The sequence below is a fragment of the Carassius carassius genome, chromosome 10 (assembly GCF_963082965.1).
Source record: "Carassius carassius chromosome 10, fCarCar2.1, whole genome shotgun sequence".
Classification (NCBI taxonomy): Eukaryota; Metazoa; Chordata; class Actinopteri; order Cypriniformes; family Cyprinidae; genus Carassius; species Carassius carassius.
The window spans coordinates 32,766,279-32,896,942 of record NC_081764.1 but is presented as its reverse complement, the minus strand read 5'-3'; the positions used below and the strand labels follow the sequence as shown (position 1 = coordinate 32,896,942).

Sequence of the window (130,664 nt, the reverse complement as noted above, 5' to 3'; positions counted from 1 at the left end):
TGTTGCAATTTTATATATATATATATATATATATATATACATATATACATATATACATATATACATATATATACATATATACATATATATACATATATACATATATACATACATATATAATTTTATTTAAATGTTTTTCAGTGTATTATTTTTGCTTTCTTTACTTTGGGATTATGGGATGAGTATGTACAAGTCCACAGGAGCAGCAGGAAAGGAAATTGCTTGTTGTTGAGATGTGTGATGGTGTGCTTCAAAGGCTCTGGAGGTGAACAGGAATCTGAACTGCAGCACTGAGATCTTAATGGAGTCTGTGGCGCAGCTGGAAGACATCAAGTCTCAAAAGAAAGGTCTTCTGTACGGAGTGCCCATCAGCATCAAGGACAACGTCTCATATGAGGTGAATATTATGGTTAGACGGATTCAGAGAAGTGTCTTCTTGTTTGAGGTGTGTGTAACATCAGTTTGTGTGAGCAGGGTCATGACACTTCCTGTGGTGTGGTGAGTAAGTTGGATCAGCCTGCGCTCTCGGACAGTGTCGTGGTCAAGGTGCTGAAGAAGCAAGGCGCGATCCCGTTCATCAAGACCAACATACCACAAGGTCTTCTCAAGTGAGTAAACACTATATCACTCTGTGGAAAAAATTAAATGGGAAATCCTGGTAATATCAAATGATTTGAAGGCCAAGAAGAGACATGAATCTTAAGTCAGCAGGAGTGTATGAAGAGACCATGCAGTTAGTTGCTCATTTGCTGGAGATTAGCCATAAAAGGTGTTTTTTTGCAACATCATGATATTTAAGCTCATTTATCCTCCCTCTGACAACTGTCAATGTAAAATCTCATTTTCACAGAAAAAATTCTATATCTATATTGTAAAGAACAGTTGTATGTATAAAACAATGTGTGTAGTTGATTTTTTTTTTTTTTATAAAATATTTTGCTTAGACAGGATGAAAACTAAATCCATAAAAAAAAATCATTTAATCCTGAAATAAAATAAACGTTGAATTTTTTAAATAAAATAAGTTAAAATTAAACGTTTTATATTTCAGCTGGTTGCCAAGGCAACATTTTTAATTTTTGTTTAGTTTAAATTATTCAATCAAAAAAAAAAAAACATATAGACATATGTTTTTGTTTTTTTTAATGAAAAATTACTACAACTTTAATTAAAATTAACCTAAAACCAGAAATAGTTTGAAAATGAAATGAAGATATTGAATGAACACTAAAATAGAATCTCAATGATACTAAAACAACAATGTGCAATTTTGAGAATTTGGGAGCAAAAATAGACGTGTTTAAGATAGGTTTAATTTTATTTCATATTATTTAATTCTTTCTTTTTTTTCCTTTAATGAAGAATGTAATTTCTTACTTTTTCCAGGAGCCTTTATTTATTAAATTCAACTGTTCACCTCGCAAATCTATTTCTATGTTACTAATTTGACACATGTATCTGTGGAACATACAGCCCAAGGGCAAACATTCCTTTAACTAATTTGTGCTTCTAAAAGTACTTCAGTTCTCTCCCGCAGACCTCCGTATTCATAACAAAACAGATTTTTTATTTAAATTAAACGTATGGTATTATGACACTATGGTCTGCCATGACATGGGAATGTAAAACATCTAAGGTTTAACTTGTGCTGAAATCATGATTTTCCCAAGACCCTGTACAGTTCAAAAAACAAAGAGTGGTTAAACACCATTCATAAACACCTGGGGCTTCACAATCATTGTACATTTTATAAGTAAAAGTTGATTTTAATGATCTCGATCACAAATACCAAGTTTTAGGGGTCAACCAGGTTAAAAGCTTTTTCCACCACTCAGGAACAGAGAGAGTGAAGGTTCTGGAAAGCTACTTTGTACCTTTGTATCCACTGTTGATACCAACTCAAACCCTCTGTATTTGTATCTACTGTAGTTATGACTGCAGTAACCCCATTTATGGACAAACCTTGAACCCCTGCAACCTTCAGAAGTCCCCTGGAGGTTCGTCCGGAGGAGAGGCAGCTCTGATTGGAGGAGGAGGCTCCTTGCTAGGCATAGGCACTGACATTGGTGGGAGCATTCGTATCCCAGCATCCTTCTGTGGGGTTTGTGGATTTAAACCCACTGCAACGAGGATAAGGTTCATATGCATCTTAAATCTCATTTGTGTGATGATACTGTATGCAGTGAGGAAAAGTTTCATATTCCAAAGCAAGGGGTTTACAGTAGGTTTTTGAAGTGTACTGCTTTAATATATAATAACTAATATATGTTGAGATATTGCTATGGGTTAGGGTTAACCCTTCTATTGTTCATTTATCATCTCAAGGATGATCAGAAGAAACGGACAGCACCTGAGTTAAATATATAAGTGTCACAGCAAAGGGTCTGAATACTTAGGACCATGTGATATTTCAGTTTTTCTTTTTTAATAAATCTGCATTTATGGGTTGCAGTGTGTACATTTAATGAAGAAAAAAAATGAACTTAAATGATTTTAGCAAATGGCTGCAATATAGCAGAGTGAAAAATTTAAGGGAGTCTGAATGTGTATATATATATATATATATATATACACACACACACACATGTAAACAATCACTTGTGTTATACAATTTAGTTTTTACTTGATGAGAGACACAGAAGGCGGCAGTTTTGTACAGTGACAATAATGTAATGTCCTTTATTAATTGCATATGTGTGGCTGAATCTCAAAAACATGTCTAGGACAAACTTCCATTGACTTGTAAATAATGTGACATTGTAAAAATGCTCTATTTTTATTCAAGCAATATATACATTCTTGTTACATGTTTTTTTTATTTGGGGTGAAAAAGCTCCTGTTCCAGTCTTGATACTGTTGGTATTGTGAAAGTCATCTTTCACCTTAATCAACCTGTTTTTCTTGTTTTCTCCTTTTTTAAAATTATTTTTAATTTTTTTGATCTAACTTTAGTGCTCGTGGAATCAGTTCTTGCATCAAAGGCCAGAAATCAGGTGAGATCATGTTTATCATCGTGCTGTTGTAGTTCTGGACTTTGCACCAACAGAACATCATGTTCTGTACTTTGTGTAATTGTAACATTGTGTTGGTGTGTGTGTGCAGTGTTGTCCTCTTTTGGCCCTTTGGCTAGGGACGTCGAAAGCTTGTCACTGTGTATGCGGGCGCTGCTCTGCCAGGACATGTTCTCCTTAGACCCCACCGTCCCTCCCATACCATTCAACCAAGAGGTTGCAAATTAAATATCACAACCCAGATACCTTTATTTGTGATGTGTTATGCAAATGCAGAATCTGTGATACTTTGCTCTTGTTAAACAGATGTATGAGAGCTCCGAGCCCCTGAGGATTGGTTATTATGAGAGTGACGGGTATCTGCAGCCGTCTCCGAGCATGGCCAGGGCCTTCAGGGAGACTAAGGACCTGCTGGAAAGAGCGGGGCACACGGTACACAGACACACTGTAACCCTCTACATTGCGAGTTAATCACTCACATACTGTATGCGACTAAATCTTCACCCTGGCGACTAAATGATGTCTAATATTAGCCAATGGCTAATAAATTATCTGATTTTACTCACCAGTGTGTTAGTTGGAGGCGAAGTATAAGTTTAGCACAGATATACTGTATTTTCACTCGCAAACACTCTGACTGAGCTCTTGAGTTTCACTCTCCATCAAGCGATCTGTGCTGTTTTTCAGTTCATCTCAATGGATGCGCAGCGCAGTATTTAATGTACCGTAAACTCTAGTGTGAAGGCGCACAAATCGCCGTCGCTTTCTCTCACACACCCGCAGAGAGAGAGAGAGAGAGAGAGAGAATTGACATGCTACAATTAAACAGTATTATTTGTTGTATTTTCTTGTCAAAATAACGTCAATCCTATGGAACGCTTCAGCTTTTAAGAACAGCAGGGTTTTCCGGTAGTGGGTGGAGTTCATGTGCAAACGGCAATCTCATTGGCTGGCGCTCACCTTATCGTCCCTGTTTTCAGCAAATCAGTTCGAGCGAATGCACAAAACCCGATTAATATTCATGAATCCAGCAGCTCAGTAAGCCCATTGGTGTGTTTCATAATTCTTATTAGTAGAACTGCTATCATTATTATCAGTTTTTTTTGTAGTATTTTTCCCAATTTTTATATACTTTTTTTTTTTTTTTCTTATTTTATATTCTTCTTATTTTTTTCACCACCAGTCCAGTTAAAATATTCAATTAAAATGACTAATATGCATTAAAACATGGTTATTATCAGGTTTACTTCTAATTACTAAAGTTATATTCTTAAATAATACTTGATTATTATAAAGCTTGAATGACTGATGTTAATAGTGTACTTTCAGATATTAAAAAAAATGTGCCATTTTACAAATATTTATCATATAATATAATCAATCTGGCGAGTAAACAAAAAAATTAACTAGCCAATGGCGATTTAATTGCCAAGGTGTCTGTAGAGTGTTGCACTGCATTAACAGCTGTTATGTAAACCAGTGGCAGATTGTAGTTAAGAAAGAAACACCATGTAGCAGTGGTCATGAATCGATTGTGAAAGTCCACTGTAGTCGACCCCATACATCTGAGGCTCAAAAGCTGTGTCAAAAGACTGCTCTGATGATGTTCAGGTGTGTCGTTCACCTTTCAGCTGGTTCCATTCCAACCCCTGCGGCTCTACCATGTCTTCCATGAGTTGACTATCAGAGGGATCATGGCAGACAAAGGTCGGACCCTCATCAGTCATCTGTACGTCTGTTATCAGTGCATTTAGATTGTCATTAAAGTCACTGTTGCCACGTCTTATTCATAGTAACCATGTATCTGTTGTATATTGTGTGCGTTTTGTGTGATTTCAGGAAGCCAGGCCCCATTGACCCGTGTATCCGCAATCAGGACGTGATTTTGAGCACTCCAAAGTTCATAATGAAGCTCATTTCTTTTGTTCTCAAGCCTTTTGTGAGTGATGAAATTGCAATTGTTTCCTGCTTCTCATTAAGCAATCAGTTGTTTTGTTCCTAATATATTTTTCTCTGGTCTTGATGTTTGTACTCTTCAGTGTCCACGGATGTCTGCAAGCATAGATGCCACTCATGGAGTTGGGTCAGTTATACAGATACACATTTTATTCATTTTCATAATTAACATAATTATGGTGATAAATATGATTTGGTAGAGTGTTATGTAAGTTGGTTACAATAACAATATATTATTATTATTTATTTATTTTTACAATTTAAATTTTTTTACAAATTTGAAATACACTACCGCTCAAAGATTGGGATCAGTAAGATTTTTGTTTTTTGTTTTTTTTTTCAAAGAAATTAGTACTTTTGTTCAGAAAGAATGCATTAAATTGATAAAGCAACAATAAAAATTTACAATTTAAAAAAAAAAGTAAAAAATGTTTTTTTTAATCTTCGTACTCATTAAAGAGTTCCATAATACATTTTATCATATGAAATACGCAGCAGTACAACTGTTTTCAGCATTGATAATCAGAAACGTTTCTTGAGCAGCAAATCAGCATATTAACGTAACCTTTGACTCGATTAATGAGTTCACAAGTAAACCATATAAGAACAGACCAGCAGTCAAAGCGGTGTTTGCTGCAAATGCTTTTACACAGTAACTTTATTAAAAATAACAAACTTATTGAACAAGTTAAAAAATGGAAACTGGTGATACACCAGTTTATCCAACTTCAGCTTCACACAGAGTATGTTCTCTCACATAATTTAGTGTACATTATGCTGCATAGTTGCTATATCCTTTCTGACACACATTTCAGCATTCAGTTTCTCGTTCTATCCTTCTAATCTGCTTCCTTTAAAACATCCGCATCATGAGACACAGAAGACTGGAGTAATGATGCTGAAAATTCAGCTTTGATCACAGGAATAAAATACATTTAAGAGTATATTCAGATAAAAATAAATAAATAAATAAAAAGCTCAGTTGTAATCAAATTTCACAGTATTACAGTTTTTGCTATATATTGATCAAATAATCGCGGCATTGGTGAGCAGAAGAGACTTCTTTCAAAACAAAAAAATTTAACTTATCAATCACAAACCTTGACTGGAAGTGTATTTTCACACAAAACTGAAAAAATTAACTATTTACTTTTAAAATTAGTTATTTACCATTCACCCTCAAATGTGATTTTTTTCCCGTCTAGTTAAACATTTTAAACATACAGCAAAAAAACAAAAACAAAAATATATATATATATATTCACAGTCTTCAAAAGTCTTCTGATAGCTTTGTGTTTGTGCAGAATAATATATAATACATAAATTAACTTTTTCTTTTTTCTTTTTCAGGTCTGTGGCAGAATTGTGGAGAATACATGCAAATATCGAGGTAGTTTTTTATTATATAGATTTTTTAATGTGGTTTTTCAACAGCTTTCATCCACACCACAGTAGAAATGATTATCAACTTTATCAAGGGAAAAAGAGCTGGAGGCATAACATTTACAGACCTGGCTTTATGTTGAGTTTTTTAACCGAGGGAGGCTTATTGCTGTAGAACATTAAATGAAGCAAGTTTAATCATTGCTAGAAAAAAAATTCAAAACCATCCTGATGAAAACCAGAATACTTACACCTTCATGGCTTCTTCACATCTGCATATCCTTACTGAACCAATAGCTGTTGCACAATTCTCATCTAAAAACGTCTTGTTTATGATATTATATGTCCTTGTTCAGGTGTATTAAAGTGACATTGAGTAACATCTCCCTGCAGTTGATCACATTCCTTTTCCTTGCACACACTGGATATGAAAGATTCTTATTCTGATGTGATTGTCTGTTTTCTAATCTGTAGGAGTACATTCATGAGGTGATAGCGGAGTGGAGGAGACTGAATCTGGATGTTTTGTTGTGTCCCATGCTTGGACCAGCCTACAATTTCACTTACTGCGGGAGACTCAACAGTACTGTCTTACTTCATATTTACATTAACATTACATTATCTTTGTGTCTGTAAGCTCAGGTTTGACAATTTTTATCCCAAAGTGCAATTTTATATACATATGTGTGTGTGCCATTTTTTCCTTCTTCTTACAACCCCTGGCAAAAAGTATGGAATCAACCCTCTCAGAAGATGTTCATTCAAATGTTTAATTGTGTAGAGCAAAAACCAAGCACATATATGCCACAAAACAATTTTCACTCAACAAAACAATATTCTGGCTGTAAAGAACTCTTAAAAAAACAACAATGAAAGATAACTATAGTCAATTACAACTGTTTTTACAGATCAAACAGAGGAAAAAAATATGGAATCACACAAATCTGAGGAAAATTATATGGAATCACCATGCACTTTGCATTTGTAAAACAAACACCTGTATCTGATTACAACTGCTAATTAGTCTGCAGTTAAAAACGAGTGCTTGCACACATTAGTGATGTGTTGAACCAAGATGATTGACACAACTCATGGCTCCAACACGAGAGATGTCAGTTGAAACAAAGGAGAGGATTATCAAACTTCTCAAAGAAGGTAAATCTTCACGGAATATTGCAAAAGATGTTGGTTGTTCCCAGTCAGCTGTGTCTAAAATCTGGACCAAGTACAAATCAAATGGAAAGGTTGTACAACTGTTTTTACAGATCAAACAGAGGAAAAAAATATGGAATCACACAAATCTGAGGAAAATTATATGGAATCACCAAATAAAAACACTACTAGTACTTTGTTGCACCACCTCTGGCTTTTATAACAGCTTGAATTCTCTGAGGCATGGATTTAATTAATGACAAACAGTATACTTCATCAATCTGTCTCCAGCTTTGTCTTATTGCAGTTGCCAGATCAGCTTTGCAGGTTGGAGTCTTGTCGTGGACCATTTTCTTTAATTTCCACCACAGATTTTCAATTGGATCGAGGTCCGGACTATTTGCAGGCCATGCCATTGACATTATATGTCTTTCCTGTAGAAATGTTTTCACAGATTTTGCCCTATGGCACGATGCATTATCATCCTGAAAAATGATGCTACCATCACCAAACATCCTTTCAATTGATGGAATAAGAAAAGTGTCCAAAATCTCAACATAAACTTGTGCATTTATAGAAGATGTAATGACTGTAATCTCTCCCATAACTTTACCTGACATACAACCCCATATCATTAATGATTGTGGAAATTTGCATGTTTTCTTCAGGCAGTTTTCTTTATAAATTTCATTGGAACGGCACCAAACAAAAGTTCCAGCATCATCACCCTGCCCAATGCAGATTCGTAATTCATCACTGAATATAACTCTCATCCAGTCATCCACAGTCCAAGATTGTCTTTCTTTAGCCCACTGAAACCTTGTTTTTTTCTGTTTAGATGTTAATGATGGTTTTCGTTTGGCTTTTCTGTATGTAAATCCCATTTCTTTTAGGCGATTTCTTACAGTCCGGTCACAGACATGAACTCCACTTTCTGCCCATTTGTTCCTCTTTTGATTTGTTGTGCATTTTCTGTTTTCAATGCATATTGCTTTAAGTTTTCTGTCTTGGCGCTTTGATGTCTTTCTTGGTCTACCAGTACGCTTCCCTTTTACAACCTTTCCATTTGATTTGTACTTGGTCCAGATTTTAGACACAGCTGACTGGGAACAACCAACATCTTTTGCAATATTCCGTGAAGATTTACCTTCTTTGAGAAGTTTGATAATCCTCTCCTTTGTTTCAACTGACATCGCTCGTGTTGGAGCCATGAGTTATGTCAATCATCTTGGTTCAACACATCACTAATGTGTGCAAGCACTCGTTTTTAACTGCAGACTAATTAGCAGTTGTAATCAGATACAGGTGTTTGTTTTACAAATGCAAAGTGCATGGTGATTCCATATAATTTTCCTCAGATTTGTGTGATTCCATATTTTTTTCCTCTGTTTGATCTGTAAAAACAGTTGTAATTGACTATAGTTATCTTTCATTGTTGTTTTTTTTAAGTGTTTTTTACAGCCAGAATATTGTTTTGTTGAGTGAAAATTGTTTTGTGGCATATATGTGCTTGGTTTTTGCTCTACACAATTAAACATTTGAATGAACATCTTCTGAGAGGGGTGATTCCATACTTTTTGCCAGGGGTTGTAATCACTGTACCACATCTGATGTCTCGTTATGTTTTTAGCTTTTGATTCCTTCAGCATTACAAGTTATCACTACTTTTACCTCTTTTTTTTACCTGTCATATGTCTCCCTTTGATTACATCTCCTTGATGGTTTTAAAGGTATAGTTCACACTCATACCATCCGAGATGTAGATGAGTGTATTTCTTCTTAGAAACATATTTGAAGAAGCATTGCATCACTTGCTCACCAGTGGATCCTCTGCAGTGAATGGGTACCGTCAGAATGGGAGTCCAAACAGTTGATAAAAACATTACAATAATCCACAAGTGATCTACACCACTCCAGTCCATCAGTTAATGACTTGTGAAGTGAAAAGCTGTATGTTTGTAAAAAAAAAAAAATCAAGAAATTTTTAACTTCAAACCATTGCTTCCAACTAAATTAAAATAAGTCTTCTCTCTATAATATAGCTTTCTCCATTGAAAAAGTTGTCTCATCCAAATCAGATCAAGCACCGTTTCCAAGCCAATAAAGTCACTCATTCTGACGGCACCCATTCACTGCAGACGATCCACTGGTGAGCAAGGGATGGAATGCTACATTTCTCCAAATCTATTCAGAAGGAGAAACAAACCTATACATCTTGAATAAAAGCTTACTTGTTCAGATGAGGAAGCAAACTTCTCTATATATCCTGAATGCCCTGAGGTTGAGTACATTTGCAGCAAGTTTTCATTATTGAGTGAACCGTTCCTTTAAATGTAACATTTATTAATACATTTGAACTGTATTTAACTTGTAAAGCTGAGGGAATAAAAGCTTGCGTGCTTTACCTATGTGCAAGTTTTATACTTCCTGTTAGTGATTTACTTAAAAAACGGTCAAAGACTGGGTGAATGTGGATTGTGATTTTGTGGTTTAATGTTACTTTTTAACTAGACCGTAATAATTTCAGCATCACATAAGATTAGTAAGAGTTAATTTTCTCGGCTCTGAAGGTGCTCTCAGTTACACCAGCCTGTATAACCTGCTGAACTTCCCTGCCGGGACGGTGCCTGTGTCTGCTGTGACGGAGGAGGACGAAGCACAGCTCAGTCAGTACAAGGGTGCCCATGGGGACATGTGGGACAAACTCTTCGTTAAGGTGCGTCTTTCCAGTTCAAGAAGTAAATTGCCATTAAATGCATGTGTTTTGGTCAGTCTTTGTAATCTTTGTGTGGGTTGAATGCCTGACCACCACATGGAGGCAGTATAGTCACGATTACAAAGAAGGAACCACACTGCAAGCGGCAGGCTGACATTTGTTTTATTGAACTATAAACTTTATAATTTTACTAAATATCCATATATGACACTGTATTTTTGGGTCATACTAACCTAAGAAGGCTGCACTATTTGCTTCCATTTTTATTATTGTTATTAATAATAATTTTATTACAAATAATTAGCAGGTGTCAAAAATTGTTTTTCCATGCCCATTTCTTTTTTTATATTAGACCAATCCTAAATAAAGGATGACAATCTTACATACTCGGAGTAGTTTTTTGTTTATATTCTGATATATCTTTTTTTAAATGTGTTGCTACAAAACACATTATAACATGAAAAAAATAATAATAATTCCAAGCATGTTTTGTCTCATCTCCATAACATTGTTACAATTTTATTGTAATTGGGTTTAATTGTCAGTGTAGAAATGACTACTTTCTTTTACAGTCAATAATGTTTCATTTTGTTTCATAAAAATGTTTTTCTGGAAAAATGTATCACTGTGTTGTGAGTTTTGGGCTTGACGGTTTGGGTTAAATACATATGAAGACTATATAGAACACTTATGAGCAAAACATTATCACTCCTTTAAAAACATATTATACTATTTAATGGTGATTACTGTGAACATGTAGATTGGTTGACATTTCGACAATAAACAAAAATAAAATTGATTTACAATTAATTTTGTTTAATAAAGCATATCTAAGTTAATGGTTAATTATATTAATAATTTGGCATGGAATGCAAATGTGGCACAAAAACAGTTTTGTGTGTGTGTGTGTGAACATCTTTAGCTAAACTTGTAAGGGGGCAAAAGTCCTCACTTACATAGTGAAATATCATGACATCTAACTAGTGAGGACATTGTGTGTGTCATCACTAGTTAAAAAGTCTTATTCAGTCAAATCATGTTTCATTATCACTGTAGCGTTTTGCACAAGTTTCTGTAATGTTAGATGAAAGGCCATAGAAAATCTCATAACCTGATAAAAAGAAAAACAGTGGAAGTCTATGAGATGTCCTCACTAATATAGTGTAATGTGTGTGTGTGTGTGTGTGTGTGTGTGTTTTCAGGCGGTGAAGGGTGGCGTTGGTCTCCCTGTGACAGTGCAGTGTGTGTCTCTGCCGTGGCAGGATGAAATGTGTCTGCGCTTTATGAGAGAGGTAGAACATCTCACAGCCAACAACAAACTCACCAGGAAATATTAATGACTGAAACTCTGCTGTGTATGTTTGTGGGCTGCTTACGGTTCTACACTGAATCTGCGACCGCAGAAACATCTACAGATTCTACAAGTTCTATCTTACAATTAAATCATACTAATTAAAAACTTAACTGGGTATGTTTTTTGTTAAGAACAAGTTCTGCTGTGTGTTAAGGTTTTGGAAGAATGGTACTCTAACATGTACTGTATTTTTTTAAATTGTTAAAATACTTTTTCTAATTTCAGATATTATAAATTCAATATCCTGAAATGATTATATGTGAGACATTCATATCTCCTTGTCTTTAGATTTTGTAATAACATTTTTGTGAAGATTTTTCACCGCTGAAATTTCACACCTTTAAATAATAACAACTCTCAATCATTTCTTCACAATGTTATGAATATTTATGTATCACAATGAAAAATGTATTTGCACTCACTACAGAAGAAGTAAAGCTTCATCAAAATTGAATGAAGATTTGAACGTTTCTCTTCATTTCTGTATCATGTTGTATAATTGAATGCTTCACAAATTCATTAAACTGAAATGAATCAGAGCTGTAGTACATCACATGTTCACTTGAAAACCATCGTCATTGAGATGAGCAACACTCATTTCTGTGCCCTGAATGATGACTTTGGTTAGAAAGGCTTTGACTGGACTTAATGACACATGGCTCTATCAGCTCCGACGTTATGTGAATATTTGTCTGTTCTGGGTTTTGCACACATTTGACATTCTTCATTTACAGTCATCAAGGACGGGAACTCAGTAGGGACATTTAGATTTCCAATCATTTTATTGTTCTCTTTCCTGTTTCACTGTTGAAATGGATCCTAATTCTTATTCTGGCCTGGAAGGTAATGTATTCAACAACAACAACAAAAAACATTGCTTTAATAATGTAACCTTGACAAACATTCAAAAGTTTCTTTTTTTACTAAATTAAAACTTTTATTCAGCAAGGAAGCATTAAATACTGTAGGTCAAAAGTGACATTTAAGACATTTAAATTCTAACAAATTATTTTCTATAATCTGTGATTCAACAGTCCTGTGATTCAGGGATCGGCGGCTTTTGGGTTCTTATTGCACAAACGGGAAGCATCTCCTCTGGACAGGATTCTCTTTTCTCCCGCGCCGTTCTGCTTCTTTTCTTGTTTTTGTTTTTTGCATCACAGCACCCCCCCCCACGCTTCTGCTACGTTTGAGTTTTCCTTTCTTTGCTTCGGCTGTGAGCTCGCCCCTAGGCCCTTATAGCCAAATTGGTTTACATTGGGGAGATAAATGCTCTGCAAATGCGCTTAAACACATACAGTAAAAATGCAGACAGTGCGTATTGGGATTACAGACCGAGTCAGAGAGCCGCTGCTCGTTTCATCCACTCTCTGGAAGAGGAGAGGAGGATTTAGCATATCCTTGCCTGTCAGTAATTCCTGGAATTGTATAACGCAGCGACAACAATAAAAGTCCGGCGGTATTGTGAAAGTATTGTTTTGCAGGGCTGGCAGAGCAAGTCTTCAGGCGGGTCAGATGATGGAAGGGTAAGACTGAGGTGTTTTGCACAGTTTTCAAGTGAGAATCCTGTCGGGGAGAATTATAAGAGATCCTCTTTAAACTTCTGAAGTGAGGGCTGAATTTCTGCTAATCGGCTCCTTCTGTTGTTTTAGCACGAGAGAGGTGGAGGAGTTTGATGTTTCATGTCACTCTTACAGAATGTTTTGCAGAAGTGGAAGTGGTCAGTAATTCCTCTCTCTTTTTTTTGTCTGAATTTAAATGTGCACTCTGTCATATGAAGAGCCTAATAAATGTTGTTTTAATTACATTGAGCGGGTCGCCATTTTGGGGGAAAGCATGTTGAGATCACATGACCAGCTGAACACGGATTCTCATTTACGGATACTCATTTTATCTTTGTTACCCCTGTGTTATCGGACAATCTTGCATGGAATAAATTATTCTCAGTGTATAGGGTACTGAAAAAAACTAGTGTTTCTTGTGCTAATTTTTTGTGCTACATTATAACTTCTGAAGGATTCACGGTCACTTTCGTTTCAAGGACATGTGCTCCTACCTTGAATATTTTGAGCACATAAAGAATTTTAGGGGTGCAATGAAAATCTATTTAAAATGTTAATAAATGGATACGTGGAGCCATTGACTGTTTTTTTAACAATTTCACACTGTATTAATTAATTCTGGAATCAGTTAAATGTAAACATTTAATACAGTTTGTTGTAACCAAAATACCAATAATATATAGAGAAAATGCTCTGTATTTATAATAATAGTAATTATATTAGTAATTATAATAAGCCTGAAATACAATGGGGCTCTTATTTTGAAATGTATTTAGCTACTACTTCCAGCTGATTATTCAAACAGTTAATTTGCAGTCTTAAAAACATCTAAAACATTACAATATAAACACCATAAAGTAAACATTGTCACAATATATTACTAGCATAGGACAAGCAAGACCTACTTTATATTCATGCTACTCCTTAAAGCATTTTACAGTTTGCACACATTTATCTTTAGTCACAAATGTGATTGAAATGCTGGTGCTGTTGGGCCTTGCTTCCGCTCCTCTCCAAAATAGTAAAACTGCCTTGTTACATTAGATGAATACATTTAATACAAGACCGCCCACATTGATATGTAAATACCGCCTGTTCAGAGTTCAGAATCTTGGGTTGTCCTTTCACAGTGAGGCAATGAGGATATTGCTTGATAGTATTATTTAACACCAGAAGAACCAATGATAGAAGTAAAATAAAAAACAGGAAATAGTCAGAACATTGAAGCAATTGTATGAAAAAAGAAACTTTTTTTTTCTTTGCTCTGCACCCAATTAGATGGAGTTTTAACTTATAAACTTTATAAATACTTTTTATGTAAATGCTTGTTCATGCAAAGCCTCCAATCCTCCCGAGTGTTAAAATCAGACGCACTCTGATATTTCCTGACTTTTCTACTTTATGCACACCCAGCAAGGTTAGAACAAAACTCATACCGTGCCATTGAAACAGCGCTTTTTCACACTCCTTTATGGCTCCTCTAAAGGTCTTAGCTGTGCAGCAAAGGAGAGCTGTCACTGGGGAACCTGAGCCCATTGATGAACTGACAGCCACTGCCAGAATATGATCCTAATCCTGTTCCCAGCATTCTTTAACCCATCGCCATCGCAGTACGCCACATATTCAAGCAGCTGTCAACTCAGAAAATCCCTATAACAGAGCACAACCCTGATACACATCAAAGAGCTCAAGACGACCTCAACAGCTTAACACACACACACACACACACACACACACACACATACACACTTATGTATATGTGTAGAGACACACATTTTTACACTGACACACACAATATTGGAAGTAACTGTCAAAGAAGACATTTATCATCTCATACTTGGCATCAAGTTCATTTTATTCTGGTGTAATTAGGTTAATGATCAGTAAAGCGGTGGTTCTCAACATGTTTTGCTTTGCTTTGGACACAGGATGTTAGAGATTTACACAATAACAAAAAATTGCATGGTTTGTTTAATTTATTTATATACAATCACTAGACTGCAACAGACCGAATTAAGAAAATTAAATGTTTTAGTTTATTTAGTCTTGACATTTAATTATTTTGTTTAGTTTTTTAAATGTGTACAATTACTAAAATGGCATAGACTTGTTAAAAATTTTAGTTTTAAATTTTTAACAAATGGTTTCATGCTCTTGACGGTTACCAGTTCAACTCAAACTTTGTTTATCCTTGTAATAAAAACTAAAAGCTGTATTTCATGTAGTCTGGAATTTTTGCAGAAGAAAAGGTTTGAAAGGAATTTTCTTCTTCCTTTTAAATGTTGATACATATACTTATTTTATCATAAATATTTATGGTTATATAATTAATTACATTTTATTGTTGCATTTAGCATTGGGTTACACAACCCCCACCCCGTCTATGACAAACAACTTGAGAACCAAGGCATTAGAGATGTTAACCATCATTATGCATTTGATAAAGATCTAGTCTTTTCTTTCTGAAATGTGAATGATAAATGCACTGCGTTGCCAGCATATAGCAGGTGTCTGAACATGACATGTCTTCTCACTCCATTCCTTTGTTCTTCGTGAACTTAATCCCCAGTTGATATCCTGACCCGTGTTAATCTTCTTACTGCGTGAATTCTGCTGCAGAGCTGCCAAACCTCTGTGACAGGTGGGTGGAGATGGTCTCGCTGAGGCTGATGTGGCTGATGGACTCATTTTCTGCCACTACGTCCTAAGCTTTTCACTAGATCCGTTATCAAAATCAACATGAATGTGAAAGAGGGAAATAGCCAGACAGAGGAAAGGAACATACGGAGGAAACATTTTTTTTTTTTTTTTTAACCAGGTTAAACGTTTTCCATCTGTTTGTAATGATGCAATGTATTAGGTTTTAAAAAAAATTGTTTTCGAAATTAAACATGAGAAATGAGCATGATTAAAAATCGAATCCAAATGTCTTGTTTTGATTTATTCCGGATTATTGCTAAACCTAAAATTAATAGTTTTTCTGTGGACTATACATTTTTACAGAATGGTTTACTCTTAATATTTATTTTAATAATCCTCTAATTAGGATTTTTGCTTTTTAATTAATATTTGTATTAAAACAATTATTTGTATATTATTTCTAATATTTAATAACTCAATTTTCTCAAAATAACACATGTAATTGTATTTTATTCTTTTTATTTGTTTTCTCTTTTACCTGTGGAAATATAAGAAATGCATAAATTTTTCATTCACTTTTAAATAGCACATTGAAATAAATGACTCAGTGGCAAAATGTGTGGCTTTAAATATTGTCAGATATTTAGGCTGAACAGAAAAGGGGATATTTGTAAAAAAAAATTATGTAAATATAGACTTGATAAGTATGAGAATACAATTATTACTGTTACAGGTTCAGATCATACAGTATATGTGGTTTATTCCCTTTCATTTCACTCATAAATTATTCACATTTATTTAAACAATTCAGAGATATCCGATAGACTTCTTTCTGAAGTTTGCAGGGACATCCATTAATTTGCTGTCCCTTAACAACATCCACAGTTGGACAGTGAAGACATTTAACCTTCTTTTAATGTACAAACGGGAGGCTTCACTAACCTTCTACCAAGGCTGTGGACCTGAATAAGCTTATTTACAGAAACATAGTGCAAAGCCAGGGGGGTTTGGAAAAGTTTAAAACCTCTGCCATGCAGCCGGACTGAAACGCTTGAAAGTCGTCCAAACTTCTCCACTCATCCATGCTATTTAATAATGAAACAGCTCCAGCTGTTGATTTGAGCACACTAATGTGATGTAGATCATGGACACAAGACGTTGACGTCAGTAATGCATTGATTTGCATGAATAAGTGTCAGTTTGGAAGCACGCCCAAGTCTAGTGATGCAGCGTGTTGCTTGGCCCTCAGACGCAGGTTCTCGATGCTTGTGGTTTTGCTGTTGAGGGCCGGTAGACCACCGGAGCCCTGCAGCAGAGGGCTGCTCCACATCTGCTGGGCTTGGGACAGGCTCTGGTAGTAGGGCTGACACGGCAGGGATCCCAGCGGAGACGCCATGTTCACGTTCATGCCCAGGTAGGGTAAGGAGGAGGGCACAGTCACTTCGAAGCCAGGATAGTGCATGAGGGTGTTGGTGGCAGCCATGTGCTGGCGAAACTGTTCCTGCAGACGGAACAGACAGAGAGGAGATGAAGCATAGGAGTTGGTCTGAGTGACTCCGCTGCTCACGCCACTGGAGGAGGGAAGAGCTGGAGAACCCAGCGGATCATCTGAGGAGAGAGAGGAGACAGTGTAACACTGTTAATGCCAAAAAACCTTTCGGTGAGCAGTTGTTAAAAGAAAAACATTTTTTATTAGTGTGATGAAAATTGCAATAATATAAAGAACCTTTTTCCACTAAAGAGCCTTTTGTGCAGTGGAAAGGTTCCATGGATCTTAAAGGCCCACAGATGCACTTATAACCCAATTTGACTTTTGAGTTTTTGCAAGTACTGGTTAACCTTTTTTTCTTGATATTTTGTGACTTTTTCTGATTTAGAGTCATGAACATTCAACACTCTGATGTGTTGTAAAATGTGATTAAAATTTCTTACGTTTGTGACATACACTCACCTAAAGGATTATTGGGAACACCATACTAATACTGTGTTTGACCCCCTTTCGTCTTCAGAACTGCCTTAATTCTATGTGGCATTGATTCAGCAAGGTGCTGAAAGCATTCTTTAGAAATGTTGGCCCATATTGATGGGACAGCATCTTGCAGTTGATGGAGATTTGTGGGATGCACATCCAGGGCACGAAGCTCCCGTTCCACCACATCCCAAAGATGCTCTATTGGGTTGAGATCTGGTGACTGTGGGGGCAATTTTAGTATAGTGAACTCATTGTCATGTTCAAGAAACCAATTTGAAATGATTCGAGCTTTGAGACATGGTGCATTATCCTGCTGGAAGTAGCCATCAGAGGATAGGTACATGGTGGTCATAAAGGGATGGACATGATCAGAAACAATGCTCAGGTAGGCCGTGGCATTTAAACGATGCCCAATTGGCACTAAGGGGACTAAAGTGTGCCAAGAAAACATCCCCCACACCATTACACCACCACCACCAGCCTGCACAGTGGTAACAAGGCATGATGGATCCATGTTCTCATTCTGTTTACGACAAATTCTGACTCTACCATCTGAATGTCTCAACAGAAATTGAGACTCATCAGACCAGGCAACATTTTTCCAGTCTTCAACTGTTTAATTTTGGTGAGCTCCTGCAAATTGTAGCCTCTTTTTTCCTATTTGTAGTGGAGATGATCCGCCTCAAGGTTGTGCATGTTGTGGCTTCACAAATGCTTTGCTGCATACCTCGGTTGTAACGGGTGGTTATTTCAGTCAAAGTTGCTCTTCTATCAGCTTGAATCAGTCGGGCCATTCTCCTCTGACCTCTAGCATCAACAAGACATTTTTCCTTTTCACACCTTTCTTTGTAAACCCTAGAAATGGTTGTGCGTGAAAATCCCAGTAATTTAGCAGATTGTGAAATACTCAGACCGGCCCGTCCGGCACCGACAACCATGCCACGCTCAAAATTGCTTAAATCACCTTTCTTTCCCATTCTGACATTCAGTTTGGAGTTCAGGAGATTGTCTTGACCAGGAGCACTGAAGCAACTGCCATGTGATTGGTTGATTATATAATTGCATTAATGAGAAATTGAACAGGTGTTCCTAATAATCCTTTAGGTGAGTGTGTGTATATATATATATATATATATATATATATATATATGTGTGTGTGTGTGTGTGTGTATATATACACACACACACACACACACACATTTTTAAAGTGTTTCATGTCATGTCAGTTTCTCAACTACCTCTACAGGTGTTATCATTTACCTTTATACATTTATTAGATGCTTTTATTCAAAGAAACGTATTATATTTCTTGCATGCAGTTTCACTCAATCTTGATGTTGCTAGTGCTTACTGTTTGAGTTTGTGGAAATGATGACAGTAATTAGATTTTTGGTTGAAGTATCTCTTTAATTCCATTAATTCCTTAATCTATTTAAAAAATGTGTTTCTGTTTGAGCATTGTGAAGGAAAGATCATAAATAGTTATTCTTACCTGATTTAGGGCTGATTGGATTACAAGAAGGTGAACTGTGGTCTGTCGTCAGGGTTGGCCCCTCATCTTTTGTATCATCTTTGATGGACAGTGATTCATCCTCTCTGTCAGTCATGTCCTCAGCCTCTGACTCCACCCCTGACTCTTCCGGTGAGGTGACACTCACCTCTTCACTCAACTCACATGGCGGGGGACATGTAGGGCCACGCCCATCTGAAGGGGAGGGCGGGGCTTGTGCCTCAGCGGGCGGAGCTTCTTCTTTCCTCTCTTCCTGGGTTCCTTCCGTCCCAGCTTCCTTCAGCCGCTGAAGCTGCTCTTTCTGCAGGCTGCGCTGCTTCTTGCGGAACTTCGCACGACGGTTTTTAAACCACACCTGTTAGTGTGAAGACATTGGTATTTGTGAAACTTTAAAGACTGTCAATCGCAGAATTAAGGTGAAAATTAAGGGTAAGATTCCTATCTAATTGATATCACCATGCATCCCTGGTTAATTATTACACTCATACAATTGTTTTGTATTACAGTTTTCTGAAATGATATGTTTGAATATGTAAATGAGGTATTGTCTACCTAAGTAATTAGAAAATCTGAATGTTGGATAAAGCCAAGTTGAATTTTCTTGTTTGATTTTGTTGAAGGGTTAACTTTTTATCAATCCATGTATCAGAAAACATTATCAATCAGTAAAAAACAGAAAGAACATTTTCACCATGTTTTTTAGGGAAAAAACACATGTGAATGATATGAACCAATGCCTCTGTAGATACCTTTAGCATATCAATAAGATTTAAGAAGTTTTATGTATGTAAGTGCTGCTGAATTGAAGATTTCTGATTCAGTACAGAAGAAAAAATAATAATTTTGAGAAAATATATGTACTGTAATTGAAATCTACTGAAGCAAACGGATCAAACTGAATAAAATCATCACTTAAAAGTGTAGCTGGCTGTTTTCTTTCTACTAATCTGAAAGAAGATTGGTTTTGTAAGCAAATTATCCCAAAATCTGCCCAGTGTGTGGAAATAAATAAATCAATAATAAAAACCATGGTTTTGGCTGTTGTGCCTAAAGGTATTAAGTTTACAATATGTAACATTGTAATTCTGCAAGCATCCAGCAGTAAAGTTGTGCACTGGTAAGATTTGGTTGCTTTGGGATTTTTGTTTTGTTTTTCACTTATTGGCTCTTGCACTCAATATTGTAGTAGACTAACCCCATGGCTGCTGTCCTCAAGTGTTGTGAACTCACTTGTACTCGAGCTTCGGGTAGGTTGGTGCACATGGCCAGACGTTCTCGCATGACCACATCAGGGTAGTGAGTTTTCTGGAAAGTTTTCTCCAGCGCCTCGAGCTGCTGCGCGGTGAAGGCTGTGCGGCTGCGGCGCTGCTTCCTGTGCTGAGAGCCGTAGCGCGCCTCCAAGATGATGTCTGAACATGTGCAGTCATTGGGCATGAAGACTTATACTCAGTTTTATAATATCTATCTATCTATCTATCTATCTATCTATCTATCTATCTATCTATCTATCTATCTATCATTATTTCAGGTAAGCGGATGCCACTCTTACCTGCCAGTCTCTCCGCGAGCGTGAGCGCGTGCACTGAGGGCCGGTAGTCGGGCGCGTGCTGCGCGTGCTGTGCGGCCTGTTGATGTAGGTTGTACATGGCACTCAGAGAGTTCATGGCGTGCAGAGAGTAGCCGTTCACCCCGTAGTGCTGCATCGCGTGCCTCTGATAAACGACAGACAATGCACATAATCAGTCTAATGTCATGACTAAAACAATCATTAGTTTATGAGTGCATGGTGCTTCAGAGGTTGCAGCGCGTCTAAAAGTATTATATATATATATATATATATATATATATATATATATATATATATATATATATATATATATATATATATATAATATTTATATTCATGAAGAGAACCGAATAATGCAATTCAGAAATGTATTGTATCTACTAACCTATTTTGCATATACTTTAAAATGTTTAAATACGCCACGTGCTGCATCTGCATCTTTTTCATAAATATAGCCTACTGTAAATATTTTTATCCTCCGCATCCAGTATAATTTTACTTTCAATTAAATTATTTATACCCCTAAATAATAGAATTATTATTTCTCATATGCTGTTTTCACAGAGTGTGCACTGAAATAGAATAGAAGTTTCTTACAACAAAAATGTTGTGTATCAGTCGGTCTCTTACACAAACAATATGTGGTTATAAATGAACTTTATAAATGAATCTTGTAAAACGCTCATTAACGCATATTTAATAGCTTCGAATAATACGTTTTTGTCATTTTATTTCATTTATTTTGAGTCATATTTAATTAGTTTTCTGTGCTACGTGATGCTAAGGTACTTGTATTCTTTTAAGCAAATAATGTTCTGACGTTTTGACATAACCTGCAAATATTATAATGTAGCCTATATACATTGCGTCTATTCACCTTTATACAATTGGGAGGGGGAAAACTTAAGAGAAAGGTAAAATCTTGGGATATGAAATAATAGAAGAAGAAGATCACAATTGATACTATCGATAACGAATGTTTTCGTTTATTTTGCAAACAGCCGTGAAAATCTCGGATCGACAGGTCGTCTATCAAATTAAATGTAGGCATAGCATACATGAATAATTCGAGGTGTGTTTAAGAGATTTAACAATTCGTATTAGGCCTAATTATTGCGCATTCTCTTTAACAAGAAGGGCATATGCTTTGACTATATCCATGTGTTTTGAATGTATAAGGTCTTTAATCGATGATAATTGGCTACAGAGGGAATAATCTCTTTATTAGTCATTATTATTTTTTGAAGAATAAGTGTAAGCAGCCTGCGGGTTTAGGATTTAGTCCTCACTAAAGAGCCCATTGTGTCACTGACACCAAATTCCTCAATGTAATCATATTCCAGCCACATGGGAATACTTTAATTCGGCTGAACAAAAAGTGCTTTGCCAAACATTTACTTTGCGCTCCCAGTGTTAAGCTCAGTTGGTGCTCTTTCTGTCCTTCATCGCCTCTGGGCTGGGTTCACTGGAGATGTGTGCATTTATAAATGCTGCTCCCAGTTGGACCGCGTCTAATGTTGGTGCAAATAATATTATTACCAGACTGACATGATGGAGCGCGAGGCAGTTTGTGTTGACGACACATGGTGCACTTTTTTATTATTACTAGTTTATTTTATTTTTTTTGCCATAACAAGACGACACATATTTTCCATTTATATATTTTTTATTTATTTTTTAATAAATTTGGGCGATCGGTAAAGACACTAAAATACAGATACATAAACATATATTTGTGTCTTCAATTTTTGTTCTTAAATTTTTCATTGTGCACTGCTCAACAAATCATGGCTTAATGTACAAGCAGTATAAATAAATATTTGAATATATTTAAAACTCATGAAATATACTTCATATAGCCTAGGCCTAATATAGGCTATAAATCTAATTTTAATCATTTCTAACTAACCTGAATATGCATTAACGAATGCTCCGTCGAGCATTAAGCTAAAAAATAAAAATAAAATAAAAATGGTTAGGAATAATATCTAAATAAAATTTCATTTTAAAAGGTCAGAATTTGATTGAATATGACTAAATCATCCCGACTTACACCCGCCAAAGTAATTTATCAGTCCGATAGATATAAATATTTATAAAGAGATTCTCAAAAATGCACACAATACAACGTTTGTTAAAATCATTTTGAGGTTTGCACTTTATTAGTCTAGACTTTAAAAAAGACCTTAAGACATAAGAATAGGCCTACCTTAATAATAGACTGAACAAAACAAAATTTAGATTTAAACCTCAGTCAAAAGCAATTAGATTAAAGCGTGATACTTTTTCAGTGTTCTGTTTTAACTGATAAAAGCAGATTTTCACAGGTTCATATGTATTTTGAAAGTGGTTACTCACCTCTCGAAGTTTTCTCTGTCTCTCTCCTCGGAACCTAACAACAGCTTTGTAGCTGACAATTTACGCAACTGAAATTATTTTTCCCAGTCTGTAATTTTATATCCTGTTGTAAGCCCAAAATTTCCGAGACTGTTTGTAGCTGCTGTGTTCTGAAGAATGTTTGATGTTGGTCCTCAAAAAATATCACAGCCTTCCCGGGTCAGAGCGCCAGGAGGCCCCGCCCACCGACCAATGAGGAACGCGATGAGATCACAGAAGATCCTCAGTGGTCAGTTTCACTGTCAATCAAGTTGATTTCCGTCACCTTCAGTTCCAGCAGTTCATGGGTTCATGCTGACCTGTGCAATGGGATGCTTTTCTGCCTGTCTTTATAAATATACGACTAAATCTGTAAATAATAATAATTGGACAGAAATAATTAGACAGTAACATTTTCTGTTATCATAAATAAAAATCTAAACGGTTTAAAAAGCTAAAGATTTTTAAATTTCCGATGGTTAATTGCATTTTATGCTTTTAGGACTTTCTCATGAATGAATATGATTTATTATTTTTGCACCATTAAGAAACTGCAAAAACAGTCAGTTTAGGAATTAAACTATATAGAATAGGCAGAATCTCTCCCGGACTGGAGGATTTACTTGAAGTGACGGATGGTAAGAAGATTAAAATAATAATGCCCTTCTCTTCTTCAGACAAAAAATAAATAAATAAATAAAAAGCCTGGAAATAAGAAGTGGTCTTTAAATGTAAAGCTTGCATATTTTGTTGATATATTCAGGGTGATATTTTCAGTCATGGCAAATACATTAAAGCCTTAATTGATGGGACACGGGGGAGAGAAAAATTCGTCCATATTGTTTATTTTATTTTTTCATGTATTATGTATACTAAAAAAATCGTATTGCATTCATTTATTAAATAAAAATCAGCTAATGAATGCATAAATAAATAAATTAAAACTGTATCGTTTCCTCGACTCAAAATCATCAACTTGTATCCCTTAATCCTACGTAGCGTCATGTACACTGTAAAAAACAATTTGTTGAGTCAATTTAAAAAAAAAAAACGACAACAACAACAACAACAAAAAACAGTTTACACCGCTGCTTTTATTTTTTTCGTTGTCATAGTTTTTTTAAGATGCGTTTTTGAGTTTAGCTTAGCTGAGGGCCAATAATAATGCATTAAGTTTGATATGACAATTTATTATAGCCAGCTGGTGAGTTGTCTTTCTTCTATTTAGGGAATATTGCCAAAATCGAATTTTATTAGTGACTGAAGCGATAAAGTGAATAAATTTCCTCTCCAAATGGATTTCAGTGTGAACATTGACAAACATCACTAATTAAAGGTGCTTTTAAAGACATTTTCAGGAAACATAGGCTAGGCCTACATTGCATATTCCAGCATTTACAAAGGTTTGAAGCAGGGAGAGTTTAATGCTGAAGCTGAGGCCCTATGTTGTGTTTTTCTTCTTTTGTAATGGCATATTTTTGATAGTTTCTGAAAAAGTTACATTCAGTTTTATAAAGTTACGTTCATTTCTATTGAACCCAATGTAATTCCACCATTTCTAACCACTTTTGCTTTTCTGGCCCACACCCCTGTTAACATATTCAGTCTTCGTGGACGTTGTTCTGTGGCATCAATCTCTGTATTTCACTCCGAACAGGCTTCATCACAGAAAGCCTCTTTAGTTGATTTTGCGTCTTTCCTCTTGGAGATGATGCTCTCGCATGGCAGATCAGAACAAAACTTTATCCTCTCTTAAAGCTCAACCGACCAGCCAAGATGTGCGAGCTTACTCAATGAGCTGTAAAACCAACTTTAAATCAATGAGCCAAATGCAATACCCTGGGTTTTAGTCAGCCTTCTTGAATTTCATATTTATGATATGGATGCATCCAAGACTTTATGGTCTGAATTCGATCAAGTCTATCTCTGAGAGACGTACTAGACAAGGAACACTTGCAAAATTATCTCTTATTGTGTTTTGAATGTAAACACCCTACTTTATCATTCATAGTGGGCTGAACCTCTCTATTTCTGAACAAGGGTATTGTAGTATGTGCTGATATAGGGAATATTAATCATTTTGATGAATGGTTTCAAGCTGCCTGCTGCCTGGGGACTCTTGTGACAAGAATAGCAAAACAACCTGCCAGAAGCAATCTGTTAAAAGTGTTATTATTAAGACATTTTGTTCAAATGTTTTCTTTGAGCTTCTGCTGAACCTGATTAAAACTGGCCAAAATAACACTTCCTCAATAATACTGAACAGCACTGAGATTTTTTTCTGCTTTAACATAAATGCACATGGTAAGCACTTAGGGTTGAAATATTTTTTGGGGGAGGGTTAACACAGCATGATGCTACTGCTGAAACAGGGATTGTCTAGCTATGTTTTTCCTCTTCTGAAAAAGGCCTGGCGAGGACTTTTTAGTGACAGAATCTAGTTTTTATTAATTTTAAACTACACTGTTTATCTGTAAAATCCATGAAATTACTAAACAAACACAGTTTGTTTTCTTTGTTGGAGTATTTCCTAAAAGCAGGACATTTGAGTGGGACAAGTGATAATTGCTTTTTAATAAATAATTCGCTTTATTTTATGACACAGCCTTATGGTGATTATTATTTTCTAGTCGGTGGCATGTGACAAATGTGTCACTTGTGTTTTCTTGTTTTCTTTTGTAAAAGTGAATTTTGTCAACTTAGGTGTGCATTTATTAATGACCTCAAAGAAATTAAAAGCCTAAAAGTGTCATACCAATCAAAAGTTTTCACATTGGTTTTCTAGATAAAACACATTCTTTGGATTCTTTCCTGAAATTAGGATTTTGAAGAGTTGTAACTTTGGGACCCCAAAATCTGATCTGCCATCCCTATGAGCATTTGGACACCAGAGCTCTCATCAGTTGGTTTTCCCAACTTCCCATCCTAAAACCATTGACATACTGAAACTGGCAGCTGAGTTCCTTCCCTCCAGCCTGCGGCCGGACACAACAACACCTTTTGTGTTGATCTAATCCTGGGGCTCCACCGTCTTCGCAACTCTGGAGGATAAAAGCACCATCAAACCAGTACTTTTGGGGGAAAATCTTCCCTAATCCTAGCTTTACCTAAACAAAGGAGGGGAAAAAAACAAGAGGGTGGTGAGAAATTGTGCAGAAACAGGGCAAGACCTGGACCAAATAGCCATACAAACCATTTTCCTGGAGAAACTAAACATTTCTGCCAGGCTTTCAGGGCCACTATAGTGACACAAAGTACCAAGTCACAGAGAACGCTTGACACATTAGATATTTGACTAGTTAAATGATAAAGCTTTGAAACTTTCATAGGATTCGGTGTTAAGAAACATGTTAGATTTTTTGGCCAATCCAAATCTACAGGATTCAAGTTCATTATGTCACTTGGTAGAAGCTAATCAAATTAGGTAGATGCATGTAAATGTAAAAGAACATACCATCTGACATTTAGGTCACAGGTTGGTGCATCGCTGCTTAATGTCCAATTTAAAATCTGGCTCCTGAAGCAAAAGCCCAGTGTTAAATAATCTGCTCAGTGATCTGCTCCATTTGAGCGCTAATAGTCGGTCTGGTTTGGGCCATGGGTTCGGCACCTGTTGCATTCCAGTGACTGATTTCTGCAGCTGGTATAAATCTTAAATACGATTTCCTCCTAAATCTCACCCTCAGTGGCCACTTTATGAATCTAACGATGAAGGCTTCCATTTTCTCCCTCGCACTAAATGTCCCATAAGAGAGCCATTGTGCTCCTGATTCTTTCCTTCGGAAGGATATTGATGTAAAGAATGAGCAGATGGAGTCAGATTCAAGCCACGCAATGACTCTCTGGGGTCTAAACACAGCCGCATACACACCAATGCCTCGAGCAAACTGCTTACTGACCTCTTTGTTTTCTGTATCCTTGTACGCATTTTAAGACAGACTTGTCAGATGAGTACAAACCCTTTTCAGTGCACTAGATAGTCAGGAGTGTTTGAAACACTTGATGGGATTGTTAAACAATTTTACATTTCAGTAGCACTTCCTTAAAAAATAGATGAGAATAGGTAATTTTTATGCCTTTTTATTACCAAAATGTTCTTTAGTTTTGAAGCATCATGTGTGTGTGTGTGTGTGTGTGTGTCTGTAGCGGCTTCGGTGGAGTCAAGGCTGTCAAGCCCCTGTCCGAGTGTGTCTAACTCCTTCACAGATGCAAACACTGAATGAACCCTCCAGCCTGTCTCTCACTTAGCTTACAGAGCTGTTATTGAGCTCAACTAACCATGTAACGAGTGAGAGCAACCTGTTAGACAGGAGACCACTGGAGAACACACACACACGACTCAGACGCTTGCCTAAACACAGATAATCCCTGTTGCTCACTGTAGCAGCGGGGTGCTAGTGAACAGAGCAGTGATGGATGTGTTTGTCTACTTATCTTCCCCTAATGATCCATTGATTTGCAGCCCCTGGGCAGCTACACAGTCCAGCTTTTGACCGATACGGTGGTAGTGAAACCCAGCTGAGGTCAGTCCAAATTATTTCCACATGTAATACTTCCATGCACTGTTATTTCTTGTCTATCCAAAAGATTCAAAATCATTTTTAATGGAAGCTGTTGTTTGATACAAGCACAGCACGAAAGTTCAACACTCTGCATAATGGCATTCGTTATTTAAAAGGAAGTCTACTTTTCTAGGAGCACTTAGAAAACTATGTTATATCTGTGCCTTTTCGCAAGAATGACAGTCCTGATATACATGATCTAAATCTTTTTGAAAATCATTTTGCTAAATATTTTTAGTAGTTATTATGCAAGGCATTTTTTAAATTGTACTTTAACAAAATGCTAATTTTTAACACATTTAAAACACACCACAGGACCACTTAAAGACCTTATTAAATTAATTAATGAGCAAAGTTTTTTTTTCCTATGTTGAAATATTTCCTGCAGGACATTTTTATTATTGCTATTGCTCATTATTTTATTATTATAAATAAAAACATACATTTATGCATAAATTAATAATAATGACAATAACCCATAGTCTTAAGTTATCAATATCTTTGGTCTGTTTACCGAGATAAAAAAGATTTTAATGTTTTTATATCTGCTAGACTTAAAAAAAAAATTAAGTGCACTACTCCTAATATATTTATATTTATTTTATATTTACTCATAGTATAAATAGAAGTGACTATAAAAATAAAAATGTGGACTTAAAACTGCAAAAGTAAAATGTAAGTAAACTAAATTCGATGTTTGCATGTAAATCAACAATCAGATTATAGATGTTAAAATTCGTCGGTGTTTTTTTGCAGTATCTGTTCACATTTCAGACCGAAATCACAAATTGTTTTACTTGACAATTCTTTACCTTAAATGTCATGAATTATTTTGAATAATTTGCTTTTACATGTCCGTACAGTAGTCAAGTGTTCAAAATAATACTGATGCAACACTGGATTAAAAAGAGAGAGACAGTATAGCAAGACCAGTTAATTTATGTTTAAACATATATAAATGTTTCCCATTTGAAAAAAGCCACAGCTTTTTAAATTAGGTCGGGAATAATCTGTATCCACTGTGCTGTGTGATCCTGGAGGGATTTGCAGAAACATTTGCCCGTGACACAGATCTACATAATCATTTTAACTTTCTCCCCATTCCTTCCCATGATTCTCCTGCTGTCACTTTAGATACTGTTAAAACTGATTTGGGTTTCTTAATCTGGCTGTATTTTCTACACTTTTAAAATCTCTAATATTATAAGGAGATTATTTCATTTATAATTGATTGAGTGCATTTCCAGGAGTGCCACTTCAAAGTTGCTGAATTGAAGATGCATTTAATAGCCAAAGCATGCAGAAAAAAGAGAGAGGGCTGCAATAGGGACGCCAGCCAAGAGCTTGACTCCCATGCTGTGGGAAATGAAGCTCGCAGGAGGCAAGCAAGAGGAAAAGATATCATGAGGGCACTGACATAGGGCAGGCAGTGATAATACACTTCAGCTTGATTTGGTATAATTATGGTTTAATCCATTTTCTACATCACCCATGTGATCAGGTGTTACCAGAACTGCTCAAACCGAACCAAATTAAACGGACAAATGCTGTGGATATAGAAAAGAATCACCCCTTTTAAAATGAAGCCTAAAATGAAGATGGACATAGTTTTTGTTTTATCCATCTGTATTTACTCAGTGCAGCTTATTATATCCAAGTGAAAGATATAACACCAACATGTCATAAAAAATATCAAATAAAAGAGAATCGCTGAGCCTCCTCCTAAAAAAGACTTGCAAACTCAATAAGGTGTAGCTGATCACCTTCTCAATGACACACAAAGCCATTTGACATGCACCTTGGCAGATGAGACTAAAATGTTGTTATTTGGCCTCAACACCAAACGATATGTCTGGCAGAAATCCAACACAACTCAGCATCCAAATAACAGCATTTCTGCAGTAAAGCATGGAGATGGTGATGTCCTGTTATGAGGGTGTTTCTCTGCAGCAGCTAATGGAGATACTGTCAAATTCTTCAGGAAAATCTGACAAAGGGAAGAAGGCTTACCTTCCAATATGACAATGACCCAAAACACACAGCATAACAGAACACACACTGGTTGAAGGAGATAAAAGTGATTATTTTCTATACCCACTCTAGTTACAATCATTCATGTACTTAAACTTAATTTATTTGTGATCCATTAAACATCCAAAAACATCTGCTAACTGATTAAAAGTATACATAAATGCACAATAGATGATTAGTTTGCTCCAATGTTTTATGATGCTTCATAAATGCGTATAATGCAATTGATTCTGTTGATAAACATTTTCTCTGTATTTTCTCAATAGTTCATCAGATACTGTGCAGCAGAAATAACCGAGGATGCCTCGCTCTCGGTCTTCATTACCACAGTGAGAAGAGGACGCTGGAGCACATTTCCAAGATATGGGATTGTCACCTTGCTGATCATTTATGAGGGAAATGAATTTTGACAGTGAGAAGGATGCCCTCCACAACCCCCGTCTCAACGGGGCCAGGGCCAAATGGGGTCATAATCCTCTTAGTGCCCATCCTTATTAAACACCTCTCTAAATGACATGAAAGGCTCCGGCCGGGGGGGGGAAATACTATTATTCCCCCAAAATAGAATCCTGGAATTCTTTTTTTTTTTTTTTTTTTTTTTATAAATAAAGAAATATTATTTATTAGAAATAATACTAATAATTCTAAGCATTAAAATATGAACAAAAAAAACATTACAATAAGGTTACATTAACTAACATTAATGCATTAACATAAATTAACTCACAATGAGCAATTAATTTGTTACAGTATTTGTAAAATCTTTGTTAATGTTGATCAAATAAAGTTAATAAAAAGATACAGTTGTACATTTTCAGTTCATGTTAGCTTAGGTCCATCAAATAAGATACAACTTTAGATGTTCATTATTTATTGTATTGGTAAATGTTTAAATTAACATTATTATATGCTTTAGAACGGTTTACTGTTGTTAGTGTTAACAAATGTAGTTTAGTAATATTAACAAATGAAACTTTATTAATAAATATTTTATAATCGCTTATGTCTTATAGACCCGATCAGTGTCAGGTAGTCCTTTACATATGTATACAAAAATTGAAAGTTTTTAATTATTTTGTATAAGCCTTCTGTAAAGTGAAATGACTGCTTTTCCTTTTGTCAGATAATTTCACAGTCATTATTAGAAACCAGAACAGAATAGCTCTGCTAGTGGAGATCTCTTTGAAAGTGTTTTAAACAAAACTTTGAAGGCTTTCTGAAGGTTTGACGCACCCAGAAAACTACAAAGACTCAGATTTCACAGAAATATGATGCAGCATGACTGTTTTCAACATTGATAATAATCAGAAATGTTTCTTGAGCATCAAATCAGCATATCCGAATGACTTCTGAAGATCATGTGACACTGAAGACTGGAGGAATGTTGCTGAAAATCTAGCTTTGATAACAGGAATAAATTATATTTTAACATATATATTCAAATATAAAACAGTTATTTTTAATTGTAATAGTTTTTCACAATATTACTGCTTTTAGTGTGCTTTCTGAAACTTCTAGCTCTTCTGCATGATAAAATACATTCACTGTATGTGAGAGCTGTTCCTCTCGGTTAATTGTTTTGGTTTAAAATTCCTTATATACTTCCTGTCTGTCTTAAACTAGTGTGAGGACTGTATTATCAGGGTCCTGTCAGAATGTCACACTGTTATTAAAAATACCTGCAGTTAGAATTCACTTTGACCTGCTCTGGCATCATCTAAACACACTCTTTTTCGCACAGACACGACAGAAGCATGGTCACTTGAATCTTCAGTCGAGAAACGTCTGATCTGAGCCATATGCTCAGAGGGACACAGAGTGTTTTAACTGAAGAACTGAGATGTCTGAAATTACTTAAATGGCTGTAAAGGGTAAAGTACACAAGAGTCTGTGATTTCTGAAGAGGGTTGATCTGTGTGTGTGTGTGTGTGTGTGTGGTTGTTTTGTGAATGCTGACAGGAATCTTAAAGAGAAGGTCAGAAGGCCAGTCCAGGAGATTGTGAGATGAAAAGTTATGTAACTTGTCTCTCCGCACACGAATCTCTGGATCTGTAATCTCTCACACCTTCTTCCCACAAAACCGCCTGAGATTTTCACACCGTTCTGTCAGAGTTAATATTTAACGTGACCTCTTGTACAGAAATCGAGAAAGCCATGGACTGTCTATTTCTCGGCACACTGTACGCGTGTCTCAAACACACTAGTGTTGTCAACTCATGTTTTTAGGCTGTTTTGCTATCTTTCTAATTTAAAGGCAGGGTAGGTAAAAAATGTATAAACAACTTTCTTCCAAATTTGTTTAAACTTTCTATATATATCAATGCATAATTAAAACGTAAGTACTCTGATAAAAAGAGTATAAAAATCGAGTGACTCTAGACCGTTTAATCTGTATTAAACACAGCTCATTATTTCCATTCGGGACGAAACATAGGATTGGCTTAGGCGACTGTCACTCTCTCGCAACCATGGCAACCACCCTTTTGCCACACATGACCTGCCCACTTGCGCGCACGTTTGATTTGAGGAATTCAAGAGGCACGGATCCTAGGAATACCAAAACAATGGCAGAGAAACAGCAAGCAAAATTCACAGTACCAGCCTATGCAGTTAGTGAAGGCAAACCAGGCAAAAAAAGGAAGACAGTAACAGTACAAGAAAAGGCAATGTACAAAAAGTCTTTGGATAAACAAAGAAATAAAATGCGAGTTAATATCGGCGTGGCTTTCCAGCGATGGCGAGGAACTGAAGGAACTCAAGGGGCTGAAAAGTGACTCCTTGATGGCTTTATTTCTGCTGGACAGGTAAATCTTTCTTTTTGTATTTTGATCATACATATTTTTTTCATGAAGCATGTGTCATTAGCACACGTAGCTGTGTAATATAGCTAACATAACATTACTTAGCGAGCCATAGTAGAGACGATAAATAAATCTAATAGGAGCCCAGAAGGGAGGGGGTGGAGTGAATGGAAATAATGAGCTGTCTTTAAAACAGTCGTGAGAGGTCTACAGACACTCGATTTTTATACTTTCTTTTTCAGAGTACTTACATTTTAATTATGTATTGATATATAAATAAAGTTTAAACAAATTTGGAAAAAAAAGTTTTTTATACATTTTTTACCTACCCTGCCTTTAACTTATGCCCCTCAAGCTCTTTTATGTAGGGATAACAGTCCTTGACACTTAAAACTACTTCAACCAAATTAGAAACTCATGTTAAGTGTTATTGATGCATCTTAGTTCACATACTTCAGCATATATATAGTGCACTGGAAAAGTACATACTTTTGAGTATGTAGTAGGCAGTATGCGAGACATACAGTACAATGTGACAGCATAAACTTTTACAATAACAATTATAAGTCATCTTGACAGTTGCAACACTTTTTACCAGTGATGTAGCATACTGACATACAATATTCAATATTCAAACAAACAAATAAATAAATAAATAGGTAGTAGATGAATAGATGTCCAGCCTGTAGGAGGCGCTGCAGTGGCCAGGCGGAGGGATTTACCCTGAGTATAGAGCGCTTAACTCCCTTGAGTGTGATTGCAGGGGCGACGCTGTCTCGTGGGGACAGAGATACTCAGCACGGGACTCCGCCTCCTTCTTTTCAGAGTCTGCGAGGAGCTTTGTGATAGCATTTAAAAAGAAGATTAGGTTTTCTCCCAAGAGCAAAGCTCCTTAAGAAGTATCGCTTTGTTTCAGTCTCTGGTCACTAACAGTGAGAGGAGGAGGGGAATCAGACTGTATTCATAACACACACCCATGCAAAGGTGGCGAGGGTCATCCTGTACACTCACATCTGAAAGATAGCCGTGATGTGATTATCGAGTCACCCCTTCACATGGCTTTCATATGGGGTGGAGAGATATTTTTACACGGGCCACGTTTGTGGCATGAATATATAATGTGATTTTTCTGTTCCATATAGCTTTTGCTTATTTAAACCTAATTACTATGTGATTGAAGACGCCATGAGCGGCCAAGTCGCACTGAGGAGAGAGAACTGCGTGAAGCCAAACTGTCTGTCTATGACTTTGTGACATAACAGCAAGCTCAGAAATTAATCAGATGTCTTAAAAATAAAGTTTCTTTATTGGCATCAATGGCTCATTGAAGAACCTTTAATATCCGTGGATCCTTTTCATTCCACAAAAAGTTCTTTACAGTGGAAAAAGGTTCTTTAGATTATTAAAATACTCTTCACACAGGAAAAAAACCATGTAGTCAACTAGGATTTGATTTATTTCACATTACACTATTCCAGTGAATGGTTTAGTACTCTTATTGTAGTTATCAAATATTGGATGTGAGATATCAAAGGTGAGCGTTGTTCAATGTGTAGCTAACAAGCGTTTATCATAACAAATTATAAATAAAATTAAGTCTGAAAACACTGAAAGTGCAGAAAATGCTACAATATAGAGCTGTTTAATCCAGCAACTAATGAGTAGCTGTCTGAATTTAGACATATTGTGGAGCAAGTATGACCGATGTTACACTGAAGAAAAGAAAAAAAAGAGAAAAAGGCTGGATTTACTTTAAAACTATTTTGAATTAGAATTTTTTTTTTAATTTCTCAAATAATTACAAAGAAATGGGAAGTAACATTTAATTAAATAATTTGAATTAAACAATTTCGAAGGTGAAAAAATATTTTAGTAGTATTTTCTTGTTAAACATGCTGCAAAAATCTTCAAACCTCAAAAAAGATTTTTTCTTTTTTTTACAGTATGATATGCTTTGTTTGAAATTTATAGCAACTACAGATGTTACTTTTGTTGGCAAATATATATATATATATATATATATATATATATAGATATATATATATATATATATAATATATTATTATTTATTTATTTAATTTTTTCTCTATAGAATATCCAGATAACCTACTTGATTTGCTAAAATGTACAGTATACAGCCAGGGCTGTATCCCACAATGCAGTGTGCTTGACTCGACCGTCATTTAGTGTGAAGTGAAGTGACATTCAGCCAAGTATGGTGACCCATACTCAGAATTTGTGCTCTGCATTTAACCCATCCGAAATGCACACACACAGAGCAGTGAACACACACACACACTGTGAGCACACACCCAGAGCAGTGGGCAGCCATTTATGCTGCGGCGCCCGGGGAGCAGTTGGGGGTTCGATGCCTTGCTCAAGGGCACCTAAGTCGTGGTATTGAAGGTGGAGAGAGAACTGTACATGCACTCCCCCCACCCACAATTCCTGCCAGCCCGGGACTCGAACTCACAACCTTCCGATTGGGAGTCCGACTCTCTAACCATTAGGCCACGACTTCCCACAAAAAAGCTTTAATTAACATAATTTTTAATTTACACTGGAGAGAGAGCAGTGAAGCAAAATAAATTCCTTGCACATTCCATTAGCTGATTGAAAACAGTGATGACAGTGCTGAATGAAAATATGGAGCTAAAAAAAATCTAATGATTTATTGAGCTTTGTAGCGGGGGCTGAATAAGCTTTATCTGGTCCATTCAAATTCACAACAGTTCCCAGGAGGCTGGATAACTGCTCACGCTTCAGGACTGTCAAGGCCTGCCAATGGCCATAATGGCTCCTAATTCCACATTAATGCAGTCTAAATGAAGTGCCAGAGGAAGATTGATCTGTGGAAGTCGCATCAGCTGACCGAACAGCTTCAGTGAGGGAATGAGGACACTCCTGCTTAATGTGTGTGTTACACAGCTGACTGCAGCAGACACAAGGATGTCATGAATATTAAAGTGATGGGGGTTGTGGGAAAACTACGTTGGGCCTGTTAGCTTGTTAACAAGAACATGGGTTGCTTTAATTTGACAATGGTTCTCACTCAGTGGACAACAGCCCAAAACTGTTACCCTGGACAACAGGGAAAACAATGCAAATAATAAAATAAAAATTGATCAACGATTTGAAAAAATAAAATGCAACCTTTAAATAATGTCTTATTTTGGAATAGCATGCTACTATCTTTATATACATTTTCTCCTAATTAAAAAAATAGCATTAGATGAGATCTAATTTATATATATATATATATATATATATATATATATATATATATATATATGTACAGTATATATACACACACATACACACACTGAATTGTTTTATATATATACTTAAAATATTATTGACTCTTATTTGTGCCTACCAAAGCTTTAATTAACATAATTTTTAATTATGTATTTCCTCACAACATTTTAACTACTAAAGCTAAGTATGAATAATAATAATAATAATAATAATAATTAATGTCTATTTAATTTCTCCTCTCAGAAAGTTAATTTTCCTTATAATCTGACTTACATTAATCTCTGACCTCTGTTATATAATAACAGTGCACAGCACTCTCTCTCTCTCTCTTATTTTAGGTTATCCTCATTGGACTGAAGCTGTGTTGGGATGTGGATGCTGGGAAAAGCATGTGTGATCTGCTCGAGTGCCCCTGACTAATGCTGAGGCTTCACTGCTGCAGTTTGATTAAGTGTAAAGCAGGGTTTTAGGGACATTCAGACAGGTTAATGAAACTCAGCAGGACAGCTGCTTCTCCTGGTTTACACCCTGCAGGTGACAGAATAAGGTTTAGTATCTGTAGTTAAAGCCTTCACCTCAGCCTACCTGCTGGCCACCAAACCCCTGCATCAGACTGCAACTCTCTCGGTACAGTTTATATTAATATCAGTGCTAAATTACTAAAGGTTTTATATTCTCTCAGGAAAATGTGAGTGTATTATCAAAAAGTTTCTACCATTGATGCTAGGGTGTTCATGCAGATAAATATGCTGTATTTACATACATACATACATATATATTTACAATTTATTTAGTTAGTTTTTCAGTTAGTTAAGTATATATATATATATATACAGTATACAGTGGCAATACTAAGGTAATTTAGGTCAGTCTAAATGCAACTTCCTTTCATTTTCACCCTATAAAGTGCCTCCCCAGTGGCTGACAGATGCAGAAGTAGGATATAACGATGGGAGAGGAGCGCTGTTTTGGTCGCTCCTTGCCTCCTTGGGTTCAGGCTGGGAGGGGTCCATCTAATCTCCAGCGATCCACTTGGGTCTCGGATTTATAAATTCCCAGCAATCTTGGATTCTCGAATCCGTCTTGATTCTGTGGGTCTGCGAGGGTGCGGGGTGGCGTAGGGGTCGTGCTGGGGGGTTGCGAGTTGTTTGTTATGTCCTTTAGAAAAAGAGCTTATGGGTTCAGTAGAAGAAACGTGGGGCGGTAGTGTGAAGATTTAGGACTTACTGTGAGGCTTGGCCTCCTCTAAGCTCTGTGTGCTTGAGCCGTTTGTGGGGTCCTGCTGGTACTAAACCCAGATTAATATTCCTTTATATCCAGCAGCCCAGAAACACACTTACACACTCACAGAGGAATCAGTCCCCCCTGCACACAAACATCTCCTTTTGGCCATAATCGGCTCCAGTCTCTAATCCATAGCTGCTCATCTTTCCTGTTATCTGTCCCCAGTAAGCACCTTTCTCGTGGGTTATTTCCATAAGGAGAGCAGAAGGAACAACGCTGCCATGTTTGCTGTGTTTCACTCACTGTTCTTGACCCCATGCACCATTTTTATTGATGAAGATTTCAGTCACATTTAACCTCATGATTGGTATCCAACTACACAAGTTGCACAACCTAGATTTCAAGATTTAAAAGTTAAAAGTTATATATGTAATAGTATCTAATGGTAGAAACATCATTTAACATTTCACCTGAAATGTTCGTAAAATATATTTGAATGTAATGTACAAATAAAAAATGTCGCCAACTTCATGAAGTGGATCATTGGAAGCTTTTTAAAAGTTCACATGTGTGATGAGCAATTGTTGGCTGCCTCAATGCATTTATCACAAATAATATTAAGAATACAAAGATTAATACAAAAATATATTAAATAATTAATTGGTTAATATATTATTAAGTCTTAATCTCAGCAAGGCTGTATTTGATCAAAAATATGGTAAAAACAGTAATATTATGAAATATTAGTACAATTCAAAATATCTATTATCTGTTGTAATATTTTGTAAAATGTAATGTATTTATGTGATCAAAGCTGAATTTTCTGCATCATTCCTCCAGTCTTCAGTGTCACATGATCTTCAGAAATCCTTCTAATATGTTGATTTGATGCGCAATACATTTTTTGATTATTATCAGTGTTGAAAACAGTTGTGCTGCACAAGATTTCTATGAAAACCGTGATACTTTTTTCCCCTGGAAATATCAAAAGAACAGTACTTCAAACAAAAATCTTTTTTTAACATTTTAAATATCTCCAGTCATTTTTGATAAATGTAATGCATCCTCACTGAATAAAACGATTAATTTCTTTCAAATAATTGACAATTGTACAAGAATGATAAAATATGGAGAGTATAGCATGTCACATTTCATGTCAGTTTTGCAGTTCCTGTATCACTTTGTTTTTTAGTCTCTTAACATGAATCGTGATACAGCTAATGATACAGCAGCTGGCCACAGCTCTCACATAAAACCCCAGCGGCGTCTCCTGAAGCAGTTTACAGTTGATCACCCGTCTGCTCACCCTAAAAGCCTCTTTCCTTTCCCGCTTTGTCTTCCCTTTTTCTTCCTCACCTACTTTTCTCTTCTCCAAAGTGAAGTCACAGTGATAAAAAAGAAAACAAAGTGAGAAGAAAGAAGATGAGTTTTAGCACTCTACAGAACCGCTCTAAACCAATTACCTAAGTATCCTTTATCTGATGTGTGCTTCTGTGTCTTGATCAGGTTGGAATCTCTTGAAATCCCTCTCTGAGATAACAAACAAACATATGAGCGGAGCATGAGGAGGAAAAGCGTTTTGGCATGGGGTGAAAAGCTTGTGAGAATATCATAGAGGAGATTGGGGCTAGATGTCACAGTTTTTACTCCACTAAACCTTCTCTTGTTTAAAAGTTCATTTTTGTGTACAGTCTCAGAAAAAAAATGTATAAAGCTGTTACTGGGGGAGCATCCTTTCAAAAGGTGCACATTTGTACCTTATTTACCCCTAAAGGGTGATTGTTGGAACTTGGCCTGGTGTGCTCATACAATAACCTTAAAGGTACATACAGTATTAATACCTAAAGTGCACATATAGTACATATTTGTACCTTTAGAAAAGAAAGTGTAGCTAAAAGTGTTGTTTACAATATTGCTCAGGAAAAAATACATTGCCAATAAACACACATCTCTAGACTTTTCTGTTCTCCAATTCTTATTTAATTTAAAATTGAAGAAGACACTTCTTATAACACTACCTTGTGATGCAATTGTTCAAAACCACGTTTTTACCACTTACTTTAGAATAATGTATAAATTATAATTTAGATTAATGCATTTAGCGCATTTATCCAAGATCAGTTCATCATGGAGCCAATGGGCTAGTTGCATATCTCCGCCATCTTGGATTTCCGGTCTTGCGAGTGTGTGCGTAGATATTTCCGGTTGTGCTAAACGTCAGTGCAGAGAACCGGAGAAGTCAAAATATTACCTTCTATATGTTTACAGGATTTATAATATCACTTCAAATGCAAATAAGATATACACTGCTATTATTATTATACTATAAATGTTAACTGAGCCAGTGGATTTGAAACTTGTGTATGTTTGGGTCTGATGAATGAATTAAATAAACTATGTTCCCTACTGTTCACGAGATGAAGTTTGAACACATGGTTTGTATACACAGCTACATAATGTATTTATATCTTACCAAATATGTGAATGTACAAATTACTTATTTCTCGAAAATGTTTGCATTATTTTTATTTTTTTAATGAAATATTTACCTCGTGAGACGTGGGCTGCGATTTATCTTCAGAAGTATGCATTTCTCAATTGTACACGTACATCAGTCTGTTTCATCGTTATTTTCACAACATATTTTATTATTTTACACAGTAAAAAATATGTGACTAATTTTAATATCTGTTTAATCTGATAATTAATGCAAACAATATACATGGCTGCTCATAGACAGATAATGATTTATGCTGCAGATCTTTCACAAAACAAATAAATAAACATAGATAAAAACACACATGAATGCAAACAGCGATCTTTTATTTAAGGCAAACCTACCATAATTATATTACGTTTAATTGTACAGTTCGTTATAAATTGTTAACAAAAAAGTTAATAAAACATGCTTTATCAGAAATCTCTGTGCGTCTTGTTTGACAGTCAGAAACATTGATCTTACATAACAGTCAGAACAAAACCAGCTCTTCGAAAATGAAAAGTAGTGCATATTTGAGTGGTTTGTGTTTGAAAGAAGAAATCCCTGTGGACCTGACCTGATGCTGATCCGCATAATCAACAGAAGAATAAAGCAATCTCCGCGTTGTATCTTGATGAATTTCCACACAGATGTACGCAAAATGTAGGGAGGATGTTTCCCCATGTTTTTGATATACCACTATCGGCTGTTAAATTTGAATATCATTAATTATATACATCTAGCCAAGTTTTGTATGTATGTTTCCCTTAAGGCGGGCGTAGAGTACACACGATTTTTGCTGTCGTACGAGTTCGCATGCGATTTTTTTCAATCGTGTGGAAATCGCGTATGCTCGTATGGTTGTGGCTCGTATCATTTGCGATGAATTACGAGCCGAGCAGAGTGGCTTACGAGCACTTCCCGACCTCCCGATCATTTTTAAACATGTCTAAAAAGTTTGTGAGCTATCGGTTTGAATTTGTGACGTGTGCGCGGTTGAACGAGCCGATTTGTTGATTTATCTGAAGTTGACCAATCACGAACTAGGAAAACCACAGAAGAAGAAAGACGAAGACGCCAGTGCAACGGCGAATGTGGACTATTGACCAGGAGGATAAACTCGCTGAAGTCTGACATGAACAGCGAGTGCTGTATGATGTTTCTAGCAACGTGTACCATGCTTTTTAGTTCAATCTCTCTCGTACGCGCTCTCTCTCACACATGCATTACCTATGTAGTTTACAGGGACTCTCCATAGACGTAACGGTATTCTATACTGTATATCCTCATACACTACCTCTATCCATTACGGAAAATGCATGTTTAAAATTTCTATTAAGCACCGTATAGTATTTTTTTAAAGCCATTTGGTTTACCAGGGCACAGGAATTGTCTAAGGATGGCTGAAGCGAAACAGTCGTTCCGAAGCTTTGCGAGATCCCTAAGCGCAGATGTGTCGAAACACTGATCCGAAGCGTGATTCGAAACACCCATGTCACGTGACTATGACCAAACGAAGCCTCGAAGTGTTTCACTAATTGTTTCATCAGGTGTGGTCCGCCGAATCAGCGTTTGATTGGAACGGTCGGGAACAGACCACACAATCGCACATCTGTATAAAAGTGAAATAAACGCATTTTGACCTCGTGGGTTTTTGTGAGAGGAGTTTGACTTTGAGATAGCGGATTTTTGGTGATATAGTGACATAGTGCGATTTGATTAGTTATAGGCAATTTAGACTTACATTTAAATTTACACAACACATTGACTGAGAGGCTAGAGACAGACAGAGTATACATATAGTGACACATTAATAGATACATAGATATAAATATATATAGACAGCTAGATTAATAGATAGATACATATATAGATAGATTACAGATACATATATAAATACATATATTATAGATAGATACATATATAGATAGATTATAGATACATATATAAATACATATATTATAGATAGATACATATATAGATACATAGGTTATAGATACATATCTAGATACATAGATCGATTCATATATAGATAGATAGATTTGGATAGATAGATAAAATGGAAGCTCCCCAGAAGAGATGCCGTACATCTGTGGTGTGGGAGCATTTCCATTTAGAAACCCCAAATAAAGTGAGATGTGTGTATTGTGATCGGCAGCTAGCCTACTGCAACAATACATCATCCATGATGCGCCATTTGAGGAGCACTCATCCTGCCATTTTGCAGGGTGCAGAGGATGGCATTCCCCCTGTACCTAGGCCTGCTACTGACACTGCTGGGCCATCTAAGCAAGGTATGCATTGTTTGGGATATAATTATAATTGAAATATAATTACAACCTTTTGGGACACTGTTTATAAAGTTTATAAGTTATATAAAGCACTGATTATAAACACTGGAAGGTTTCCAAATAATGAACCAGTAGGCTATACTTTTAATAGATGTGCACTAATTGAAGCTGTATTTTTCCAATGTATTTGTCTGAAAGTATGTTTTGTCTTCTCTTTTAAAAGTCAGACAGAGGGAATTGGATGAGGCTCTTATAAACATGGTGGTGAAGGATCTGCAGCCCTTCACCATCGTGGACGATGAGGGATTCAGGGCATTTGTGAACAAGCTTGATCCAAGCTATGTCCTCCCATCCCGGAAGGTGCTTAAAATAATGGTCAGCGAAAAGTACAACAAAGCCAAGGAGAAGACAATGGAGGACCTACAAAAGGCCGAATTTGTTAGCCTTACAGCTGACATGTGGTCCTCCATTAATATGGATGGATATCTTTGTGTGACTTGCCATTACATAACACCAGAGGCAAAAATGGCAACTGTTGTACTGGGTGTAAGGAGGTTTTACCAAACCCACACAGCCCAGCATCTCATGGAGGCTAAAGCCTTGCTAATGGCTAAGTGGGGAATAACCTCCAAAGTTCAGTGCATGGTGACTGACAATGCATCTAACATGATCCTAAGTGCCCAGCTACTCCACCTTCGCCATGTCCCATGTTTTGCTCATACTTTAAATTTGATTGTGAAAAAGGCACTAGATCAAACCCCAGTCATCAATGAAATACGCCAGAAGGCCAGAAAGATAGTGGGGTTGTTCAGATCCAGCTGCAAAGCAAAGGACAAGCTTGTGGAGATGCAGAGCTTGATGGGAAGACCAACTCTGAAACTGATACAGGAGGTTGACACGAGATGGAACAGCACATTTGACATGCTACAGCGCTTGTATGACCAACGTGAACCAGTGGCTGCTGCACTTTCCAACTTAAACAATGATACTGCTCCCCTGACAAGTATTGATTATGACATTATTGAACAATCATTGTCAATACTGCAACCATTCAAACTCGCAACAACAGAGATGTCAGAGGAAAAGAGAGTGTCTGCTTCAAAGCTTATACCACTGTACAGGATGTTGCAGCACAAGCTTGCACAGAAAAAAGGAAATGCAACGCAGGAATCAACTGTTCAATTAGGTAGGCCACAATGACCATACTACCCATGTGATTGGCCATAACTGTCATATTATTGTCATTATTATAAATATGTGTTTCTCCTGTTTTGGCTCATAGGCTCACATCTGCAAGAAGGTCTGCACTCCAGATGTGGAGGTTATGAGAGTTTTAGAGCCTTGGCACTGGCTACACTGCTGGACCCAAGGTTCAAAAATGTGGCATTTGGAAATGCTGCTAAAGCCCAGGAAGCTGAAAAGCATATCACACTGGAGTGTGCTTCACTGATGCGTTCAAACACAAATCCTGGTGAGCAGTTTCAGTCTGTGTTATGTTATGTAATCTGAATCATGTAATATAATATATCCTTCATATATGCCGTCAGTTTAGGATTTGTTACTAATTGCTGTTTTCATTTTTATTCAGACCCAGAAATGTCAACATCACACCCATCATCATCATCACCATCAACATCAACACCAGTAGAAACACAGGACAGTTTATGGGAACTTTTTGATACTCGCATCCATCAAACCAAGATGATACACAATGCTACAGCTGATGCCACAGTGGAAGTGAAAAAATACATCAACGATGCGTATTTGCCCAGAACTCATGATCCACTAACTTACTGGAAAGAGAGAGCAGTAATCTTTCCTCATTTGTATGTCCTTGCAAAAAAATACAACAAGTGTCCCTTGTGAGAGGATTTTTTCAAAGGCTGGAGAAATTATCTGTAAAAAAAGAAGTAGGCTAAGTCCTTCCACAGCAGATAAATTAATATTTTTGAATAAAAATCTCTAAAAAAGTGAGACATTGTGGCTTAATTTCTTTTATTAATATTCATTTTTCATGACCAAAATAACATTATGCACAGTGAGGAGCCTATAGGTTACAAGCTTCACATATTAGAACATTATAATAATAAAAAAACAACACATTTTTTTAATGGCTCGTCAAGGTTGTTTCAGATCAACACCTGCAAGTGACCACTAGGTGTCACCGTTGAGACGGGTGTCGGATTGATTCGAAGCCTCGAAACAATATGGCACATTTGGTTCAACTGTTTCATTGGTTCACGAGGCCTCGATTTTGCCATCACTAGAATTGTCCTCTCAAACCATGTTTAGGATTGTAATACCTATTTCAGATATTTATAAACCTACAAGAACACACACACACACACACACAGGGTGACCAAACGTCCCGGTTTCCTATTGCTGAAAAATAACATGTACGTGTTGTATATGCAGTTATGGGAGAGGGAGAGCAGTTATATTAGGCGCGTTCGACTTGAAGCAGCGCTGCACAGAATGACATCACCTGTATGGCATCAAAGTACCGCGAGAGAGATTCGAATGCATTGCATATGTGTGCTCTCTTAGCGCTCTCGCGGTACTTTAATGTCATACCTTCTGTGCGTGCAGCGGTGCTTCAAGTCGAACGCGTCTATCAACTTCGTGCGATTGCTTCTGGAATTCGCAGGTTGTAAAATCGTGTCGTATATCATCTTGTCCGTACGATTTTCAGATAAACTCACTCGTGCCGTGTGCGTGGACATACGATCTTCCGACCATCCGAATTCGCACCGTGTATGCCCGCCTTTACAGTCAATGCGAGCGTCGCAAGACCGGAAATAAGTATGCACACACCCGCGTCGCTGAAGCTCACCGGCGCCATCTTGTGCAACTAGCCCATTAGTATTCACTGTAGTGTAGTCACTAGTTAGCTTAGTTTATTGTGCAAAAGTGTGAAAAGATTGGATATTCTCAATCATTGCAATCTGGAGAACCCAGTGTTTGAAAGTGTCATAATGAATAATGAATAATCTCACAATGGTGGTCATTCTCATCAGATTCACTGCAAAGATTTTTCAAATAGTTTTGTTTTTCTGTAGCCTGAGGCAAAAATGACCCATGAGGTGATGGGTCAAGAGCAGCTTAATCCGAACATTCTTCATCCTGGAATATAATATGGCTGCAAACCAAGGGGCATGTAAGAAAAGAATGTGTTCTAAGTGCTCAAACAAATGGAGAGACCTGGCAAGTGACATCAAATCAACTCTGTCACAGGTGATTGAGTCTAGTCATCAAGTCAGGGCGAACACCGCTGCCTGTCAGGAGAGAGAAAACACAAGAGCAGGACAGAGATTGTAATGGACTCCTATTAATACAGAAACACTTGTTTAGAAAACATTGCTTACAAAATAAAATAAATGATCTATATTTATTTTTTTTATTTTTTATCCAAATGTTGATAGCACACGTCCAGTCAACCTTCCAAGCAGACTTGTATGTAAACGGGCTGTGAGCACTGGAACGCTCATCTGATGGAGGCAGGAGGCCGTAGGACATTATCAGGGAGATAATATTGTCAGTGGCTGATGTAAATAGCAGGGTGACATAGTCAACAGACATGGCTGAGGTGCTGCAGTGTGTCGGGGCCGTGACACTGACAAATGGAATATTTTTTGAGGGCTTAATCGTAGGAAATGGGGTTCTGTCTGATGGTGACATGCCCACTCTGCTCCAATGGCCGCAAAAAAGAAAACTGATTGTCTGGGCCACTCACTCAATCTCACCTTCTTCAACCTTGCACCCTTCTCCCTTCCCAAACACACACAGATACACAAATAGTTTTTCCCTCGCCGTCAACAGAAAGAGGCCTGAAATGGAAAGACACATTCATCTGTTTCATTATAAAGGGAAATCAAGATATTGCACGCTTTTTTCATATTCATGAAATTGTATTTCTCAGGAATGGCTTTTTCCAAACTTAATAGGGTGAAAACCAACCTTTTTCTATCTTTAAATAAATGTAATATTTTATAATAATTAATTCAATTATAAGATAAAATAAAATGTGACATGATTAGTGGAGTGTTTTTTGTAAGAAAGGGATATAAACCTCAATTTCTGTCAGTTTAATCAAAGCAAAACAAAAGAAATCACATTTTTGATTGTGGTGACAAAAATGACTATGGAAATATCACATTTCAATGTGTTTAAGTCAAACACACTTTACTGTCATGATGGCGCCTCAACATGAATATTTTACGTTCTTATGACGATTATAGAGGAAACAAATGTCATGGACCCAAACTGCTTGTGTTTCCTTTATAAACAGCCAAATATAAGGTATTGTCGCGGGCTGAAGAATCACACGGTAGCCTGTGATGAATTGTTAAAGCCCCGGAGGGTGTGTTTATTAATGACAGTGATCGTGAATGTGCCAGTAGTGTCCGGTGCTCGTCCTCTGTGCTGCGTGATCCTGTCTGCTGGCCGGCTGAGTGCAAGGGGAATCGGTGTCCGGTGCTCAGGTGGCGGGCTGGTCGGTCATTCGCTTTCTGTAGAGATAAGAGACACAACATTAACTGGCGTTGCTTTGGAGAGCTTTCTCACCCGTGTCCTCTCGGGTACAGCTTTTGTAGTCCTCGTCTGAGCCCTTTCAGCTGGGACCGATCAGCCCGCGGTGATTGAGTGCAGGTGGACCTCCTCCGTTGCCAGGGCGACGCTGATAGGTGCCCGGGACACGGCTCACACCCCCCCCCCCCCCCAAGCGTCGTCCTGGTCCCTCGGGCGAGTGGGGAAGTGGGGGCTGGGGGGGGGAACTCATACCTGACAGACCTGCGAAAGCTGTCCACAGGCGGGAGAGTCCATCTGCATTGGCGTTGGCGGTTCCAGCTCGATGTCGCACGTCAAAGTGGAAGTCCTGGAGCGCTAGGAACCACCGTGTCACCCGGGCATTGGTATCCTTAGCCCGGGCCATCCATTGCAAAGGAGCGTGATCAGTGATGAGGGTGAACTTCCGTCCCAGGAGATAGTATTTCAGCTCCAGGACTGCCCACTTGACGGCCAACGCCTCTTTCTCCACCGCCGCGTACCGTTGTTCCGTTGTGGACAGCTTTCGGCTGATGTAGACCACCGGGTGTTCCTCACCGTCTCGTATTTTGGATAACACGGCTCTCAACCCGGTGTCGGATGCGTCCGTCTGCAACAAGAAGGGACAGTTAAAGTTAGGGGCGCGTAATACCGGTTCGGACGTGAGCGCCGCTTTTATCCCCTTGAACGCCTCCTCTTCCGGGGGTCCCCATCTCACTCTCTCCGGCTGTCCCTTCTTGGTGAGGTCTTTCAGTGCGGTTGCTAGGGAGGAGAAGTTAGGTATAAAGCACCTATAGTACCCCGCCAATCCCAAAAAGGCCCGTACCTGCTTCTTGGAGGTGGGCCCCGGGGCCAAGAGGATGGCGGCTACTTTTCCTTCCTGTGGGCGGACCAGACCCCGGCCCACCCGGAAACCGAGGTATTTTGCTTCAGGTAGGGCCAGGTGACATTTCTTGGGATTGGCGGTGAGCCCATCCCGCCGCAGTTCGAGAAGCACCCTCCATGCTTCTGTCGCACGATGGTTCCTGGAGGTGTGCGTACGTCATGCTGAAGTACGTGGGTCCGCCCGGGACGTGGGGAGAACACATAGGAGAATTGACCGACCAGATGTTGGAGCTCCGTCCTCTGGGCGGCCGACAGTTGGGGGCTGATGTCAACAACCACGGGAGAGACGGCGGCGAGTGCGGCGACCTGAGTCCTCGTTCCCTCCCAGCACTTCAGGAGATTAATGTGGTACAGTTGACTTTCCTTACTTCGTCCAGGCTGGCGTACTCTGTAGGTCACGGGCCACACTTTCTCCGTAACGATATATGGGCCTTGCCATTTCGCGAGAAATTTGCAAGCTGCCATGGGGACGAGAACCAACACGTAGTCACCTGGCTGGAACTCCCGTGGTTGGGCCGCCCGGTCGTATCGTCAACGTTGGGCTTCCTGGGCTGCTGTCAGGTGTTCCCGGACGAGGGGCATGACGCGGTCGATCCTTTCCCTCATTTCCCTCACGTGCTCAATCGTGGTCCGATGGGCGGTCGGCTGCTGCTCCCAGGCCTCCTTGGCGACATCGAGCAGGCCACGGGGCTGCCGCCCGAACAACAGTTCGAAAGGTGTGAATCCGGTGGAGGCCTGGGGGACTTCCCGGATGCCGAAGAGGACGTACGGCAGCATTTGGTCCCAGTCCCGTCAGTCGTCCGCAGCCACGCGACGGAGCATCTGCTTCAACGTCTGATTGAATCGCTCGACCAGCCCATCGGTCTGAGGATGGTAGACGGTGGTCCGGAACTGTTTCACCTTAAGGAGGCTGCAGAGGTCAGCCATCGTCCGGGACATGAAGGGGGTGCCCTGGTCGGTCAATATCTCTCGGGGGATGCCGACCCGGCTACACAGTAGGAAGAGCTCCTGGGCGATGGCCTTGGAGGTAGCCTTGCGCAGTGGAATGGCCTCGGGGTAACGGGTCGCATAGTCCACGATGACCAGTATGTGTTCGTGCCCCCGGGCGGACTTTGGCACCGGCCCTACTAAATCCATTCCTATTCGCTCAAAGGGCACCTCGATGATGGGCAGCGGAATGAGCGGAGCTGGGGGAGGAGTATGAGGCGACGTCCGTTGGCAGTCCGGACACGCTTGACAGAACCGTTTGATCTCCGCCTCCATGCCAGGCCAGTGGAATCTGTCTCGGATCCGTTGGGTAGTATTCTGCGCCCCCAGGTGGCCAGCCATCGGATGGGAATGGGCGAGCTCGATTACCATCTGGGTCTTGGTGCGTGGGACCACCAGCAGTTTCACCTCCTCCCCTCTCCGTTGTGTGACACAGTACAGCAGGCCATTCTCGACCACAAAGTGTGGGGTCGGGTGCGGTGGTGGAAGGACCTCCTTTCCCTCAAGCACCCGTACTTGCTTCCAGTAATGTTTTAGGCGATCATCCCCGAGCTGCTCCTCCACAAATTTTCCCCCACCCCTAACCTGCTGGAAGACATCATAAAAGAGGTTAGAACTGGGGGGGGGGGACTCACCATCTCGAGCGCTGTCTGAGGCCAGGAGGACAGGGTTCCGTCGGGGAGCTCGGCGGAGGTCCTTCTTTTCCGGGCGGTTCCCGGCAGGGCTGGCAGGCTGGGTAGCTTGGGTGCGGAGTTGCTCCAAGCCTGGCCAGTCTCTCCCCAGCAGCACAGGTACCGTTAGGTCCTTGACCACGCCCACTTCCAGGGGCCCGTTGCCGGTCTTGGTGGAGAGGGTCACTACTCGGGTAGGTACACTCTGGGTGTCACCGTGGACGCAGGTGATGGACATGTGAGCCTTGGTTCCCGCCCGTGGGGGAAGTATGGAGGACTGGACCAGGCTTACGGCGCTCCCAGAGTCGAGCAAAGCGGTAAATGGTCGGCCATTGATGAAAACCTCGGACTGGGGGGCCACTCACGGTGGTTCCAGATGCACTGCACAACCTGCCAGCCAGGGGCGATTGGGTGAGGGCGGTGGCTCCGTTGGCATGGGCTCATCCTGTATGCTGGGAACCGCCAACCTGCTGACTGCGCGCTGGGTGCCCTCTGGCGTGCATCACTCCTGGTACACCCTCCGGGGAAACGGCGGTGCTCGCTCCCCAGCCTCTCGTCGCAACGTCGCCTCCGCTAGCTCGACTGCCTCAACGAGTTCTCCTACGGTCCCTGGGTTCCTCATTCCGGCTGCCTGTCGAAGGGGGCGTGGTAGGGCATGCAGATACTGGTCCACGACGACGCGTTCGGCCACTTGGGCAGCGCTGGGGTCCCCGGTGAGCAACAAGTGATGGGCGAGGCGGTTGAGTTCGGCGGCTTGGGCACGGGCTGGCAACCGGCCGTTATACTCCCATGTCCGGAATAGTTGGGCCGCAGCGATGGGAGACAGCCCCACACGGGCCAGGATTTCCTTCCGTAGTTCATCGTACGATTCTCTTTGGCTCGCTGACATGGAGAAATAGGCCTGCTGGGGTTCCCCTGTCAGCAGCGGGGCCAGTATCCGTGCCCAACTATCGCGAGGCCAATCCTCCCGAGTGGCTACGGACTCGAACATGCCGAGGTAGTGTGCCGCGTCGTCGTGGACAGTCATCTTCGGCAGGAGCTGGGTGGCTTGAGCGCGAGGATCCGGCAGCGGTACTCGCTGGGCAGCCGCGAAGCGGAGAGCGGCGACTTCACGCTCCGTCTCTCCCTGCCGAGTAGCCATACGTTCCACAATTTGCTGCTGTCGAATACTGATCTCCGTCAGGTGTTTAAGGACTTCTTCCATAGCTGGGGAGGAGTCACCGCCTGACGACACACAGAGAAGGGGGAAGAAAAACAAACAAACCGGTGAGGTTCTGGAGTGGTGATGCCGGTGATTCTTCAGCAGTTTGCCCGCATTCTCCACCAGTGTCGCGGGCTGAAGAATCACACGGCAGCCTGTGATGAATTGTTAAAGCCCCGGAGGGTGTGTTTATTAATGACAGTGATCGTGAATGTGCCAGTAGTGTCCGGTGCTCGTCCTCTGTGCTGCGAGATCCTGTCTGCCGGCCGGCTGAGTGCAAGGGGAATCGGTGTCCGGTGCTCAGGTGGCGGGCTGGTCGGTCATTCGCTTTCTGTAGAGATAAGAGACACAACATTAGCTGGCGTTGCTTTGGAGAGCTTTCTCACCCGTGTCCTCTCGGGTACAGCTTTTGTAGTCCTCATCTGAGCCCTTTCAGCTGGGACCGATCAGCCTGCGGTGATTGAGTGCAGGTGGACCTCCTCCGTTGCCAGGGCGACGCTGATAGGTGCCCGGGACACGGCTCACAGTATCTTTATTAATTAAATTATGCATATTATTCTATGACAATTCACAAACTCTTAGCTCAGTATTTCAGCAACAATGTTTCAATGTTTACGTAATTGTTTGATTAAGGTATGCAGTTTCAGAGCTGTGGCTTCAATTTATTTTAATGTCAAACATATTTTTTTATATTAGGAGCACATCTCAGAGCTTTGTTTGCAGAGAAACTGTCACCATACCACATTTGCACTTTAAATAATGTTTAGTAAAAAAAATATTAGAAGACTAAATATTTTATTGATCAAATGAAATAATGATTAATCAGTAGTCAATATTTTTACCCAGTGCTACTATATTTTTGCATGAAACCAGTAAAATATTTTGCCTAGAATAATGAGAATATTCTTTCACACTGAGTGAAATGCTGTACTCTTGATGCATTTCACCAACTTAGTTAATAAATCTAAGTAATGGCTAACAAGCAGGTTTGTGCTTTATTCTTCAGAGTACTGTGACCACGAGCTGAAAAATGAATGCTATTCACTGCCATGATGTCTGTGATTAGAAAAGTTTGGAGTTTATGGTCTTATAGTTTCCTGTAATGATTTTGATGATAGCTTGTGGCCTTGAGGGCAAAATATCAGTGTCTGGGGCCGAAATAAACCTCTCAGATTGAGAAACAGGAGCTATGCTTTATTAGGCGGCTAAGAGCAGGACGTGCAGGTGGAGAGACGTCCCCTCAGCAGCGCTTCATTACTGTTGTTACCCGCTGAGAAAGAGCAAGACTGTCCCGCGTCAGGCATAATTCATTTCCAAGTACGTCTGACCAGTTCTCTAGATCAATGTTAATTACCAGCGTGACATGAGTACAATTATTACTGTACAGCATCAGAGGCTGCAGGGGGATGCTGGGAGCTTGATACAGCTGGAGTAATGGCTCTCAGAGGGCCCACATGAGTCTTGTTCATTAAGAAAGCCATTTTACACTCTTACGTGACAGCTTACAGCAGGATATAAGCCTTAACGCTTGTTGCCCATGGAAAGCGTGGCCTGTTTCACCTCTGCCTCTGTTCTCTATACATCTGATCTATACATCGGGGTCACATCTGAAGGAATAACATTTTATGCTTGATTTTTGGATAAAATATTACTTCGATGACACAGTACATTACTGTCCCCAGTCCCTGTACAGTATATATATATATATATATATATATATATATATATATATATATATATATATATATATATATATGTGTGTGTGTGTGTGTGTGTGTGTGTGTGTGTATCTAAGATTTCAATAAAAGCTCAAAAAAAATTCTAAGAAAATAAATTAATACTTTTATTCACAAGGATGCATTAAATTGATCAAAATTGGCAGTTAATGTTATTTATGATGTTACAAAACATTTCTGTTTCAAATCAGTGCTGTTCTTTTGAAATTTCTATTCATGAAAGGATCCTAAAACAATGCAGTTTCACAAAAATATTAAGCGGCATAACTGCTTTCAACATTGATAATAATAAGAGCAGCAAATAAGTATATCAGTATATCAGGGCGCATGCAGAGAGATGCATCCTAAAGTGCTTTAACACCAAAAAGTGTGTCTCTTCTTGGTCTTGTAATGACAAATACATACAAAATTATATCAAAATACCCTTCTTGGAGAGTATCCTCGAAAAAACTGTCAGTTATGTCTAAAGTGAAGTAAATAGTGGAGAAATGTTGAAGGTGTCTGAATATTTTTCGGTTTGACTGTATAAGACTATGCAGTGCTATTTTACATTTTATTATTCGGTTTCTGTACCTGGACACCTACAAACTTGAAAAAAAATGTAAACATTGTGGAAATAGCACAAATAAATAAATAGAACGAACATACAAATTAAACAGTTTCAAATAGGGTCCACTTGTACAACCTGCACCGGGCCCCGCAAACCCCAGCAAGAGCATTGCACACACACACACACACACACACACAGATAGAGACACACACTCCCAGTATCGCCACGCTATGTTTGGCAGCTCTCATCTTCCCTTTGAATCCCTAAGACCTTTCCTGCCAGTGTGTGTGTTGTACCAGTTGTACCTGTAATCATAATCTATGACAGGGAACTTCAGAGAATCAATTAGTCCTACTCTCATCCTGCGAGCGAAGACGATTCCCCCTGACTTGAGCCGCAAACACCTACTATCACGAGTCATTTTGCCTCCCTAACACCGCACTTCTCTTCCCTGAGCCCGGATAGGTTTGACTCTAAGCCTCTAAAAAGTTGACAACCCAAAAGCACTTACCCCCTCTCGCTCTCTCCTCAGCCCTTCTCTCCTTTCAGCCTGTTGCAAAAGAAAGCTGGATTTGTTTTCCTGCGCCACCGATAGCGGAGCCCATTATGGCATTTCATCCCCAATTGAATAAACAATCTTTTAGAGTCGTCTACAGCAAAGACTCGGGTAAATAGGCGATCCTGCAGTGGAAGCCAGTGGCTCTACACTTTCCTTTGTCCCGGGGAAAATGAGCCCCTGAAGAGAATTCATTGTGGCCCTATTGTTTTTAAACGCGGCCACATCGCACAAAAGGAAACGTAAACCTGGCTCGCTCCTCTCAGCTTAAGTGGCTCCTCGGCTGGAACAAACACCTCATTCAGGGGTCAAATTTAATCCTCTCCGCCTCAAGCTTTTGTATTCAGATTAGAGACTAAGGAGGATTTGCAGCGGCTCGAAGCCTCTTGTTAAAAGCCTGTGTTTCCCACTTAACTTGCAATTTACCTGTCACTTAAGCCCTGAGTGGAGATGGAGCTCACCTCTTCAGGAGAGGTTCAAGCCTTTCTCCTTCCCTCTCAATAAGTGCTTTCTCAAGTGCTTACTTATACAGAGAGAGGCAGAGAAAGAATAGAAGAATCAAAACCATCCGGCTGTTTGGATAAGTAAGAAAGCATGTACCCCTGAATGAAGCCAAGAAATAAAACAGACTTGTGAGGCAAGCGAATAACATTTTAACATTACAACAAAGGCCTGAATGTGGTAAATCCGTGTGACAAAGCAGTAACAAAGCACTTTTGATAATGCACTTTTGTAATGATTAGCACCAGTTTAAATGTCATAATGCATGTATTCATGCTAAATTTGTATGTTATAAAAAAAAATCTGTGTACGGAATATTGATGGAGTAACACATTTAGTTTTAAAAAAGTTTGTTTAGTTTAAAACTCCGCTGCAGGGATCATGTTTCACACATGAGGGAGATCAAAGCTTTTTTTTTTCAAAGCATTTTGATAAAGCAATATATTTTTCTTTTTAATTATATTTAAAATAAATACACTGAAGTAGGATTCTTTAATGTGTTTGAAATGAGTGTCTTCTGCTCACTGGTGCAGCATTTGTTTTTTAATTAAATATACTGTAAAAATACTAATAACAGGAAATACTATTGCAATTTAAAATAGCTGTTTTCTACTGTAATTTATTTTAAAATGTAATTTATTTCTGTGATGCAAAGCTAAATTTTCAGCATCATTGCTAAAGTCTTCAGTGTCACGTGATCCTTCACAAATCATTCTAATATGCTTTTACAAGAAATCTTTTGTAACATTATTGTAATTTTTGATCAATTTAATACAGCATTACTGAATAAATGAATAAATGTTTTGATCAATAATGTGCATCATGGATCTGTAATGTGTATTTCGTCAAATTAAACTACAACGTCACTGGAATACCATCATAGGATTGTAATATTTCCCTGTTTGCCAATCATTCTTAAGAGTTTATTATAAAAAAAAACACATTTTCAGATTTGCCGCCATTATTATGACACATATTGAGTCAAACCCTTTCATTGTGATCGTAGACAGCTGGTCGGCCACCTACTTTTTCATGAGGAGCATTCATAGCCAATTTGCATTTCCTGCCGTCACCTTAAACCTCTCTCACTTTGTGTCCCTTCACAGGCTAATCTCGAGGGAAGGGTACTTCACTTCTGTTTACAAACCACAGTGTTCTTTTTCATTAGCTCAAACTAGTCAAGCAGCTCGACTGGAAACCAAAAAGGAATGAAACATGGTACGATTATGAATGCTGCGAGACCGTAATGGTCTTTTCTGTACTGCTGCCATCATCCTCAACATTAGACAGGCCACAGTTAATCAGAACTCACTTTGATTTTTAATGAGAAGAACAAGAAAGAAGTGGAATGCGTTAAATGCCGTCTGAAAGCCTTTCCATCTGAACAAAATCAGTGTTTATAAATATGGATTATTATAGAGGAGTTCAAACTGTGCTTTCTGCCCTGGATGGTAAAACTGAGAGGGTTGTGGACTGTGTGTGTGTGTGTGTGTGTGTGTGTGTGTGTGTGTGTGTGTGTGTGGATACTCTCCTCTTGTCTGGAGCCCCTTGGCTCCTCAATGTTCTTCTCCATGAAATTATTTTGTAAATTCAGAAGGCCCTGAGGCCACATCGGCCCGGGTCTCTTTCAGAACTGGATAATTGACTCTTTTACCTTGATAATTCATATCTTGCATATGCCACGAGAGTATGAGAGCCTGTGGCCACTCTTTCATCACCCCTGAGACCCTCGAGGAAATCGAGACAACAGACAGTGAGAAATCACCCTTTCTGGCTTTATGTATGAATTATGTCCACAAAACATCTTGATCAGCGCATGTTGTCATCTTGTGTCTATAACATTACTAATTTGCTAGTTAAAACAAGGAGGAGATGGACGGAGGGGGAGATGAATCCACCAATCAGCTGGTAGAATATGATGCCTTTGGTTTTTGTTGTTCTTTTAATGAATTCATCAAAAACTGGCAGTTCCTCCCCCAGTCTTTAATATTGCCCTATTCAGGAATGAGATTAACATCATTGTGAGAAGAAAAAGTCGTCATTTGTTATTTTAATAGGCATGTCAGATCATCTAGTTCTCTTCATGGATTCATTTGTGTGCTTATTGAAAAACCATGTGATAGAAAGTGGATTTTCTGCTTTTTTTTTTTTTTTGATGATGATGAATTGGAGTCTGAAAGACAAATAGAACATAACATTTGTCTACAATGTGACTTTTTGCATGTAATTTCAGTTTGCATATTCAGATCCATTTTTTGCAATCTGATAAAATTGTTAATTCGGTAAAATTAGTTTTATTTTTGTTCAAATTTTAATATTCGTGACAAACTCCACATACAGAATTTTTTACACATTACTATGAAATTTACATTTAGTCATTTAGCAGATGCTCTTATCCAAAGAAATTAAATGGATGCCAGGTTTTTCACTCATTTGACTGAAACAATCCGGTAAAATGTTTGTTTCTAACTTCACATATGGTGCACCTTCTTATCCCATTGTGTATTTATTTATTAATTTTTTTTACATCGTGTCTGCGCCCAGGTGTTGGTCTTTGAAAAGATGTGTCTAAATTCAAATAGGTCAGAGGATGCTGGGAATCAGACATTTGGGAGTTAGGAAGCAAATGTATGCGTTTATGGTCTTGTCACTCTGCAGTACCATCAGTGCTTTCACAAAAAAAAACTGACTAATACATCCTTGAGGTATTTATTACTATTGTGAAACTTTGTTTGAACATCTATTTTGGTTTGGTTTAAACAGGCCTGGTTCTGATATACTGTATAGGCTCCATACAGAAAATTAAAAGTAAAAACTCATGATTCTGCTACTCTCTGCTGGCATATGATCATACAGGACAATTGCACTATTGCATAGGCCTATATTTTTAAACTTTCATGTGATATTATGATATATCTTTATGTTTCCCTCAGCTCCTGTCTTCATTTTTTATATAATCTGTGTCAATCCAGTCTGACAGAAAAAGTTACTTCCATTTGTTTGTCATCAGTTTGAAATTATGCAGACTTGATTTTGGAAATCACTTAGGCCTGGCCTTTGTCTGTTCAGCTCTTCATATAATCATGATGGCATGTTCCTCTTGTTTTATAATGGATCAGGACATAAATGATAAAGATCTTCAGGCAGAATATACACATGGCAATGACTCATATATGGTACTGTATATTCATAGCTCCTGGGTAATGCTATATAACTTTACAGATCTTAAAGAATTTCTGCATCATTAAAACAAATCCCTGTGTAGTGCTATATGCTGATATATGAGATGAACCTGACTGACTTTTATTCAGGTGTTTCTGACTTCACTGTGTGTAAGAGGCCATAAAGATGTCCAGAGATCTGCGTGAGGATGGCAATGGATGTCAGGCTGCTCTCGACAAGGTTCAGCTTTCTTGGAATTAACTGTTTGAAAACACAGATGAAGTACAGGTGAACAATGTCATGAGGTTTTCCATACTAGGTGAAATGTATGGCATGTCAATTTAGCTTTTAATCATGTAGTGTTACTAGTTATAGTAATTCAACTTCAACTAGCAGGAGTTACAATGTCATGGTCACCAGCTGGAGTGCCCTTGATAACCACCAGAGGGCACTCCATCCTATACCTTCATCATTCAGTCTAGGACATCTTTTACCATCATCGTCTGCCTGGTTTAATCATCGATTTCCCACAGCGGTTTCTCATTACCCCAGTAACTCTTTGTAAGTCTGTAACACCTATCCAGTTAACTTTTACTTAGTGCTACATAAAATAAGGGACCAACCAGACCAATCTCACTCATAAGTCAAATGTATTAAACATAGTCACACAAAACATTCATTATTCAACCTGACACAAATCAACATCAAACAGTTAGAACCAGAAGATAAGAAATACAGTCCATCACAAAAAGCAAAGTCCTTAGTTTCTCATCAATTAGGACCATAAGCTTTTCTCAGTCTTTGTTGACTATGAATAGAGAATACAGTATTTAAGTAGCAAGATGACCCACAGAGGAGCTCAATCATCAGAGAGCTTTGTCCATGCTTGAAGTAAATCATTGACTTCCAACAGGCAACAATCAAGTAATACATGGAAATCAACTCTTAGTTACAATCTTCTCAGTTGTTTTGGCCCCCAAGTACTCCATATACATTTAGAACACAAACCCTAGATGAGCTTAGAACTCTAAAGTTCCTCAACCAGGGTAAAAAAGGCCACAACCACCATGAGGCAAGCCTCTCCTTCCAGAAAGAGAACAAACTTCCTGCCATTTCTCCTTCTTTGTTTCCTATAGGCCAACTAATTCACCTCAAATAGAGCTCCCCCTAACGCTCAGGTGAGTAATAATGGTAAATACAGTACACTGGAGAAAAAGTCTCAGGTTACGAATGTAACCATGGTTCCCTAAGTAGGGAACGAGACACTGCGTCCTCTAGGGGACGCTATGGGGAACACCTCATCGTGACCCGTGTCTGAAGCATACATTGAAAAAACACTAACTTGTTGGCCAGCTACAGCCTCTGATGTCACTACCGGCGTGACTATAAACAGGAACCGGGAGAACACGTCATTCACTTCTCTCTGCTGAAGCTTGCGTCCGAAGCATGGCAGGGAGCTAGAGGACGCAGTGATCTCGTTCCCTACTCAGGGAACCATGGTTACATTTGTACAATCCTTTCAAAGGAACTTCAAACGGTGTCCTGTAGGGGCCGCTATGGGGAACAGTATACCCACACCGCCATGCTGAGGGGAGTGCAGGCCAGAATCATGGCGAGCACTAAGTACCAACTCTACCATTTCCACAGGAGTTGCCCCTGGGACGTTTAGAAGGCTGTCTGTGACAGTACCCCTTACGGCCAAAGGCCTAAGATACATACCCAACTTAATTGTCAGGGCCTCGGCCCAGGGTAGAGCTGAAGGTTTGGAATCAGGAAAGATTCAAAAACTGTTCTAAGGAGGGGCTCTCGTGGCACTCTGATAGAGCAGCTCATAGATGGAATGTTACATCTCAAAACAGTATGATTGAGAGTCATAAACTCGATCTATGGAAACAATACTGGAGCGCTCTGGGGAAAAAACAGAGAACTCAGTCTCATATGAGAGGAGAACTCCGAGCTCAGAGTAGCGCGCTCATAGGCGACCCTTTTTGGAAAAAGGGGAACGCGGCTAAACTACCATGCGAATCGCCCAAATAGCCCCTCATGTTGAGGGAAGCGATGCTTGAAGTGTATAAATAAATACACACTGGCTGAATGAAGCCCAAGGAACCAAGGTCTAATCATCTCAAGAAAGGGAATGAGGCGGAGCGCATAACCCTTACCGTACAGGATTTCAGAAAGTGCGCAGAGTCTTGTGTGCACACTTACCATTTATGTGGATTTTAGAAAGTGTGCAAAGTGAGAGGCAAGCTCAATTTTACAAACCACGGGCGAGGGGAGCATCACCTGAGGCAGCATATACAAGAAGACTTCTGTAACTGCCACCTCCACTTCCTGCTAGATGCGACAGCACCACTAAGCGGCCAGGAGACCCCTCAGGGTGACCTTGCCGGGCATCCATGAAATTCCCTGCAGTGCTGTACCAGGCCTGATGTTCAAGGAGGCTCCCGCAGAAGCCTGTGATCTATGCCACCTAATAACGGAACATGAAGCCGGATGGCTGGTGCTGGCGAGTGTTTAGTAAACACTGTAATTGAGCACTGCAAAGGAAACTCACGAATTTATTAATAGACACAAAACCACCAGCAATTTAATACACATAAGTGTATACAGAGAGGGTTACATACTCACCCACCCTCCTGTGCAGGAGCCCCGCTCAAGGGGCACCTCCTTTTAGTCCGGACCATCAGTTGGCTGGTTGCTATGAACATAAAACCAACCAAAAACATTATAGGTCCAGTATAGGAGACTGTTATGCGAGAGGTTTCCACCTAACCTCGATCAGGTGGAGAGCTGGTGGTTACAGGGGAATTAGGAAGGGGAGGATAAAAGCAGAAGTAAAAAATCCCTGAAGGGAATGAGTAGATTTCTTGGTATCACTCTGATTAGGTTCAGATACCTTACGTCCAACACATCCCTTAGGTTCTGCTTACCTCCACGTGACCCACGATTCCTCTTACCCCTGCCCGCAGGTGGGGGAGTAGCGTGAGTCGCAACACTTGCCTTCTGTGCCCGTCTTTTATCCTCAGATAGAGACAGGCCAGAACCCCTATGTTGTCCGGACTTGGACCTGGACCTTATTGGAACGAAGGATCTGAAAGCAGCAGAGCTCGCCTTCGTCTCCCTGAACTTCTCGATCACCGTCTCAACGGAAATACAGATAAGTTCAGAAGGCGAAACCTGAGTATCGAGAAGAAAGCGTTTTCTTTCTTCCCGATGTCTCCCAGGTTCATCCACAGACGTCTCCGCCCTAGTCCCGCCCATGGTGGAGGCGGCCTGCTTGATAGCATGGAGAGAGGTCCGTGGTGCGGCGCGGCTACCTGATCAGGAGAAAGGCCCTTGCCTCCATCCAGATCTCTTAGCAGATCAGCCTGATAAGCTTGAAGCACCACCATTGTGTGTAATAAAGCCACAGCCTGACCTGCTGCTGCGTATGCCTTGCCATCTAAGACAGATGAATTTCTGAAGGGGCTTAGATGACAAGGAGGGAACTTAAGAGAGGATGTCTCCCCCGCAGAAAGAAATTATTTTTTTTTAGCTCTTTCTACAGGGGGCATCCCCTCATAGCTGCTTTCGCGCATCACCTCGATGTCGGCAGATTTACTCTAATGCCGAAACCGAGGGATGCGAGAAGAAAATGGCCTCTTTTCATTTCTTTTTTATATCTGTATAGAGATCGTGCAGAAATGGAAGGCTCACCTGAGCTGGAGGGCTATGGTCAGAAAGAAAAACACTCATCGAGGTTTTTTTTTTTTTAATGGCCTTACATCGTCATCTTGTTAGTGCATTTTCATGGCAAGTCCAACTTTGCCAAGGCGTGATCCATAATCTCTAACAGCTCTACATACGCAGGGCAGGAGAAATGAGAAGGCTCAGACTCAGCTTCTTCACCACCCTCAAATATCTCCTGCTTTTCCTGGGTAAAAACCCAGCAGAGCACTAACCTCAGTATCTGATCGTGTTAAAGATATAACATCATTCTCCCGAGGCTCTCTCTCGTCCGCCGCCATTTCGAGCGCGAAAGGGAAAATCTCTCTTTAAAACATTCAAACAGATCCACATGTATTCTCACGATCTCATTCTCCTCCGTGCCTCAGCAGCGACAGGTCCTGAACCGCGGGAAGCAGATGACTGCCTTTTTTTTTTGGAAGAGAGACGAACGAGAGCGGAGTTTTTTTCCTTGAAAAAACACTCACAATGCACGCAGATTGCCTCCTCAAAGACATCGCATGCGTGCTCTTCACCCAAAGAAATGACGCAAAGATCGCATGTGTCATCGGGTGTCAAATAACGCCGACACGGATGCACACATTGTCTAAACTCTTGTGAAGACGAAGAAGAGAATGACGTGTTCTCTACCGGTGCCTGTTTAAAGTCACGCCGGTAGTGACGTCAGAGGCTGTAGCCGGCCAACAAGTTGGTGTTTTTTCAATGTAAGCTTCAGACACGGGTCACGAGAGGTGTTCCCCATAGCGGCCCCTAGAGGACGCAGTTCGGAGTTCCCTTGAAAGGGAACTACTGGTATATATATTAGAAACAGGAGAACTGTTACAAGTCTATAAGTCTTTATAAGTACAGTGTTTTCAGTCATTCTTTAATTCTTGCTGGTGGTCATTCTCCTTTCTGAGCACCTACCTTTTTTCCTGAGTTCATGGTTTGTTTCACCTCTTGCCTGATTTCTTAGTTTATCCTGTTTGCGTGTGTTACCTGCCTTGATTGACTGTCCTGTGTTGTGGCCTCTGCCTGTTTTTGGATTTATGATTTTGGGATTAATAAAGGACTGCACTTGGATCCTCAGGCTGTCTGAGCAGTGCGTGACAAGTGATAATATTTGCAATTTATTCAGTTTCTCTGGTCAATTTATTTATTAATTTTTTTAGGGAGTTGAAATTCAACTATGAAAGAACTGACTTTGAATTAATAAAAATGCAAATAAGTGCTAGGCCAATTTATAATTTTTAGTGCATTGCAGATCTTGAAGTTGCACTGTTTTCTTGTGGAAGAAATCATCAAAGTGAACCCCACTGTGCCTGAAAAGTCAGAAACCTTTAGGTGTAATAATATAAAAAGGCAAAAAGCTGCAGAAAAGGTCCACACACACTATGAAAAAGAAAATGCGAGGTAAAAAAATGTTTTACTAGGAACAGCAAAAGTTTTGGTCACAACACAACCTTCTTCAGTGCCATGTTGTGACTGCAACATTAGCCACGCTTTTTTCTTTTTCACAGCTGTGGGGGCATTAAAAGCTCAGACATTTAAAGCGGTTATATGGTGCTTCTGTATTGAAGGAGGACAATAAAATATGGTGCGCTGTTCATGTTTTTCTGATATAAGGGCATGGAAAATATAGCAAAGTGCGCTACACTGCGTATTGATAGTTTACACATTTATTTAAGTTTTAAGTATTTATTTAACTGTCACCCCGTCCCGTAAACGGGACGCCTACATTTACTTCACTGTATTACAATTAAATCTAATCTAATCTTGACAAACTATATATCATTGGAAAGGTCTAAGACTCCCAAATATATATTTTACCAATGTTTTTTGTTAAAAATTATGTAGGAAAAAGTAATAGATTAACTTATGACAAGAGTGCACCCTCGAAAATCTACATTATAACAGGAATTCTGACCTTTGTTGAAAAAAAGACTTTTTCATTGACATTCTTCATCTTCATTTTTCTCTATCACATTTGAGAAATTATCAGAAATTATATATATCCACTAAAAACTTACAATCTCAAAATTCATCGTTTAAAAACCAAACAAAATGTTTTCATTGATGAATTATAAAAATTTAAGAGTGGATCGTGCACTATAAAGTCTATGTTCAAAAATGTGAGAGACAGTTAAGGGGATACTTTGCGTCCATTATCATGATTTCATGGGAATCATGGAAAGGGAATGAAACACACACATACAAGATATGAGTTATTCCTGTTTAGTGAAACGAGGATTGTTATGCTTCTCATAACCTTCAGCAGTACCTTATTCCACAATATTTACTGAAACTGTCTGCCCTACTTCTACATGGCCGCTAAAAGCTGATACTTTCACATTGTATGGTTGAGGGCAAGTGAAAAGGCACACACAGTTGTGTTGTAAATGGTCATTCACAAGATTCTTGACAATTAGAAAGAATGGTTATCAGATTGAAGAATTATAGAGAAAGACAGCAAACCGTATGAAGCCATTATATAGCTGCTGACCCAAAAATGAAAATTTGCTGAAAATGTACACACCATCAGGCCACAAGGTGTAGATGTCAGAATAAGAGTCCAAACAGCTGATAAAAACATCACAATAACCCACACCACTCCAGTCCATCAGTTAACATCTTGTGAAGCAAAAAGCTGCCTTTGTAAGAAACAAATCTATCAGAAAGACATTTTATCTTTAAACCTTCACTTTTGGACAAAATTCAAGTCCATATTCCATAATAATGCATGCTCCAGTGAAAAAGTCCCCTGTTGTTTCTCAAGTAAAAATCCACCCACATATTTGTTTAGAACTGTTCTGGACTGTTTTGGCCTGTAAACAGTGCTTGATCTGTGCATATTCCTCTCCTGATTCAGACTAAATGACTTTTTCACTGGAAAAATAAATATTATTGATAAAGGACTTGTATTTTACTCTCATTCTGGACTCTCATTCTGACGGCACCCATTCACAGCAGAGGATCTGTTTGTGGGCAAGTGATATAATGCAAAATTTCTCCAAATATGCAGCTAATTTTGAGCAAATTAAACATTTTGGATGAACTTTTCCTTTAAATTGCGTTCAATGCATTTTTGAAAACAATTTTATAACTTTCCCCATAACAAAAATAAAATAATGCTTAACAGATTAACAGGTGCATTCAAATGTTAAATCTTGAATTCATGAACAGCCATGCATCTTATAAAGTATAAAAATGGGTGGGTTCACAGGAGGAGCTCTGGATATTATTGTTCCTCTGGATGGCAGCAGATGATTCACATGAATGAAACTGATGTACACATTTCTTGTCTTTTTCAGCAAACCCAAGCAGTCTTCACACATATCCAGTGATTCTCAGTCATTCTGTATGGCATCTTTTTATTGCAGGTGAAGAAGAGGTTGTGAACTCCGTGATGAGCTGCTCATCTTCATTATTCAGCTGCTGATTTTTGGTTGTTTCATACTGGTACTGTACTGAAATTAGAGCTGCTTCACACAGTAAGTGCACATTTTACTTGCATTTGCATATTATATTAGAACAGCTCAGATAAATGACTGAAAATACAATAATGAGACTAATGTGAAAACTTTTTTTGCTATTACACTTTTGAAATATGAAATGATGTTAATGTTTTGAGTATGTAGGACGGAAATTAAATAAGAAGACACTGATTGCACACTTAGAATGATTTAATGCATGTAATGCATTTGAGAATATGTTATTAATACAGTGTTGGCATCTGTTTGTCTCTCTTCTACTGTAGTGATGATACGGCTGTGTGTAAGCTGGCTGGTTTTGCTGTTGGGAGTGCAGGTTGTTTTGGCTCAGCTGGACGATCTTGATGATGATGATTATGATGATGATGTAGAAGACAAGAGAAATGGAAGAAACAAAAATAAACCAATTACCTCTAACGTCATACCGAAAAACAATGGTAAGTATTTCTTGCTGTTCAACACAACAGACAGCAAAGTGAGCAGGTGGCTTGGAAAATACTGTATTTGCTTTTAATTCAAAAGACCATTTGGTTTGAACTAAGCACCAGTTTAGGAAAGTTTTTGGTGCATGTGGTGTGAGATGATCACAACAGATTTCATTCATGCATCTGTCAGGCATCGGCAAGGTGTGGTTGATTAAGAAATTAAATTAACAAATGAAACTGATATAAATACTTCTCAGGAGCAAGACAAGTTCATATGTGAAGTTTGCCGCCTTACGGTCTGCTCTGCTTTCCAGGGTTTCTGAATTTGATCTAAACCCTGCTCACTGTCCTGGGGCAAATTTCCTCTTTGACATGTTTCTTCTTCATCATAAATGTGATTTACTGGAGACTGGGGTCATTTCAGCTGGTTCCCATTTGCGTTTACCTTCAAAGAAATTTTTGCCACTTTACATTATTTATGTATTACCTAAGCATTTATCAAAAGAATTTCTAAATTCATCTCATGTGCCTATATAGTGTTTTTATTAAGATGTAGTTTTAGTTTAATTACATTTAGTTACAAAAATGCAATGTTGGCTAGTCCACTGGCTGTAAGAATATACGTTAGAATAATAACAATAATAACATTGGTATGTTGCGATTGATTGATTGATTGATTGATTGGTTGGGGAAAAAAGTCAAAAACACCATGAAATACCATAAAACTCAAATCTGCATGACTCCAGGAGTCAAGTTTGATGTCAATATTTGGTCACAATACAAACAAGAAACAAAGTTTTTTAAAAATGTTATTGGTATCAAAACCTGGTCTGTTGTGTCTAAATAACAAAATGAATGTTTAGTATGTTTTGTCATTTTTCTTTCAGATGCGGACTGTAATTTGGAACTGGCATTTTTGGTGGACAGTTCAGAAAGCGCCAAAGACAACCATCCCCAAGAGAAACGTTTCGTCATTGATCTCGTTAACCCGATCCAGAACATCCGACTCCAAACCGGACGAGGCTTGAACTTTAGAACTGCTCTCCTTCAGTACAGCAGTCATGTGATCACCGAACAGTCTTTCAAAGATTGGAGGGGCGTCCCCAACTTCCAGGACCACATTCGGCCCATGCCTTACATAGGGCACGGTACCTACACCACCTACGCCATCACCAACCTCACACGCATATATCTGGAGGAGTCTGGCCCTGACCGCGTGAAGGTGGCCATCCTGCTGTACGACGGCGAGTCGCATCCAAAGAATCCAGATATCTTCTCTGCTTTAGCTGATGCCAAGAACCAAGGGATTAAATTCTTCACAGTAGGTTTCACATACGCTGCCAATGTGGAACAGCTGCGGATTCTGGCCAGTCCTCCGGCTGCCCGCTATGTACACAACCTACAGGACAAGGGCGTGGTGGACAAGATCGTCAAAGAAATTGTGAGTAGTGCTTTCCCTTAGGAAATAAAAATCTTGTGTCAACTGTTTTTTGATAGACATAAATCAGAACAAACGGAGAGAAAAAGGAAATTTTGTCCTGCTAGACCCCAGTAATCTAAGGTGTCTCATTAAAGGTATAGTTCACCCAAAAATGAAAATTCTATCATTTACTCACCGTCAAAGCTGTAAGACTTCGGAAGTTTGTCTACAGAGTTCTTCGGAACACAAATGAAGGTTTTTGAATATTTTAATGAATGTATATCTGTGAGATGTCTACGCAACTACGACTTTGTCGCTTCAGAAAATTTTGATGAAACCACTCAGTACATGTGAATTAGTTTTTTCGATTTCTTTATGAACGTTTTAAAGTGATAGTTGCGTAGACTGTCAATGGAGGAACAAAAATCTCTCAGAATCTCTCTTAATTTATGTTCTGAAGATGAATGAAAGTTTTGGAACGACATTAGAGCTAGTAAATGATGATGGAATTTTCATTTTTGAGTGAACTATCCCTTTAAGAGTTCCCCACAACTATTGTGAGACTAAAGGCTGAAATGCACCACACAATTTTTAAAACAGATTTTAAAGACTGAGCATCATACATTGGCTACCTTTGTAACTGGTTACAGCGAAAAACTGGGCATCATAAACTTAACTACTGAAGATAAAAATATATTTTATAACCTATTTTCTGTGAAATCTGTTGATTCCGACTGCCCAAAATAAGTATCAACTTTTCAAGAATGAAGATCGGGGCAAAAATCTGTGCAGAAGTTGTGTAGTGTATTCCAGCTTTAAATTGACCGTAGAGTTATTTGGTGCCAACGGCTTCTACAATCTACTTAGGTTTACAGTGCTGCTGGAAGTCTTTCAGTATAAACTCAATTTCTATTTAAATTCTTCAAAGACCCAATGAACTTTGAACACATTAATTTGATAGCTTTTTACATGTACTGAATATGAGCTGTTGTCTCATTTGTGCCTATTTTTTATTTCTCCTGAAGAATGTTTGAAGAAACATCTGAAAATAAAATAAAAATTTCATGCAAGAACAACATCTGAGCAATTAAACTACCCTAAGGATTCTCCAAAAAAGGAGTTTAAGGTGGCAGTGTTAAGACAAGAGCTGTGAAAACAAACTTTTGGTGCTGAGGGACCAACTTTGAAGAGAAGAAATTCTGAAGGTTGGATGCTTGTGAAGGCCCAAATGAAGGATTTATATCTCTTGAGGGATCTCAGATTAAGAGGGGCATGTGTGTGTCGGGGTATGTGCTACTGAGAACATTCTTGTTGAAGCTATGGAAAATGAGCTGTCTTATCTCTGTATCTGTCCTGAGGACATGGAAAAATTTGATTATGAATTCCTTCGACAGGGCATTAATGGCATAATGAGTAAATGCTCACTCAAACACACCTTATCTCAAATTAAAACCCCTAAAGGTGATTTAAGAAGATGTCTACTAGAGGATAGTGTTGATGGTATTTTGAATCATGGCACTTATAGGCAAGTAATGCAAGTTCAAGTCTGTCTCATGTAATTTCCTGAACCCATTCCCACCCATTGTTACCTTAAAAAGGTTATACATGACTGTAAAAAAATTAATAAAAAAAATATTCCACCCAAATACCCCGATGAAAGGATCAGGTTGACCAATCATCAAACTGGTTGTTGGCTGAAATGACAGTTGTTTAAATGTTCTTTCAGACTGGACAGAACTTGAAAGAACTTAAAGAAGTTTGAGGTTATTTACAATGATTTTTAAGAACATTTTATTCAAGAATTGGAATTATTTTGAAGTCTTCAATGATAAGAAAAAATAATAGACATTGTGTAGAAGATAAAAAACATAACTTTTTGGAATGCAAAATATTCTTAAATTTGTTCTTAAAATAGAATTAAAAGAGAATGCCTTATCATTCTTAAGAAGGTTTCATGAATCCGGCCCCTGGTAGGTCTTGACCATTCTAGTCAAGGCTGGTAGACTACGTTGACTAAGCTGGTTTGGTGATGGTTGAGCTGGTTAACTGTTGCACCTCGGTCTTTTCTTTGGTCTTTTCAACAGAAGACACATACTTAAGGTAGAAACATGTGAAGAAGCATCTACTGTATTGTGGGTGGATGCACATTCTCAGACTTCCAGTGAATTGTTCCTATTCCTGTTTCCCGCTGGAATATCCAGATAACACTACATTGAAGGTGATAAATGGTTTGGTTTTGCAGGATTTTAGATGGTCCAATCTGGTAATTAGCTGGAACCACTGGAAGAAAAGGATGTTTAGGTGGTTTTAGACAAACAGACTACCAGTTGATGGAGCCAAGGAAGACCTGGTAGATCTTGATCACACTGTTAGAGCTAGTAGACGACTTTGCCTAAACTGCTGTAGACCTCGCTGAGCTGCTTGAGCAGTTTGATAACTTTTTTTTTTGTGGTGGGTAGATCCAAATTCTGAGAGTAAAAATACTCCATACTCTTTTTTGTCTGTATACTAGTACATATATTTTGATTATTCCATTAAGCTTTACAGCTGTGCATCTGATGTAGTCAAATATGTTTATAGAGATGTTTTTGGGAGCAATATATTATAGTAATTTTTCTCAGTTATTGAATGTAAATAGATTTGGTGGGTCTGCTTGACCAGTTTGACTACCTTTAGTTGGTATGGATTTTTCCTACTGGAATGAGAGCAGAGTATCAGTTAGCAGGTTGCAGTATTTGCAAAAGGAACATCTGTTTGTCATCGACTTTGTGCCGGGTCAGAGCTTTAGGGTACTACGAGCAGCATGAACCTGCATGCAGGATGAATATCTCACCCAGCCTTCTGCACGCTAGCTGCTCTGGGACGACTGTTGATGCAGGTGCTTGTCAATGAGACAAGAAAAGCACAATCAGGAGCTTTAATCATAGGCCAAGAGCATACAAATCGCATGCAGCATTGTCGTGTTCTCTGCTCAACGTCTCATCCATAGTGTTTGCATCTGTTAATCATCTGCTCGATCAAACTAAGCGGGATGTTGCTCATCGCACACGTTTTAAGTTAAATAAGACATGCATCTTTCCGATGTGTCATTAACTGTGTGCTCTCAAGATGAAATGACTTAATGTGCTGCAATTAAATTTCCTTTGTTCTTATGAGTGCCTGTGATTCCCAGATTACGGTATCTGTCTATCGTCACTGTCTTTAAACATTATCTTTCATCCTAGGAATCTTGTTATGTGTCACTCTCTTTTTCGGTTTTACTCATTCATACACACATGCACCTGTTATGCAAATGCGCACACACTAGTGAAGTGACATTCAGCCAAGTATGGTGACCCATACTCAGAATTCGTGCTCTGCATTTAACCCATCCGAAGTGCACAAACACAGAGCAGTGAACACACACACACACACACACACACTGTGAACACACCCAGAGCAGTGGGCAGCCATTTGTGCTGCGGCACCCGGGGAGCAGTTGGGGGTTCAGTGCCTTACTCAAGGGCACCTCAGTCGTGGTATTGAGAGCACTGTACATGCACTCCCCCCACCCACAATTCCTGCCGGCCCGAGACTCGAACTCACAACTTTTCGATTGCAAGTCCAACTCTCTAACCCTAAGGCCACGACTTTGTGGCCCTTTGTGAATCATGAAGAAAAGAAATGTGGGACATTTCAGTTTTTCTAAATGTTGGTTTGGACCTTTATATACCTATAGGCTGAGGTGTGAATGTTATTGTTTAATGCAAATTAAAGGAGAAATATGTCCTTCTTTGGGGTTGTTTGATTCTGAATTTTCATTTGTGGACATCTTTAGGATTCTGGGACATGCTTTGACAACTTACAGTGTCTAGTATTACATGTTTAAGGTTCATTTAGAAAATGAAAGAGTTACTTAACTTAGGACAGCATATATCAGATGTTTGATACCAGAAAATGCCACAGATGTGATTGTGGTCATGCAATTCTTGTAAATCTTTTATAATTCTTGTACATTTTTTATGTAAATTTGCCTCTTTTTTTTTTTGCTTTTGTTTCCTTCTAGAGTGAGGTGGCTAATGAAATGGTAAGTGTTTTTCTGACAGAATCAATTTAGGACACTTAAGAGTGACATTATTTGTTGTGACTAAGACAATGTGTGTGTGTCCAACAGTGTCCACTTTCCCCAAAATGCCCTTGTGAGAAAGGAGAGCGAGGACCCAGTGGACCCACTGTAAGTGTCAAACATTCTTAAAACCCTTTCCAGCCCCTCACAGTGTTTAAAAAAAACAACATAATTTTATATAAATTCAGAGATTCTGTTCATCCATACATTTTTGATAAAGAGAAGAAATGGTCACCAGATTGTTCAAAGTGGCCTGACATGCTGAACATGCAAGAATTTCAACTGTGTTATGGATAATAAAATAAAATAAATGGTTCAGCCAAAAATGAAAACTCTGTAATTATTCATCCTTATGTCATACGTACGAAACCTGTGTGCTGTTATTTTTGTATTACTCATTTTTGTAGTATCCTCACACAGCTGTTATCCATACAGGGGCAGTTTATATTCTCAATTGTCAATAACTAAATAATTAACTAGTCCCTATGACAGGCTTCCTGCATTTTGATGATACCACACCGAATTTGATTTGGTGAACAAAGTCATTTGAATATTGCAGTAAAAATTCAGATTTTATGGAGCCCCCCACCTGACATGCATGAAAAAATAGTAGGCTAAATTGTGTGCACGATTTACTAATTCGTTCCCTCAATGTACTAAAACGTGCACACGATTACTATCGCGTTCCCTCGATTTACTATTTCGTTCACTTGATTTATAAATTGGGTTTTATTTAGCAAATCGAGGGAACGTAATAGTAATTGTGTGCACGTTTTATTACATTAAGGGAATGAATTAGTGCGCACAATTTATTTATTTTTTCTTGCATGTCATGCATGTGCGGGTCTTCGTAAGATTCAAATAATTCAGATTACATTTTGAAACAAAACTGCTATTTTTTAGTTAACACTCTTTCTCTAAAAACCATAGGGTAAAAAGGGTCGTCCTGGAAAAGACGGAAGTCCAGGACCTAGAGGACAAAAGGTCAGAGTTATTTTAAATTAATGCTCATGTTTGTTATTATTTATTAATGTTACCTTCTAAAATTTGAGACACTTCCTGCAGGGAGAGAGCGGATTCAGCGGTCCTCCTGGAGGAGACGGGACAGAGGTGAGAAAGTCCAGAACAAGGCCTAAAGTCACTCTATATTGACATTATCTGCTTGTGTAATGGCTTTTTCTCACCACGTGTTCTGTGTTGATCATTAGGGCAAACCTGGAGACAAAGGAGAAAAGGTAAGATGATGCATCAGCTCACATAAAGCAAGTTATCAGAAATCAGCTGTTATTAGAAAATAAGTAGAGTCTCATGGGTTAGATTTCCAAGAAATGCATGAACTAATAAAAAATAAATAAAAAAAGTATTGCTTGAAATGCAATAAAAGTCACTTTGAATAAAAGCAAATGCCAAATGCATATATGCAAATATATGCACGTTATGAATGTCTTATTTGTAGCCCTTAATAGTGCATTAAATATTTTTGTTTGCTTATGTTGTGCTGTTTGATGTGACAGTGGTTTTTAAAATTATATATAGACATTTAAATGAAAAAAATAGAATTTATAATTTTGGTATTTTGACTTGTATTATATATATATATATATATATATATATGTAATATATGTATACAGACATACATAAAACTGTCAAAGTAATGTATATTTTATATAAAGTTTAAAATATATACTATATTAAGTCCAAAAAATAACTAGACATGCCTTTAAAAATTGTATTGTGTGTATATGTACAAAGTGGGACTGACCATTAAAAAGCAATATTTTAAGGGTGAGCGAGGGAAGTGTGGCACACCAGGAGTCAAAGGAGACCGAGTGAGTGACACTACACATCTACAATGTAGTTCATGCACAATAACATGCTGTATGTTTAACTGTCTAAATCTGATTCTTTAAAGGGTCCAGAGGGTCCCACTGGTATCAGAGGAAGCCGAGGGCAGCAGGTATGTCTTTAAACTTCATTTGTGAAAATGCAAAACAAGCTTTTCTTTCTCTTATTCAATAGTAGTATACCGTATTTACTCTGTGTTTCTCTGCAGGGTTCGCCTGGACCCAATGGAGACGTGGGACCTGAGGGCCCACCAGGCAAAAAAGTGGGTTCAATTCAGCAATGTCCTTTTTTCTTTTCAGAGAGCATGTGGAAAATTACACTCTTCAAAATAAAGGCTCCAAAAGAGGGTTTTCAGAGTAAAAGCCATGGAATAATTATTTGGGGTTCCGACAAATAATCTTTACGAACCTCTTTTTCTTAGTGTTTAGAACATTTTAAAAATCTTTAATAATCACCTAGAAGCTTTTGTGAAATGAAAATGTCTAGTGGATGTTAAAGGTTTAATTTTTATGTGTAGGGAATGTTTGGGACAACCTAAAACCATAAATGTTCTTCCATGTTCATGTATGATAGAAATATTTATATAGACTTAAAACCCCTGTATGGGCTTTCAGGTAGCTGCCATGCTAAAAAATTACTTTAAAAGCACTCTGGCAAAGAATTCAGGCTTTTATTGGTTATTTTTAATTTAGTTTTGATTTATAATCAATTTTGGCAAACAAAAAGCTAATATTGTTATGTGTTAGAGCTGATATCCATCGGTGTACTACTAAGGACAACTTAGAACTTATTTTTCTGGAATGTTTGCTTTTTTCACATGCCGATGGCTGCCATCTGAGCAACAGATTAATGTCTGGACTTGCAAGCATGTGTCGCACCACAAATCAGTATCTCTGTCTATGACAGGTGAAGGTGTTCTGTCTAATGTGTCTGAACACAGTAATTGCAGTTACTTTAGTATGTCTGAAATTAATCAGGTTTCTTTAAAGACCCCCAGTTTCATCTGCCAAATGAAAGAATGCATAAAGACTTGTGCCTACATTCTGTTACAGATTATGGTGTAGTGCTAAACGAAAGAAAGTGCTAGAGGAGGATCGGGATGACAAGATGAGTTTACTGACGAAAAAGAGGATTAAGTTACATTTACATATATTCAGATTAACGCATACATACAGCTTAGACACATATAACATTCAACAATCACGGACCAGGAGGAACTGAACGGGTATTAATACACACAGAAGGTAATGAGGGAACAGGAGACAGGTGAGGATCAATTAATTAAAACAAGAAAAGGAAGATGACCAAATAAGGAAATGTGACAGTTCGCCCCCTCCCGGAACGGTGCTTCCTCTCACCGCAAGAGGAATACCAGCGGAGGGAGGGTGGGGGTTCTGGAGGCGGGCGAGGAGCAGGCCAGGAGCAGGTGACGAGGGCGCATGGAGGTAGGGACCAGGGCGGAGTGGATGGAGGAGCCAGGGAGGAGCCCGGAGCAGGAGCCAGATGGTCCACCAGAGACCAGCCAGGACGGAGATCCACGGTGGAGTCAACGGCGGGAGGAGCCATGGTGAAGGGGCAACGACACCAGGGGGCCGACAGGCGGAGACTGCAACGGTGGGTGAAGAGCCCAAGATGGAGCAGTACAGCCGCAGAGCCAGGGTAATGTCGAGGCTCCGGAGGGCCTAGGTGGAGCAGAAGGCTCAGGCGACCAAGGCGGGGTCCTGGGAGACCGCTGTGGAGCCGGAGCGACTGAGGATGGAGGTGGAACCGGAGGGAAGGAGGAGCCTGACAGAGCCGGAGGGATGGAGTGACGAGTTGGAACCAGAGGAGTGGAGTCCCGAGGCGGCGGATGGTCGACGACTGACCAAGGTGGAGCAGGAGGGATGAGGGAGCCCGGTGGAGCAGGTGGGATGACAGGCCACGGTGGAGCCGAGGGAGCTAAGAGCCGAGGCGGAGCCGCTGGGTCGAAGGACCGAGGAGGAGTCCAGGGCTCGGAGGCTGGAGGCGGAGACAGGGCCTTAACACGCCAAGGCGGAGCTGGAGTCTGGCAGTCCAGCGGCGAACCATCGCGCCCAGATGGCGCGGACAGAGGGTGAGCTGCGGGACTGACTGGCACCAGCAGGGATGACGAGGAACTGGCTGGTCTAGGAGGAGGAGAGAGAGGAAGGATGGGAGGAAACACAGGAGGATCAGGGCTGGACGGAACCAGCGGAAGTGGAGCAGGGGAACTGGCAGGTCTAGGAGGTGGTGGGAGAGGGAGGCTGGGAGGGAGTACAGGAGACATAGGAAATTCAGAGCTGGGCGGAACCAGCGGAGAGACAGAAAATTCAGGGCTGGGCGGAACCAGCGGAGAGACAAAATTCAGGGCTGGGCGGAACCAGCGGAGAGACAGAAAATTCATAGCTGGGCGGAACCAGCGGAGAGACAGAAAATTCAGGGCTGGGCGGAACCAGCGGAGAAACCGAAAATTCAGGGCTGGGCGGAACCAGCGGAGAAACCGAAAATTCAGGGCTGGGCGGAACCAGCAGAGAAACATAAAATTCATAGCTGGGCGGAACCAGCGGAGAAACAGAAAATTCAGGGCTGGGTGGAACCAGCGGAAATGGAGCAGAGGAGCTGACTGGAGGAGGTAGGAGTGGGAGACAGAGGGTATACAAGGGGATCAGGGCTGGATGGAACCAGCGGAAAAACAGGGGATACAGGAATTACCTCCATAGACCAGTCCATTAGATCCATAAGTTGCTCCATATTTCCCGAGACCGAATACAGCTCACCCTCAGTCGCAGGAGTGTGGGCAGGGCTTTCCTCCATGCCCACGATCTCCACGAGGACTCCCACGATGCACGGTGTTGCCGGCTCACACACCTGGTCAGTCGCGCTCTCGAGGTCCTGGTTTGGCTCGGGCTCTGCGGCAGGCTCTGGCTCCGTGTGGCTTGATGGGCGCTGGCTGGTCTCTGGGTCGGGAGTGGGGCTGGAAATATCTTCTTCGGCAGTGCTGATGGTCCACGAAGATCCATTCTTCTCCAGCACCCACTCCACAAAAGCAGCGAAATCCTCTCGGGGACCGTTCGCTGGTAGGTGTGCAAAAAATAAATGAAAGAAAAAATGCCGCTAAAAATAAACAGTACTGTTTAGGTCCGTGATTCTGTTACAGATAATGGTGTAGTGCTAAACGAAAGAAAGTGCTAGAGGATCGGGATGACAAGATGAGTTTACTGACAAAAATGAAGAAGATTAAGTTACATTTACATATATTCAGATTAACGCATACATACAGCTTAGACACATATAACATTCAACAATCACGGACCAGGAGGAACTGAACAGAACTGGTATTAATACACACAGAAGGTAGCTAATGAGGGAACAGGAGACAGGTGAGGATCAATTAATTAACTAAAACAAGAAAAGGAAGATGACCAAATAAGGAAACGTGACACAGAATAGTCATGAAATGATTTTTATAACATAATGGTTATTGTGATATTTCAATTTCAATTTTTCAACAGATCCTGCTAATATTCAAGCATTAAGTCTTTTGTTTAAAGCAGCACGTGTTTATTTTGGTGCACATATTAACACAGGCTTGATGACAAGCACTGACTTTATATTCAGTGGATCTGACTGAATCCAGATGATGTAAACAGTCTATGCTGCAGTTTGAGTTTTGGGATCAGTTCCATGTAGATTAATCATGTTTTAGATGTAAATGTCATCCACTCTTCACCCTCCAAAAGCATAATGAGAAAGGTCTCACAACGTGTTTTATTAAAAGCTGAATCTTTTTTTTTTTTTTTACTTGAACACTTCATATTTAGAATGGCATGTAATGCATGATACATAGCAAAAGACGTTGAACATGAGTGCAACACTCAAATACATCTGTCTAGCATGTGTGTGCATAGACAAACAATGGAAAAGTAGCACAATGGAATTGAAAAATGCATTCTGTGTGAACGGATCAGAGAACATTATTTTACACATTCAATACCTAGATTTTACTAGTAATGGCACAATAATATTTTTATAGCCTTTATCTGATTATCATATCAGCAAAATCCAAAATCAGTCAACTTGTAATTCCTTGTGTATTGATTTATAGTACATAAAACCATTTCAGTACATATGTGAGTGTTTTAAACAGTTGTGGTTACCCTGTTTTTGCAGTTAAATGAGTTTAAGATACATTCATTTTAAGACTGTATCGGTTTGTTTTGTATAGACTTTTGGTATTAATGTTATTAAGTCTTAAAGTTGTTTTTAAATACCTTATGTTGTTTTACATAAGAAAATGAGTTCTGGACCATTACTGCTTGTCTAATGTGGTCTTTTCAATATGGCAGAGAAAGGTACAGAGCACTGAGTTCACAGATTGCACTTCAATATTGTTCTGGATGGTTCTGCTTCTTCAGGGTGAGAGAGGCTTTCCTGGACCACCAGGAATACAGGGCGAGACTGGCTTTGGGCTTCCTGGACCAAAGGTTGGCTTTTATACAAAGCTTGTGAGGTCAGGAACCCAGTGAACTCATGTATGTGATCATAACATGTGTTTTCTCAATGTAGGGTGATGTGGGGTTCCAAGGCCGAATGGGTCCTCCCGGGCTTCCTGGGCTTGGCGAGCCGGGCCTACCGGTAAAGATATGCGAGTGATCATGCTCAATAGAGGTTATAATTGACACTGAACACAAAGAAATCGTTGTATTGATTTCTACAATCATGTTTACTCTGAAGGGGCCACAGGGGCCGCAGGGTTTGCCAGGAGAGAAGGGTCCAACAGGAGAGGGTTCACCAGGACCAAAGGTAAACATGTCATTGCACACAGTTTCAGAATGCACTCAAATCAAAGTTATGAAGAGGTTTAATATGTTTTTATGCAAGTTGTGTCTTGTGTGTTTATATCAGAGAACCTTTGACATGTCTGAACTTTGTGACCTTTTATCCAATTTATTCCATTTCCAACAACCATTTTAACAACCAAAACACCCTGCAGATATCCAGATAACGTACTTTTTTACGTAATGTAAAAAAAAATAATAATAATTATATATATATATATATACAAAAATAAGGCTTTTCTTTGAACCAGTTTTTACTCAAATTGCTTGTAAATTTCACAAATAATTACAAAGAAACAGAAAGTAGCACAGTGAACATTTTGAAGTAGAAAGTATTTTCTTGTAAAACGTACTCCAATAATCTTTGTTTCATTTGATTCATTTTCATTTACATTTTTTAGTTTAGCATCATGGCTAAACTAAATGTTATATACATACATATATATATATATATATATATATATATATATATATATATATATATATATATATATATATAAAAACAGGATGGCAATGCATGTATACATTTGATTGTTGAAACTGTTGTCTTTTACAGGGAAAGAGGGGTCTGGAGGGGCTGAAAGGACCCAGAGGACCAGTAGGTCTTGGCATTAAAGGAGACAGGGTAAAACATTCAGATCAATTGAATAAAATGTTATTTTGAAGTGAAAGTTTAATCACTTTCTTTTTTTGAGCTCATATCTCAGGTTGATTGCACCCTAAAGCTGCTCTACTAGATATTTAGTTTACTTCAAAAACTTCTAAAAAATTAATTAGAAGTGTTCCTAGTTCTGAGAATTTTGTGGTGAAACTATTTGTATCATTTGCATTATAAAAACCCTTCTCTGTGGATTTTTGAAGGGTCATGTCACAGCATGCAGTACAATCAGCATATGTGGCATACAGGCATATATGAACATCAGTGTTGCATCTACTCCAAATTATTTTAATAACTAGATTGTATGTGAGCTGACAGATTGGCTTATGATTGACTCTGAGGTGTGCAATTGCAATAATATATATTTGTTTATTTTCTTAAGGGTGATATTGGTCCTCCCGGTCTTCAAGGACCAGTGGGGCTTCCTGGAGCAGGGATCCAAGGAGAGAAGGTGCTGACAAGCGTTGTGATCTGAGAATGACATAAAAATGAACTGTACATCTATGCATTGTTGGATATGCTTGTTTTAGGGTATAGAAGGACCGCGTGGACCCCCAGGAAGCAGAGGCCCACCGGGTGAGGGCTACCCTGGACCAAAGGCAAGAGTTTCCCATCATGCTATAAACACTGTCACAAATTCAAATAGTAAAAGGGTTGAATAAACTTTATCTGATAAGTTATGAAATCATCTGTATGTTTAAAAAAATGTGCTCTTGAAGGGTGATCAAGGTTTACCAGGTGAGATCGGTGCACCAGGAGAGAGAGGAGCAGGAGAACCGGGAGCTAAAGTAAGTCATCTTCACTTTACTCTTAATGTAAAGTCAACATGAAATCAGAGTTCACTCTGCCGTCTTTCTTAATTCACAGTCTTGCTCTTGTGCACGATTTATCAGTTTTTTTCTTTGCATATTCGTTGTAATATGTTATTATATAAGATATATTAAGTATATAAGTTAAATGGATTGCAAACAGTGTTTCATGCTGACATTATCTTTTAAGTAGAACTAAAACATTTTTGTAAATTAAAATGAAGCTGAAATAAAATGAAATAAATATTAACATTGAAATAAAAACAAATTAAAACTAAATTACAATATTAATTTTTTTTTTATAAAAATTTAAAATTAATTAAACATATGAATAAAAACTTTAATAGTATATAAATAATGATATCGTAACTGGTACATTACATTCTTTCTAAAGAAGCTCACAGGATCACAGTAATTTTTCTGGTTAAAATGGTTAAGCATCCCACTGAAGACACCAGGTCTACCAACTCAACTCCATCTGCTTGAGCAAGATGGTCTACTAAGTTGAAAATTAGACACATCAGCTGTTAACCCAGCTGAACTTCTATCTTTACCAGATTGGACCACCTTGTACTAGACAATGATTATAAATGTCAAGCTTTGACCAGCTAGAAACCATGTAAAACTAGCACTGCTTTTATCCAGAATATAAATGATTAATACTTTGATTTATTCTGCGAAGGGAGAACCTGGTGCTCCGGGGTTATCAGGATTACCAGGTTTACCAGGAGAGGATGGCGCTCCAGGACAGAAGGTACCAGGCCCACTTTAATCACTTGAATCATTTTAGTTAGCATCATCTGCTTAGAAAGTCTACACACATTCATCTTCTGTGTGTATTTCAGGGAGAACTAGGAACCCCTGGGTTGAGAGGCCATGAAGGAGCAGCAGGAGTGGGCATCCAGGGTGAAAAAGTATCTCTTTTCTCACTTTTTCTCACATGTTTAACTTTCTAAAATCATCTTAAAGACCCATTAAATGAAAGATTAAGTTTTGAGGATGATAATTCCATACATGTCAATCTTCTAACTTCAGTGGGGTCTTTAACTGTGGACACCAACTTGATGCTTATTGATGTAGCGTTTTGTTCTGACATTGTTTAGGGTGATCAGGGTCAGCGGGGAATCCGTGGGTTAGCAGGGCCACCAGGAATAGCTGGACCCTCAGGGTCAAAGGTGAGTGCCTAGTTCTCATTGATGAATCTGGAGTATTCTGTCTTTTGCTACATGGACATTAAATAACATTTCATATAAAATTTCCTTCTGTTCTTTATTAATGTCTTCGTAGGGAGAGCCTGGCACCCCTGGGCGCCTGGGATTACCTGGACTACCGGGACATGCTATAACAGGACCAAAAGTAAAAGCATTTCTAATGAAATATGGAAATAAACCAAGTTTTGGTATTTGTTGTATAAAATAAAGAAAAGCTAGTTTTCACAAGTCACTTTCTGACTTTTGAACCCCACAATATCTGCAAAAAACCTTTCAAATGCACAGTGTGTCTGTAATGTCTCATGTCTCATTAAAGGGTGATGTCGGCCTTCCAGGTCCTTCTGGTCCAGTAGGAGAAACAGGATATGGTCTTCCTGGGCCAAAGGTTCATTTAATTCTTAATTACTGTTAAGACTGTAAAATAAACCCATGTTATTAACCTGTCTTGATCAAACATCAATGGATTTGCTCATGCTTTGTTCCTCAGGGCGATCATGGTGACCCAGGTCCTCCTGGTCTAAGTGGACCAAAAGGGGACGGCTATCCTGGTCCATCAGTGTGTTAAAAACCTCCACAGGCTCTTATTAAAATCCATTCATGATTATGAGATCATTCTGTAGGGAAGTTCTCACAATTCATCATGAAGTCATATTTTGTTGTTGCTGTGTGTTATTTGTTTGCAGGGACCTCCTGGTCTTCCTGGGCTTCCAGGAGATCCTGGTTCAGAGGGCATAGGGATACCTGGACCAAAGGTAGGACTGTTCTTATGTGTCACCCTAAAGCAGATCACCTGTATTTGAATTTTATGATCGAATGGGGTGTAAACACAAGTATTTCATCATGACTGTGTCTCAGGGTGATATTGGCTTCAGAGGTTTACCAGGCCCACCTGGACCCCCAGGCGAAGGACTACAAGGACCTCCTGTACGTCATCAAACACACACAGATACTATCTCTTGATTAAGCCCATGTCAATCTCTTTCAGCTCCTCTTAGCATCGATTTAGTACATTCTTGCATTAGATCCTCTCCCACTGTGCCACAAGATTTCAAAATGAGATGGATAAGATGGAGTATAATAAAAGTAAAAAAGATATGGTTGGGTGCAATTAAAGTAAATAATTAGACTGAGTATTAACAAGAACTATTTACCATAATATAAAAGGAAATATGTGTGTTGATGAACATGTCATATCAAAAGTCTTCACAGTTGCCCCAAAAAGTATTTAAAATGTTAAATATAAAATATTCTGTTAAAATAATATTTACATTACCATTTTAAAGTTTTTTTTTTTATTCCGCAAAGCCACAGTAAATTCAAATGGGTCATTGAAGACATTTATAATGTTACGGAAGATTTTTATTTCAAATAAACTTTCTATTAAAGCTGCAGTCGGTAACTTTTGACGCTCTAGCGGTTAATAAACAGAACTGCTTGCGTGTTGCGGAAGGACATTGTAGCCGGAACTACTTCTCTCTGTTTATGTCTATGAAGAATCACAAAGGTACCGGGTTACTTACTCTTTTACTATCTAAAATAGTCCAAATATAAAAACTTATTATAGGTGTACCCTAGTGATTCAGGACAGGCTAAAAACACAGTTTGGAAAATGGATTCAGGGTGTACTCGCTTATTATATACATTTTGTATACTTTGAACACAAAAACTTCACTTGCGTTAGCATTCCCATTGACCTCCCATTCATTTTGGCGTCACTTTGACAGCGAATAACTTTACATATAATAATAATAATAATATATTTATTTTGTATAGCGCCTTTAAAAGTAGCTTTCTCAAAGCATTTTACAGACAAGCATAACAGCAAATGAATAAACACAATGTAAATACAAGAAAATAAACACATAAAATCAAGTTCATGTAAAAGCAATCCTAAAATAAAATGTTTTAAGAAGAGATTTAAAAGTCACTAATGTATTTGCTTCTCTGATGTCGGCCGGGAGAGAATTCCAGAGCTTAGGAGCATGGACAGAAAATGCTCGGTCACCCCACCTATGAAGCCGTGTCTTCGGAACAACCAAAAGACCACTCTGAGAGGAGCGCAGATTGCGACGTGGTGTGTAGGGGATTAATAAATCAGTCAAATACTCAGGTGCCAGATTGTGCAGAGATTTATAGGCCAGCATAAGGATTTTAAAATCAATAAGGTACCTAACAGGTAGCCAGTACAGGGACTCCCAGACCGGGGTTATATGGTCCCTGGCCCTGACCCCAGATAGTACTCTAGCAGCTGAATTTTGAAGATATTGCAATTTATCCGGTGGGGATTTAGATACCCCAGCTAGAAGACCATTGCAGTAGTCAATGCGCGAAAAGACAAAAGAGTTAATCAACTTCTCAGCTACCGAAAAGGATAACATAGGACGTAGCCGGGCTATATTTCTGAGGTGATAAAATTATGTCTTAAATGTATTCTGGACAAAAGGCTCAAATGACAGTGTGGCGTCAAATATGACACCCAGATTTTTTAATTTGGACTTAAACTCCAGTGCAACGCCATCAACAGACAGAGTAGGAGAACCAACCTTTCGCATCTGAGGCGTTTAAAGACTCCATTTGTCCATTATTTATTTCGAAAGATACACGACAATGTATAAAGGGCTCCATTACCTTCTATGTTACATTATGGCCCCGTAGAAACAGTTTTTGTAAAAATATGCTAACGATTGCGTCATAACCACTCGACTCTCTGTCGCACAGTAGAGAAATTACCGTACAGACAGGAGGAGAAGCTCGCAGGCAATTAACGTAATATGGCGTACTGGCGTTACATTTTAAAATACTATACAAAATAATTAATCAGAATACTTACTCCTGCTCACTCACGCCAAAGAACTCCCCGCTCAAGCTCGCCGTCTCTGCAAGATTAACGATGGCAGTTTGCACGCACAGCCACTTAGAAGATTTACAAATGTCAGACAGGTTGCTGACATCATCAAGCTTAGTTTGAGTCTGTGCGTCAGAAACGGAAGTGCTAAAAATAGCTAAAACTGGGCTTTACTTGTCTCAATTGAGTTTCAATGGGGTCGCTGTGTCCATTTCTTTTACTGTCTATGACATAAACAGAGAGAAGTAGCTCCGGCTACAATGTCCTTCCGCAACACGCAAGCAGTTCTGTTGATTAACCGCTAGAGCGTCAAAAGTTACCGACTGCAGCTTTAATCAGAGAATTCAGAGAAGAAGAAAAAAAATCATTACAGTTTACACAAAATATTAAGATGATTTCTGAAGATCATGTGACACTAAAGACTGGAGTAATGATGCTGAAAATACAGCTTTGATCACAGGAATAAATTACATTTTACAAAATATAAAAGAGTTACTTCAAATTGTAATAATATTTCACATTATTACAGTTTTAGTGTATTTTTGATCAAATACATTTTGCCTTTGTGAGCAGATGAGACTTCTTTCAAAAAGCAAAACAGCTTACCAACCCCAAACATTTGAATGGTGGAGTATACAGTATATTATAAATTTTTATAGTACAAAAAAAATAAGGTGGCATCTGCAAACAAATGTGGCTAATTGTTCCCCAAACTAGTAATAGTGATTTAAAACTTGTAGGTTAAAATTTAGTTTAAAATGTGTTTTGAATTTTTTTTATTTTTATAAAATAAAAACATCTAATATGTTATCTCTTGATATTATCTGTGTAGTATTTTTTCTCATATCTGTGATCCCGTCCTGTCTCCCTGAATGAACTTGCCAGAGAATACGAGCCATTCCTCAATTACCACATCATCTTAACACCACATATATCATAGTACTGTCTCTGTGATGATCATACATTCATCACAAGATACACACACACACGTGCTCCAAATCTTGTACCTACGTCCAGCAAATCTGGCTAATGTAATCCAGTAACCTAAACGTCATTCCAGATGTTTCGGGGCCGCTTTTATCTCAGCACCAATGAATCTGAATGTGTTTTCCCTTTGAAATGTGTTAATATTGAATATCTCTGAACAAACCAGGGCAACATGGGAAGACCAGGACCTCCTGGACCTACTGGGCCACCAGGACAAGGCCTACAGGGTCCAAAGGTGGCGACACTGGCATAAAAAATAATAAAGAATTGAACACATATATGTGTTTTCAAACCCAACAGCATATCTTCTACGCTATTGCAGGGTGATCAGGGGTCACAGGGTGTGAGCGGGCCAAGAGGAACTCCTGGAGAAGGAATGCCCGGGTCGAAGGTCTCAGGTTTTGTTTTATAATCTGTGTTGTGATTAAATATTCGTACAGATTAATATGAAGCTCATGTGTGTTTTTCAGGGGGATCGTGGAGCTCAGGGTGAGAGGGGGATGAAGGGGGTTAAAGGTGATATGGGAGATCATGGCATTCCTGGACAAACAGTGAGTAATTAAACCTCAGCATTGACAGCGTTGCTGCATGTGTGAAGCTTTTCAAATCAGTCATAATGTATATGAGTTTATATTTCATATAGGATAGAGCCTAAATAATAGACAGCAAGGTAATTTGTTAAAACGTGTTCATTGGTGCAATTCATTAATTTGGTTAAATAGCATGCAATGAAATACACAACACAATAAAATGCATTAAAAAATCAAGTGTTTAAAAAGATTTAGTAAAAAATGAAATATTTAAGAACAAAAGACAATAATAAGAGCTTCTCACCATTATTTAAAGCAAACTAGGTTTAAAGCAACTTATGTTTGTAAAACATCTCAGTAATGTCATTTCCATTTTTTATTTTTATATGTATTATAACTCACTAACTCACTTTTTTCAGGGTAGACCAGGAATCAAAGGAGAATCTGGACTTACGGTGTGTCTTTTAAATCTTTCACATCATGCTACATCATTAAAATCATATGCATTTCAAGCGAATCTCATATTATTATTATTATTATTATTTTTTTTTTTTCAGAGGGAAGAGATAATCAGAATGATAAGGGAGATTTGTGGTATGTACATCTCACATTTGAACAATTTACAGTTTGGGGTCTGTAAGTTTCTTCTGCACACCAAGACTGCATTTGATCAAAAATACAGGAAAAACAGTAATATCGTGAAACAATTTTCAGTTTAAAATAAGAGTTTTCTATTGTAAAACATTTAAAAAATAAAATTTATTTGTGATGCAAAGCTGAATTTTCAGCATCATTACCTCCATTACTCCATCATTACGTCTTCAGTGCCACATGATCAAGGAACATTTCTATATTTTTGTGGAAACTGATACATTTTTTCAATATTGTTTAATAAATAGAAAGTTCAAAAGAACAGCACTGATTTGGAATAGAAATCTTAACATAATAAATTGATATCGTCACTTTTAATCAATTTGATGCATCGTAAATAAAAGCATTAATTATTTTAAAAACATTTTACTCACCCCAGACTTTTGAATGGTAGTGTTTAAAGTTCATGAAATGTCCCGTATTGTCTATCAGGTTGTGGAGTCAAGTGTAAGGAGCGTCCCATGGAGCTGGTGTTTGTGATTGACAGCTCTGAAAGCGTCGGGCCTGAAAACTTTGAGATCATCAAGGACTTTGTGGCTGCGTTAGTCGACAGACTCACCGTGGGGCGTAATGCCACCCGAGTCGGTCTCGTTTTGTACAGCTTAGAGGTCCAGCTTGAGTTCAACCTCGCTCGCTACATGACCAAACAAGATGTCAAACAAGCGTTACGCAGGGTTCACTACATCGGCGAGGGCACATACACCGGCTCCGCCATACGCAAAGCAACTCAGGAAGCATTTTACAGCGCAAGGACAGGGGTCAGGAAGGTTGCCATTGTGATCACAGACGGACAAACAGATAAACGGGAGCCCGTGAAGCTGGAAATCGCTGTCAGGGAGGCGCATGCAGCTAACATTGAGATGTACGCTCTAGGGATTGTTAACATTAGTGATCCGACACAAGAAGAGTTTCTCCAGGAGCTCAATCTCATTGCGTCGGACCCTGACAGTGAGCACATGTTTTACATAGACCACTTCAACACCTTGCCAGGTAACCAATACAGCAAACCTGAGGCTGAATGCCAATTCACATACTCCTCCTAGATGAAAGTACTTATGTTTACATACATATGGAGGTATGAGAATAACCTTTGTGTGTGCAAGATGCATTTTCTCACAAAATAGTGTATTTATGGCATCTACCATCAGGGACAAGGTTTTTTTTTTGGGGTGGGGGGGTGGGGGGGGGTTATATCCCTTTTTATCTTGACTCACTTTTTGATTGCACTGCTAAACAGTAAATTTTGCACAAACTAATTTAACATCTAAAGTATTTGAATAATTCAAGTTTTTAGTTACATTTACAAAATTATGATTCATTATTACAATTTAAACGTTTAGGTTTTATACACACACACACGCACGCACTGTATGTGTTTAGGGTATGCTAAAATGATAAAATATATATTTAATAAAATATAATAAATATTAATATAAATCAGTAATCATTCATATATAATAATAATAGCTTATATATATATATATAATTAATTAATTTATTTATTTCAATAAATCCAAATGATTGGCTTTATCTGGAATTGATCAGCTGTTTACTTTTGTATAGATTTAAATATCTAATATTGCTTTTCTCTCTTTTTAATTGAATCCACAGCTCTGGAGTCCAAACTAGTCAATAAGCTCTGTGAGGATGAGAATGGAGCACTTATCTTTAGTCGCATTAATGGTTTTGAAAACGGATATGGTATTAATGGCAACCGCATCAATGGTAATGGCAGGGACAATTATGGCACCAACATACATAACAGCCACAGAGAGAACACGAGAACACACTCGGGGATGAACACTGTCACTCATGAGAGCGGGAGAGGAGACACGTTTGCTCCAACAGCTGCTCCAGACATTACCGAGGTTAGTTCACTGATGGTCTCAACAGTGACCACCCACTTTCTTGTTGGCCTTGGTTTGGTAATTAAGATAATGAATAGAATTTTTACTTGCACTCAACTTTGATTTTGTTTTGAGTGTTTTTAGAGTTTCTAATGTTCTCTCAGGTGGATGAGCGTGTACCTAAAACACCAGACACAAACACTTCAGACCAGAGCAGCGGTAGAGGAGATACTCCAACAGTCACTGGGACATCCACACAAAGCAGACCTTCATCAGGGACTACATCGTCATCAACAACTGTGAACACGTCAACCTCAGTGCGGTATAAACCAGCACCACGACCACCATTGCCTAAGGGTAAAAACATAACACATTCACTAATACATGACAAAATACAGTACACCACTGTTTGAAAGTCAGGAATCAGTAGGAATTCTCTTAATTAGTTAGTTAATTAAAGAAGTGAATGCTTGTATTAAGTATTACAATTTAGCAAATCGAGGGAACACAATAGTAATCGTGTGCACGTTTCAGTACATTGAGGGAACGAATTAGTAAATCATGCGCACAATTTATTTTTTCTTTCTTGCATGTCATGTGCGGGGCTCCGTAATATATATATATATATATATATATATATATATATAAATATATATATTAGTGCTGTCAATCGATTAAAAACTTTAACTAGATTAATCACACATTTTTTCTGTGATTAATCGCAATTAATCGCAATAAAAAAGAAATGTTTTTGTACGTTTTTAATATATTTTTTTATGTAATAATTTCACAGTTAATCAAATTAATGTAGAAACAACAAAGACAGTTTATTTTAAATACTTATTTAAATGGCATCTTTTTATGAATGAAGGCCAGTATTACTGATATTAATACAGCTACTGATTTTTTTTTTTTTTTTTTACATTTATTATTAGGCTTCAAAAATATAACAATTAAGTTTTTAATTTAAGTAAACTTAAAACAATGCTAACATAAACCCATAATAAATGTCATGTTTACTCCTGCCCTTCCTGTCTTAACAGTAAGGAAATATACAGAAATTTAATAAAGTTATCAAAGTTATATGCAGTCTGCACTGCATAAACTATAAATTAAATAGTTAATCCTTATTAAAGCAACAAAAGTTATTTAGTCAAGAGCAGCGAGTCATTTTCTGATTTTCTCTGTTCCCTTTGTTCTTTAACTTTACTGACAGGAAGCTTTATTGGCTGCTGTCCCTTTAAGAGCAGACAGACACGCGGATCTCACCATATATATACTATCTATGGATCTCGCCTCAATCTCTCACAACTCTTTTTGTTCATTTTAGACTTTATATAAATCAATTAAGATTGCTCTTATGAGGATAATCGACAAAACTGGCACTTTGAGATGTTTATTGTTAGTTCAAGCGCTTAAGAGAACTGGATTCTGGTGCCCTGTCTATGCATTGTATGTGCGTGTGTGTGTGTGTGTGTGTGTGTGTGTGTGCGTGTCAAATAGGGGCATTCACAGACAGCGCATTCTCTTTTGTCTTGCTGCGCTTGAAATGTTTAAAAGCATTTAAAGAGCGTGATCATATAATGTAAAGCTAGCCAACGGATGGCAGAAAATACGGATGCTGCGTTAATTGCGTTAAATATTTTGATATAATATTTATATATATATATATATATATACATTTATTTTTTTTACTTGAAAAAAGTATCACAGTTTCTGCAAAAAACAGCAGACAGCACAACTGTTTTCATCAGAGTATTAGAATGATTTCTGAGTTATGATCCTGAAAGCTCAGCTTTGATCACAGGAATAAATAAAATTTTAAAATATGCATATTACAATAGAAAATGTATTTTAAAATGTTAAAAACAAATCACAGTATAACTTTGTTTACTGTATCTTCGATCAAATAAATGCAGCCTTAGTGAGCATAAGAGAATTCTTAAAAAAAAAAAAAAAAATCTTGCAATTTACAGTTTTTTGAATGGTAGTGTACATTCTTCAAATCCCTGATTTCATAGATACTCATTAATTTTTTTGGGAAACATTAGTAGAAAATGACTACAAAGGTTTACAAATAAGAATTTTGTTCATTTTATGACATTTACTTGCATCTTTTTACTTATTTAAAAGTGCAAAGTCTGCTGCATATGCATGCACAGGATCAGAGATGTATAGTAACGAAGTAGAACTACTTCACTACTGTACTTAAGTACTAAAAGGCGGTATCTGTACTTTACTAGAGTATTGTTTTTTTCTCCTACTTCCACTTTTACTTCAGTACATATTTTCGATGAGTTTAATACTTTTACTCCGATATTTTTTTATGTGCTGCATCGTTACTCGTTACAATTATAAAAATGTTACGAATCATTCCATTACAAACCCACATTACCACTGCCAGAACTGTAGATGGCAGGTTTGATAAAGCTGGCACATCATTGAGCGAATCAAGCGATTAAGAAGACTGCGCGTGCTGACTGAACTGCTGTGAAGAGAGAGATGAACACCGAGCCGAGCCAGATAATGACTCATTCACGAGTCAAGAACCGGTTGCATGTTTTTGAATCACCAGTAGTTCTTTTGGACAGTTCGATTCAATAAACCGGTTGAAGAAAACAGTTCTTTTGCGCTCGATGTAATGGCGTCATTGGCGTTGACTGCAAGCCAGAACCGCAGCATCTCGTTCCCTATTCAGGGGACCAAGGTTACATACGTAACCGAGATGTTCCCTTTCATAGGTCACTTCAATGCTGCGGTGACGTCACCACTATTGGAACGCTATAGCATAATGCCTGACGTACCTGATAGCTGGGATCTAAGGAAGCATCTGCTCAAGCGGAGAGAACCCGGGAGCCAGGAGCCATCCTCACATCCAGACTGTAAGACTTAATAAAAGTGCTCGGTGAGGACCAACCTGCCGCAGCACAGATACCATCCATAGAAGATCTACTGAGAAAGCTTGAGACGAAGCCACTGCTCTCGTGAAATGAGCTTTAACTCCTAAGGGCAAAGCGAGCCCGCGCACCTCATAGGCTAAGATATTGCCTCAACCAGCCAATGGGACATGCGCTGTTTGTAACCGCATGGCCTTTATTCCTTTGTCCAAACAGACAAACAGCTGGTCAGACTCAACCATGGGGCAGTACGATCCAAATAAGTCTTTAAACTCTCACAGGGCAAAGACTTAGATCTCCAGACTCCGCCACAGCAGGGGATAAAGCCTCCAGGACCACCTGCTGAAAGCGAAAGGGATTAGATGCGACCTTAGGGACATAATTAGGCCTTGGTCACAACAACACTTTGACAGAGCCCGGTGCAAACTCCATGCACGAGGATGAGACAGAAAAAGCCTGTAAATCCCCAACTCTCTTGAGAGAGGATAAAGCCATAAGAAGTGTCTTAAAAGTCAGGATTTTATCCGGTACAATTTCCAAGGGCTCAAACGGATGCCCTGATAAACCATGCAACACAATGGAAATCCATGAAGGGAATCGCACGGGGCGGAAAGGCCTCAGCCGTCGCGCACCCTGTATGAACGAGAAACCAGTGGATGACGGCCCACTGAGGCACCATTTATATATTCGTGGTAAGCTGAATGAGTGCCACGTAAACCTTTAGGGTAGCTGGTGTCACTCCATTCGAAAAACGGTCCTGAAGGAACTCCAGTACTGAAGCCACTGGGCAGTAAATTGGATCCATATTATGAGTTTCGCACCATGTCGTAAACAGTCTCCACTTGAAAGCATATAAGCGTCTCGTAGAAGCTGCTCTAGAGTTCAGTATAGTCTCGGTGGTTTTAACAGAAAGACCGGGACATATTAACTCACTCCGCTCAGAGGCCACGCCCACAGTTTCTACAGATCTGGCCTCGGATGCCAAATCATTCCCTGTGCTTGTGATAATAAAATCCTGTCTGAGGGGAATCTCCCACGGAGAGCCCGCTAACAGATTGATCAGATCCGCAAACCACGGCTGTGTGTGCCATCGCGGAGCCACCAGCAGCAGCTGTTCCACTCTGTCCCGCCGTATTCTGCATAATACCGCTGGGATCAGACGAATTGGGGGAAACGCATACAAACTGGTCCTGGGCCAGTTGTGAGCTAACGCATCCAAACCCAGGGGCGATGGAGGGCATAGGGAGAACCATAGCGGGCAATGCGTAGTCGTGCTCAACGCGAATAAATCCACTTTCGCTTCTCCGAAAATCCGCCATAGGTGATTCACCGTCTGGGGGTGCAATCTCCATTCCCCCTGCTCCAGAGTCTGTCTGGATAGTAAATCTGCTCCGAAGTTCAGTCGTCCGGGGATATGAACAGCCCGGTTTGACAGAAATTTGTTGCGAGACCAAAGAAGAATACGTCTCGATAACGTAATCCTCCCTGATGATTCAGGTAGGACACGACCGCTGTGTTGTCTGTTCTGAGAAGCACATGACGGCCAATCAGTAGACTCGAAAAATACTGGAGAGCCAGAAAGACCGCCAGTAATTCCAATTTGTTTATGTGCCAGTTGCGTTGTGCCGCTGTCCACACTCCGTGGGCTGGGCGCCCCTGACAAACAGCTCCCCAACCGGTCAAAGACGCATCTGTCGTGACAGTCTCTCGGGAAGCACAAATCCCCAGCCGAACCCCGGTAAGGAGAAATTCGGCTGACGTCCACCGTTTTAACGGCATCACACACCTCCGTGTCACCGAGATCATTCGATGCGGAAGACAACGGGGTGAAATATTTCGTCGTTTCGTCCACCACTGAAACGGGCGCATGTGAAGCAAACCCAGATGAATTACGGGAAGCGCCGCCGCCATTAGACCTAAAAGTCTGAGGCACAATCTCACTGTCACTGCGTGACCCGCTCTGAAGTGCTGTGCGCATGACGCAATCGACTGAGCGCGTGGGAGAGAAAGCTTCGCTGTCATTGCTCGAGAGTCCAATTCTATTCCCAGAAAGGTAATCTGTTGAGAGGGGCGTAATTCGTGCGTAAGCCCAGGCTGTGTAAATGATCCAGCACAAAATCCTGATGAGAGTGTGCTTGAGTCTGCGATTGTGCTAACACCAGCCAATCGTCCAAATAGTTCAAAACACGGACGCCCCGGAGCCGCAACGGGGCCAGAGCTGCGTCCATGCATTTGAGAAAGTACGGGGAGCTAGCGCTAAGCCAAAGGGAAGAACGCGGTACTGATACGCTTTGCCCTCTAAAGCGAATCTGAGGAACTTCCTGTGTCTCTTGATGATCTGAATATGAAAGTATGCATCCTTCAGATCGATCGTGACAAACCAGTCGTTTGGTGTCCACGGCAGGAATTAGGCCAACAGATTGAACATCGGGCTCTGCCGCTAGCAAAGAGCGGCGGCTGTGCGAGCCGTCATAAATCGGTCGTCTGTGCAGGACCCTATCGAATCGCCCCTCGAATTCTGAAAATTGGATTGCGCAGAGTGTCTGAGGGAACGTTTGGCGTTACAGCTCAATCCAATGCTGCTCGAAGCGCTGTTTGCTGCGAGGCAGTCAATGTAGAGTGTGGGGACTGCAGTGAGAGGGTTAGATGTGCATTAGCAGTCCAACAGCACCCTCTGGTGGAGGGCACAGTCCCTGGCAAACATGAAGGAAAACGCATGCGTCAAACTCGCTGCGTTTCGTTGTGTATAATCCTGAAGCGTATCCACGGCAGGATTTAATCCAACAAGATAAACATCGGGCCACGCCGCTAGCGAGAACGCGGCAGCTGTGTGAGCCGTCATACACTGGCCATCTTTGCCAGCCTCCACGCCGTCCCTCAAACTCTGAAGGCTGGATTGTGCAGAGTGTCTGAGGGGGCGCTCAAATGATAGCTCAGTTCAATGACGCTCGAGGTGCCTTTGCTGCGAGACAGTCAATGTTAGAGTGTGGGGACTGCAGTGAGAGGGTTAGATGTGCATTAACAGTCCAACAGCGCTCTCTGGAGGAGGGCATAGTCCCTGGCAAACATGAAGGAAAAAGCATGCATCAAACTCGCTGCGTTTCGTTGTGTATAATCCTGAAGCGTATCCACGGCAGGATTTAATCCAACAAGATAAACATCGAGCCACGCCGCTAGCGAGAACGCGGTGGCTGTGTGAGCCGTCATACACTGGCCATCTTTGCCAGCTTCCGCGCAGTCCCTCAAACTCTGAAGGCTGGATTGTGCAGAGTGTCTGAGGGGGCGCGCGAATGATAGCTCAGTTCAATGACGCTCGAGGTGCCTTTGCTGCGAGACAGTCAATGTTAGAGTGTGGGGACTGCAGTGAGAGGGTAGATGTGCATTAGCAGTCCAACAGCACTCTCAGTGAAGGGCACAGTCCCTGGCATTTAACATGAAGAAAAGTGTGTGCGCTGCGTTTCGTTGTGTATAATCCTGAAGCGTATCCACGGCAGGATTTAATCCAACAAGATAAACATCAGGCCATGCCGCTAGCGAAAATGCGGCGGCTGTGTGAGCCGTTATCCACCATGCGAGTAGCCACATAAATAGCTCACTGAGGAAGGAGAGGCGCGTTTCTCCTGTCCGCTCGGAGGGAGAGAACCGCGTATGCCGGCCAGAGCCTACTCAGAGTTCGATGCCGCAGTCGGACAAACATAGTTTGAAGAGCAAAACTGCTGATTAACGAGCTCGAGTGAGGGAGAGCGAGCACATGGAACTCCAGTGCTTCACTGTATTCATAGTCAAGCTGCACATATCGCCCCTAACCAACACCTCGTGCGGGGCCTCGGCGACCGCAGAAGCGAAACGGTGGGGGTTAGACGCGAGGCGACTTAAGAAATACACTCCAGAACGCGGATACTCTCTTATATATATTTTTTTTTTACTGTAGCCGTAGGCCATCAAGGAGAGAACCTGTAGAGAGGCTGCAACGAACCTCTCATAAGTGCCTCCTCGTGATAACCCATCATACGGCTCTTACCTTTCGTTGACTCATCGCGTCCGCAGAGAGGAGTAATACTCCTCGTGACGATCGCTGTTGAACGCGAGATAATAGGGCACAGAATATTCGCTTCGTTACTGAAGGAATGAAATCTGAGTGAAATGGCGCGCGGCACCAGGTATATATGCGTACGCATGCGTGGGGCGGTGCCGAGCGCTATTTGGCCAATAGGATTGGTGGGATGGTATAGGGCTTCAGACATTCGTCACACCGAAGGTGTTCCCATAGTGGTGATGTCACCGCAGCATTGAAGTGACCTATGAAAGGGAACTTCGGTTTACCCGCGCTCATAACATTAGCACAGAATCAGTTCAGAATCAATCACCAAAAGATTCAGTTCGGTTCAGACGCTCTGTGTCGGTTTGCTTTCACGCTGAATTACACATGCGCAGTATCATCAGCTCCTCGGTTCTCGAATCGGACACGTCTGACAGAAACGGTTCTTGACTCGTGAACGAGTCATTATCTGGCTCGGCTCGGTGTTCATCTTCAGTTCTCTCTTCACAGCAGTTCAGTTAGTGTACTGTTTGAGTAAATGAATTACTCCGGGATATTGGTTTGTTTTAACTCAGAGGGAGTGTCAGCTTAAGTCATTTGTGGATTAATGCGTATTGGAGACCCGAACCGTTTAAAGCGATTCAGTTCGATTTGGTGAACTGTTTCAAAAAGATCCGGTTACATCGAATGATTCGTTCGCGAACAGGATATCACAAACTGCTTTGTTTTGAACTGTCTTACAGCAGACACGGAAGAGAAGACAATGCTGAATAAAGTCGTAGTTTTTGCTATTTTTGATGATGTTTTTCTTACCTTTCTGGACATAGACAGTAGACTGTTCACACAGCTTCAATGGAGGGACTGAGAGCTCTCGGACTATATCTAAAATATCTTAAACTGTGTTCCAAAAGAGGTCTTACGGGTTTGAAACAACATGAGGGTACGTTATTAATGACATAATTTTGCAAATTGGGCGAACTAACCCTTTAATCTGTTTTTTGTTTACAAAAAGTTACAGTCAAAGGAATTGTGATTTGTCCTTTAGGTTAATCATTTGAAATAGTAAAAACAATATGTTCAAACTTTTGAGTACTTTCTTTAATAACTACATAACACAATACTTGTACTTTTACTTTCAGTTTTTGAGTAGTAAATTTTCAAATAGACTACTTGCAATACTTAAGTACAAAAAATGTTGAATACTTTAGTACTTCTACTTAAGTGTGGTGCTTTAAGAGTACTTCTACTTCTACTCAAGTCATTTTTTTGATAGAGCACTTGTACTTTTACTCAAGTCTGGGTCTCTAGTACTTTATACATCTCTGCACAGGATGTGTGACATGACATGCATTCCAGATCATCTTGTCACCAAACTGCAGTCTTTTGATTTATTGAAATGTCTGATGAACAACAACAAAAACCTACCGTATTTTTCGGAATATAAGTCGCATCAGTCCAAATATACATCATGATGAGGAAAAAACATATAAGTCACACTGGACTATAAGTCGCATTTATTTAGAACTAGGCAAAAACATTATGTCTCCAGCTGCGAGAGGGCGCTCTATGCTGCTCAGGGGTAGACTACAGGAGCACTGAGCAGTATAGAGTGCCCTCTCGCGACTGTAGACGGTAATGTTTTCTCTTGGTTCATTTCTCTCGGTTCATGTCAAATTAATTTTGATAAATAAGTCGCACCTGACTATAAGTCGCAGGACCAGCCAAACTATGAAAAAAAGTGCGACTTATAGTCCGTAAAATACAGGTAGTTTAAAATTCAAATGAATAACAAAAGTAACTTAATGAAATGTAATTCACTAGACAAGATCTGAAATATGTAAATTGATTTTTTTAATCTGTGTTCAGAGGTTGTATCTCTGGACCCCCGTTGTGAGCTGCTCCTGGATCAGGGCCCTTGTCGGGACTATAACATCCGCTGGTACTACAACCGGCAGGCCAACGCCTGCGCGCAGTTCTGGTACGGAGGCTGTGATGGGAACCGTAACCGCTTTGACACAGAAGAAAATTGCAAAAACACATGTGTTGTCGTGAGAGCAGGTAAAATGCACATTTGAATTTAACTTATCGAACTTAACTTAATGAAAATGGACACCAGTTTCTGCCATATAGTCACACCCTTTTCTTTGCATTTAGGAGGCTGATATCCATTATGGATACAGTTTGTAATTCCTCACACTTCAATATGATGGACCTGCACTGAAATACACAAAGTATATGAAAAATTGGTGGGACAGGACATTTTATTGAGAGTGGCTAATTGATAAAGCACAATATTTTTCGTATCACAAGCTGCAGAACTGTGAAAAAGCAATACTGTAATACTGTCATAGTTATCCAGCATTCATTGAACTCGCATTAAATGTAATGTAGTCTTGATTTTGAGAACTAATGTTTTCGGAATGTATTAAAGCTTGTCATTTTTAATCTTGTACATTTGGTAATAAAATATTTTGTATGTAGATACATGACCTGGCTGTTACAATGTCAACAAATCCAGATTTTCTGTTCACTAAATCATGTTGTATTTTATGTTCAGCTCAAGAAAGAGTCGTGCTGGTTATTATAGTCTTATAATGAGGTAAGGTGGAAGATGTAGTAATTTGCACACTGCCATCTCTTGGAGAGAAATGAAGGTACAATATTATGATATTGTGATGTCTAAGGATGTCCATAATACCTGGGAAAGCAATCCATAAGCATTCCCATTCATCTCAGTGGCAGTCCTGGACATGCATAACCTGAATCCTGCTATTTTTGTAAATGTATATTTACCCTTACTATACAGTAGTAGGGCTCCAATACAATCAACCCCAAACTTCTGAGAAAACCGCATCGAATATAAAAACCTTAATGCTGAATAAGCCTCAACTAACCTCAATCAATTAAACTGGTATCTTTTTCACTAACCTTGTCATTAATATCTCCTCATGCTTCCTCTTTAACAGTCTCACACATATGTCCTTAATGCTTTGACTTAAATTACACATGTCTCCTTCCCCCAAAACCTTTCTGTCTGTTTTAATTTTAGTAATAGTGTCTCTAGTGTGACTGGCGCTCTCCTCTGAGCCCTGAGATCATTCTAGAACCATTTGGTAGAGTTAGAAAAACATGAAATCCTATGTATTTGTGATTGTCAGTGCACTATTTCAAAAGGCACCAGTGAAGTTCAAATAATTAGTTTGAGTTATGACCCAATTACTATTGAACCAGGAAGTATTAATCTTTGAATGCATTTGTACATTTGAGGTTGTGTTTAAGCAATGTTTTCCACACAGAATTTTTTTTTTTTGCAAAAAACTTACAACAGCTTGTCACTGGGGTAGTATATCCTTAAAAGGACACCTTATCATCCTCTAAAAGACACATATCAGAGTGGTAAAATAAACCCTTAAGGTACTGCTATGAAACTTTTTATTAGATACCAAGATGTCCCTTGGAGAGTGAGTTGTACTCTTTGAGTGACTCTGTTGTACCCCTTAAAGTACAGTTTTTGCACATTCTCCGCCCAGGATCTGGCACATGAATAATAAAGTTTGACTCAAGACACCGAGTGGTTGAGGCAGCTGAAAATGGCTCATCACCTGTTGTAGCTGCAGCTGTCTCCAAACACTGCTAGTGAACCCTGCATTTATGTGGGGAATTGAACTTAGAGACACTTGCATAAAAATAAATTGTAGGCAACATATAGAAAAATACATTGGGATTGGTAAAACTGGCAGACTAACAGGTCTCCTCGGATCTTTATGAGAGAGCTGACGTCCAGGCTGGCCATCACATTGGGATCTCCTTCTTCACAACTAGCATTGAGGGATGACAGAGGCAGTGGGGGTGGACAAGAGCGGGAGGGTTATATTTAGGACGGTAGGATTAAATAACAGCCCCTTCACTCTGGGAATCTTTTCAGCACTCTGTCCTTTTCCAGCCTGGCCGGTGTGGCGAGCAGACCTGCAGCCACCTTCTCCCCTTTTTCTTCTCTAGTCTGTCAATTCCTATCTTGAAACCCACCAGCATGGATCCTAAAGCCATAAAGGAGGAGCTGCGGCTGTTCCAGAGCACTTTACTTCAGGATGGACTGAAAGAACTTCTGAATGAGAACAAGTTTGTGGACTGCACTTTAAAAATCGGCGACCGCTGCTTTCCCTGCCACCGCCTGATAATGGCCGCCTGTAGTCCTTACTTCAGAGAGCTCTTCTTCTCCGAGGATGGCAAGGAGAAGGAAGGCAGTAAGGAAGTAGTTCTGGACGACGTTGATCCCAATATCATGGATATGATCATCCAGTACCTGTATTCCGCTGAGATTGACTTGACGGACGACAACGTTCAGGAGATCTTTGCAGTGGCGAACCGTTTCCAGATTCCCTCAGTGTTTACAGTATGTGTGAACTATCTCCAGAAGAAGCTGTCACTGTCTAATTGTCTTGCCGTCTTCAGGCTCGGTCTGGTCCTCAGCGTTCCCAGGCTTGCCATAGCAGCACGCGATTTCATCGCTGACCGCTTTGAAACTGTGGCGGCTGAGGAGGAGTTCCTTCAGCTGGCTCCTCACGAGCTCTTGGCCCTGATTGGTGGAGATACACTTAATGTGGAGAAAGAGGAGGTCGTGTTTGAGTCGGTGATGAAGTGGGTGCGCAGCGACAAGGCCAAGCATGCCAAGAATCTGGCCGAAGTGTTCGATTGCATCCGCTTCCGCCTTCTCCCGGAGAAGTTCTTCAGGGAGAAAGTTGAGACCGATGACATCATCAAGGCAGATCCAGAACTCTTGAAGAAGCTGCAAGTCATCAAAGATGCCTTCAGAGGAAAACTCCCCGAGAAGAAACCCAAAGAGAAGAAGGAAGGAGAGGTGAATGGAGAGGCCGGCGCAGAGGAGGAAGAGGAGCTGCTGCCCGGTTACTTGAACGATAATCGTAGAATAGGGATGTACGGACGAGACCTGATCCTCATGATCAATGACACGGCTGCTGTGGCGTATGACGTGGCCGAGAATGAGTGTTTTCTGGCTGCCATAGCAGAGCAGGTGCCAAAGAACCATGTGAGTCTCTGCACCAAGAAGAACCAGCTCTTTATCGTAGGTGGCCTGTTTGTCGATGAAGAAAGTAAGGAGTCTCCTCTGCAGTGCTACTTCTACCAGGTACAAAATAACTTTAAAAACTAGATGCTGGTGTAAAATGTTGTGAGGGTAAAATGTATATGTAAACAACATTAGCCTATATTTATAAAAAAACATGAATCTAGATTAATAAATTTGGTAAAAATAGTTGTTTGTTGTTAGTTCAGGATATCTACTTTAATGTTAATTAGATGTACCCTACTGTATAAGTATTAGGGAACTTATTTGTCATTTTAAAACTATTCTGTCTTATCCAGCTGGACACTATTGCTGCTGATTGGAGGGCAATGCCACCTATGCCCAGCCCTCGATGCCTGTTCAGTATGGGTGAATCTGAAAACCTGCTGTTCGCCATCGCTGGCAAAGACCTGCAGACCAACGAGTCCCTCGACTCCGTCATGTGTTACGACACTGAGTATGAATTCAAAAGCTTTGTTTGTCCAACTGCTGGTTCTGCTCTTCACACTTGACTGGTGGCTCGGATCCGTGGCTTCAATAGTATTTTTATGTCATTGCAGAAAGATGAAATGGCATGAGACCAAGAAACTTCCTCTATGTATTCACGGCCATTCAGTTGTCTCACATAACAACCTGGTGTACTGCATTGGAGGAAAGACAGATGACAAGTAAGAGTGTGTGTGTGTATGTGTGTGTGTCTGTGTGTGTGTGTGAACTGAGATCAGTGGTGCTCAGGAACATATGGTGTAGTTTGCAGCTGTCCGTGATTTAATAAAGTTCCTCAAAAATCCTCTGCACCGTGTGGCATTTAAAGGGCTCTTATCATAGAACCAATGTTGTATTAATCTTTTCAAATAAAACAGCTTGATGAAACTTCCTCTTCCTCTTCAGTCCTAAAAAAGCATTTATTGGCATAGAGCAGCTTAGTTACTACTGCTACTAAACAGCAGAAGAGTTAGAAAAAAGAAAAGGAAACCTGCCCAACTGTGCACTGTTATTGCATGTGTGTAGCACCTACAGCTCTCGATGTTTGAAAGGAGTGGCTTAAGTTTTTCTTGATATAAATAAATAATAATAGAAAATTATACAATTATACATTGTACAAGTACCTAAGTACGAAGAACCGCCCCTTTAAAAGTCAGATTGAGCTGAAGCACAAGTTACTACTTTTTAAAGAAAGATTACAAAGCAATATTTTTATTTAAGCAATATTTATATTTTTATTTTATTTTATATCCAAGAATGTGCTTTACGAATGTAATGTACATAAGGTCAGTTTTGATTTCATATTCAAAGTCGATATAGTTTTGTGCACTGTAAATTATTTGATTTAAAAAATCTGAAAGTAAATAAATCTCTTTTCTCTTACACAGCAAAGCCAGCAATAAAATGTTCGTGTACAACCACAAGCAGTCAGAATGGCGAGAACTGGCTGCTATGAAGACGCCAAGAGCGATGTTTGGTGCCGTAGTTCATAAGGGGAAAATCATTGTAACTGGGGGAGTGAATGAGGAAGGACTCACAGCTTTATCTGAAACCTACGATTTTGGAACAAACAAGTAAGATTTCTCACCAGTGTTTTTTATATTTTATTAAAGTATTTATAAAATATTTAGAACTGGTTTTTATCTATATAGTTTTAGTTTTTAATTTAATACTTTTTTGTGTATTTTTATATGCTTTGTCATTATTAATTAAATTTATTTTATTTTATTTCTTTTTTTTCAATTTCAGTAATTTTTGTACTTTAGGTAATTATTATTTTCTATAGTTTTAGTTTTTAATTTAATACTTTTTTGTGTATTTTTAATATGCTTTGTCATTATTAATTAAATTTATTTATTTATTTTTTATTTTTCAGTAATTTATGTACTTTAGGTTATTATTATTATTATTATTTGTTTCACTTTTAGTTTTAGTAATTTTAGTACTTTAACTTATTTTATTTCACTTATATTCCAAGGCAACATTTCTAATTTTGTTTTATTTAATCTGGTTTTTAATTTAATTTAATATTTTTATTTTTATTTCAGTTAATTTCACTTCACTTCAATTAATGAAGATTTTTAATAGTTTCCGCTTTAGCTAACAATAACAACAAATAAACAAAATAGATACTATGCAATTTACAGGTTTGCTTGTGATATGAAATGATAATATTAAATCTGTACTATTATAGATGTTGTCTTCCTGTGCTTATCCATCTTTTTTGTCATCTCTTCGCATGTAAAAATTTTATATATATATTATATTATATTAATATAATTTGCTCTTAGGTGGGACACATTCACAGAGTTCCCTCAGGAGCGCAGCTCGGTGAATCTCTTAAGCAGTGGAGGAAACCTCTTTGCAATTGGTGGCTTTGCTATTGTAGAGCTTGAGGACAAAAACATCGGGCCCTCTGAGATCACTGACATTTGGCAGTAAGTCATCCTGATTCTGTGTCGAGCTGGACCTGAAAGGACAAACAGAGTTCAATTAATTAGTCAAGTTCCAAGAAAGAGTCCAGGAATAGAACTGGATGTCAGTTTATGTACTGACCTGTTTTCTTCCACAGGTATGAAGAAGACAAAAAGACATGGAGCGGCATGCTGAGAGAGATGCGTTACGCTTCCGGCTCTTCCTGCGTTGGAATGCGTCTGAACGCTGCCAGGATGCCCAAACTCTAAATCAAACAAATTTTTTGAAGAGTGACCCCTCCTGTGGTCATGCTGTCTGTGGTCATTTATATCTAGTCTAAAATGATAAGCCAAGGGAACTAAACCTTTTCATAAAAGTGTGAAAAAAGCTTTCGGCTTCCCTAAAGTAATTTTTCATTTTAGACAAACATGGTTAATGTGAAATGTGTGTGTGTGTGTGTGTGTGTGTGTGTGTGTGTGTGTGTGTGTGTGTGTGTGTGTGTATGTGTGTGTGTGAACATGAGCCATTTCCCATTTAATGACCCTGACAGACTGACAGAACCATGTAAGCAAGGACAGGTGCATTTCTGTATTGTTATACGGTTATACAAATAAACTCTCTTAAATTCTTAAAAAATACCAGGTTACTGTATGTATGTGAATTGTTGTTTTTTTTGTAAAATAAACCATTTTAAACCATATCAACTTGTTGCATTTTTAGCAGACAGTTTGCTTTGATGATTGCAAAAACAAAAAAAGCCCTTTATCTTATATATATATATATATATATATATATATATACATATACATAAATAATAGTATGTTGCAGTCAAACCAATGCAGTATATACTGCACCCCCCCCCCCCCCCCCCCCCAATTTTTTCTATCACAGTATCATACCATATACCCAGTGGTAGCACTTCTTTAATAAATACATCAGTATTTCATATTGTTTCTATAACCTTTATTAAATTTATAATATATATAAAATATACATTCATATTTTTTTTCTAAATGTTCCTAAAAGATATCAAGCAAATATAGCAAATTTGAATATATATATATATATGTGTGTTTCTTAGCTTGGAGCCAGCACTTCACAAGCTTCCTTCAATGCAGGACTGAAAGTTTCTCAGTAAGGAGGTCTCTTCTGGTCTGTATATCTGTTTAGAAGAGATCTTGAGTAGGATCCATTCTCTCTCACATCACGACGCCTCTTTGATGAGGATTCAGGGATTGGTGACTGGGATCGACGGCTGTGGTTTGGACGCAAAGATCCGGTTCCATTCCTAAAATGATTCACCTCCTGTGTGAGAAAGAATCCTGGAATAGTTCTGAAATGAAGATGCAGAAGATGAACTACAAGAAGAAACAGGGCTTAAGGTCTTACTTGACGCAAAACATCAGGAGAAACATCTGACTGTCTGCAGGTTGGACAAAGGTGTCCATCAGACTCCAGCAAAAACGTTCTGATACCTGAGACCAAAAGATTGTCAGAAACAGCCTGTTTGCTTCTGAATGATGTCTGGTGGATCTGGTTCTGCAGCAGGGAATCATCACAGCATCAGTCAGCAGATCCTTACAGATCCGACAGAGCAGCATGGAGGGAACTGGATCAGATGAGGAGGAGGATGGGGATGAAGGCTCACTCTGGGGTGAGAAGGGCGGCTTTTCTTTCTTCCCAATCGCATAGGCCTCACTGAACAGATCAAACACGACATGATCCAAACACAACAAGACTTTAACAAACACTAGAACCTGCAAGTACAGTAAACTCACGCATCCATCATGGGAATGAAGTATTTCCCACTGCTTCCATCATGACTCCCTTTCTGTCAGGATCATCCACCTCCACCAGGAACCTACAAGGAATCCCTGAGCATTTCTGTATGCGTTTATGAGGAGCAAAACTTTTGTTCTGTGAATTCATGAGTGACATTCATACTCTGAGCAAACAAACAGAATAATGAGGAAAAGAGCTCAGGTTCCCAGCAGCTGTGGTCTCTTAAAGCCCAGTTACCCAAGTGCTCGGGGAGTTTTTAATGTGATGTCCAGGAATTCAAAAGTGGAAACAGATAGTAGTTTGGTGGAATCAGTCCGACAAGCTTCATCACATCACTGATGAATGTTAGAACCATGAGCATCTCTCATATTTCACAGATTCAGACACTGTCAATGTCTGAACACTCACCTGTTGGAATAATAGCACAGACTGGACTGGTACATCACAGCTTTGAGATTGTCCTCCTCTGATGCATTTGCCTCGGCCGGATTCTCAGTCCGTTTCGCAGGCATTTTCATGTTTTAATGTTTAGCACTAAGACACTCAAACCTCCTTGAAGAAGCAAAGTGTGTTTGTCATTTTGGGATTTATGCTCACTTTTAATCAACTTCACTGTACAGTTTGAAGACTGGAAAAATTACCGAGATGCACAGAGACATGAATGGGATGCTACAGAAACCCAATCAGAATGAACATGCAGGGCCTTGATCGTCAGGGAATTAACGATAGTTTTACTGTATAATGATGCATTAATTGCAACAGCAAATGTGGTTATTCATGCAGAAAAAGTAAAGTAAAATTGTACAATAGTGCATATAGAATAAAGATTTAATTTAAAACCATTTAGTTTAATTGGGCTTACCTTCGATTTGCAACAAGCAAACAGCTTTTCCTGACAGTTTGATCAAAAACTGTGTAACATTATAAAACATAGCAAACGTGTTTATCTGTGATGTACTGGAGGAGCCAGTCACCGATCCTCCATATGTTAGAGTACAAAAATAACCGTGGGAATCAAATATTTGATGAAGAACATTTCCAAAGAGAGTTATTAAACATGAAGACCAATGCAAACCCTTTTCTATACTGTTTGTGAAGATCCACATGATGGTTCAGACCGATTACTGCAAAACCAAACAGCAAATGTTCAAATGACAAAAACTCCAATGAGACTTATGATTCTTCATATTACATCTAAATGAAAGTTGTGTTCACATCACGTGAATTACTTGACAAATCTTTTGCTTGTGGATTTCAGCCCAACAGCAGGGAGTCATCCGTCTGATGATGACTGACGTGTTGTTGGGAATGAGTGCTTCATCATCAGTGTATTCTGACATAAAAAACACCAATAAGACCACCAGTTTCACTCACACTCACAGTACCATAGTATTCTTTGAGTGCCATTAAATATATCAAAAAATATATCACGCTTCATGATTTGGCATTTTAACTCTGTCAGAGTGATGTGAAGGCCTTCACACAGGACTGTGTCGTGAGTGAGTTTACTTCAAAACTTATAATGAACACAAGTCATGTCGAAACGGTTAGTGTGTCAGATTTCACTGCACAAAATAAAACTGGTCTAAATGATAACAGTAGATTAATTCAGCGATCAGCTCAATAATTGTCGTAAGATGCTGATGAGAGTCAGGTTTACAGAAAACACCAACAGAACATTGCCATGGATACTGATGAAACGTATTGTCATGAAGCACCCGAACCCTATGACCTGAACGGTAAAGAAAAAAAAATCCATCAATACTTAAAGGGATAGTTCACCCAAAAAAATAATTATGTTATTAATAACTCACCCTCATGTCGTTCCAAACCGTGAGACCTCCGTTTATCTATGGAACACAGTTTAAGATATTTTAGATTTAGTCCGAGAGCTCTCAGTCCCTCCATTGAAACTGTGTGTATGGTCTACTGTCCCGGTCCAGAAAGGAAAGAAAAAAAACATCAAAGTAGTCCATGTGACATCAGAGGGTCAGTTAGAATTTTTTGAAGCATTTTGATACATTTTGGTCCAAAAATAGCAAAAACTACGACTTTATTCAGCATTGTCTTCTCTTCCGTGTCTGTTGTGAGAGAGTTCAAAACAAAGAAGTTTGTCATATCCGGTTCACGAACGAATCATTCGATGTAACCGGATCTTCTTGAACCAGTTCACCAAATCGAACTGAATCGTTTTAAACGGTTCACGTCTCCAATACGCATTGATCCACAAATGACTTAAGCTGTTAACTTTTTTAATGTGGCTGACACTCCCTCTTAGTTAAAATAAACCAATATCCTGGAGTAATTAATGTACTCATTAGTGTTGGGCGATATGGTCATTTTTCAAATCGTCATATCGTCAGCCGGTGAGATCGACGATACACAATATTATCGAGCATGGGTGGAGCAAGAGAGAGACTCTTTGTTCTTGTCATAGCATAACTATTGGGTGTTTTAAACCGCGCAGGTGCGAGAGAGCCTATGGAGTCAGCAATAATAAAAAAAACAGTACTTTCAAACATACTGACTGATTTAACTAACGTTAAATATAAAAATACTGTATTTAAAACAGCTAGTTCATACATAGTCGGACGCAACTGTCATATCGCACGTTCGCATCTGCGCAGGGAAGTTATCAGTCTAAATGTTCTGCAAAATCAGTCAACGGTGAAAATCAATAGCAGATTTCATTTAAAGTCCAACAGTTAAACACTAATATTGGGCATAAATGAACATTTAAATATAAAGTATTTAAAACAGGTAAGTTGATATATTTGTAGTAAAGTTGAATTGAACTGATGCATCAGTCATACAGCGCTCCGGACCGCGCGCCTCATGTCGAGTCTGACGCACCGCCATAGAAACAAGAATGAGATGCATTCTAACATAACTGTGGCATTAAACTCAGTTAGTGAGGGCTCGTTTAATATATTGCACATACAGTATATAGGCCGTTTAGATTACTTGTTAAAGTGCAATGAAATACCTTATATCCGCAGACGATGTAAGTCTGTTTGTGGATGGAGACTTTGTAACGGCCAAAACTATGTATTTTGCATGCATCACATTATAGTGTGGTGTGCATGAAAATAATAACAAGGCTGCAGAGCAAACTTATCATCCATAGTGGTTCTCACGTAGTCCTTCTACGTCATCACCACATAGTGTGTTTTATAAGTTAAGTGATCAGTCTTTAAGAAAAGGTCTACGTGAGAACCATGCACTATGGATGATAAATTCACTCTGCCGCCTTGTTAATTATTTTGTCTTTACTTTATTTGTGACACCAAGAAAGAGTTAATCTCTCATGTATGAGAAGAGCACGTTGCCGTTTACCAGCCATTAAATGTGTGGGACACCAACTCGTTGTTTTCTATCTCTTTCATTTCATAGATTTAACTAATTATCCGAGTCAAAGCATTACAACTTCACCGACTACATGCTCTAATCTGCCTGCGCGTGCGAGGTGTGTGTGTGAAATGCGGGCAGTGAAATTAAGTGAAATAGCTGGGCAGTTTAGAAGCCAAATTATAATAAGCAGCCTAATAAAAATAAAAATAATAGTTATTATTACTATAATCTAATACATTAATAGGAAAATGAGCCTAATATCGTCTTGACTATCGACAGAGAATTCTGCTTATGTCGATATCTCTGACGATCGTCGATACACGATACTATCGTCTATCGGCACAACCCTAGTACTCATACAGTACACTGACTGAACTTCTGTGAAGAGAGAACTGAGGATGAACACCGAGCCAAGCCAGATAACGAACAAAAGATTGACTCGTTCTCGAGTCAAGAACCCGTTGCATCAGTTTTCGGATCAAAAGTACTTCTTTCGGACAGTTCGATTCAATAAACCTGTTGAAGAAAACGGTTCTTTTGCGCTCGACATAATAGCGTCATTGGCGATGATTGCCCTTGATTCAAGCCTTCGTTTCACCCGCGCTCATAACACTAGCACAGAATCAGTTCAGAATCAATCACCAAAAGATTCAGTTCGGTTCATGTGCTCTGTGTGTCAGTCAGCTTCACGCTGAATCACACATGCGCAGTATCATCAGCTCCTCGGTTTTCGAATCGGACGCGTCTGACAGAAACGGTTCCCTCTGATGTCACATGGACTACTTTGAAGATGTTTTTATTACCTTTCTGGACATGGACAGTATACCGTGCACACAGTTTCAATGGAGGGACTGAGAGCTCTCGGACTAAATCTAAAATATCTTAAACTGTGTTCCGAAGATGAACGGAGGTCTCATGGGTTTGGAATGACATGAGGGTAAGTTATTAATAACAACATTTTGATTATTGGGTGAACTAACCCTTTAATAAATAAGCACTGGTACTTAATGGAAGATACTAGTATCTAAAAAATAAGTACTAGTAACATGAAAAAAAGATAGTACGGTTTATGGTTAAATGGTACAACGGCTTTCCATATCTCCACTACATACGATGAACTGATCGGTATAATGAAACTCAAGCGACACTGAACTCCAAATCCCATTTGATTCTTGACCGCTTTAAGTTTCCGTAGTCTCTGGTTCAGGCGGGTTATGTCTTTACCCAGAATGCACCGCTGATCGTCACGACGCCATCTCAGACGTGCGCGCGCGGCGAGGAGAACGACAGTCGATGTTGTTAACGTTCTCTTCGTTTTGGTAGCATTGGTTTAACTTGATTCAAACATGTAAGTTATACTTCCTGTCAAAGATATACAAAAATACTCGGTATGACTCGTACAAAGGGAAAAACGAAACGGAAATCTCAACGTAATTGACACATGTAGCACGTTAGCATGCTAGTCATTCAATCTTTAAAAGGCAAACTCTTGCATTTAATCGCGGGTGTGAGCAAATATGACCATTTATCCGATTTCTTAAAACTAATTCAATAAATATGCAGTTTAAACATATAAGGATAGTCCAGGTGTGCTGCTGTTGATGATTTGACCAGTGTTTTTAGCACAAGCTAAGCGCACGAGCAGCAGCACGAACATAAACAAATGAATGTCGATTTACTCTAAAGCTATTTAAAACCTCAAAGCTAACACAAGAACACGTCGAAAAGACTTATTCATGGTTGTAATGTGCTATTCTGCTGAAAGTGAAAGTGCCGACTCAATTAAAGTTAGTATAATAACACGAACAATAATTGACATTGAGGACTTGCTACATGAGCAATATGACATACTGATGTTCTCTATGTTGTATCTATTAGAGTCTGTCAGAAGCGTGTCATAATGCAAATCAAAAGGTTGTGCCCTTTATTGAATCTGTTAGTTTGTGTAATAGTGTTGTTACGCTATTGAAGCAGGTGTTGTGTCTGTGAGCACAGATGTAATAGTAATAGTGTTTGTGCTTGCAGTGTGATGGGGGTGAAGGCACAGCGTCCTCGCTGCTTCTTTGACTTTGGCATCAGTAATGTGCCAGGTGAGACTCTATATGCACAGCTGCTCTTCAGGACCAGAAAATGTGGGATGTTTCTCTGTATGATCATTTTCTCCTGGGTTTCCTTCCTGCAGCAGGACGAGTGGTCGTGGAGCTGTTCTCTGAGGCGTGTCCTAAGACATGTGAAAACTTCCGCTGCCTGTGCACAGGTGTTTATGGATTGACATCTCTATCTATTAATTTTATTTATTTAAAATTACTTAAAGGGTTGGTTCACCCAGAAATGATAATTATGTCATTAATGACTCACCTTCATGTCGTTCCAAACCCATAAGACCTCCGTTCATCTTCAGAACACATTTTGGTCCAAAAATGAATGCTAAATGCAATAAAATCTTGTGTTTATGCATTGTGGGGGTTTTCTTTCATCTCTCTCTCCAGGTGAGAAAGGAATTGGCAAGACCACCCAGAAACCCTTGCACTACAAAGGAAGTCTGTTTCACAGGATAGTAAAGGACTTTATGATACAAGGAGGAGACTTCAGTGAAGGTATTTCAGACTTCTGCTGTTTTTTATGATGTATATCCTATGAGCGTTGACATTTGACAGAAGTGTTTGCCTTTACAGGGAATGGCAGAGGTGGTGAATCTATATATGGAGGTTTCTTTGAAGGTGAGTGTCCTTTTTCCACTTAATAAACATGTGCATATTAATAAAATATAGCATTTTTTGTTTTAGAAGATCCACAGTGATGTCCAATTTGTAAGTCGTTTGGTTGAGATGATTCTTCGTTGACCAAGTTCATAAATCACTGACTTCAATGGTCATCATGAAACATCTACATTTTTTTCAGTCTTATTTTAGCATTATTTAGACATATTTATTGTTTTTTTTTATATTATTGAATTAGCTTATATTCCTTATATAGGTTTTGTGCTTTTGTAAATTTTATTAGTTTTTCTTTAATTTCTATTTAGCTTTTGTATTAGTAATTTTAGAACATTTTCTTTTTAGGGTCTTTACATTTTTACATTTCATTTTGGGTGTATTTAAACCATTTTTAATTGATTTAGTTGCCAGTAACAACACTGATTTCAATATTCTGTCTTTTTTATTTTATTTTATTTTTTTGTCTAGATGAGAGCTTCTCAATGAAACATACCAAAGATTTCCTGCTGTCGATGGCAAACCGAGGGAAGGACACCAATGGCTCACAGTTCTTTATGTGAGTCTGGCATTAGTGCTTATTTACAGGGTTTCAGCTTTACATAGTTATCATTTTATAAAACTTTGTTGTTGTGAAAACCTGTATCTGACCTGTAAATCATGCTTTTTACAGTAATTTAACAGTTTAATATGTTACCATAGACATTTCTCTACCCTGCTCATATGGTATGAATTTTATTTGTGCGGGCCTTAAACAGTCTTAATTTTGAGCCTAATATACCCTGCTTTAGTGAGGCGTCACTACTGACCTGTTGGGTAGTGGATTGTAACATTCTGTTTGAAAATGGACAATGATCTGCAACTATTGTTTTCTTTTTTGCTGTCTAGATGCAGAATAAATGTTTATGTCCTCAGTGCATGGGTTTGGTCTTGAACTAGTTATGAACTGCAAGTGATAATGACTTGGATCGATTATGGTGTGCATTAATCACTGTTTTTGTGTTCGTTAGATTTATATTTACATTCTGCCTCACTGTTTTGTGTCCCTGACCATAGAACTACAAAACCAACTCCTCACTTGGATGGGTAAGTGTGCAGCACAATGTAATGTACCAACTAGGTAACATAAACAACATCTGCGGTGTTTAACGGTTTTTGTTGCTTTTCCCCAGAATTCATGTGGTGTTTGGTCAGGTGATCTCCGGCCAGGAGGTGATCCGGATGATCGAGAGTCAGAAGACAGATGCCAACAGCCGACCCTACGCAGAGGTCAAAGTGCTCAACTGTGGGGAACTTGTTCCAAAATCAAAAGGTGATATTGCATATTTTCTTTTCTCATGTTGAACGCTGGAAATGTTTCAATGTTTTACGATATTAGCTTTACCTTATATTTTTGTTGTGTACTTATGTAGAAATATGCTTCCTTATGGCCCCATGAAATTGGTTTTATTTTTATCCGAATTTTTGTAAAAAAAAAAAAAAAAAAAGTGTTTTACCCAGTTTAAATGCATTTTCTGGATTCTGTTTGTTTGTTTTTCTGTAAAAATTCTTCAAGATTTTGTTTTAAGCAAAATTTTAATAATCAAGAAGCATGTATAATTAAATAAAATCATTAAGCTTAGACACTTGAACAACAGTAAAAATATATATTATATGAATAATAGTTATTTGTGTGTGTATATATAATAAATATGTAGGGCTGTCGCGATAGTCGATAAATCAATTAATCGCACAATAAAAAAAAAATGAGCTCAATATTTTCGGCCGCGATCATTTTTTTTCTATTTTTATTTAAATAATGTAGCATGTCATGATGTGAAGTGGGGTTAGTCTGGAGCGCAGCCTGTGGAGAGCTCGCGGCAGAAAACAGCCTCTCTGATGCCACAGATGTCCCGGGAATAAAGAGATAACGTCTCGCTAGAGTGAGCAGCTTTGGGAAGCGCCTTTCATTTGCTTGTGGATGTTTGCGTCGCAAGCGATACAGCCATGTACTTGCACAACTATTGTACTTCATTGTAATACCGCGTAACATATTCCGCAAGTAAATTTGTTGCCCTTTCTGTCGAAATTGGCCTTATTTTCGCTCGTTTCATTTGGCTTGCTCAGCTAAATATGTGTAGGCGTGTGGTTGAGTATGTCAACGCACCCAGTTAACACACACACACGTTTTCTCCATTCCAAAGTGCTCGTGCAGTTGTGCTCCTGATGCGTCTGTCATTGCTTAGCGTCCATCAGCTGCAATATCCGTTACAACAAGGAAATGTCAGTAATGGATTTCCACCACCGAAAAACCCTTGCTGTAACTCTGCTACAAGATTAATTTACGAAGAAAAGTAAAATAAAACTCTGCAGTGTTTTGGTGCACCCCGTTTTTCAAAAATAACGGCTATTTTTACCTTGAAGGAAGCTGATTGAGTTTGTTCTTGTCACATGACCTGGTGCGCTTGCATCATTCTGAACAGCTGAGATGTTTTTAACTAGATGTGATGCGGTCGCGCCTGGGAAAAAAACGAGTTATCGTGACAGGCCTATATATATATACACAGTCATTATTATTTGTGCAAATTTATCAGAAATAGTGATACTCAAATGAAGAACCAAAAGTTTTATAATTTTTACGTTATTCATTTTGTAGTGACTTCGTCACACAAAACTAAAGCATTCAGAGCCACTGTCACTTAATTACGAATAGAGAAATGAACTTCTAAGTGGGTACAATCAAGGCATTTAAATAGTGATACAATTTACTTATTTATGACTATTCTAAAAATAGACTTGATGTTAATAAATCCAACAGAATGTTCCTATAAACTTTTATTAATAAAAATTATAATTGTTAGTGGGGAAAAAAATAATTTAGCATCTCAAAGAGATCACACTTTAATTTAATCTTGGTTTAATCCTACTTGAAAACATTTTCCCAGTCAAATTATGAAAGTGTGTTTTTAAAGTATTCACATTCTGTCATCCAGCAAAGAAAGAAAAGAAGAAGCATCAGTCATCCAGCGAGAGTGATGGTGACTCTTCCTCAGACAGCTCCACAGACTCAGAGGAATCAGAGAAGGAAAAGAAACGGCGCAAGAAACATAAGAAGGAACACAAGAAAAAGAAAGAACAGAAACACAAGAAGAAAGACAAGAAAGGGTACAGTTACCTTTTACACATTTATGATGTGAATCTTTCACCTTGCAACAACGCTAATATAAAATGCTTGAAAATGTGACATATTTACTTTCCACATGTGTTGAGCACATCATTACTAAAAGCTCAACGCAGTGCCATAATGATCAGAAATGTCTGAAATAATTTTGCCAGCCAATAATTTGTGTTTATGGTCAGTGTTGTTGAAAGTCAATTTTAATGTAGTCTATTTTCATCTATCTTTGTCTAGTTTTACTCGTGGTTTTTAAGGATAAGGGCATCTGCCTGATTTGACTAGACTGTAGAGTTTGTTTGGATGCACAGCCTGTGACGAGCAAAATGAGATTTAAAAAATGTACATACACTACATATCCACAATAATTCTACAGTTAATTTCATTGTATTATTTGCACATAGTACAAGGATAAGTGTGAGAATTTTAACGTCTTTTTCTGTAGGTCTGATGAGGAAGAGGCTGATCCCCAATCCTTGTCGACCGTCCGCCCAGAGGAAGTCCCGCCCATTCCAGAAAACCGCTTCCTAATGAGGCGAAGCCCCCAGAAGGCCAAAGAAGAGGAGCAAGGGAAAGAAAAGGAGGACTCTGGGAAAGACAGACAAAGAGAAAGAGACCGGGAGAGAGAGAGGGAAAGGGACAGGTAGGATGTGATATTTGAACACTTCAGTAATGTTGTGGGGGATTATTTGTTGTACAAATGAAATGTTTGTTGTGTGATTTTATTATTTTCCTCTCGGGTTCATAACTTGTAAATTCTATTCCAGACCCATGACAAACTCACGGCCAACCCGCACGAGACTGGTGATGACCAGGTCAGGGCGCAGAATTAAAGGAAGAGGACCGAGGGTGAGAGAATAAATTTGATTTGCTTTGAAAGGCAGATCACTAGAGTTAAAATTTTAATACACTCAAAGTTTGGGGTTGGTAAGATTTCTGAAAGACATCTCTTCTGCTAAGCAAGCCTGCATTTATTTGGTCAAAAACGTTAAACGTTAATATTGTGAAATTGTTAATATTGTGAAATTTAAAATTTTTTTAATGCATATTACCATTTCATTTATTCCTGTGATCAGAGCTTTATTTTCAGCATCATTCCTCCAGTCTTCAGTGTCACATGATCTTCAGAAATCATTTGAATATACAGATCTGCTGCTCAAGAAACATTTCTGATTATTATCAATGTTGAAAACAGTTGTGCTGCTTCATATTTTTGTGAAAATCGTTATGCATTTACATTACATTTACATTTATTCATTTAGCAGACGCTTTTTATCAAAGGCGACTTACAAATGAGGACAGTGGTAGCAATCAAAAACAACAACAACAAAAAAAAATATATATGTATGTATGTATGTATGTATGTGTATATGTGTGTGTATATGTGTGTGTGTATGTATATATATATATAGAATAGAAAGTTTCAAAGAATAGCATTAGTTTTAAATAGCTTTATTTTTATTTATTTTTGTCTTTTACTTTTGGTCAATTTCACTCTTCCTTGCTGAAAAAAAAAATCACTGTTCCCAAACTGTTGAATAATGCATGTTTTGTTTTAATGTTATCTAACTTTTATTATTTATTTCTGTAGCGCTACCGGACACCATCTAGATCTCGCTCGCGTTCATGGGATCGGTTTCGCCGGAGTGAGACGCCTCCACACTGGAGACAGGAAATGCAAAGGACACAGAAAGCTAAACCCAACACAGCCGCAACCCAGGAACGATGGATCAAGGGGGACAAGTATGTGCAGTTTTACAGTGCATACAAACATTGCATCCAGAATTCATGCAATGAGAAGTTCATAAACTTGATTTGTTCACTCAAAAGTGAAATCGTTTACTTGCCCTTGTGCTGTTCTTAAACATTACTTGCACTCATGTTATCTATATTATGTATTTTTTATTTTTCAAATAAATATCATTTTTTTCGTACTTGAAAAATCTTTCATGTATTTGTTTTATTTTATTTTTCCCAGAGGCGATATGTCAGAGGTAAAGACACAAGCCAATGAGCCAGCCACCGAGAACAAAGCTGCACGGCAAGAAGAAGCAAAAAAGAAGTCTGAACGAGAAAAGAGAGATGCAAAGCGGGACAAATCGCACAGTCCCTCCCGAGGAAGAGACAGGAAGAGGGACAAACATCGCTCCAAAAGCAGAGATAGGGATGCACGGAAAAAGACAGATGATGATGCAGTAAAAAAGAAAGCTCGCAGTCGGAGCAAGAGCAAAGAAAAGAAGAGAGAGAAGGAAAAGCACAGCAAAGCGGATGATAAGCGAGGACGCTCAAGCAGCAAAGACAAGAAAGAGAAAGATGCCAAAGAGCGAGAGAAGGAGGGTGAACAAAAAGACAGAAGCAAAGAAAGAACCAAACATCCTGAAGGGAATGATAAGGATAAGTTGAAGGATGTGGAAAAGAAGAAGAATGGAGAGCAGCGACTTGACCGATCTAGAAGCAGAGAAAAGGTTCGTGATGCATCACGCCGGTCCAGATCCAGAGGCCGCGACAAGCATGGCCAATCACATGAGCGAGGCCGTGACCGACGCCACAGCAGCAGTCGAGACAGAAGATCAACTCGCCGGTCGAGAAGCAGAGAGCCAGACAGACGAGACCGCGGGAGAGACGCAGAAGACAGAAACAAGAGGAAGAGTACAGACGAGTCAAAGAGCAAAGAGAGCAGAGGACGAGACAGGAGCTCCCAGAGACAGAGAAGCCGAGAGCGAGATGATCGACAGAGCGGCAGGAAGAAGAAAGAAAAGAGTGACAGTGGAAGCAGCGATTCAGAGAGCGATGCCGAGAAACAGAAGAAAAGAAAAAGGAGCGAGAGTCCGAAATCTAAAGAGAGAGCGAAGGACAAATCTAAAAGTCCAAGTAAAAATGCGAAGAAAAAGGACTCCTCTTCCAGTGACAGCGACTGAGAGACTGCATGTACCACCCTGTTTATTTGTTTTCTTTTTCCCCATCAGTGACTTACTGTACAACGACTGATACAAAGAGACTTATTTTAGTCATCGTGTGAACCAGACATGCCCTTGTCCTGAACGCCTGGAATATTTTTTTCTACCAGTTACCAGTTGCATCCTCATTTGTTTAAGTTGAATCAGTTATATTTGTCCAACTTTTATCAGATATTTGTTTTCATTTTCTTGCCCATATCCGACAAACGTTTAGTGAAATTGGTTGCTTAACTGCTTTTCTGTCTGATCTGAGCTGTGTTTTTTAAAAGGGGTTTGTTGGCGACATGTTTGAGTACCTTAAAGATTTGTAAGGGCTTTATGTTTGTAAAGAGATGGCAATGTTAGGTTCTGTTGAATTTGACAAATAAAAATTGATACTGAACCTGTGAACTCCACTTTCAGTGGTCCTGTTGATTGAAACCTGTTCCTAATTTCTTGAAGTGACATTAGGAATTAAGGATGCCGCATTTATTGGTAGAGATTTTTTTCATTGATTTGCTTTGGATATTTACACATTTAACCTATTTTTAGATTTAGGTATTTTAACATTACAGTAAACCTTTATAATCATTATTAATTTCATAACATATTAAATGTAATCTTTATTGAATATAAAGTGATTTTATTTTTCGGTTCTACCATTGTGTGTTAATTATTAGCATTTCTATATATTTCATGCACTGCTCAGTTGTGAGATCGAGGTATTTTTCTTCCATAACTTTTCTTTCAGATTTTTGGAAAGAAAACATCCAAAATACACACTGAATAAAATGCATCTGTAGATTTCAATTAGAAATGATATCTTTAAAAGATCGTCTCGAAAGTTTATTAAATATTATATAATGTCTACTAATCTTTTCAGCCCTGCTTGTAATGCAAGACATTTGTCGTAATGTATTGATTAATCAGTTATGGTGATATCTTTTTTTTTCCTCTTGTATTTGAGACATTTTGCTGATATCTGAATGTGTGGTTTTATTTAATAGATTTATGACTCTACTATTCAAAAATATTTTACTAGCAGTGTCTATATTTCAACAAGTAGCTAGACAATTCCGTTCTCATCCGGAATAAACTGATTAACTTTTTTAAACAGAAAGCAAGCACCCAAGTGCTTACGATTCGAGTGACCAATCAGAGCGTCGCAAGACGTTTGAGTGGCGTGAGCGGTGGCCTATCAGAGACGAGCCATCACTTGAGGGGCGATGACTCATCATGCTTTGTGTTATAAGCTATGGTTATAAGCAAGTGAATCGCTAACGAAGTAGGATAACTCAGTCAAGCTGCAGCTTCAGGTCAGTGTATATTTGATTTGTTTACGTGCATCTCGTTACTTTACCTTCTGATAAAGATATGTTGAATATCGAACATCTGTTTGTCGGTCATTATGTCAATACTGGGTTTTTTTTTTTCACAGGATGAAAACCTTAGTAGTGTTCGACTTCGATCACACTATAGTGGATGACAACAGCGACACATGGGTGATCCGCTCCGCTCCTGAGCAGACGTTACCGGACTGGCTGAAGAAGTACTACCAGAGAGGCCGCTGGACCGAGTACATGTCTCGAGTCTTGACCTACATCGGTGACCAGTCCGTGCGGCCGGAGCACATGCGCGCGGTGATGGAGAGCATCCCGTTCACCGACGGCATGATCGAGCTCCTGACCTTCATATCTGACAACAAGAAAGACATCGACTGCATCATAATCTCCGATTCCAACAGCATCTTCATAGACTGGGTTTTGCATGCATCAGGGTTGAAGTCTGCTGTGGATGACGTCTTCACCAACCCTGCCAGCATCGATGCGCGCGGCTACATGACCGTGCGCTGCTTCCACGCGCATGACTGCGAGCACTGTCCTCTAAACCTGTGCAAGAGGCGGGTGCTGCATGATTTCAAAGAGAAGCAAGCTAAGGCTGGTGTGCATTACGAGAGGATTTGCTATATAGGAGATGGAGGAAATGACTTTTGCCCCATTAAAGAATTGAAAGAAGGGGATATTGCAATGCCTAGGAAAGGATTCACCCTTGAGAAACTGTTGTGCAAAGCCCTTTCAGAGGGTTCAGAATCACTCCCGGCGAAAATCATGCCCTGGGCTAGTGGCAATGAAATCTTCAGGGAACTAAGAGCTCTGATTGAGTAATGAAGTATTGTAGCCAGTATTGAAACTACAGTCTCACTGAACTAAATGAATAGCACGTTTATTCTGCAGTAAATGCATTATGTGCATCCTACTATAGCTCATTTCCCCCTTTGACTACTTGATAAACTAATTTGGGCATGGTGTAATATCTGTCACAATTAAGTTTACGTTTTGGTAGCGGTGCACATTTTAAAATTAAATTTTTAGCAGATTTACATCTAATTGTCATTGAGATTTAAATCATAAAATAAGCTCACTGTTTGGATTTATATAACAAATAATTTAACAGTTTGATGTGCTTAATATTGAATTCATTGAGGTTTGCTGCAGAACGTTAAAATGAACAAATGTAAATGTGTTAACATGCTAGCTAAATATTTATTCCAAAATATGCATGATGAAAAATACTACGCCAATAAATACAATTATGGTCATGAATTAATGCAGCCTGAATGGGACACTGCGGTTTGGTATGACTATGAAATGAAAATAGTTTAATATTTCAATGCAGAAGAAAAAAAAATGGATCATATTATTATTAATGGCAACCCTATTCTTCTTGTTAGTACCATATTTGCATATACAGTGGACCCCAAAAGTCTGAGACCGCTAGCAGAGTTTTTATTTTAGAGATATATATATATATATATATATATATATATATATATGTAAGAAAATTTACTTTACAAATTGTCAGAAATTGAAAATGTAATTTCCTATAAATTTTTCTGGCATTATTATTACTGAAGCACTTACATTTTTTATTTATTTTCAGATTGTCAGTTTGGTCTCAGACTTTTGGACCGGACTGTTTGTTTCAGTGATGTTTCTAAAGAGTCCTGGTAACAGCAGTTTGGGATGACTTTATATCAACAGTGTTGTGAATGTTTGTTCCTGAATGAGCTTGAATTTAGATGGGCATTATACATGCAGCCTGAGTCTTGATTCGGACTGTTGTATTGAAAGCAGATGGATGAAAGGAGAACAAGGACTCTTGGTTTATAAATGCCAGAGAAGCTTGCATTTCAGAAAAGTTATATAACTGGAGCATCGCCATATTCCCCTCAACTCAGACCTTGTTCCTATTAATATTTACAACAAATCTTGTGTCCTTTGTACTTGTGACACACAAGCCATTCACATGTTTAGTGTCTGATTATAAAGGAATGTAGTAGTAAGTAACAGATCCGCACACCGAATAATCTCCCATTCAAAAATGTTTTTTTAGTGACGTTTCGGGCCTCACATGGCCCTCCTCAAACTCACTTATAAAAAAACATTTTTGAATGGGAGCTTATTCGGTGTGCGGATCTGTTACTTACTACTACATGGATTATACTTGTGATCCAGCACCCGTAATGAAAATAAGATGTGCGTGATTTACTCCTGTGGATTATAAAGGAATAAATAAATTACTAATAAATAAATTAAGCCATAATTAAGTTATGGCTTGCTTTTTGTTTCTTTGAATAAATGATTGCATCTGAAATGGAAGTTAAACTAAACCTAGATAGCAGTCATAATATAATGAAGTTGATGATGTAATTAAGCCACAGGATCTGGCAGCACAGACCTCTTAATCTAAACCATTAGTTAATTACAGGTTATATGATGTGTTTTTTTTATGCAGCCGGCTTATTGCTTTTGCAGTGCAAAAGGTTGTGGGTTCGATTCCCAGCGAACAGATGTTAGGTAAAAAATGTTAGCCTGAATGCACTGTAAGTTGCTTTGGATAAAAGTGTCTGCTAAATGAATACACACACACACACACACACACACACATATATATATATATATATATATATATATATATATATATATATATATACACATACACACACACACATATACATATGTGTGTGTGTGTGTATAATATTACAATTTACAACAATATTCCAATATTCTTTTACTGAAATGACACATTTCAAAATAAATGCATGAAACGCCTTTTAATAAATCACCTGTTTTAGTTTAGTAGTAGTACAAAGGAGCATGGTAAAACTAATGAAGTAATTTTAAATCGCTGAAAAAAAATATTTAAAAAGAGCTGCTCAACGTTTATGTAAAAATACAACAGTCAGGAAATGAACTCATTGGCGATGCGAAAGCTGAGAGTATTGGGTTACATAAATTACAGTACTGTTCAACGGTTTCAGTGTCTCCTATTCCACCATGGTTTTTCCCTATACCAGATGTAGATTTAGGCATTCATAAGGAAATCAAAAGTAAGTCAAAGGGAGTAGCAGTGAGGGATATTGTTAAATATTATCTTGATATGCATTTATCTGACTATACATTCATATTTACAGATGGTTCTAAGGATCCAAAGACAGGACACGCTGGGTCAGCAGTATATATTCCAAAGAATGGGGTAGTATGTCAGGAAAGAATAACAGATAATTTATCAGTATACACAAAAGAGCTGGTTGAAATTTTGTTGGCCTTGGAATGAGTAGAGGGAAATGAGTTAAATAACTCAGTGATTATATCTGATAGTTATTCAGCTTTAGAAAGCATGAAAACTGGGAAATCTATAAGAAATGATATAATTCATAAAATTTGTATGGTTTTGCATAAGTTAAATGCAAAGGATTTAAAAATCAGGTTTCTCTGGGTACCTGCATGTTGGAGTGAAAGGGAATGAGGAGGTTGATAAACTTGCAAAACAAACACTGGAACACAATAGAATATAACAAGTTCCATAAGGTAAATCTGAAGCTAAAACATTCATTAAAGCATATGCAAGATCAAAATGGCAGGAGTATTGGGTGGATCAAGATAAAGGGAGGCATTTATATAATATACAACCAGAAGTGGATATAGGAAGGACAGAGTGTAGGAGTAGAAGAGAAGAAAGTATAATTACACGGTTAAGAATAGGACACACGGGGCTCAATTCTTCATTGAAGATAATAGGGAAACATCCAACAGGGAACTGCCAATATTGTAGTCATTTAGAAACTGTAAAGCATATTTTATTTCAGTGCACAAAGTACAGCCAAGAAAGAAACCAGCTTTTTTCCAGTCTCTTAGAAGTGTCAATCAGAATAATTTTACAATGCAAGGTTTATTAGGGAAAGCATCCAGTAACATTTATCAATTTGTTATTAAGTTTCTTATAGACACAGACTTAGCCAGTAGGATTGAAATATTTTATTTTATTTTATTTATTTATTTATTTATTTTTAAGGCCCAATATCTCCTAATTCATACTCCAGCCCAGTCGGTGGCGGTAATGCACCGTTAAGTTGGTTTGCCAACCGCCATAAAAAAAAAAAAAAAAAAAAAGAAGAAGAAGAAGAAGAAGGAAATGAACTCTCTTTCCCATGATCCTACCCGTTCTCTGCGTGACGTCATAACACCGCGACGCCAACCCCACGCTTCACGTTCGGAGAGCGTTTGGTGTGTTGTTTGGTTGAGATTAGCCAGAATCAAAACGCAGGTAAAGTAAGTTTGGTGTTTTTGCAACATTGCTTGTTTGTCTGTTGTTTATAGTGTTGCAGTGCTTCAAACAGCACAGCAATGACAGATTGGGCGCGCAATGTTTGTTTAGTGTCCTTCTTTAACATGTGGCGCGTGCTGCGTACATTGCTTTATACAGATTTATAACAACTATTTACTGAATTTATAAGCTACAGAGAGATGATTCTTTAGTGCTATGTAACACTGGATTTATTCACTTCAACAGTCAGCAGCACTCAGTTTAAAACAGAAGCTGAATTCAACACGTGCTTTGACAATCACACACTTCAGTTCACACACATTTCTCATCAGTCTTTTACTTAAACTGTTATGCTGATAATATAGATTTGTGTTGTTACTTTTATACAAAGTGCAAAACAGAAACATTTTAAATGCTTACAGACTTTATAGAAAGAAAGGAAAAAGTTATTCATATTCATTATTATTTATTTCTCATCCTAACAGAGATGGCAGACAATCAGGAAATGTCTCTTCTGGAGAAGAAGGTGGTGGAACAGATTGAGGTGAGATGAGTGTCATAAATAGGTTTATTGTTTTAAATTCAAAGTATTCATTCAAATGACTGACATGAATGTCAATGATTCTGTGTGTTCAGTATTATTTTGGGGACCACAATCTCCCTCGAGACAAGTTTCTGAAGGAGCAGCTGCAGTTAGATGATGGCTGGGTCACTCTGGAGACAATGCTGAAGTTTAACAGGTAAAACATTACAAGAGAAATGCATCATGCTTCTGCAAATGTCAAAATGGAAACAGAGTTTTCACTCTTTCACAAATTAAGTCCATTGAAAGAGTGTAAAATAGACCAGCAAGTCTTTATTTTGTAAAGTATGACATTGCGTTCAAAATATATTTTCTTCAGTATTTTTGTCATACAATACAAATACATAAAACAAGAAACATTAAGTTGATATGCAAGATAAAGATATCAAGTCTGAGGAATTGAACAAAATTAAGGGAGTTTATGCTTAAAAACTAGGAATAAAAACTTGTAAATGTGTTTAAATTAATTAGTTTTTTTTTCTGATCCAATTGATAGATCTTCTTTCTTTTAATGACTTTAGACATTTGCACTGGAAAATAAAATACTGAGGAAGACCATCACGTAAAAGAGTAAAAAGCAATGAAGATTGTTTTCAAACATTGACGTGTTGCTATTACAATTAATTGTGTGTGCATTTAGAGAACATACAGATATTGTATTCCCTTCAGTTTATTCCTCAAGTTTAATTTATCTGGTCTTAAAGAGACATAAAACCTGCAGAAACTCTGAATAATGTGTGTTTTCTTGGATCTCAGTGAACTGTTTTTGCATGCAAAAAAGAGCTAGTAATTAGAAATCTATTACTTTTTAAAAATTACACTCCACACACATCAGTTCACGTAGCTTTGGGCATCAGGGCTTTTGCTGCTGTTGTGTTCGTCTCATTTTGTGTTCGTCCTCACAGACTGAAGAGTCTCACGTCAGACGCAGCTCTTATTGTGGAGTCGCTGCAGAAGTCTAAAACAGGCCTCCTGGAGATCAGCGAGGACAAAACCAAAATAAGACGAAATCCCAACAAACCTCTCCCAGAGGACAACGAGGAATACAGGGATGCACTCAAACACAAATCTATCTACATGGTGAGTGAACATAAAGTCCCTATTTCACAAACAGCTTACAATAGCATTTTAACATGTCATCTTGTCCTTTTTGTTTTCTTGGACATTATTGTTTTTGTCAGCCCACTTGTTTCTGTTGGTTGACTGATGTTAATGTTTAAACTCAACAGAAAGGTTTTCCTCTTGAAACCACGCTGGATGAGATTAAAGAGTGGTTTGCAGATAAATGCACCGTCGAGAACATCTACATGAGGAAAGGAGCTCAGAAGACTTTCAAAGTAAGGCTTTTAAAGTGTAAGAGCTCTTAAAGTGACACAATAAGAAAACCATTTGGACAAATATATTTCAAAAAGAAAAATGCAGGAAATGTTTTTTTTTTAAGCCATCAGTAGTCAGACCAGTGTTATTTTAGTGTTATTAATATGCTGTTATTGTATTTATTAATATTTTGAATGTCATTTAATATAATTTTATTTTTAGATTGACGTTTATTCCTTATTGTAATTTTTCTATTTAGCATTAATTTAATTTTTTAATAAGTGAGGTAGATTTTTTTTTATTTTGAGCATTCATTTATTTTTTTATAATTTAGGTACACTGTAAAATAAATAAAACAATAAAACAGATAATTGTAATACAATTTACAAAAAAAAATAGTATTTCAGACTTCAAAATTTCATTTTAATATTTCATTTAATATATCACCATTTCTTTTTAGTTAACTGAAATTTATTAGCAGTTTCTGCAGCAAGGTGTTTTTTTTTTTCATTGTACTTCAAATGTATTTTATTTCAGGTATTTGCCAAGGCCAATTTTCTTATGTCGGTGTTTTTATTTATTTCAGCTTGATTTCAATCAATGAAAACAAATGTCTTTTTTTTTTTTTTTTTTTTTTAAAGTTAAAGACAACGGGACAAATAAGATTACAGAACTTGAAAACTGTACTTAGTGTAGTAAATCTATTTCACTTTGAGTAAAATATAAATGTTGTGTCTACCTAATCGATTCTTCCTGTTTCTGTTGCGGTCTGCAGGGATCGATCTTTGTGGTTCTAGCATCTGAAGAAGCTGCCAAGGCTTGTGTGGAGCGCACTGATGTCAAAGAGTACAAAGGGAATGAGATAATCGTCATGATGAAGTAAGTGTTTCACAGTCCGTTGCTTGTTTTCTTAGTAGCTGAATGGCTTTGAATATACTGGTGTGAGAGTTGTTAACCTTTAACCTCGTCTGTAGAGAGGCCTACTTTTCTAAAAAGTTTGCTGAGAGGAAGCAGAATCGTGTGGAAGCAAAAGCTAAAGCAAAAAGGTACTTCACAACACCGCTTTCAACAAAAAAGTAAGATGAAAGATGTTATAATTGGTAAATGTGCATTTCAGTGAAAAGGAGGGCAAGCAGAAACAAGCTGAAGAAGAAGAGCTGGTGAGTTCTCGCACAGAGACGCAAATGTTTCAGACGTGACGGTTTATAACAAGTGTGGCTCTTCTGTTTACCCAGAAATCCCTGAATGATCAGAAAGGCTGTCTGCTGAAGTTCTCCGGTGAGTTGGGTCAGACCTCGAGAGAGGATTTCCACGAGATCTTCTCCGATCATGCTCGGATCAAATGGATTGATTTCACCAGAGGAGCTAAAGAGGTGAGGAATGAACATGTTTCACAAATGATCTTCACATTCAAGTCTAGACAACATTATTTATTGGATGTTTGCTTAATCTGTTTGTAAAATAGCATTTTATCTGGTGTTGTATAGTTGTAATGTTGTAAGTTAAAGAGGCACACACATGTGCAAACAATCATATTTTAAAAGAATTTAATATATTGATATCATTTTAAAATGTACATGTAAATATGTTTTTGTAAATATATATTTTTTTGTCTCTTCTGTTCACCAAATCTGCATTGTTTGGTAAAAACAGTAATAATGTCTATTTTGTATATTGTGTATTAAAAAAAAAAAGTTGTGTATTGTTATTTCCTGTTTTCTTGTAACTGTCATTCTATTTGAAGCTTCTGTCACCAAAAACAAATTCCTCTTATGTGTAAACATACCTGACAATAAAGCTCTTTCTGATTCTGATTTTGTTTCTGATGTTATTACAATTTTAAATAACTCCTTTCTATTTGAATTCATTTTAAGATTTCAAATTTGAATGTTTCAGCATCATAACTCCTTCAGAAATCATTCTAATATGCCGATTTGCTGCTCCAGTAACATTTCTGATTATCAATGTTGAACACATTTTTTTTTTTTTTGATTCTTTGATTGAATAAAAAGTTCAAACTTAGTGAATCTTTAACAATTCAAAATGTTTCTTCTGACATGCTTTCTAAAAAAACAAAAGAAAAAAGCAGCTACCAGCCTCCATCAGCAGAATGAGTTATCTCCTTCATTAAATTCTTTGATATCCTCCTCAGGGCACGATCCTGTTCCACTCGGGCGCCCAGGAGGCCCTGCAGAAGGTCCGAGAGGCTCACGGAGGACAGGACCCCAAGGTTAAAGAGCAGGATGTTCAGTGGGAGGTACTGGAGGGAGATGTAGAAATGGAGATGCTGAAGAAAATCATCGAGGATCAGCAGGAGTCTATGAACAAACGTAAAGGAGGCAGAGGTAATCCAGAGGACACAGTGTAAACGCATTCAGGTGTCTGAGTCTCCCCATTGAACACAATGTGCCACGGCGTGTCCTGTGAGTGCAGGAGGTCACAGGGGTCGTGGACGAGGCAGGGGAGGACGCAGAGACCGAGGAGGAAGAGAACAGACCCAGTTCAAGGGAAAGAAGACCAAGTTTGAAAGTGATGAAGAGGGAGATGAAGGTAAAAGGGCCTTTCTTTTCTCCTTGATTGATGACAAACACACTGACAGACTGCTGTTGAAGTTTTTAATATAATATTGTAGTTTTAAATAAATATTTTCATTTAATTTTTCTTTGAGTAGTTTTTGTCATTTAAATAAAAATATTTAGAGGTGATACTTATGGCATAGTCTGGCAAAACTTATTATTGGTATAAACTACAATAATTTTTATAACTATTAAGCATATTGCAGCTTTTTTTTCTCAGCAAAGTCAAACTCATTTAATTTTATTAATCTAGAGAAAACAAAGATATTATATATTTGTACAAATATTGTAAAAATCAATTTTAATAAAATATAATTTTTGTGTGTGTGTATATACATACGCACGCATACATACATATGTGTCCCTGGAGCACAAAAAGCAGTCTTAAGTCTCTGGGGTATATTTTGTAGCAATAGCCAAAAAAACATTGTGTGGGTCCAAATTATCGATTTGCCAAAAATCATAAGGATATCAAGTAAATAAAAGATCATGTTCCATGAAAATATTTTGTACATTTCTTACCGTAAATGTCTAAACTTAATTTTTGATTGGTAATATGCATTGCTAAGAATTCATCCGGACAACTTTAAAGGTGATTTTCTCAGTATTTAAATTTTTTTTTGCACCCTCAGATTCCAGATTTTCAAATAGTTGTATCTCGACCAAATTATATATATATATATATATGAAAACGGTAATGTATTCCCTTCTTCTACAGAGCAAGCCAGTCAAAAGAAGAGACCTCTCGACTCAAATGGGGAAGATAATGAAGAGCCAGCTTCCAAACAAGTGAAAAGCGAGAACGGATCTTAAAGGCAAATAACTGTGGCCTTATTTTTCTATAGTAGATGTTCCCTAAAACCAAGAAACCTGGAAAATGCTTTCTCCGACCACTTCCTGCAGTTCCAACCGCTGCACAAAAGCTTAACGCCACACTTCTCCCCAAAACTGAAAAGGGCATTTTCTTTCTTTGAAGAAAACATACTGGAAGCCTTGATGTTGTTTATTTATATGCCAAACACACTTAAGATTGTTGGTATGATTTAAGATCTCATCTGCAACTCTATAAATGTGTCCTTTTCTAAATCTATTCATCTTAAACTGTGAGCTAGAAGCACTTCTATAACTCTAGACATCTTTGTGTTTTTCATTCCTTGAGTGCTGACAGTCTGCAGAATCTGCAACGATTGTGTTTTCAGCTTAATCAAGGAGCTGATTATCAGATCTGACAGCATTTGTTAAATGCAATACTCCATTATTGTAGAAATGTTTGAAACTTATAAGTGAACTTAAGGTTTTGACTGTATTTTTAGTCATTTTCCATTAACGAAAACTAGTTTTTCACCTGCTAGATTGTTCCATAGCTTTTGTCACTTGCACAAAATTAACATACGTGTGTGTGTTATCTTTGTTTCTTGTTATACGTTGCTGTGAAGTTGCTTTGAGTGGTTACCGAGGCATGTAGATGTGGAGGGGTTTTATTAAGGATTCGTTTTGACTGAATTTTTTTAAATCATATTTTCTTTATCACAGCAATGGAAACCTATCTCTTAATCTAAAGTGCTGTTTTACATGCTTCATATTTACTCAGTCAGGGCTTCAACAAGCACTCATTGTTATTTTTCCTTGTTTTTTACTGTCTCCTATCTGTTGAAATTAAGATTACACAAATTTAGAAATTCAATAAAGGTCTTGAAAATGCAAATAGTAATTATCTCTGTGGTGTTGCATGGGAGATGCATGTCATTTTTGATGCAGTAATCGTGGCATCATACTTTAATTGATGAATATTATTTATTTTAAATTAATACTATTGCAGTTGAACAGGTCTTGCAACTTTCTGATTACGTAATTTTCTTGTTTTTAGTACACTTTAAGATACATTTACTTGAGATATAAAATGATGCAAGAAGTTTGGTTTTCTTAGAAGTTTAACAAACTTGATTAGTTTATGCTTAAAGCAAAATTAAGATTATGAATTAAAAAGTAATGAACACCTGTTGAAATGTTGATAAGCACACTGACATTGTGTTTCCTTCAATTTATTCATTAGTGTTAGGTTTACCATCACAACACCTGCAGAAATCCTGGATTAAATTAAGCAGGCTAAATACAATAATATATTTCTTTTTGTAAATGAAACAAAAAATTAAGGAATTGATATTGAAATCTGTATATATATATCTGTATGTTACATCATGGTTGTAATGATTTGAGAGTAAAATTGTAAAGCTCAATGTCTTCTAGAGGTTAACTTTTGAGCTGAATTATTATTGTGATACCAGTGTGCATCCAGCAGAGGGCGTCATGCCTCCATTTAAGTGCCCAACATGCAAACTCAAGATGTTTCACTGCAGTTTTTGCATGCTAAGTTCAGGTTTATCTTTGCGTCCTTTAATGTTCCTTGCGAGTAGAATGCAAATACTTCTATCTGTGGCGTTTTCCCTTTGGTGCAATGGCACCGTTGGCAAGCAAACAAAATTTCCAGTAAACTGGTGTTGGTCCTCGGCTTACTGCATCAGCGCATTGTAGCTCCGTTTTTTGTGAAATCTTGACCTGTTTTACATGTCCATATTATGTCTAGATGTTCATACCAGTGTGGAAACCTTTTTTATATTGGCTGAAGAGATGTCTAAGTTATCTAAAGTCAAGAATGTCAGGCTTGGGCCATCGATACTCAAGCAAATTCATAACACTAAAAAATGGAGTTAGCAACAAACTTAAGCTGAAATAAAACAATCAAACCAGTATAGGCCATTTGTACCCACAGAATCGCTCTAGTAACATGCAGAGTTTTGCATGTGCATATCATTAATATTTGTTAAGTTATTTCTTTGTAGTCACACTCTGCAACTGCAACAATCTGATTGTTATTTTAATTTCTCCCAGTTAAGATGCATATGAAATGTTCTAGATTTGTTCTGGTTTCAGTTTTTTCCCTTTTTTTTTTGACATTATTTGAAATGGAGCAGCTCACACTTTTCATATCATGCATGCACACAGGTCTTCATGCAAAGGTGCACTCTCTATTGTCACCCTTGTTTTGCATGCACAAGCAGCAACTTACATGTCAATGATTGTCCCTGGTGTCTCTCAATGTCAGTAGAACCTGAAAGTCAAACATTCGAATGTGTCACCAAAACCGCTGCTGTTCAACGCACATAGTTCATGTCCTGTGAAATGAATGGCAGTGGGTTTACAATCTTTTACAGAGATACTAGTGTACGTGATGTGAATGTGACATGAATCGTTTGTTAACAAACAGGTTGTTGGGTGTCTAAGTCACACAATCTAATAACTCAGCAAGTTGAAATTTCACAGCACTTGAAGTCAAGTAGATATCTAGCTGGATATCAAGTATTATGTGTCGGTGCTTTGTAATTATTTTTTTGCATGTAAGCAACGTGTCACGTCACTCTGTTCCAGCATGCACGCCGCTGATGGACACTCAATGTTACATGACCTTGAAACGTGCATGTACATAACCAGCCACAGGCTCCTACAGCTCGCTCTCATTCGCACATGGTCAATACCTGAGAAATCAGGGCTTTAGAAAGAGAATGTGTGGGTGGTGAGGCCTTTCAGAGATGAATGGACAGGGAGATCAGCCTGATAACGGAGGGTTAATCCCAGCCTCAGTGCTTTATGTGCAGCCATTAAGCAGTATTTTAAATTGATAAAGTGTTGTATAGGTTGGAAGAGGAGAATCGTATGTGTGTGCAAGAAATGGGTAATGTCCTCTATCCAAGGTCATGGTGAAGAACTAGATAGGTGTATTTCGTCTGAGATATAGTTTGACATAAGCTGTACAAGGGCAGTGAATCAAATCGGTGGGGTTCTTCTCCCTTAGGCTGTCCTGACACCACAATGACAAGATGATTCATTTCTATTTTTAGTCCTTTCCAGAAATATCATGAAACCCCAAATGCCTCTTTTTTCCCCTCTGTACTTGATGCAAGTCTTTATAGATGTCTACAGTATCTTTTGGTTACTAAACAAGTGTTCAAATCCTAGTAATGAAATTTCTACATTTTAGGAAAGGGCAGTGTTAGAAACGTCACATGAGACTTCAATCAGAAAAGCGGCTATAACGTATCTAATTATTCTAAGTTCCTTGTCTACAAGACAGAGATTAATAAGGTTAGGTTAGAGGTTTATTCAAATTCCATATGAACATACAAATCACCATTAGTTCTATGGATGTGATTTGTTATTGTTTTAACAAGCAATTTGAATTATGATTTTCACACCGCAAAGGTAAAACATGCAAATAAAATCTCTTAAGTTTACAATAACTGTTTAAAAACGGTTTAAAGGTTCTAAAAGTGGAACTGAAGGAACATTTTGGTGAACAGTTATTGATATTTTTATATAGTGTGAAGAACATTTTAACAATTTAAAGAACCCTTTTCTACTTTTTATATTTCAAATGATTAATATTAATTAAGATTGTATTTAATTTAAGATTAATTTTTTTTTTGCAAACAAAGTGCAACTGAGGTTTAAATTAAAACATAAAAGTGATATTATGTTTCACAAAGTGATATTCTTCTAAAAGTAACTTTGTTGTTAAAATTCTGTTGTTGTTAAATTGAGAAGTATCAAGTTAGACCGAACTTTTATTTTGCCGGTTTGTAGCGAAGACCTTTGAGTTTATGTTTACATGCTTTAGTTTGTGTAGTATCATGGAAGTGACTTTTGTCTGGGCAAGTACCACTCATATTTTCTTAAGAAAATATAAAACTCTAGTTAATTCTGTAGAGACTTTGCCTCTAAAGCACAGCCTCATCACTATGTATCTGTGAGCAGGTAATTAGTGTCTGGTTGCTTGTCCTCTGTACCCGCCACTAATGAAATATGATTAACTTTAAGGAATTAGCCAAACATTGCTTACTTACCTGTCATAGCAGATGGATTGATTGATGGAGTTTTTAATAAGATCTGGAAACACCAACTGAACAGAAGTCTCTGATTCCTACTCCTTTGAAAATTTGTCAGCATAAACTAGCCTATGAACCTTAAAATGGTTGTCTAATCTGACCAAGCAGGTGGTTTAGCTGGTTGACAAGCTTGTCCAAAACATAGCTGGTTTAAACCAGCCAATAGACCTGCTTAGACTGGTTTAAGCTGTTTTTTTTTTCAGTAGCGGTATGACATTTTTTCAAGTTGCAGTGAAATTGAAGCAGTGACAGATCTTTTATTCTGTATTGTGACGTACATCCATGAAAGGCCATTTCTGTCCAGGAATATTTAAAAATTTATCTCACAATTCAGTTTTCTCCTATTTTTGACTTTTTTCCGAGTTTACGTTACACGATTCTGATTTTATATCCTGGAATTCTGACTTTTGTTCTCACAAAGTTTACATCTCTCAATTCAGTTTTTTGTTTTTCTGCTATGGGCTAAAAAATGTAAAAGGTAATTTGCAAAGGTAATCTCACAATTCTGACCTTATTTCGCATAATGTTGATTCTGACTTCATTTTCTCGTAATTCTATCAGAATTGTGAGATACTGTATAAACTCCGAATTGTGAGATAGAAAGTCACAGTTACCTTTATTTATTTTTAGTCCATGGCAGAAACAAGCTTCCATAAATCCTAGTGTAACAGATTTTAATAAAAATTCAAATGTGTAGGACTGGGACTTTCAAAGCAGATCTTAATTGCCAGTTGTTTAATTTTAAGAAAGGGGCGGGGTTTAAGTGAACAGAATGATTGGAGAAATTTAGCATATACCACCAAAGAGAAGTCTGTCTTTTCACGGGAAGATGGAGTTGTATTTTGCTTAAGATTTATGAGGTCAAAACAAAATTTAAAAAAGAAATATGCATATATGATATGCACGGAAGGATTGTTCACAACAAGCTCGTGCATTTAGAAAACACACACCACTTTAAGTGCAATCGTCATATATACATCTTGTCATCCCTTCATCTTGTTTCCACCCCGTTCTGCAGTCTCACAGAGATAAACACAGAGATTCAATCTCAAGGTCAGCTGAAGATCTCTCTGCATTGGGCTTTCCTTTGCTGTCAGTTATTGCAGCTGTAGTGATATCAATGCCCAGGTCGTATGACCATATGATTAGTGAGTTTTTGCTTTGATAAATGGCTGTGGGGTCGCTATCAGCTGTCCTGATAATATTAATGACCACACCAGCGCTAAGCAGAGGGAAGCCAATGAACAGAAATATTGCTGTTATCTGTGCGGCCATAATCATA

General features: G+C 38.6%; 7 protein-coding genes and 1 pseudogene across 8 annotated transcripts in view; 6 read left to right on the top strand and 2 right to left on the bottom strand.

Annotated features, from left to right (window-relative positions):
- The window catches only part of LOC132152193 (vitamin D3 hydroxylase-associated protein-like), a 13,765-nt gene extending 1,654 nt beyond the window's left edge, over positions 1–12,111 (top strand). The window contains exons 3-15 of the mRNA XM_059560977.1: positions 257–397; positions 475–608; positions 1,930–2,136; positions 2,953–2,993; positions 3,103–3,227; positions 3,318–3,443; positions 4,643–4,740; positions 4,851–4,950; positions 5,051–5,094; positions 6,318–6,357; positions 6,825–6,933; positions 10,073–10,218; positions 11,421–12,111. Of these exons, the coding sequence (XP_059416960.1) occupies positions 257–397; positions 475–608; positions 1,930–2,136; positions 2,953–2,993; positions 3,103–3,227; positions 3,318–3,443; positions 4,643–4,740; positions 4,851–4,950; positions 5,051–5,094; positions 6,318–6,357; positions 6,825–6,933; positions 10,073–10,218; positions 11,421–11,555 (1,446 nt within the window). The 3' untranslated portion in view covers positions 11,556–12,111. The remainder of the gene's footprint in view (positions 1–256; positions 398–474; positions 609–1,929; positions 2,137–2,952; positions 2,994–3,102; positions 3,228–3,317; positions 3,444–4,642; positions 4,741–4,850; positions 4,951–5,050; positions 5,095–6,317; positions 6,358–6,824; positions 6,934–10,072; positions 10,219–11,420) is intronic.
- Positions 12,112–16,607: 4,496 nt separating this feature from the next.
- On the bottom strand, positions 16,608–20,964 carry LOC132151384 (diencephalon/mesencephalon homeobox protein 1-B-like). The gene is made up of 4 exons (XM_059559497.1): positions 20,806–20,964; positions 20,487–20,665; positions 19,239–19,611; positions 16,608–17,382 (listed from the first exon to the last, which is right to left on the bottom strand). Exons 1-4 carry the CDS (start codon positions 20,957–20,959, stop codon positions 16,970–16,972), a joined length of 1,119 nt encoding a protein of 372 aa, XP_059415480.1. The 5' UTR covers positions 20,960–20,964; the 3' UTR covers positions 16,608–16,969.
- A 42,666-nt stretch (positions 20,965–63,630) lies between these two features.
- On the top strand, positions 63,631–95,423 carry col28a2b (collagen, type XXVIII, alpha 2b). Its single transcript, XM_059560976.1, has 36 exons — positions 63,631–63,835; positions 64,102–64,272; positions 65,148–65,701; positions 68,574–68,594; positions 69,834–69,893; positions 70,716–70,769; positions 70,851–70,895; positions 70,994–71,020; positions 71,570–71,614; positions 71,698–71,742; positions 71,839–71,892; positions 76,043–76,111; positions 76,194–76,262; positions 76,362–76,430; positions 77,022–77,090; positions 77,506–77,574; positions 77,654–77,722; positions 77,843–77,911; positions 78,615–78,686; positions 78,778–78,846; positions 79,036–79,107; positions 79,220–79,288; positions 79,460–79,528; positions 79,631–79,699; positions 79,827–79,895; positions 79,999–80,067; positions 83,142–83,210; positions 83,298–83,366; positions 83,446–83,526; positions 83,925–83,960; positions 84,063–84,099; positions 84,589–85,146; positions 85,768–86,024; positions 86,168–86,360; positions 94,806–94,997; positions 95,094–95,423. Coding segments are annotated over exons 1-36 (3,618 nt in total). The 5' UTR covers positions 63,631–63,834; the 3' UTR covers positions 95,102–95,423.
- A 1,439-nt stretch (positions 95,424–96,862) lies between these two features.
- On the top strand, positions 96,863–100,707 carry klhl41b (kelch-like family member 41b). Its single transcript, XM_059560975.1, has 6 exons — positions 96,863–98,085; positions 98,322–98,479; positions 98,583–98,690; positions 99,396–99,581; positions 100,299–100,445; positions 100,580–100,707. The coding sequence occupies exons 1-6, from the start codon at positions 96,970–96,972 to the stop codon at positions 100,689–100,691; spliced, it is 1,827 nt and encodes a 608-aa protein (XP_059416958.1). The 5' UTR covers positions 96,863–96,969; the 3' UTR covers positions 100,692–100,707.
- A 1,013-nt stretch (positions 100,708–101,720) lies between these two features.
- On the bottom strand, positions 101,721–102,716 carry LOC132151443 (E3 ubiquitin-protein ligase RBBP6-like; annotated as a pseudogene).
- Positions 102,717–106,751: 4,035 nt separating this feature from the next.
- Positions 106,752–114,770, top strand: ppig (peptidylprolyl isomerase G (cyclophilin G)). Of its 2 annotated transcripts, XM_059560973.1 has the most exons (13): positions 106,752–106,903; positions 107,581–107,645; positions 107,738–107,812; positions 108,045–108,152; positions 108,231–108,275; positions 108,741–108,828; positions 109,326–109,355; positions 109,442–109,581; positions 111,242–111,413; positions 111,869–112,066; positions 112,191–112,272; positions 113,015–113,166; positions 113,402–114,770. In XM_059560973.1, the coding sequence occupies exons 2-13, from the start codon at positions 107,585–107,587 to the stop codon at positions 114,339–114,341; spliced, it is 2,091 nt and encodes a 696-aa protein (XP_059416956.1). In that variant the 5' UTR covers positions 106,752–106,903; positions 107,581–107,584; the 3' UTR covers positions 114,342–114,770. The 2 variants fall into 2 exon arrangements, with proteins under 2 accessions (XP_059416956.1, XP_059416957.1); XM_059560974.1 differs by lacking the exons at positions 106,752–106,903; positions 107,581–107,645; positions 107,738–107,812 and having other exon boundaries at positions 108,058–108,152; positions 109,280–109,355.
- An 804-nt stretch (positions 114,771–115,574) lies between these two features.
- On the top strand, positions 115,575–117,056 carry LOC132151383 (pyridoxal phosphate phosphatase PHOSPHO2-like). The gene is made up of 2 exons (XM_059559496.1): positions 115,575–115,675; positions 115,798–117,056. The coding sequence occupies exon 2, from the start codon at positions 115,799–115,801 to the stop codon at positions 116,522–116,524; it is 726 nt and encodes a 241-aa protein (XP_059415479.1). The 5' UTR covers positions 115,575–115,675; position 115,798; the 3' UTR covers positions 116,525–117,056.
- Positions 117,057–119,841: 2,785 nt separating this feature from the next.
- LOC132152188 (lupus La protein-like) lies at positions 119,842–126,147 on the top strand. The gene is made up of 12 exons (XM_059560972.1): positions 119,842–119,966; positions 120,452–120,510; positions 120,603–120,706; positions 121,455–121,629; positions 121,779–121,886; positions 122,642–122,745; positions 122,841–122,912; positions 122,984–123,026; positions 123,102–123,239; positions 124,019–124,211; positions 124,300–124,416; positions 125,161–126,147. Exons 2-12 carry the CDS (start codon positions 120,454–120,456, stop codon positions 125,253–125,255), a joined length of 1,206 nt encoding a protein of 401 aa, XP_059416955.1. The 5' UTR covers positions 119,842–119,966; positions 120,452–120,453; the 3' UTR covers positions 125,256–126,147.
- The last annotated feature ends 4,517 nt before the right edge of the window (positions 126,148–130,664 follow it).

Bases quoted from the DNA above. Each gene is read 5' to 3' on its own strand.
- klhl41b (XM_059560975.1), top strand. From the start codon at position 96,970: ATGGATCCTAAAGCCATAAAGGAGGAGCTGCGGCTGTTCCAGAGCACT. The intron at 98,086-98,321 runs GTACAAAATAAC...TGTCTTATCCAG, and splicing joins TGCAGTGCTACTTCTACCAG to CTGGACACTATTGCTGCTGA. The intron at 100,446-100,579 runs GTAAGTCATCCT...TTTCTTCCACAG, and splicing joins GAGATCACTGACATTTGGCA to GTATGAAGAAGACAAAAAGA.
- ppig (XM_059560973.1), top strand. From the start codon at position 107,585: ATGGGGGTGAAGGCACAGCGTCCTCGCTGCTTCTTTGACTTTGGCATC. The intron at 112,067-112,190 runs GTAGGATGTGAT...ATTCTATTCCAG, and splicing joins AGAGAGAGGGAAAGGGACAG to ACCCATGACAAACTCACGGC. The intron at 112,273-113,014 runs GTGAGAGAATAA...TTATTTCTGTAG, and splicing joins TTAAAGGAAGAGGACCGAGG to CGCTACCGGACACCATCTAG.
- LOC132152188 (XM_059560972.1), top strand. From the start codon at position 120,454: ATGGCAGACAATCAGGAAATGTCTCTTCTGGAGAAGAAGGTGGTGGAA. The intron at 120,707-121,454 runs GTAAAACATTAC...TCGTCCTCACAG, and splicing joins ACAATGCTGAAGTTTAACAG to ACTGAAGAGTCTCACGTCAG. The intron at 124,212-124,299 runs GTAATCCAGAGG...CTGTGAGTGCAG, and splicing joins CAAACGTAAAGGAGGCAGAG to GAGGTCACAGGGGTCGTGGA.
- LOC132151384 (XM_059559497.1), bottom strand. From the start codon at position 20,959: ATGCAGCACTACGGGGTGAACGGCTACTCTCTGCACGCCATGAACTCT. The intron at 19,612-20,486 runs GTGAGTTCACAA...TCACACTAACAG, and splicing joins TACCCGAAGCTCGAGTACAA to GTGTGGTTTAAAAACCGTCG. The intron at 17,383-19,238 runs GTAAGAATAACT...CTCTCTCCTCAG, and splicing joins TCCAATCAGCCCTAAATCAG to ATGATCCGCTGGGTTCTCCA.
- LOC132151383 (XM_059559496.1), top strand. From the start codon at position 115,799: ATGAAAACCTTAGTAGTGTTCGACTTCGATCACACTATAGTGGATGAC.
- col28a2b (XM_059560976.1), top strand. The intron at 68,595-69,833 runs GCTTTAATCATA...TGTGTCCAACAG, and splicing joins CAAGAAAAGCACAATCAGGA to TGTCCACTTTCCCCAAAATG. The intron at 79,896-79,998 runs GTAGGACTGTTC...ACTGTGTCTCAG, and splicing joins TAGGGATACCTGGACCAAAG to GGTGATATTGGCTTCAGAGG.